This window comes from Scomber japonicus, chromosome 15, assembly GCF_027409825.1.
Source record: "Scomber japonicus isolate fScoJap1 chromosome 15, fScoJap1.pri, whole genome shotgun sequence".
In the NCBI taxonomy this organism is placed as follows: domain Eukaryota; kingdom Metazoa; phylum Chordata; class Actinopteri; order Scombriformes; family Scombridae; genus Scomber; species Scomber japonicus.
In genome coordinates this window covers 24,658,082-24,802,260 of record NC_070592.1, presented here as the reverse complement: position 1 = coordinate 24,802,260, position 144,179 = coordinate 24,658,082, and the positions used below count along the sequence as shown (strand labels likewise).

The window sequence follows — 144,179 nt, the reverse complement described above, 5'->3', positions numbered from 1 at the left end:
GATACAGAGCAACATTAGCATTTATGTGAGGCTGTGTTTCCAGCCAACCTGGGAATGTAAATCTAAAATTAATTAGCTCTTTATAAACTCCTGAAAAAAATATATCTGGCTCTTATGCCGCTAGATATTTCACTATGTTCATCAGCTGTTTGCACACTGTTGGGGCTGGGCAGGTATGCAGTGGCTTTATCATATATTTGGAAACCCTGCTTTTATTTTAGTGAAAATATGAACAAGAACAACCAAACATTACAGTACAAATATAACACTGGAGTAGAGGATATATATTTATTTTTCTCCTCCTCCTACTCCCATTCTCTCTCTGATTCTGCTGTCTGTCCATCTTCGCCTCAAAAATGACCCCCAACCAATCCTTTCCACTCCTCTCCATTCGCCTATCTTCTCTAATAAGTATTTTAGGAACACACACAGCAGACATAGGGTGCAACGGTAGTAACAATCATGAAAGTAATAATGTTATGTTTTATTTTTTGGTAGTTTTTATGTGTGGAATGTCAATAAGATGTCGTATTAGCATATCCTAACTTGAATTTCAACTTCAGTTTCCTTAAAAAAATAACCTTAAATTGTGCTTTTGAGTTTTTATCCACATCTCTAAGGAGTAACATTGGATAATTGAATTACTCCCACCTTAAAATCTCATGAGACTAACATCTGGCAACATTGTTAATATTGTGAGATTGCCTTGGCTTCGCAAGTTGCTGTACACTTATAAAAAGTAAAAAACTTTTAAATCAATGAGAAAAATGTTAACTGCTCCCAACTGCTGCCACAGCTTCAGGCTCATATCTGAATTCTAACTGATTATGAGGCTAGTCAGGCTATAGAAATTAACTTTTTAGCTTGACTACTTCATGAAATTCTTGAAATATCATTGAGGGCTATAAGGTGAGCTGCAAAAACGTGGATTCCATCATCCATGCAGGCATGTTAACTCAACACCTGTATAAAAATGAGACATTCTTGCCTCAGTGTATCATTCCTTGATAACCAGTGCAGGAAAGATGAGCGTCTTTCTTTCTGCGAGCTGTATGTTGCTCCCAGTTTCCCCTCTTTACCTTGTAAGACCCGGAGCTCCGGTTTGCATCATCAAAGCCATGTCATGTTTAGTTTCAAAAAGTTTCACACAGCTCAATCTGAGCTCTCACTCTGACTGAAAAGTCTAATTTCTCTGTGTGTACATCAAGAGATTCAAGTTTCCGCATAACTCTGGTGTGATTTACATGTCTTTGTGGGTTTTTGTGATGTCACAAATCATACTTAACAACTCAGATTTCAAGTCAAGTATAAAGAACACCCCCCTCCCCTCCCTCCCCCCTTTAGAGGAATTTTGAAAATAGCTTTCTAGTGAAAATACTTTTTAGTTACAGTCAAGACATCAAGACAGATATTTTTGGATTGGAGTGATCTTTAAAGCTGAGGATGAAAATAACAGATTATGTGTCAATTAAATAACTCTGCAGACATACACTAAATCCCAGCAGAAGCATATATTGATTCAGTCTGTGGAAAATTCAGCATCAGATATCAGGACAGCGGAGTGGATATACTGCAGTGAGGTAGAACAATAAATTCACAGAGCTTCTGTTAGACTGTAAACTACATCTTACAAACCCTTATAGAGTCATAATTTATAGGACGGGCTCTGGAGGGAAATATTTAGAGTTTGTGGCAACATGTCTCACGTCTCAGAGCAGCAGCGGAGGTGTAAATGGATGTATTCACACTATTCGGCACAGCTCACTGTAGTCCTTTACAATCAAGCAGTTACTGATGTAAAGCGCCTATCCTGCTACTTTTATCATCTTGTGTAGAGTCGGTACTTTGAATACACAGACTGCACACAAAAACTCCAGCAACATAGACGATGGGATTTAACTTTGCTGTCAGAGCTACAGTACATATGCAAATGTGACAGCAATGTACCAACTGGTCATGAAGAGCAGTGGGAGAGCTCTACGCATTAGTCATCCCCACAGAATGAACCACACTGACAGAACCACTAATTAATGGTTAAAAAAAGATTCAAGAGTGATTTCCATCCAGCTCTCCTCCACCTAATCAGTTTATAATAGCGTCTTCGTCCTCCGGGATGATAATGTCTTCTCTCACATGTCTACTTGCTCTGTCATTAAGCCCTTGTAGGAGTTGAGGAGGATTTGTCTGTAGTTGTTTTGTAGTTGTAGAAATTGGACTTTTTAGTGTCAGGACCAGAAGTAAATAAAACCAGAAAAATGGCTGATGAGCAGAAACATTTTACTCAGCTCATAGGGCTACAGTAAGTGGTGTCTGACACTAGAGTAAATATGGAGTTGCGAAGACATTGGGGTTCACACAGGAATTAGTCATGGGTTTGATATATTCAGCTTCCGTGTGTGTTACTGACAGCCAGCTTGTACTATACCAGGAACCAGAAGCAGCTAAATGGAATTCAGCAAACATTTGTTTTATTAATTACACTTGTGCTCCTCCTACATGTCAAACTATCTTTCGTGAAAAAGGCGTAGACCTCATGCAGGAACACGTGTTGATGAGTGGTGTGGTATGTGCACATGATTAAAGCTTTGAGTGTCGGCAAGGTGCGTCACCCTCCGTATCGTGTACGCATTTAAGGCAAATTGTATAAGTAACAGGTGGAGATGTGTTAACATGTTGATTATGTGTCCCTCAGGATTCTCTCAGGTCCTGCAGTTCAGGTATAAACATAGCACAGATGGAAGGCTGTGGTGAGAAAAGAACTGCAACATTTATTCTACAAACATTTCATATAGAGATATTCAGAGAGGGTCAATGATGTTTTCAGTGTTCATGTGGTTTAGACAAATTTAAAGGGTTAAAATGTGAAAATAAACGTATGAATAACTTGCACACATTTGTTTTTTTGTGGACCCAGCATCAAATGTCTGCTTTTAAGTCATTTAAGAGAATATACAGTATTAGAGGATTATGGCAAAATTGTCTAAGTGGTGTAACCATAAAAACTTTGTACCAAATAATTAAACTTGTTTAAAAACATTAAATACTCAATAAAACACCATATCAACTAGTTTTTATAACGTTTTATATGAAATAAAGGTAGTGGAATACAATGTTTCTACATATTAAATGTGTTATTGGGAATCATGTCAATCAGGAACAGTTTAAATTGTTTAAAATTGGGTAATTATTTGTATGAGTACACTTAAATACACAGTTTTATTTTGTGGTTACACCATTTGACATTTTCAGAAGCATTCAGTCTTACTTTTGGTTTAAAAAATGGTGCAAATGTCATTTCAAATTATATAAAACCAACAAAAAAATGTACATTTTAACAAACCTGATGCTGATTTTAGGACATCTTTTAAAAGATATTTTTGAAGTGCCTTATTTGTCACTGTACGAATGAAATTGTGTCTTAGTTAATGAATTGTGTGTTAATTATGTACTGGATCAACACCGGCACCTACCTAGTTGTGATGTCACTATTCCTGCTCATTCAATAAAAATAAATAGCTAAAATAATTATAATGCAAAACTGATGTCCTGTTTAACACATAATGTGAATATTACTGGTAATAACCAAGACTGGGCTGGATTAGTGCCCCTTCTGTATTTCATTTTTGGCCTTTTTGAAAAAGCTACTTATTTGCAGAGCATTTTTAATGTAGCTGCTTCTTTCTCTGCCTTCTGTCTTTTGACAGCCCTGCTGGGCTTTTCACTGCCGACGCTAGTTAATCATTTTTCCCACACATTCATTGATACAACTTACCCGCAGTGCATTGTGACCTGCTAACCAATCATCACTTGCCCAGCCATCAAATTGACAAATAAAGTCACTTAACTTTCTTGAAAACAACTTTTATTTTATCTGCTGTTGGGTGGAAACCTTGTAACTCAATATTTCATTTTGGACATACATACGTTTCCAACAGCAATCATAGTTGAATATCAACAGACTTTTTTCCCCCATCATTGAGGGCCCGTTTCTGCTTAAGGGCCCTTGGGCACTTGCCAAGATTGCCTGTGGATCCAACCATGATTATACTAACAACACAACTTTTACAATAAAACAAGGATAACATGTGATAAAGTTAAATTACAATGACAAGATGAGACAAGATAAAGTGCTGCTAGATGAAAACAATGTTAAAAAGCTTTTTCTTTTTTCTTTATGCAAGCTGTTGTTGGACAGGATGGTGCAATGTCACCTAACACCTAGCATCTATTTTGGAAACTGTCACATCTCCTTGACCACCTCCCATTTAACTGTGAAGACCCTCTGGCAGTAAACAAACACCACCTTCGCCATGTTTCGCTCATCACCGTGCTAGTGTCTCTGCGTGCAAACACGTAGCACGTAGCTCGCTAATTAGCAAACATTGTGTAAATAAGCAGCCTACAGCATTTTCCAACAATTTATAGGACTTTGTGCCAAGCGGCTAAAAAAAGTGGTAGCCCCAAAGTGGTGGACATTTATCACTTTTTCATACCTTCAAAGTTTTGACCCCTCGGTTTTTTAATGTCACTTGGGAAATTAGTTGCGTCGTGTTCATTGTTCATATGCTTCTTTGCTAGCAAGACATCTTTTACAATCTCACTTCATGTCAAACCTTTTCCCTCTTTCTGTGCTGCTCTGGGGAAACGTCATTTGAAGCTATATTAGCTGAATTTGCTCCATTTTTATCTACTGATTTCAAACTGCAGGACTTGAAGCTCTGGGAGTCTTTTTTACTCTTTGGTAACATTTTTGTGAATGAAACTTACTTACGAATGGAGTGGAACTCAAAGCTATATATATATATTTCATTTATACTAATGGCAGTTCCTCGTGAACATTGAACCAGTTGAAATGAGCAATTTAAAGTTTGTGCAGTTGAGAGAGTTTGCTGAATATGACTTGGGACTAATACGAGCAAGCTTCACGGAGTAAGAGAGGTTTAGGATAAGAATGTGAAAATGTTCTTGCATGAGGCCCAGTGAATATCATAAAAAGGTAATTCACAAAGAAATTCAATAAAACTTGAGTTTATAAATTTATGCAACACTGTCCCAAGAGACTCATCAAAATCCAGTTGCTTTTCACATCATCTTGAAATTGTTTTATTAATCAAATTGACGCCATACGAGGAGGAACGTGCTGGTAGCTCACTAAGAACAGGAAGAAAGGAGGGAGAACAGACAACAGATGGAGCCCAAGCTCACCTTCAGCAAGCTGAGGCACTTATGGCAGACAGTGTAACAAAGAACTAAAACAACAAATCATTAACACAGCATCCACCCTCCTTGACGAACTTCCTTTTAGATCAGGTTTGACCCCTCTGTTAGATCCATCTGCCCCTTACTGGTCTCTACTGACAACCAGAACTTCCCTACTACCACTGCTGCATTCCCATACTGCCTTTTCCCTCCACCTCCACCTGAAAAACCTGTTGAGAACTGTTGTGGTTGAGTGAGCTAGCGAGTGACTGGTGGTGGTGGAAATCAATAAATGTTATTTTCTGATTGTTTCACAGTGGTTGCATTCTAGAGCACAAACACACCCACTCCCCCTCTGCTCAACCTCACCGCGGTCCACCATACCACCACCTGGTATAGCAGCTGCACCTATATCATGGATATAGTGAGGCGATGAGCCTAGCGCATCAACAGGTGTGAGCTGTCGTTAGCCTCCTAGCCAAAGTATTTCACGTGATTGTACTTGACTGGACTGACAATAAACACAGACTCTAGCGCCAATTAAAGAATAGGTTGCATGTTATACACTGAATAATAAGACTTTTGAACTGACAACACACCATTTCTGTCCCTGTATACAACTGAGATGGGAGAAATGTCATCTCTTATATAAGAAAATGAATCTTGTTACACAGTTGATGAATGAAATGTAGACATGATAACATCCGAAAGCTAAATTCTTGCTTCTCGCTTGTTAGCTTAATCCTTAATTATTCTGGCTGAGGGTTAATTTACAACATATATATATAAATATATATAAATATTGAAGATTAAAAAGGACCATGTGCGATTTTTTTTTTCAAAGTTTAAAGACTTTGCCCATAGGTCAGGAGAAGTGTAACCCATAATTGGCAAATAAATGGGAAATATGTAAATTCCAAAGGATTCAGAGTGACATGTCTTTTGGGGGCAGGTTGTATTTTCTTTTTATGTAGGATATCAGTGTACCAGAACTAAAATAAATGTCACATTGAAATATCTGTATGAGCCTTGCATATACAGTAGATAATTATAGTAGGCACAGATAGATCATATGCTTGATAATTTCAGTGTTTAAACTGATGTATTCTCCTCTATAGTGAAAGGAATGGATTGAGAAAGCAGCTGTTGTCGGGGGTGATACTCAGTTCATTCGTACCTTTGCTATGGAAATGAAGCCTCTGCACAACACTTGATATTTGTTTTCCCGGCCTCATTTTTAAAAAAAAGGTGTCAGAGCAGTAACTTGTTTATCACAATAGAAATTCAATTGAGTGTTTGTCATAGACCGCTGCACTGACACTGTTTATTTGAATAAACAAAAATAAATCACCCCTCCCCCCACACACACACACACACACACACACACACACACACACACACACACACACACACACACACACACACACACACACACACACACACACACACACACACACACACACACACACACACACACACACACACACACACACACACACACACACACACTTCCCTCTCTCTCTCTCATAGAGTGAATGCAATAATCATACACGGTAAGCGAAAGGCTCAGCTCAGTCTATGAAAAACCACTCATAAAAATAATTTGAGTCTGATTTTAACGTCTTTTTCGGTCTGATTTCTTATTGATTGCTGGTTTTGGTGGATCCATGAGGGTTTTTACGAAGACAAATGTTGTCCGCTGACTGTCTGATTGTCCTAAACAATAACAGATTTTTCTTTTTGAAAGGTGAACAGGATTATGATGTATTTCATCACTGTCTTGCATCGATCCAGCACATTCATTATACTGCAAGTAATCCCAATAATCAATGCTCTTTGAAAAATGGAGTGAAATTGTCAACCAATCATGTGTGTAGCTGCTATGAATCACTGTAAAAAGAGTTCAGTTTTGTATTTATTAATGCTTTTCTTAACACTTGTCTTCCTTATTTAGCATTTATAAGCAATACCATTAATTAAATGAGTAATAAATGATTTATAACACTATAATATCCTTGTATATGGGAATGTTTTTTATTATTATAACCTCTCAGTCTGCTCAGTTGTCCTGGAGAATGATTAATTATATATAATGTGATATTTCATTTTAAAAATAAGACATAAATGAGATCAAACTTCAACCATTACATGATATTGTCATTCAATCATTACTTGTTTATATAATAGTTAAGAATACCTCAAAGTAGAAGAGGTATGATTGCAAATAAATAAAAAACTCTCCTTATATGTGCTTACAACTATAAAGCATTTATTTCAATATTTTATAAAAGTTAAATATACAACCTCTTAGTTTTTTGCCTTTGATTTGTAGTTTTTGGATTTAATAAAAAGGATAGTGATATGATTAAAAAAAACATTTTCTGTGTTTAAATTTATCAGTTAGAACTTAACATAATTGATTCAGTATTTTCATATCACAACTCTCTTTTCTCTGTTTACTTTTCCAAAGAATATGCCTGATATCTAATTTATGCGTTTCACCCCAGTTCTCATTTTGGGCTAACACAGCGGGTGAGGGAGGTGTGAGTGGAGGCAGAGAGTACGGACATTCATTTTGTCTCTTAATAAAAAATGCAAAAAAATTCAAGATTTGCAAAGCATCTAAAAATAACCCCAAAATTTACAACTATTATCATTCTAAAATATGACAAAGAGCTACGATATGAAAATGCAAAGACATGCAATTTGCATCCAAAATTTTGTTTATTTTTTCTTGCGGTTTGCACCCTTGAGCTTGCTCTTTAATTGGACGAATGTTCTTGGGACAGGACCAACCATAGAACTCTGCTATCAGCATTGTTGCCATCATTTGCAACAAAATACACTTATACAGCACCTACAGTAATGTTACATCAGAATGGGTTTAATCCCATTTGATTGAAGGATAAATAAAAAGCCTTAAAACATAATCAATTCAATAAATAAAACATGGCTCACCTTGTCAGAAATTCAAGGAATACCTGTTAAATAAACACAACTTGAAATGAAACAGAAATGTGAAATGAAAAAAAAAAAATCCATCAAACCTTCAGTATATTTGGCTAAAAAGTTAAACAGGGATTTCAGACAGCAGTTCAGCGTGGATGGAATGAAAATCACAGTCTCTTTACCGAGGTGCTCGGGGGGCTCTAGACTTTTTGGCAAGCTCACACGAAGCATCTGGTCTGAGCAAATCAGGTAGTGCCACTTGAAATTTAAAGAATTTGATGAGTCAACAATCATTACAGCATGCAGTTTTGTGTTCAGATTTCATAAAATGCCATTCATCCATACATCAGCTCCATTTATCGTTGTGTTTCCCTATCAGAGACAGAATGAGCAGCTGAGGGGCTTCAGTCAGAGGCCGTTCAAACTCCAAGACAGCACCAGCCTGATCCGCCTGCAGTCACAGCAGACTCCTCCTCTGGCCCTGCATGCTGAGCAGCCACCAGGCGACCTCTGACCCCTGGCTAGTCACGAGGTTTTGATCCTACCACCGAGCCAGCGGCAGCACAGCTGTAGCGGCAGAGGGAGGCGTCCTCGGGCCCCAATTAGGCTCCCAAGTCCCAGCCGGCCCGTCGTGGCAGCCCTCCTCCAGGGAACCCGAGCCTGACACTGATGTGGCTGTACAGCAGCTGAAGGGGAGGGCAGCGGGAGGTGCTACCTTTGAGGCAATGCCAATAAGTGGTTTAAAAATGTATGGCACCCTTGTCAAACTTTCTACATTTCATGGTGCCATAGCAACCAGAGACTTGGGCTTGTGGTGTGGTTTGCAGGAGAAAAAGAAAAAGGAGGGTCACATTTGTTCTCCCTGTCTTGGTTACACACATGCGGTGAGCACACACATACACAATTTCCAATTCAGTGAGCCTATTGGCAGGGAGATGATGTCAGGGAGACGATGTTGCCAAAGATTGCAACAAAATGGAACAGAACAGAAGTTTCTTGGATTGAGTTGAGGTTTATTATTTAGAGCTGAAAACAAAACAATACTGTGATTTATGATTAATGCTACATTTATCTCTTGGGAGTCAAAATTGTATCTTCTATTTGATTTTATAATAACATCTGCTTATTGTGTTACAGAACAGAGACGTTATGGCTCAGATTCAGTACAGGAAGGAAAACAAAGACAGAAAATAAACATTTAGCTATTTATTGTGAAGTATTTAATGGTAGCTTACCGACTATAATTTCTTCTGTCAAACATTGTAAGTTGGCCATTAGAGCCAGCAGCACAGTTCTAGCTTTTCACATTCAGTTGAAGAATTCAAGCTCAGTCAGACAATCAGGGATGATTTTATTTTTTTTTAAATTTTACTCCGATCTCTTTCGTCCTGGAGGTCTTTGTGTTGGTGTGGAGAGCAAGTGTGTTTTTGCCTTTATTACCCTGCTCCTGGAGAACTACTGCCCTTCATGTTTTAGGTATCTCCGCTGTAACACACCTGATTCTAATTATTCACTCGTTATCAAGCTTCATGACAAGCTTCAGCTGCTTGATAATGAGTTACTAATTAGAATCAGGTGTGTTAGAGGGGAGATAGCTAAAACATGCAGGGCAGTAGCTCTACGGGAGCAGGGTTGAAGATGAAAACACACAATTGAATGGACAAATACAGCAAGGCTCAAGTCCTGCCAAAGATGCACACAGCTGCAAATGGGTTGAAAGGTTTGATGATGAAACTTTGGTTGAACATGTTAGCAATGTCACATGCATCACTTGTCGAGAGTCACTGTAATAAGAATAGATCTAAATGACCTGAGAGGTTCTTCCACCTCCTGTGTCTGATTTGTATTTGCCATACCAAACTAATACTATGGTAATTACTTTTACTTGCAGAATTTTAGAATGTGTGATCCTGATTAAGAAGTATAGCTAACTACACTGTATTTGGCCATGGTGGTGGAAGGTAACCAAGGACATTCATTAACCCTTACATATGGTTCATCTTCTGACTCATAATTAGACTCTACACCAATTCACATTCATAAATTCACCATCATTTATTAAATGTTTGACTAATCAGTCTGTTTTATTAGACTTATGGAAAGAAGAAAAAAAAATCCACAATTCACTATTTTATGATGGAAAAGAACATTTTAAAGGATATGATGAATAAAAGAACCCTTTGATATATATATTTTTTAATCAATATGGGTCAAATGTGTACATGAGATTAGAAATGATGCATTTTATTTCCATTTTTGTATACTATGGGTCACATTAGGACAAGTCTGGCTAAAAGAAATGTGATTAGGATGTTTTTACAGCTCAAAAATGGGTAGAATTTAACTTAAAACAGTATGTTAGGGTTAAAAATGGTCCATATATACAAACAATTTACACACCTTAACCATTTTTTATCACCAATAAGGGAACAGAACATTAACAAAAATCTCTATCTGTAACAGGTTGTGGACTTATTTTATATATGTGAAGGACCTCTGTGATGTTTTTGTAAGATGCCTTGTCTTTTTTCTGCTAACTGCAACAAATGAACCATAACAGAAGTTGTAACAGGGTTAACACTTTTCACAGATTTTCCATAAATGCACCAATTATCATCTGTTTCAACTTAAAATGTCCAAAAATATATTTGGATAAACCTGAGAGACTAATGTGGGGAATATGAGATGATGGAAGCAACTTGGTGAGGAGCATAGATCTTTCTTTTCCTATGTTTTGAAGAGAAATGTGTGCAAGTGGATCAATTTACCATGAATAATACTCATTATGAATTTTTTTCCATACCTAACATCATAATAAATCCATAGCTGTTGGGAGCCTCAGATAATTGCCTACCTTGTCTAATGGCTGCCCCTAGTGTGACCTTATAGGACCAAAGAAACAAAGGTCATGTAGTGCAGGTTTTGCACCAGTACCAATTATTAATATATTGAATATATATGTATGTTATGTCTGCTGAGGGGCAGCTTCTGAGAGCTGGCCATTCAAAACCATAGTGGACTCATCAGTAGGGGGGCTTTAAAGAGACAGGAGCTAACACTGCCTGTTTTAAATAGAGGCTGAACTGAGTGACTGAGTATGAGTTAAATAAGGAGTTTTTTTAACTGAAAGTAATGCAAAGATATTCCAGTGGAGGCCCAGGTTAAACATATAAACCTGGAAATGTGCATAATATATTCCCCTTAAGTACAATATAGTGGTATTTTTACCTGAATATTTCCATCTTATACCATTTTTTAAAATTTCAACTCAACACCATTTCATAGGGGAATACTGCAATTTTCTATCCATCTGTACATACTGAATTCACATTTGATATGTTCCGATTATATCATGTAGAAATGCTCACAGCAGTACTTGGCTGACAGTACCTTCCCGACTTATGTTAATGAGTATCTCCCATGTTGAATTGTGGCCAACAGCCTGGCAGTGTGAGGGAGTGAGAGTCTGTGCTGTCAATTATCCAATGTGAAAGTAGCCTGGTAGGGACAGCTTGTAGCCCTGCCGCTCATCGACCAAATATAGTCAGACTTAATGCACACTGCCTTTCCATCAGCTGCTCTAAGAAAAAAAAAAAACGCTTGCTTAATGCACATCAAATCCTGTAAATGAAGTCTGAGCGGTGCATTATGAAAAACTGTTCTTTCAAAGCAAATTCTGGCTGGATTTAGAGTAGCGGGGCAACATGCGAGGGTATCCCCTGAACTGTAAACACAAAAATTGGTCATAATGTGTCCACATGGAGTTTGGAGGGTCGTGGGGGGGTTTGATCAATACAAAATGACTCAATAATTGTCTGGCCTGGAGCTGTGGTTTCTGGCTTCTTTCCTAACTGAACCCCCCCCCCCCCCCTGCCGTTCACACACCGCTACCCCACCTACTGGCAATTTCATCCACTCAGCGGCAGAAAGCAGCCAACCAGCATCACAAAACATTTCAGCTCTGAAGGTTAAAAACTAAAGCTGACACGCTGACAAAGGTGCATTGTTATTCCAGCATTTATCAGGGCGACATGTTTTCCTCTTTGCTTGACGTTTTCTACATTGTGAAAATGGGACTTGTAAAAAGGGGGTGGGGGAGGTCTGTGCCAAACACCTGGTGATACTGCCGGAATGCCTCCCGCTGACAGAGCTCAAACATTTCAGTTCACTTTCTGGCTTTTACAGAATAAATGTGATCTGCTCTAATGCTGTTATGTGCATGTGAAGAAGACAAAGCTTTCATTAGGATTGAGAGTACGGTCATGGTAGCCTCTATCAAATTCTACCAGACCAGCTGAAGCTATTCAGCCTGGATGCAAACCTCTGTGGAGGAATGGGGGTTTCTACGGGTTCAACCCTTGCCAATCAACTCCAGCGCTTTGTTCATTTGTAATTTTGGTCTTTTTGTCATATTTAATTACATTTGGGATAAGTGAATTGTTTTCTTGGCATTAAAATAATTGCATTTTCAGAAAATCCAAGTTTTGTGTTTGCAGTGGGTCACAAGACACTTAAAGATCTTCCTCAGCTGTGCAAAACATGGAGGAAAAGACTAATGAATGGATGCTGGCCACATGCTAAAAGCTCTGTGTTAGAGTTGAAGGTCATGTTTTCACATTTTCTCATTAATTTTTTTTTTCCAATTGATTCAGATGTGATTGCATTATTGTAGTTTCAGCTAGTAGATGTCATAGAAAAGGCTGCAGGAAAACATCTAGTTCCTATGAAACATATTGAAAAATAGACTAAATTTGACTGAACTGAAAACCAAGACTTAAAATACAGACAGAGCTAGAGATAGGTAACAGGTGACCACACAATGGCAGTCTGGGAGTTGATTGGCTGGGAGGACACTGGAGACAGAGCAGGATTAATGAGACTGTTACAGACAAACAGGTGTGAAGGCTGAGGGCAGAGCATGAACATGAAACGGAGCAAACTGAAAATCAAAACCCAGAAACACACTCACACACAACCCAAATATACAGAAACCAAAATGACTGAACAACAGGAGTAACGGACTCCAAGAGAACAAACACAGAATGTCCAAAAGCCATGAGGAACCCAAAGTAGATAGTTTTCCATTGTATTAGCATCTTGTTAGATATTATCTATATCAGAGGTGTCAAACTCATTTTCATTCAAGGGCCACATACAGCCCAATTTGATCTCATGTGGGCTGGACCATTAAAAAGATGGAAGGAAGGAGGGAAGAAATAAAGGAAGGATAGATGAGTGGAAAGAAGGAACGAAAAGACGACAGGAAGGAAAAAATGGAAGAAAGGGATGAAGGAAAGATGGAAGGAAGGAAGGAAGGACAGAGAGAATGAAGGAATGACAGATGGAAGGACAGAAGGAAGGAAAGACAGAAGGAAGAAAGGGAGGAAGAACAGAAGGAAGAATGGGAGAAAGGAAAGATGGAAGAGAGAGAAGGAAGGAAGAAAAGGAGGAAAGACAGAATGAAAGAAGGGAGGAAGGACAGAAGGAAGGACAGAATGATGGAAGGAAGAAAGGGAGGAAGGCAAGATGGAAGGAAGGAGGGAAGAAAAGAAGGAAGAAAGGGAGGAGGGAAGACGGGAAGGAAAGATGGATGGAGAGAAGAAAAGAAGGAAGGAAACGAACACAGGAAGGAAAGTGGGCCGCATGTTTGACACCCCTGATCTACATCTTAGCATCTCAGTCATGTTAGGTGGGACACCAGTGAGGGATCATGTCCTCACTGCTACCCTAGTGACTCCTAATGTATGTTAATGCATCGCCTGAGTCTTATTGTATCCACCTAATATAAACTGTATAGAGGGAGAAGAGATCAGGGGAGATGTTTCTATACTAAATAGTTAGACCACTCAAAGCGCTTTTACACTACATGTCATTCACCCATTCACACACATTCATACACTGATGACAGGAGCTACCACACAGGGTTCCAACCTGCTCATCAGATGGAAACTAACCATTCATACACATTCAAGAGAAGCAGCAGGTTACTTTACTCTGATATGTGAATGTTTAGTGCACTTTATTAAGACATCACAAGACCAGAACTAGAAGAACCCATCAAGAAGGCGCGGTGTCACAAAACAGTTAAAATGTTAGTCACTGAAGCCTTAATGACAGTGAAAGTTACTGCTGGAAAGCTCTTCTTCTTTAAAAGTGAATCCCTTAATAAATGTTCTCCTAAATTGAGTCATTTAGATGAAGAATTCTGCTGGTTATTTCATAATGTGCAGCTGTGTCCAAGCATAGAATGACATGGTGTTAAGTTCATTAAAATTCCTGTTTGCTTACAGTACATGCTGGATGGTTATAATTTCACCCATGCTGTTGACATGAATGAACATCAAAGAATACAGTAGGGAGGTAGTACAGCTTTGGTTCTTGTTGGTTATTCATTCATTTACCTCTTTCATCCGACACCACAGGAGGGGAAATAATTCTTATGGATTAATCTAAAAAGAGCAGAATCTCATTAAAACATCGCATTAGGTCATTTACAGTATGTCATGGTTTCATTGTGCGTATGAGATGATAAGCGATAACTGTACTACGGTGCTTGTTTTACATGGTGATGCTGCAGCTTTTATGTAAATCTGATGGCATTCAATTCAGACTGTGTAATGTTGAAAGTGGCGCGGTGGGTCATGACTTTTATGTAAAAGTGGTGCTGGCTCGTGTTCATGGCCAACTCGTAACATTTACATTACAAAGGTGAATGTCAGTTTGTCGACTGGTTGGACTAGATGGTGACTGATAGGAGGAGGAGGCTACAATAATTGCAGAGAATGTGAGGTATATTTTAAGAGGGAGAAAAAAGATGCAGAAATCAGAGAGGCAGGAAGGAAAAGTAAGATGACCCTCTCCGTCTTATTTCTCCACGACACAAGCTTCTTTGAAAATTGTGAAATTGTGGAACTTCAAACTCATGTTGCAAAGTGTGGTGTTGTGTTGCCTTCTCATTCGGTGATGGATTACTCCTTCTAGTTGTTTTGTATGCTGTTGGGAACCGAGTAGGCAGCGAGGAAACCTAAAACATTCGGAAATGCAGGAAATATGTCACAACCTTGCAGAAACTGAAACCAGGATAGAGTTGTCCTTTAACAAAGACAGTAAAAGCACAAAGGACCCTTGAGCATCGTTAGTGGAAGTCATTTGAAGAAGCCCAGTTTTGTTCCCCAGGTAAAGAATTGCTTGGATAAAGACAAAAAAATGCTAATCTCGCCAGCTTTTGTAAGAACGTGACCCTACCAGAACTCCAGGGGAGGATTACTTGTCTAAGGTACCTCAGAGATGTTTTATTTTTCCCCAAGTGATTTATTAAATGAGGCCGGCTGTAGAACAGTGGAGGGCTGTGATTGGGGGGGGGGGGCTGGTATCATTTTCCCTGGGGATATGTGCACACAGCGATGTGACAAATTAACATCAAAAAGTGTTCTTGTTTCCAGAAGCGAGGGAGGGAGGGTGACTTTTCTTATAGCTGATTTATGTCATCTCACCACTCCTATAGATGGCACCCACCCTGACCATTTAAACAGCCCTCAACCACATTAAATGGAGCAATTTAATTAAATCTTAAACTAAATGATCTCATTGTATTTGCCCTAAATATGACCCACCATAACATGAAATTACCTCTCAGGATGAGCAGCCACATGAGGTTTGTCCATCTTCAGGGATTTCATGACTGTCAAGGTAAAAGAAACATAAAGGAGCAGTTGTGATGATTTTAAATTAAAAAGCTCTTTTTCTTTTAATTGACTGATAATAACATAAAAACATCAAGATTCATACTTAATTAAAACATTAACTACATATTCGCCCTCCATAAAATGCATCCCTCATGAAGCTTCTCATTTCCACTGTTTTGTCTTACTTTTAGCTTGAGCTACAAACTCTTTGGTTCATGATAGATTTCTTTACATGGTCATCTGCTTCACGCTAGTTCACTACCCTGTGCTGCTAACAATATGGCATTTTTCCATTTACCTTGGGGGTAGTTACGCAGAGCCATGACTCGAGTCGATCTGGTAGAATGTTAGTGTCATTTCATTACACAGCAGGGCAAAGTAAAATAAGTTGTTTACCTGTTGGAGGTGTGCTGATCGTCTGCAGCTCTTCATCAAACATCATCACTGTCGCTGTTTCTGCTTCTGCTATTCATCCCTGCATTATTTCTAACTGAACAAAGAGCTGCACATATCTCCATATGTTGTTGTGTCGACTGGTTTTTAGTGCCACTAATGAAGCTCAGCTAATTCAGTGAGGAACACTTTCATGCCCTGTAAATTCTTCATAATAAAATCCTCCCATTATATAGTCAATTTAAAGATTTTTATATGAAGCACTAAAGCATGAAAAGTTGGATTTGCATCAGCGGTAACTTAACACAAGTCTGATATGGATATGAAAAGCTGGCCAATCAGAAAAGAGTGGGCTCATCAGGAGGAGGGGGGGGCTTAAAGAAACAGCAGCTAATACTGCCTGTAATAATACAGAGGCTGAACTGAGGGGCTACAAAAATGACAAATACAAAATAAATAAGATGATTTTTGATCTGTGAGTCATTTAAAGCTGGCTTCCAGAATAAAAAATATAGAGCTGGAAATGAGCATAAGAGGTTTTCTTTAATGCACTCCTTGATAAGTGAAATATTATGCTATTTGTTTTTTGTAAAAAATAATTTTCCATTCAGGAAAGCTAGAAATGCCATGAAAACGTCATTTTAGGGAAACATGCTCAGTTCAATTAAAGCAGGTGAAACAGCTAGCTTGGCATTGAAGTTTGGACACACTTTGTTATTCAAGGGACTGGGACTGAATATATTTAACATGTCATATTCTTTATTATTGTATGAGCCATATAATCACCCAACTTTTGGACATCAGCTAGGTTAGCTTTTTCCCGCTGCAGCCAGTCTAAGCTAAGCTAGGCTAACCAACGTCTAGCTGTAGCCTTATAATCAATTGATAGGTATAAGAGTGCTATTGATGGTTTAATCTAACTAAGAATAAGAATATTTCCCCTTAAAGCAGGCATAAGCTAAAAATGTTTTGTTTTTGTTACCTACAAAATACTTTATACTAGGTACATTAATTCATAAAAATGCACAATGTTTATTTGTACTGAGTAATGTTGGTATACGTTGAACCGTATCTGGATATACATGGTTGATTTTAATTTCTTTGTGCCAGCAGTGGAGTAACTATTTAATTAATCTCTACTCTTTTCATCATAACACGACTGGACTGAAGAAAGATATCTGAAAGAGAACTTTTAATAATTTTAACCTGTAGAAATGTACTGAGAGTATACAAACTCCCAGGCTGTGACAGGGCAGAATGTGAAAACTCCTATATGACTGTCTACTCAGCAATATAAGGCTGACCTGAAGTAATAAAGAGAATACCATGGAAAATAAAAATGAATGAGCGAAGGATGAAGAGGCCAGTCTGGAGCAGAGGATGAAAGTACATGAAATCCTCAAACCGTACTGTCAGAAAAAAAAGGCACACAGACGAACAATCCCAGAGGTCAAAAGATCCATCTCTGTACCTTTTTTCCTGAGGGCATGGAGAGAAAGGAGCGCTGACAGTTTCATCATCTCATCCAACACTGATGTAATGCTTAAGCTCAGGCGTGTTCACCCAACTGCCCAAGGGATTGCCTCAAACCCTCAGACAAAATCAGTGGCAGCTGTACTGAACCATCAGAAATGACTGACCTCAGGCACGGACATTTTTAGAAAGCATTGTGTCTGGAGTTCATCTTGTACCACTGCCTAAAAAGGCAGCCCTTATAATGGCTTTAATTGTGATTAGAGCTGGGTATCGGTACTTGATACCTTTGAGGTAGCAACCGAAATAATTCAATACCAAGTAGTATCAAAATGTCTCCTGTCAAACGATACCTGTAATAGATCCTTTTTGCAACCTGAGCTGTCTGTGGTGGTGAAGTCGTGGTGAGTTTGAGTCAGCACGCTTATCAGTTCAGCAGCCAAGATCACACCTAAACACTCTAAAGTGTGATTACACTACACGTCTGTTATGCCGGATAAAAGCAAGGGTACAAAATGTAATGGGTATCAGATGAAGTACTCAGTTGGTATCGGTATCACTTTAAGGGTACTTGGATTGGCACTGGTATCGTCATTTTTTAAACGGTACCTAGCCCTAATTTTAATTAATAATGGGTTATAAATTACTGGCTGAAAGCTTTGCAGTGGTTTGGAAACCATTAATAAGAAGAATTTTCAATAATTTTCAATAATGATAATAATGAAAAGCTTTAAAACATGTCATCAAGTTTTAATGTTAAGATGCTGGTTCTACTTTATTATGCAAGAACCTTCAACAGCAGTTTCTCTCCTGGACTCCAGTGGGATCAGACTCCCCCCTGAGGGTCTACAGTATGAAGTACCTCATATCAACAAAACAGCTAATATTATACAAGAAGGTACAGTTAAGTCTTGGATGCTTCTATCACTTTTCTTTCACTTCATTTTCACTCTTTTATATCTACATTCACACTTGTAGAATGACACAGACAGGGGCGAGCTGGGAGTTGGTTTTCTATGATAAACAGTGAAGCATTGCTGGCAATCATAGATGGGCAGGCTGTGGGGAGAGCAAAAATAGATGACTAACAAAAAAACATATTACTCTGAAATTAATGTAATTATAAGATGAATATGTTGTCTGATATTATTGTATCTTATCTGTTAATCAGTGTTATTTTGGGTTAAAATTGCAACATCAGTGGATTCCACAGAAGACTGGATTTGGATTGACAACTCTGTAGATCTGGTGTCAGGAGGTGTCAGCCATTCCTGGCAGCCATGCTGTTTTCCACATGTTTCCATCACTCACACTCCCCTATATGTTCTGTATAGTTTCTGTTTTATTTGTAGCATGCACTGGCTTATATTTTCTGTGTCTGAAAAAAAGAAACGTTGGTCATAAATGGATTTTGGTCCAGATGCTCTGCAGGTCAAACAGTTCATTGGAGGAGTGACATGCTGGAGGAGGATTAACACCAGACAAACCTGGCAACCTGTTGTTTTCTGTAACGGCTTATAACTGATCTATAAAGTATTAGGATATTTTTTTCAGTATTAACCTAAGTATTAAGTATTATATGACTTACAAAGACTTTATGAATGGTGACCAACTAATAAATGAATGACCTGCTCTACCTCCTCCTAACTTATATCATGAGTTATATTGATAGGCTACACAACTATAAATATAATTAACATAACTGAGACTAAAAAATGTCACAATAAGTGTAACAGTAAAATAAATGTATAGGAACCTGTCGGTGCTCTGTAAATAGCTGCTGTGAGGTTTTCAAACCTCACCTGAGACTCTGTCCTTGTGGATTTGGGTGACACAATTTCAGGACAGTTTCAGGACAGATTCACACTGATGTTCAAACCATCTCAGAAAACTTCTATTTGTATTATTATTCATTCAGCTCCTAAACTTATGGCTAGATCTTTCACTGTGACATCAGAGCTCAGATGAATGGGGGCATTCATTGGTACCCTGTTATTACACTGATGCCTCACCTCTGTAAGTACCAGGAATACATATGCTATAATTTCCTTCTTACAATATACTGTATAAGTTCAATTAAAGCAGTGTGAAGACCTTTGCTCTCCAATAAGTAGATCATCGATTCTTTCCTCTATCATTATTTATTTATCATGTTCCTGGCCAGAGTTAAGACGTAGTGGCTGAATGAGGACATTTTAAATGCCGAACATCGTCAGCTTAATAGGAGGCAAATGTGATTTAAAAGGTCAATGTTCCATGAGTGGAAAAAGGTGTTAAGCTAAACAGTATAGGTGATTAGATTTTAACTTTCCTCATGACAGTGTCGTTGCAATAACCTTTCACCCTATGAGTCTATTGGTAGGGAGTTTGAAGTGTGATAGGATCATTTTGATGTTATTTCATCCCCAGCACTGTCTGCTCATATTTCCCTGCATGCACTGAAAGCAAAAACAATTGTTTTAATCTGCTAGTGCTGTACTGTAGGTTTACAGAGTATTTACGCTGAGGGCTCTCCCCTCTCTGCTGCTGCTGCTGCTGCTGCTGGGATAAAAAGCCAACCATACATAGGGTTGGGAAGGGTAATTTGGAAATGTAATAGATTACAGATTACTAGTTACTCTTTTTAAAATGTAATAAGTAATATAAATATTTCAATTACTTAATCAAAGTGATGTAACTTATTATATTTGATTACTTTTACATTACTTTTCTAATTTTCTAACAAATGTTTTCAGCTGTTCAAGTGTTTTTCATGGATACTGACATGATTTATAAGAGAGATCATTTCTTAAAAAGCAAGATTTATCTCTCATTTGAAAATGTATTCATTAGTTCATGTAGATTCTGGAATATCAAATAAAGATATTTGATGAAAAAAGTCAAAAGACGGGCATGAGCTTAATTGGTACTGTGAGACTATTTAAGCCCATGTGTGCTCTAAATAAGCCTTCGTCATAATTTATTTACTAAATATAAAGAATATTGATCTTAAAGAGTAATGTATGTATTCAGTAAAATATTAAAAAATGAGGAAAAACCCCTCCTGAACAAAATCTTCAGACTTCAGATGTAACCTCCTTTTTAATTATCAACATTTTCATCAGTAACTGTAAAAGATTACACTTACATTTATTTTGTAATTAATTCACATAATGCCACACATGTAACTAGTTACTCCTTAACACTGACAACACAGTAGAAGTGGTAGTTATCATCAGAATGTATCAGTTTATTAAAGCAGACTGACCAGTGAAAAATGCAACAGAACTGCTGCAGCCTCAGTCTTACACTGAGTTTATTGGAGGAAATATAGTATCATTGCTATTCTAACCTGAAAAAAAGAAATCACTCTCAAGCTCAGGCAGAAGACTGCACTGGACAAGTGCTGCTGGGCAAAATCTCTTAAAGGATCTTGGCCTCCACAACCCCCCCTTTTTTCCTACACTGATGAATAAATAAAAATTAGATACGAAACTCATTGTCCGCAGTGGACTGTGCCGGATGTAATTGATCCAGTGAGGCTGAAAGCACCCACTCAACTCGCCTATTATGATTTCTGGTTTGAGCATATAACCGTTGCCTTTGACCTATTAAAAAAAACACAATTGCTTTTTGTCTGTTTTTGTTTATATCTCTATATGTATTGATGAAAGGCACAAACAGATGGACTTTAATCTCAAATTTCACACAGCTGAGAAACAACTTCAAAGTAGAATGGCCTCAAGGATGGAAGCAGAGTGAGAGACAGAGAAAGAGAGAGGGAGAGAGATAGAGGGAAAAAAAAGAAAAAGCAGAAAGAATAAAGAACAGCAGCATTTACATGAGGAGAGAGATGTATCCAAGGCAGCAACGGAGGGGAACATACAATATTTAAAAGGTGGGAGACTGAGACAGCCTTTGCAACACAAACTTATTTGATCTGCAACTATTATTCAAGGGCGTATCAAGGTAAATAATATCCCTGCAGTGTTGGGGGGTTTGAAGTCAGAAAAACATGCCAACTGCTGAAACTCATCATGAGCTTCCCCTCGGAGTTAATAAAACTATATTTAGTTCCGACTTCATTACAGAGTGTCAATCCTCAACAGTCAGGACAGTGGAATTGCCTCTATGATTTGTTTGCCTGACATGACACACGGCGGTGAACATATACTGACTTTGAGGTGCGGTATCAAAGGCAGAGGAGCTTTTGCATTGTACTCGCATTGTACTTGCACCATCACAGTGCATCATTCTCTCACTCGTCTCTTTTCGAGAAACCTTTATTATCGGCAAAATGTATCTCCGATCACATGGAAATTAGACAGGAACATAATGCACACAAGGGAGACAGACTTTTACACAATATGCACCATTTATACACAACATATGGTTGGCAAGTATATTGAATTTGCATACATACATCTTTCAGTATCGTTTAATGTAATATTTGATTTAATTGTATTCCCCTTTCTTTTTGTTTCTTTTAAAGCCCCTCTGATATATTTTACGGCCTGATTTCTATCCTAAAATAACACTCTTGCGGTAATTTCCTCTTTTATTTTACCCCCACTTCTTGTTCTACAGTTTGAAATGCTAATTACAAGCAATAAGAGAAGACAAATGATTACATTTACACAACCTATGTTTAGTGAATTGTAGTTGAAGAGATGGCCATTGGCCGGCGGCAGAGCATTTTCTCTGTTATTGCTATTATTCACCCCTGCTCACTCAAAGCTCCCCGTAACGATCGATCCTTCACAATCTGAGTTTCCACTTAGCAGGCGACACACACTGACCCCGCGGTCGCATTAGCACTCACTTCCAAAGCAGACAGAGGGGCACTTCAACATTGATCAGGGTGTTTTAATCCCAGTAAGATTAAGAGCCCTCCAGTTAATTACAGAACAAAAGGCAGGAGGCGGCAGCTTTATATCCTGAACATGATTAAGAGGAATACAAGTGGATAAGAACACTTCACAAAATCAAAAACCCATTTCTTTTTTAATTCTTTTTTTTTTGTAGCCCCCCAAAAAAGGACTGATATAATCAACCATTACTCAGTTATATGTAGGGCATGTAATATTAAAAGTTAATAGTAGTCAGCTTTTTTGTGTGCAGTTTCTTCTTTTTCTGTGTTGGATTTTAAAGGTAGAGTCAGTCATTCTGGAGAAAAAGTTGTTAATATTTGAACTACACACCCAAACAATTACACCCCTCCCTTTCAGCACCACTCCCACTCCCCAAATTCATTGCAGTGTATTGCCAAGGCAACGACCAAAAGAGAAATGTGGCATCATCCAGAGTTGTAAGGTCACCTCTGTTCCTCTCACACATTATCACAAGTGGAAAGAAATTTGGTCTGGTGTGACCACAACAGTCCATCCTCCCCACTTCTCACGTGACCTGCATTCAGCATCTCTGTCCACAGAAGCATCCGTCTGTCTGCTGCAGCTCATGGAGAGCTAAGAGGACAGAGGCTGGTCACTGGAAACTCAACAGTGTTTTTATTCACTGATTCATTGATTATAGTTAAGCATTTCACAAGTTGTACCTGCTCAGATTACGCTTGACTAAACACATGGAAAGAAAAGACATGGAGCGTATCCATGAAACTGTCTCAGATTGATTGGAAATTGATACATTTAATAACATGGACGTGGGTCTGTTCTGTGAAAAAAACACTTTCTATGGCGCACCCTTATAGCTGACTGATTACAGCGCATGGCATATACCTGCCAACGTCTTTGGTTCAAGTCTGGCATGGGACCTTTGTTGCATGTCATATCCATTGCTCCCTCTCCCCTTGTTTCTTGTCCATCTCTCTGTCACCAACTGTCCAATAAAAGCAAAAAACCCCCAAAAACACTTTCTATGTGATTTGGACATGGCCTCTTTTTCTCCAGTTCACTAGCCCTGTCCCACCAATCAGGAGACATGTCATGTCCACACATAGACAGCTGCTCTGATGACTTCCCCCTGTCCTATGCATGAGCACAAATGCCCCCCTGTTGTTGATTGGCAGGGGTGGTGTTGCGTGGCTTGGTCCAAACCACTTTGTTTCCCATTTACAAGGGCAGTGATACAAGCATGAAACCAGTTTTTTTTTTTTGACTCACAGAGAACGGACAGCTAGTAGACCCCAATTGAACAGTCTTTCTCCAGAATCACTAACTCTACCTTTAAGGGATTTAAATTAAAACTGCATTTGGAATTTCAGGAGATGTTGTAGATAAAGGGGTAGAAAACAAAACATAGACTGCCTCATTTTCTTACAATCAAAGAAGTCCTTAGAATATTTTGAAGGATGTTTTGATCACATCACAGTAAGAACATCAGTAAGCAAAAATTTCAGGTATTATTTAAAAGATGCCTACTCAGAAACTCTTCAGGACTGTCTGGTTTGATCAGATTTGTTTGACATTACTGGCAATACAAGCAAACAACACCACAGCTGTCATCACAGTTTGATTCAAATATAGCTACACTCTGACTTGTGCACAGAAATACATAAAACATAGTGTTTTTCCATCTGAGCCTCACCAGCTTAACATCAGTAAGAAAGGAAAGGACAAATAGATATGGAAATCTCCCATTTGAAATAAGCAAAATGGAACTTTGGTAGATCATGGTGTGTTCATAAAAGGCCTGACAGAGAAAATAGGTTTTCAGGCTCTTTACGCTACATCTAATTTTACTCTACATCCAGTAGAAGCCTTTTAAAAGCACCTCCAGTGGTCCCTACCCCCAACTTCCAGACCAATCGATCTGTATTCTAGTGTTGAAATGGACTTGTCTCCTGGTGACAGATCACTACATCCTCCTTTGTATGCATTCTTAATCAAATAAGCTGCTCTTACTTTATTAACTTGGACAAGCTTACCTCAGATAAGCCTGTCATTTTAAGCCACTTCAGACGGGGGATTCAGCCTGCGGAGGTGATGAGAGTTGACTCCGAGAGCCAGAGATGCAAGCTTTAGGTCGCTGTGTTATTGTGTGAGGTTGGCCCGAGGCTCCGGAGAGAATCACTTCCTCTAATGGAAAACTATTGTCTGCCACTGAGGACATACAACTGTGTGGAATACGGATCAGCCTATCTGGACTTATGCACAAGACAGAATGAAGCTCTCTATCCGATAGAAAGCTATTTTGGAATTGTAATATCCACTGAAGTCGATTCTGATTAAGCAATACATCTGGAATAGACTGTACTCTTTTGTGTGGATGGGTGATGTTCGCCATCCTCATGGTAATGCATACAGAAAACTAAAAAAAACTGCATAAAGGAAGAAAAAATAGCTACCTTTTCTACTGTAGTGCCCCATATTTTAGCTCCGACAATCAGACTAAACATCTAAAACTGTCATAACAAAGCAACAATAAGGCACTTGGTGAATTATTTATTCATTTGAGTGGATTGAATGTAGGTTAATGAGCACAACAGTATGAGATTAGAGGTGTCTTTGCTTGAAATATGATGTCAATCCCTTTGCGTATACTGCATTATTTATTTACTCCTCTTCCCTATGAGGCGACAGTAAATGTCTAATGTAAGAGGTAGACACATCCCCTCTAACAACAGTCTGAATCAAACAGGGAAGGTTCACAATCAGTTCAGAGCACTCCTGTGTGTATGTAAAATGTATACAGAGCCAGTGAAGCTCTGAAGGAAATATTCTCCGACAGATCGTCCCACAGGATGAGGAACTCCATTTGCCTCACGGGTTTCCTCTCTCTCCCTCCCCTTTCTCCGGAGTATGACGATGTGTGATACATGGATTATCTTTTTCCTCCTTTTCTGCATCTCAACAGGTCACTCCATCTCTTTACCCCCGCAGGATTCACTTGATTCCAGACTGTGAAAATGTTAAAAGTCCACCGTTTGGCCAAAGGGAGATCCTCTATGAGGTTGGATGGCCTTTTTTCGGGATTCGGTTCGACATTGTGTGGGACTTTGGGAAGGAAGCTTGTGTGTGGTTCATCGAGTCTAGGAAAGAAAGTAGAGGAAGGAAATGAAAATGAGCTTCAATGATTTTTTTAGAACTGTCCTTTGTCACATTCTGGTATCTGGACTTTAAGGTTGGACTTTTGTGGTAATGAAATCAATCAGGCGTTGCGTTTCTAGCTTAATACAAGCACTGGGTGTCATTTTCAAACTGCAGCAACAGGGACCCCGTTGTGGTTCAGATGACACAGAGTTGTCTTTTACTATAAATGCACAGGTACAAAGCAAAGCAGGGAGTCCAGGCAGACAGGAATTCCCCCGAGGGGATTGTGGAAGGGTATAACTGAAGAGCTGAGGGTCGGGCTTACAAACCAGGGGGCAATTTTCAAGGATTTTTCAAGCCCCAGAAAAATATTTTCAACATTTAACACCTGTCAAGAAAACATCAAGGTGCCTCAAAGTCACATTAATATTTGATGTGGCATGGTAAGGTTGTGTCCTCTGTGGAATATTTGATTTTGTCTAACCTGAGGACTTTCATATGAGCATGGATAAGACCACTAATTGTGGGTTTTTTAAATATTTTTCAGAGGGTCTTCCTATCCTCTGAGAAGATTTTTGTTGTTAGACTCTTGCTAACCCTAACCCTAACCCTAAATGTAACCCTTCTTTAACCATGCATATTGTATTGTCTAGAATATATATGGTCATATATATGACCATATATGGTCATATATATTCTGACAACTGAAGGAAGCTGTGAACTTCTTGGACTTCTTTCAAGTCAGTATAGGCATCAGAGACATAACATCTCTGAATAATTGAAATAACTGTGAAATGAAGCTATTGTCAATTCTTCTGCAGGCTTGGAACCTTTTCAAGGATCCCCAGGTGGCTTTTATATGGTTCAATGAGTTTTTTTTGTGTCTATGTGGCTTAGTCAAATTTTAAGTGATTACAACGTGAAAATAAACGTATGAATAACTTTGCAGACCCAGCATCAAATTTCTGCTTTTAATCCATTTTGAGAGAATATATGGATTATGGAGGATTATGGCAAAAAGTGGTGTAACCATAGAAATGTTGTACCAAATAATTCAACATACAAAAATTGTCAATAAAACACAATATCAACTAGTTTGGCATGATCTTACATGATTATAACTTTTTATATTAAATAAAGCTAATGGAACCAGGAACCAATTATTTTAAGAACACTTAAATACACTGTAGGTGGATACAATATTTAATATTTACTTTTGTGGTTACACCATTTGACATTTTCAGGAGCATTCAGTCTTACTTTTGGTATGAAATGGTGCAAATGTAATTTGTTTAAATGTCATTTTACTAAATGTACATTTGAAAAACCTGATGCTGCTTTTAAGACCATTTTTTAAAGATATTTTTGAATTGCTCATCTTGCCAATCCTTATTTGTCACTGACCCATATATCAGTGTCTATACAGTATATCACTGTATCATTCAAAGAAACATCATAGTATAAGCCTCTTGATAATTGAAAAAGTGAAATTAGTCAAGTGTCTCTACATAATGTTGATCCTTATTTGACATCATATTTTCAGTACATTATCATATTAATGTAAAGAACACACACCAGAGATAGATCCAAACATTGAAGCTTGAAATGTTTTTCACTGTTTCACTTTTTTTGACCCCATACTTCAATGTATTTCAATATTTACATGTACATAATTACAGAAACCAACATACCTTTAGCACCAAAGAGATCACTTGATAGATGGCCTGGTAGAAGTCAGGACATCGACCTAGAAAGGAATAAAAAACACACTATAACCATACCAGTTCACAGCATTTTACCACTGATCATATCAAAACTGTGACAAGACATATTATATTTTATGTTTCATTATTGTAACAGACGATATATTTTATCAAAGTCTTAGGATCAAGTTATTTCATTATACAGTTCGTTGAAATGTTACTGCTATTTATCATATATTTTTTACAGTGTTTTTTGTTACAGATATCTAATTATTCCCAGCTTTGTGGCTAGATTATGGACTTAACAGAGACAGGAAAACATATTACATTTAAGTTTAGAGTGGGTTTATGTCCAACTATGTTAGGGGAGAGGTTAAACTGGGTCAGGTTGTTTACCTTGTGGGACGGAGGTCTTTTTAAACAGCTACTGCCATCCTCTCTCTGCGGAGGTCAGCTGGGGATCATTTAGAGTCTCTTTAATGGACAGGGCAAAGGCAGGCTCTTTAAAACGACTAGGAAGAGGGTCACATGACCGGAGGAGAACAGAAAGAGCAAAACAAGAAGAGAGAGAAATCCCCAACCCACCCACCTTCCTCCCCTCCCCCGAACCCCCCGCCCCACCCTACCCTACCCTACCCTCCGAACTGAACATAGAGGCCCCTAGAGGTCAAGGAGGCTTTTTCATGCGGTTGCTAGGAGCCATTTGTGTCAGAGTAAACACTCCGAAAGTTAATGTGTGTTTACTGATGACGCCTGACGTGATCAGCGCTCGCTTCACATCGAATTATATGAACAAACAGAGCGGATAGAGTTTCAAGAGTGGCAATGTCGTTATCGCTAAATCCTCTAAATCTCAGTCGGAGAGAGATTTCCGACAAAATGCATCACATGTCGTTCAAATACAAATTCTTATCAGATTACCAAGGTCAGCTGTAAAGTCACAGCCATTTGCTGTTTGCATTCTTTCTAAGTGTTTTTCAGTTAATGCCATCTTGCCACCACTTTGCTAGAACATATGGCTTTTTATTTGGTTTTTCACTTGAGGTGAGGCGATATCCATTGTGGTTTAATTCATAAGCTGTCTATCCGTTGGTTAAATAATCCAAATCTATCTTGCTTTTTTTTTTCATTTGGGTTGTTAGTTTAAATTAGAGTTTGTTTTTATGAGTTGATAATTAGTCTCTCGAACACAAGTGTTTTCTTTCAAAATGTTTATTCAGCATCAACAAAGAGGAAAATATTAAAGGGCTTACATAAGCTCAAGAAATCAGTCTAGTTGAACAAATCTCTAAAATGGATATAATTACCAATTCACCAGCATGTGATTTAGTATCTTAAAATTGAATATTAGGCCTACAAAGTCAGAAAAGTCGTTTTTAAATCAAGAAATGACATCAAAATGACTTATTTAGAGTATCTAAAAAAAAATGAAAAAAATCACAAAAATGAAAAAAAAAAAGCTCCTGGACTGTTTCGCAGCTCTGATCGTTTGGTGTACATAAAATATGAGCAGCTATTTATAGATGGATTAAAGTGGATGTTTAAGTGGGCATAATCATGAACACACTACAGTACATAGGCTCTTCAGAATGAAACAGCTGACAATATCCACAGTTGCACACCATGCTTTTATAAGCCCTTTAACACTAAAGAACTATTATTTTACAAAAGAAAAGAGAGAGGAGGAAACATCAATACAATATGTATACAGTATGACTTTGCTCTTTTTCAGTTTTTGTAAATGTATATTTTACAAGGGACACAACTTCACCAATTAACCCCTCAGAAAAAATATCTACAGTACTGCACTTTCCTAGAACTAAACTACTACATTTTAAAGTGATCCACCACGCTGTTCAAGGGTTTAAAGAATAGAGGGTGATAAATTAAGTTGCACTGGCAGCTGTGTAGAAACATTGTATCGACAGCTTAAAGTGATTTCGCTAATCGTTACCGAGTAAAATAGCTTGATACGATGTCATTCTTCACAATCACTTAGCTGAGAGAGGAACTTAAAAGTCATACTATGGAGTCTTTCTTAAATCTCAACGTCCAAGTCGATTTCTCCTAGAGGAAAAAGATGGATTCCCTAAATTGCTTTACACATTTTACCCAGCGGTAGTTTTTATAATCAGGGAGAGGGGAGGGGTGGGGGGTTCCACTTTTTGTGAAACCAGTTTTTTTTTAACTCATTCAGTGTCTCGCTATGACCGTTTGTATTATTTTGCGGTTTAGTTTCTAAAAAGGTGGGAGCGTCCATAAAAAATCCATTACTTGGGTTGAAACAGCCATGAGGACTCAGGTGCAGGGTTGTATAAACAGTTCAATATCTGGTGTATGGCTGCTCTCTGTACACTCCCTTGGCTGATCGTGCTGACGGTGCCTTGCCGCGGTTGTTTGCCCACTCTTCCTGACCTGATTAAGAAGAAAAAGGAAAAAAAAAGAAACAGATGGGGAGTGATTACAGAGGCGTTACACTTAAATCATTCATTCACAACAAGCCTGTGAGAGCCTCTCAAGGTCTACGGAAATCTTCGGAATATGCTCTCTTTTATGAAAACAATAGAACAAGCAGGCGGATGTGAGAGCTTTGAACGCCTGGTATCGATGCGATGACAAAAGCACAGTTTCAAGCAGGGAATACAACAAAAAAAAAGAAGAAAAAAAAGGGACTTGCACCCAGAAGCTTGACTTCTACCTGGAAGGATGCATCTCAGATAATTGAATGAGAGGATCAAACAGCTACTTGAAAAGGACCTGTTTAGTGGCTTCCAGCAAAAAGGTCACAATTACCATTAGCCCAAATCAGCCCCTGTTCACCCCCTGCTACTGTCAGTGTTAAAGTGCCAGTATCGATGGCACCTTTTGTCTGATCTTCAGCCAGCACTGAGACTTCCCTTGAGCTGAAGTTGTTTTTTTTTCCCCCTGTGTAGAGGCTCTCTGTTGGCAGCACATAGCCAATACCCCTTAATTAAACCTGTCACCCTTTCACTTCACTTCACTTTGAAGAAACAGACCAAGGTAACCTTGTGTTTTGAGTACAAGGATGCACATCAGCTCTGTTAATCTGTTTCCTTTGAACTGTCGCCTTCTTTTTTTTTCTCCGTGTGACCCATGCAGCGCTTATTTTATGTGCAGCTACGCAACACCCTTAATGAGTGGAAGACACTTCTTTCACTTGTGTGGCAAAAAAAACTTGGGAAAGTTTTTATTAGCTTTGACTCACTTCCACAAACACAAATCTCAAAAGGATGAGAATGAGGGGAAAAAAGCACGTAGGTTGTGAGTAAGGTTAATGATGCAATAGAAATAATAGCACCTTTTCACCTTGTTTTGCCAAATACAATTTAAAAGGGGAAAATGCTGCAGAATAACAGTTTCACCACTCACTTTATATGTGAAGAAAATATTCAACATAAACACATGCAGCACAGTAATTAACCTTTGTGCCGTCCTCCCGGGTCAAATTGACCCCGTCTGTTTTGACCCTCCCTTCCTTCCTTCCTTCCTTCCTTCCTTCCTTCCTTCCTTCCTTCCTTCCATATTTCCTCTGTCCTTTTTTCCTTCCTTCCTCCCTTCTTCCTTTTCATTTCTCCCTCTCTCCCTCCCTCCCTCCCTCCTTCCTTCCTTCCTCTCTCCCTCCCTCCTTCCTTCTTTGCCCCCCTACCTTCCTTCAGTCCTTCTTTCCTCCCTCCATCCTACCTTCCTTCCTTCCTTCCCTCTTTCCTCCGTCATTCCTTCCTTTCCTTCCTCCCTTCCTTCTTTCCTTTCCTCCTTTTCTACCTTCTTTCCTTTCCTCCTTCCTTCCTTCCTCCTTTCCTTCCTTCTCCCTCCCTCCCTTCCTTCTTTCCTTTCCTCCACTCTTACCTTCCATCCTTCCTTCCTCCTTTACTACCTTCATTCTTCCTCCCTTCCTTCCTTGACTCGAGGACAACAGGAGGATTAAAAGGTATCTTATTATGTTATGCATCAGTCACAAACTAAACATATTTGAAAACATTGACATTTAATACATTATATATTTAACTAATTAAAAACTACACACTCTAATATACACACTGTAATCCATCACAGCTTCAGTATGTATTCCTATATGTGCAGCAGCCTTGTCACAAAAGGTTTAGAGGGTTAAATGATACACACAGGAAATCAGAGTCTAAATTAACAGTTTATCATATGATTATTATACAGTATTTTCCTGCTCACACAAATGCCACACATATATTATAAGAGGTGGATGAAGGTACACTCCACTGCAATGTGCTGTACATTAGCTCGAGTATCATCAGAACGCATTCTGTAGTAGCCTGCAGCAGGTTTCACCTTGGCCCACTTTTTTTTTTACTGTATCTTGTCAAAAGCTGACACAGTATTGTTGAACATGATTACGCTGTGGTGTTAACTTTGTCTGAACCGCAGCTATTTGCAGCTCTCTGCAGACACAATAAGTGAAACTCAAACAGGAGACGAGTCATTGAAACGGCCTTAAAACTCAACTTATTAGGTTTGAAAAAGGTGCTGGAGTGAAGAAGTCACATAGTAGGTTGTTAAATGGTGAGAATTTGGTTACCTTAACCCTAATCTTCTAACCGTCACACTGCCTGACAGACTGACCCTCTACCCCAACCCAATCCAACCCAACCCAACCCAACCCAAACTCTTGAAGGGTTTTAGTCCATGCCTCACTAAAAACACAAGGACACAACAAGATGAACATTTTAGATCTATGAAATACATCCCTAACAGACACATAGGTCTATTTGCCCTGGTTGACCAGATGTTTTACCTGGATTCAATAAACTTGGTGTATGGTATTGAATGAAGAATTGTTGGCAAACTGTATATCGGACAAACACCAAACACATTGCTATAAAATCTGACAGTACTCTACACACATTTTCGTAGACATCTCAAGCCATATTTGATGATGGCAGGCCTAGAATGGAGAACAGGTTGGCCACTAGCAGCGGAAAGATGCTGGGTAAATAAATTAAAAAAACCTTTTTACCCCATGGACCGAATGAAGTCTGAACAATATAATCACAAGTACTTAAAAACTCCACCAGGAACCTGAGTTAAGCAACTACAATCATGTTTAAAAAGTTTATTAAAAAACTAATCATGTTTGGACACTGTATCAGAAACTAATCAGGACAGTTAACAGACTTATGTCCCTAAAAGACAGTGGAGACAATCATGATTGAAGATTCTTTTCATGGGAATCAAACCATGGGGGATAATAACATCTTGGAATGGCACCAATGCACCAAGATGACGAGCATTTTCTTCTTCTATTTAATTATATATATTATTATCTTGTGCCACTTAATAGATTCTAGAAGGTCGAGTGCAAACTACTTCAAAAAATTATTAGTTGTGTTCTGACTGATTATAGCTCAGAGACCTGAGGGGTTGCAGATGGAAAGATAATTGAGGCCCAGTATACCATCGATGGACCAAGAAACATAGACTCTTCTACAATGTAATGGGAATACAAAGGGTTTAAACAATCAAAAGGCTGTGTGTTTGTGCCTTTTGTTCAGCCAAGAGCCAAATATATTTAAAAATTCCTAAACCCTCACCCTTAACCCTAATCTCTAACCCAAAACTCCTAACCGTAACTCTAACACACACCAATTCCAATTGATTTTGTCTTAACAATGTTGCATATTCAGAATTTCACACTGTATTAACTTGTTTAATCTGTTATGTTTACACAGCAGCTGCCAAACTGCATTTATTTTTAGATCAGTTCTGATTTCTATCCACCAAAAGTCTCAGCAGAGATGAAGCCGGCGTTATGATTGAACTTTGGCTGTCAAGAACATATAAGAGTATTTTAAAACGGCTCCTTAGGATCAAGTGGACTACAGGGCCTGGTCTTTTTTTATGTTTTTTAGTTTTTTGTTCTTTTTGTGAGGTGAGAGTAAAGTAAATCTTGTTACTGCAGGTCCTAAATCAGCTTGTTAAAGTCCTGTTTTTTTTTTTCTTAGAAGTGAGCGAATCATTACTGCTTGAGGGCAGCATTTGGATTGAAATATTTTGCAAAATAAAAGCAACACAAAAAAATAATTGAAGTTTAAATAAGGTTAAAATAACCATCCAATAATAATAAATACATTCTGATTTGGTGTAGCCATAAAATGATTAATTAGGTGTAGTTAAGTTAGCACTGCAACTTCTTCAAAAATATGATAACACTTAAAAAATACATTGGCATTGTTCTTGTCTAATGAGCTAAATAAACTAAACAAATAAAATGTCTGGACTGTGAATAAATCTACTTAAACATGTTTATTGACTACGTGTCAAAGGCATTAAACTATTAGTCGGATGGCAACTGAGACAAAGCCAGCAGTGGAGAAGCAGGAATTGAAAGTCGATATTCTAACAATTAACAAACATATACAGGGGAAAAGAGAAGTCTGTAACTCACCATACGAATCATATGATTCCCCACTGTGTCCATATTCATAGTAGTCATCTGAGCTGTGAACAGACAGAATAAGAAGGTGAATATCAGAAACATAAAATAAAACATTCTGAATCAAATATATGAGTTATCAGCATCAAAGTCAGTTTTTAGCATGATGCAATCACATATAAATCATTAAGTGTCAGTTTTTTTGGTTTTTGTTTTAGTTGTACTCTGTTGGACATTAAAGTAAAAAAAAGAAACAAGAGGCAGCTTTCAATCATTTAGAGGTTCAGTCATATTGGTGGTTTCGTGGAGGCAATTTCCTCTCCTATTTCTGCACAAGCTTCCAGTTCCATATCGCTGCATATGGAGATCTATGAGAGGTGGCAACTTTAATGAAAAATAAAAAGATGGGGAGGCAAGTTGCATACCGGTTCATTTCTCGCTTGTTTATTTATTTATTTATTGTTTATTTATTTATTTATTTATTTCTATATTTGCGGTGGGCCGGTGAGATGCTGACAGAACAATCCCGCTTCAGTATCATTCAGTAACAGCGCTATCATTCAGGAGAGGCAATTCATCATAAGGCTGCCACTGAGCTGACGCCAGCCATCACAGCTGGGTCCTCTCTCTCTCCTGCCTGTCAGTCAGTCTGTCAGCGAAGGCAGCACCTCTCTTCTCTCAGGATTAGCTGAAGGCACCGTCCGAAAAAACCCCAAACACACCACGTCAACACCCGCCGACCGCCGAGGGCAAAGAGGTGACCGTGTGGAAGTAACGGATTACGTTTTCTTACCCTTGTTACTGTAATGGAGGAGCTTTTGCGGTGTGATCTCAGGGAGCCAAACTGAGGTCTGAGAGTCAGGGTTGAGACCATCTGCTTCTCTATCGTATTACACCACAGTTTGCAGCACTCCAGGAAATCAATTTCTACAAATTCACTTTGTTATTAAGTCTGCTTTTCACTGAGCAGTATCTGTTTCATAAAAAGAAACCTCACATTCATTTAAATTCAATTTGCCTTCCCGTATATGCAAATAAATTCACTGGTAAAGTGATGAAATAAGTTTGAAATAAGGTTTGTGTGGAGATATGACAGCTATCAAACTATATATATACATATATATTACATACTATAACTATATATGAATATAACACATATTCCATTAAATATTTGCCATGCTCATGAAATTTCGGTCACCCAAATCATATTAAATTATCTTTTTTCACCATGTTTTGATATATTAATACCCAATATTTCTGCTGCCACTCCATGCCAATATAATGGTAATGAATGCAATTCTGTTTACAGTGCTCACAGAGATACAGTGCATGTTTCTGTAGACCATTGGGGTGACACTCACTTTAGTTTAGGGGCCACAAACAACCCAGTTTGATCTGAAGTTGGCCCAGACCAGTAAATATATTGCATTATAACCTACAAATAACATATAATATATATACTATAAATTTACTACAATATACCTTGTCTTTACGCAATTTCAACAATATTATGTCTGTTTTTTCCAGATTATTTTGCATAGAAGCTGCTGATTGACAACATTTTGCATAATTTTCAATATATGAATGTTTTAAATAAATTATCAAGGTATGTAACTAATATATATATCAGTCATATAAGTATGTATTGTTTTTTTCAGAGCGTTGTATTCATGCTCATGTTCAGTCAGGAAATTTGGAATTGCTTTTCTGCAATTTTCATACTTAGCAAAGTTATCCAGTGGGCTGGATTTGACCCCTGAGTGGGTCAGTCCTGGCCTGTGGGCCGTATGTTTGACAACCCTGCTGTAGAAAATCCAAAGGCTTGCTGTCAACTATTTTCTTAGGGACTATTTGTTTGGTAGAAAGTAGTTCCATTAAAAATCAAAGGGGAAGCGAGGTCTGTAGATTATTAAGACATCATTTAAACACATTGCTTTAGAATTTTTCCTGTTGTAATTTTCAAATCATGTTCAAGTTTTCAATCTTCATCAATCCACTTAAAGTTTAATTCACCTCCATTTTTCTGAGGTAGATGTAGAAAACTCAGCAACAGATATCAAAAAGTGGGCCAGTAAACGTGACTAGGTACCACAAGAGCTAAGTGAGAAAATCTGTTTTTCTGTGTGCCATTTCTGTGAGCTGATCCTTACTGTGGCAGCTTCCCCACCACTGATAATATAACAACAGCAACACCATGTCTGTTTTATTGTTTTCTGTAAGAAGAAAAAAAACAAAAACCTTGGGATGGATGAATAAGACCAATTGAGGACAGTGTGAGGAATGGTTTTAAGAATACTTTGCAGGCTCAATGAGACATGAGACAGCTCCCTAAAAGAGGCTTGTGCCTTAAGTCAGGCTTAGCATAAATTTTACACAGTTCATAATTCAACCACAAACAATGCCAAGCCAGCAGAAGCAAACAAGGCTTTCCCCCCTGTGCTAATGTACTCTCCCTACAAGAAGCAAGGCCAGCTGTTGTTAGCTCTGAGGTTTCCAATCAGCCCTTGCAGCAGAGGTTCCACCGTGCATCTGCCATGGATGTCAAGTCACTGGAATATCCTTGACACCATTCATTGGCCGACAGAGACAGAAAGAGAGAGGGAAGGGAGGTGCAACAGAGAGACACGTGACAACTGAATGCATGTTTTGGCTCGTCATGTTGTGTACCCCGAGACAAGGCCTGACAGGATACTAAATAATTAGATTTCACACCATGCTAAAATGCTGGGGTGTATTCCAGAGTGGTCTCCCTCGAAGTAAACATCAATTTTTATGAATGTCAGAAAATCAATTTGCCGCAATTCAAAGGTGCTCGCAGACGTATTGTGAAGTATGTGAAATACTGGGTAATCTTGGGCTTTCCTGTACAGCTCTGTCATATTGAACAATAAAAGACATCCGAATAATACAAAACCTGGATTCTACACAGCATAGCTAACACTGTTACAGAGGCTTGCTTACATGCTGTAGGGCTGTCAGCATTTTCCCCTTAATTTATTTTCACTATGTTTATCTCCTAATAAAATAAATAAATAAAAAAACTGAGAGGCAAGATACCTTTTTTCACTTAATTCTTGAAGTTCCTCTGTTGCCAAAGGCAGAAAGGACCAATAATAGCAGTCTGCTGTGCTGATAGCTGCCAGTGCAGTCCTGCTCTTTGCACAAAGGAGATGAGAGCAACAAAAGCTGTTAGGCTCCTCTAATTTCTGAGGTGACATTTTATCAATATTGCTACACAACTTCTCTCCGTAGTTACTTTCTCTTCTCAATTACAGAGACTGGTGAGTCTTCAGACACATCCTGAAGGTCAAAGATTCTGATAAAATTCTGCTGTGGCCTAAAGTACGCCAGCATCGAATGCCCTACAGCACATCGGTCAGCACTCTGCACTGTATGTGTTTAATATTTAAACATTCTGACTGAAAATAGTCAGTAATCTTTCAAATAGTTTTTTAACAGTGCAGTTTTGAAGTTCAAAGTTAGGAATGTGTCAAGAAAAGGCTTTAAACATTCTCTAGAGAAAATATGTGTTGGTGTTATTTTGCCATTTAAAGAGAAACTTCAGGATTTTTCAACCTGGACACTTATTTTCCCATTTTTTGTGTCTAAAAGACTAATGGGAACACCATATTTTGAAACTGGTCCAGTATTGAGGGAGAGTGCTGCAGCTCATATTGTTAATATGTGTCTGGCAACATTATGGAAAGGACTCTACATAATAAAACCCTTTTCTTTACCTTTTACTTGATCTAGGCTGTTTGTTATTATGTCTAGTCTTGGTCAAGGAGTTGAGTAATCAGCTAAATATGGAGACCATAGTGACGGGTGGGGGGTTTTGTGTTGGAGTACAGCAAGAGAAGCTATATATAAAAGATTTTCAGAGTCATGGCTGAAAATGTAGTCAGAATGGGGTTTACTTCAGCGAGACTTGGTTAGACACAATAACAAACAGGCTGAATCAAGTAAAAGGTAAAGAAAAACCTTTTATTTCTCTGTAGGATCCTTTCCATAATGTTGTCACTTATGATAACAATCTGAGCCTGTCAGTGATTTAAAAAAGCACTTTTAATGGATGAACATTGACAGGGTGCTATCACCCCACTGGATTGAATTGCAGTGGGTGCTCTGGCTCAATACTGTACCAATTTCAAAAATGGCAGTCTCCATTAGTCACTTAGACACAAAATGATGGGAAAATAGGGTCCAGGTTGAACAAAAATGAAGTTTCCTTTTAAGCTTCCTTAGTTTCCTTCAAGGATGGAATGTGTTGCCAAGGTGATATGAGGTACAAAGGAAAATAAATTAGGAAGTTGGAGAATTTCAACCCTCTCGACTGCGTAAGTGTCATAGCATGGTACTCTCCACATTTATCATCATTGATCCCAAATCACAGCTTCGTCTAGTCAAAAGTGCACAGCTGGCAGCCTGAACAGAAGCATGAGATGAGGTGCCTGGGGTGGTTAGATCTCACTCGAGACATTGTCCTGTCATACTGTAGGTGTGAAAGTGCTTTGACTTTTTAAATAGGTCAGCTTTTGATTTGACATTCATTAGCAGAAGGCGTCCACTGCTTTGTGTCTCCCTGAACTTCACTTGCCAAGAAAAAAAACACATCTGTCTGCAGCTCTGGCATGGACAATGTGAGGCAAAGACAACACTTATTAGATAAGTGTGTCTCTTTCATCAGGAATCTGATTCCAGGTCTACTTTTCCACAGGTAAAGACCCTGCCTCTCCAATGCATCTGTCATCTCTGTAAATGCTTCATCTTAAGCACTGATGCTGCTGTTCCTGGGCACCGCGAAACAGATGGTGGTGTTAAATCTGAATGATGTAGTACACGTCCCTGGTGGACTTGTTTTCTTACATCGCCATTACTCTTCCAGTCCTCTGTGATAAATTTGAAGAAATCTAGTAGGACATTACGGAGGGCTGCAGAGGTAATACAGCGCCCGTCTGATGTGGAGTCCAGGGGCTGCTCTTCTTGTTTTAGCCTATTTTCCTTAAGTAAAAAATACATCCTTCGTGCTCCTAATGTAATCATGTTTTTCATTCATTCTTGGCACAAGGTTGAAAGGAACAATGCTGGCTAAAAATATCCTATGCTTTGATTATACCAGCTCAGTGCTGATTTCCAAAGACAACAATACAATGAAAATGGATGAGTGGAAAAAAAGCATCACTTCCCACCATTTAGTATGAAATAAAACTCACGTCATTTCAAATGGAAACCCTGCTTTTGGATACACTGGTGATTGCGCCATGTGGTGGCTGATTGCAAAGCTATCTCCAATGCTGACCCCCTGCTGAAGAGTCACAAAGAGGGACAAAATGGCCAACGGCAAAGATTTGACTTTACAAATGAGTCTTCTTTCTGGCTTTGAGCAGACCATTACTTCTACTCTGTTTCTTTTTTGGAGAGTATATGAAATCCTTTCAGGGGAAAACATGGCCTCTTCAAGTCAGTCTACAGTTTTCTTCAAAACCCATCGTCTGGAAACATGTTTGGGTTGTTACAATGTGAGTATCTGTGAAATATTTTGTTATGTCTTATTGAAGGGGCAATACATTTACAATATGCAAGTTCTTTTTTGTGTTGAGACAGAGAGAGTGCTGTAAATCCCGCCCTTCTTCCTCTAAGATGGTCTAATTCCTGAAGCAGCACCTGTCATTCATCTTGACGAGCTGTCTACCTTGAAAACAGCATCTAGGAAACCAGCATCTGTGTATCCACCGCAGGCATTTCAAAGCAGACAGCTTATACAGCCAATCCCTACTAAAACTTAGAAAAAAACACAATGCTGATATTCCAATTGTACTAAATGGGTGTTGTCTGCCTTAGGGCCCTGACAAACCAAGCAGACCTCAAAGAACTTCAGTCGACAAAGCTCGATTGAACATTTGAACATGGACATTGATGTCATGATGATAGTCAACCAACATATACAGAATATGTACAGCTTCTGTCTGGATGAGAGAACAGAGTAGACTACTATTCTATATCTTTTATGTAGAAGACCAGCATGGAAGTACAAAAAAAAACTATCTAGCCATCCATTTTCATGCCACTGAGGATCTATTTATATCATCTCATATGTTCAGAATCTGAATTTTTGCTTTGCTTTGCTGCTCACTGCCAGCATGTGTCCTTTGCTTGTCAATAAGAGAAAGAAGATGTGGAAGTGAACAAGACTAAGAGCCTTCAGCCATGCTAGAGCTCAATAACACTGTACTTTCTAATTAGCGTTAAGCAATAAAAAAGTAGAGCTGAGGCTGGTGGGAATGACATTAGTTTTGCATTTATTTGGCCTTAAAACACAGTATTAGTCAAATAATAATGTTACTCTAATGATGGCACTAGATAAAAAGTCAGGGCATCATGAAAGAAATTACAATTCACCCCAAAGGGAACAATGTCTGTACCAAATTTCATTGCAAGCCATCCAATAGCTGTTAAGATTTTTTGGTTCAAATGTGAACATCATGGTGGCACAAGAGGAAAAGTCGGGGGAGCATCAAAGTTATTAGGCTGTGACCTCATGGAATCATGAATATCTGTTCCAAATTTCGTGGCAATCGATAGAATTATTATTGTTAAGTAAAAGCCAACGTCAACCAGCTGGTGGTGCTAGAGACGATAAAGTCAACAGAGTGCCAAAGGCAGCAGAGTTCATTCTTTAGGGACCTAGGATCTGTAAAGAAATGTAATCTCAGTCTGTAGTTCGGGAATTGTTGCAATACTTCAGAATGACAGACCGAGGGGTTGAGAATAGCTCAGCGGGTAGAGCACCCGCCCCATGTGTTGAGGCTAAAGCCCTTGTTGCAGGTGACCCCGGTTCGAATCCTGAACCGAGCGGTCTTATCCTGCGTGTCATTCCCCCTCTCTCTGCCTCCTGTTTCCTGTCTATCTCCACTGTCCTGTACATTAAAGGCAAAAAAGCCCTAAAAAATATACTTAAAAAAAAAGAATGACAGACCGACCATCCAACTTTGCCATCCCTAGAGTCATGCTGCTAACATTGCTAAAAATAAATAGGAACCTCACTAAGTGGGTCACTTATGAAATAAATTCCCTTAGTGGCCATAATAAACACTACTTGGACATCTTTGTTGCAATGTTCTACTTGTGAAATTAGTATTAGCTAATGTTAACCACCTCATTCCGATATATTGAGTGTCCTTGTGTGCAGAAATATTCTACATCAACAATGATGTTGATATGATTTAATATCTTTGTCAATGTTTAATAGAGAGGTATATATTGCAGTCTTTTTGTAAAAATGGCTAACTTTTGTGTGTAGGTTTGAGTCCGTGTGTGTTTTTGTTGAGGACTGTTTTGAGTACTTTGAGGTCTTTCAAGCAATTGACTCTGAACTCCTACACCGTGAAACTTAGAAATCCAGCTACTCTTTCCCTCTGATCTCCTCTGTGCCCATCTCCTGTACTAAGATTTACAGTTGTTCCTCAGGGATGCGTCTGCCCTTTAAAACACTGTCACACAGCTATCCTTGTACCTGCGGGCCTTCGGGATCTAGCCTACAATGTACCGTACCCACGCACGGTGCAAGGAAAGGTGCGAGGTGTCAGCAGCCGGCAGTCTCTAAGGTGTCAAGTATAAAATAATGCTTTGATCGCACCCGAGCTGCGAGACGACCTAGCCGTGACCTCTCCAAGTGTCCAGCCAGGGCTGTGCCACAGCTGTCATCCTTCTCATTTCCCTACAGAGACGTCGCCTTCTCTGTGCTAATAAAATTAAAGATGCTCTCCTCACAAGCAGCCTCGTTCAGCCTCCTTGACCTTAGCAGTTGATTGGTACCTAAGTACTGCAGTTTCCGATCATTCTCCTGAGATAAAGCCCTCTACTGCCTCTTCGAAAAAGATGATAGATGATAGCACAACAGCATGCCGCATGGGTGTTTCTAGACTGGGCTCACTGGGCAGTCACAGGCAAGTTATGATTAGATTAGATTATATACTGTACATACGTGAAATGAACCCTCACCAAGTCGACCGAGCATCACAACCACCCCAACCCACACCCTGGGGCCATCCCAGTGGATAAGTCAAGGGTTGCTGAATTTCTTTCCCAGTACACCCCTGGTGCTCTGTGTTGTATAAACACAGTAAGGAGAGGCTGTGATCTGTAGACTGCCATAGCTGTCATGCTGAGGTAGCGTTCTACAAGGTTCCTCCAGGCGTCAGCTCGCTTCAGAAATATGTAAATGTCTCAAAAATGTCTTTAGGGTGTCTAAAAACTGCTTTTTAGCTTAAGTCTCATGTCTAAAGGCTGCAAGTGCCTTATTTGCCTTTCAAATTTAATTATGTCTAAATTACTCTATTCTAGTTACTGTGTATGACAGAATTTGTACAGTGTAGTAACACAATGTTGTCTTGTTACTGTCTTTCTGACTTCGTGGACAGTTATGTCTATGTACCACTTTAACCCAGCCAAAATCCATTAAGAGTTCATCACTATCACTGCTGAGCATATGTATTATTAATTTTTAATATTTACTGAGTATATGTGTTCAAGTGCTGTAATAAAGTATAAAGTATTAAGTCAGTAAGTGTCGATTTCTTATGTAATGATGGCATTTTTAAAAACTAGTCTGTTGACATTAGACACAACTGTAATTCACACAGAAGTGTTATATTGTACTTTTTCATTTTATTTGACATTACTTTGTAGACCAGTATAAAGTGTGAATGTGATGGAGTTTTAATAATGCCAGCTGTATACTGTATGAAACAGTTGGATCCATATTAAAAACCCTCTTGCTAGTACGTAAATGGAGCAGAAAGGTTTGATTAAAGATTAATGAATTAGTTGAGAGAAAGAGAAAATTAATTGGCAGCTGATTTCAAAATTGATTTATCCTTTCAGTCATTTTCTAGATCAAAGGCTTCCAACCTTTCAAATGTGAGGATTCACTAGCTTTGTGTGTCATACATATCTGACAGCATATTGGGGCTTGAATTGTTGGTCAAACAATAGAAGATTTAAGGACATTTAAGGACAAGGATCACCTTGGTAATGTGAGGAATTGTGCTTGATGTTTTTTCCACATTTTCCTTTATATCACAGAGAAATTGATAAATGAATGAATGAAGGAATTAATTGATGAAGAAAATAACAGTTAGTTTCAGCCCTACAGGTAAACGCTGTAAATGTAACTACAGGTTGGTTTTGTCGGACTTTCAGATCTAAAGGAAAGTAAAAAATCCAGATGAATTTTTCTGCTAATCACTGGGTTCATTTGAACAGTTTTTTAAAGGTGAAGGAGTTCAGTTCAGTTCAGTTCAGAGCTTTATTGTCCCTCGAGGTGAAATTTGCAGTGACAGTACAAAAACAACTAACACAACAATAATAAATAAATCAACAGTGACATAGAACATCATCACAGAATACAGCATATTAAACTCCACTGCCATGCTGTGTGGATGTAATGATAAACCAATATAATGAATTTAGACTTTGAGGAAGCAGTATATGGAGGTAAGATAAAATCTACTGTAATACAGTAAGATCTTATATTGATATTTTTGAGCGGCAAGCCAAAAGTTAATCACCACCTACAGCTAAATGAATCACATGTAATGTGGAAATATATTTCAAGATTATTCAGATATCAGCAAATCCACTGATACAGTTTAACAATCTGTTTAAGAGCAGCAGCCTTTTAAAAACCATCCTCTCCCTTTCCCTTTCTGTTCACAAATGGCAGGTCTGTTTCTAGCGTAAGCCATTGGGGTAATACCATGACAGAGAGACTGTAAATTGTTCTGCTTGTTATCCTCCGGCAACTGAAATCCTGCCACGCAGTCAGAGCTCAGATTGGTGACTGGGAGCTCCTTAGGCTGTGAGAAACATTGTTAGGAGACTTCTTGTCCATCTTGTCCACATAAACAGACACACACACATACACACATACACACACACACACACACAATTACACACGGGTTTGCACACACATATATATGCTCTACTCAAGGCCCTGCTGCAGCTGGGACTTGATGACTTTCCTCAGTCTCAGGCTGATATAATGCACCTTTGTCCATCACTAAATAGGATTGTGACTATTAAAAGAAGCAATAGATGCTCAGTATTATATTCACTTAATTACACCTGATAACATTCAATTATTAAAGGAAATAAATGAGTTACTGTGGAGTGAGTAATTAGTGATATATGGGTCATTGAGGGTTTTTTTGTGTCCATTTGGTTTCATCAAATTTAAATGGGTTAAAATTTGAAAATAAATGTATGAATAACTTGCAGACTCTCTTATTTTTTGTGGACCCAGCAAAAGATTTCTGCTTTTATTCCATTGTGAGAGAATATATTAGAGGTTTATGGCAAAAATGTCTGAGTGGTGTAACCATCGAAACTAATGTACCAAATAATTCAACTTGCTTAAAAACAGTAAATTCTCAATAAAACACCATATCAACTAGTTTGGGATGATCTTACATTATAACTTTTTATATTACATAAAGCTAATTGAATACAATTGTGAAGTCACTATTTGTATAAGTCCACTTAAATACACTGAAGGTGGATACAATATTTAATATACATCATTCTTTTGTGGTTACACCATTTGACATTTTCAGGAGCATTCAGTCTTACTTTTGCTAAAAAATGGTGCAAATGTCATTTCAAATGACCAATAACAACCAATAACAATATGAAAGGTACATTTTAACAAACCTGATGCTGCTTTTAAGACAATTTTTTTATGATATTTTGAATTGCTCATCTTGCCAAATCTTATTTGTCACTGACCTATAAGAAGCTGGAGTCTGGAATAAAGATTGACACAATATTATTAGTTTTCATGACCTTATAATTAAGTTAATGAAAAAAAAAAATCAAACATTTACACAAGAAATAAAACATCTTGTATTGTCATTTAATAACATCATAAACAACAGATAAACACTGATAACTTGCTCCATGACACAAAATGTCCTGTGTTTCTGGACAAATGGTCACAATTCAATTAATCTCAGCCCTGTCATATCACAAGAATAGCTTTATAATGGAAATGTTGTGTAAATGCACAATGTAAGCCGGCAGTGACAGTAACTTTTCAACTAAAACCAGGACACAGGATACACAAATAAGAATAGAAGTAAGTGAATCAGCTGTCTCTGGAGGAGCTGGCTCCAATGTCCGGGCCCTATTAGTTGCTTTGTCCCCGTCAGATAACAGACATGAAAATCTCTTTGAGTGGACCCAGCCTCCAGCTTTTGCATGACGGGATTGTTTTTTTTCTTTCGTGCCGCCCCCTCCGACTGCCAGCACCTTCACCGCACCGAAACACACCCCCGCCATACTATTCACAAAGCTGCTTTTTAAAACAAATAGCTGCATGTTCCTGAGGCGGACCATCCTCTCGCTAGCAAGCATGTCTACACCTTACTGCTGACACTTCAAGAAACAAACCTCGGCGTGTTAGAGAAAGGGAGAAGAGCATGTGTATGTGTGTGTGTATGTGTGTATGTGATGAGTGTGTGATCTGCCAACCCCCCACACCCCCCATCCAAGAAAGCAATAGCACAAAAGATGGATGAAACCTGGGTGACATACATCCTGACACCTCCACAAAAGAAAACATCGACCACCCTGCTCACAAAAGCCAGAGGACAGAATAATGTTTTTTTTCTTCTTTGTGTTGGTTTTCCTTTTTTTTCTCTCTTTTTCCCCCAGTTGCTGCCAATACAATTCAATTTTTGACACGCTAAATGTGGCAACAATCATTCTTTTTTTGAAATGGCGAAGGCAGGCACACATAAACGCAGCACAATCGGCGCTGATGAAATACAGTAGTAGGGCACCAACAAACCAAAGCAAAAGCCTTTTGACCTTGTGTGGCTTGGAGAGTGTGATAGCTCCCTGGATATAAGAAAATCAATATTCTGCATTTAGCTGTGCAGGACCCTCTGTTAAATGGAGCAACATAAGACTGTTTGTTTTGTATTGACGTGAAAAACGCACCAAGCAAAATGCACATTTAGCCAGATATTATAAAAGGTAATTAAAGCTATGAAGATATGTTTAATAATGGGTTGGTCATTCTTTAGAGAAAAAAGTAATTATCATGGTTTATTTAAATATTTTAGACTCAAAGATTTGCTTCTTTAGAGCTTAAATACCTGATTGGATTGCATCCAACCTGATTGCATTTATCTAAACTGGAATTAAGAAGTTGAAGTGGACTTTAATGAATAAGGGTTCAATGTTAAATGGACTGAAAGGTCAGTCAAAACGTTTCAGACATAGCAAAATGTTTCATTAAGAGAGCGTGTGTGTGAGTTTCAAACAGGGCAGAAAATGAGCATAAATGACTCATAACAGCCCATGGACCATCATTTAACAGCACTGAACTTAAAAGACATCAAAAGTTAAAATTTGAGGCCATATTCTGCCAGGTTCTTTCTAGCTAAAATAGTCAGACTGCAGCTTACTCTCTGCCCTCGGATGCAGCTTATAAACATGTATTTTAGACTTTAAGAGAGTCTTAAATTAAACTCATCCCATATTCAAGAGTCCCTTTTAATTCAGTGCACTTGTTCAAGCTGTTTGGAGAGCTGCCATTGTCATGTGTTTTTTGCTCTGGTAGGAACTCTAAGGGGCATGATGACATCATAACCTAGTTTCAATTTCTGTGTTGGTAATTCCTCCTAATGCTTAGTGTCTTACTGCTAAAAATAATGTTATTATTGGGTATTAAAGAATATATACTTCTATAGCACTCAATGCATGGAAACTAGAATGGTTTTCATATAAAAAAGCCAACATTAAAAGCAGCAATGGTTGATTCTTTTGGCCACTAGGGGGCAACTCAACAAGCTGTAAACACAACATTGACTGATGGTGCGTTCCAGTTGTACTCGGAAGGCAGAATTTCTGAGTTCCCAGTCAGAAATTTCAATTGGAACGCACTCTGAAGTCAGCTTTCCAATTGATCCATTATCAAGATAAAACATATTTGTAATTGTTGCTTTCATTGTACTGTTTCACTTGAATTTTTTTTCATATAAAGGCTGGATGTACTGGATACCTCTCAACCACACCAAACTGTAAATTTTTTGTCTGACAATACAAAGTCCACACTGATTCCTGCATTTACGCTGATTCATGAGATTGGACGATAAGTTGTCCATCATGAACATAAATCCGAGGAACAGTACGAATTCCACAGTATGAAAGAGATATAGAGGGAACTTACTTTTGTCCTTGATTACTGTAGTTGTTGTCATACGACTCATATCCTTGGTCATCATAAGCTGTTCCGTAGCCGTCATCGTATTCCTGAAATAACAGGGAAAATGCATCTAGTTACATCGGTTGCAAAAAGGGTAAAATGCCAGTAAGCATTTTGACATTGAAGAGGTGTTGATATTATAACCTGTGCAACATTGTAGACCTGTTGAAACGAGGTACAGAAAACATCTGTAGAAAAAGAAACTGCTGTGTTAGACATATTTTTTCTGACTTAATACCTTTTTTCCCAAATGCCAAACTGAAATAACCTACCCTTTAAATGCTTCCAGGGTATTTTTTTCATAATCTTGCATCAAAGCCTTCAACTTAAATAGTGTTAAAGAACCAATCCCAGGCCAAACTGCTTGATCTACACCATGTACGCTGCAACATTAGAGTGGCAACTGCAGCCCTGCCCTTGTCCCCATGTCAGCTGAGTGACAGTGGGATGTAAAGTCTCTTGCTGTGGCTACGTTTCATCACCACCTCAAAGGATGAGCCTTGAACATCTGTTTGTGCTCCAGCAATCTGCCCCGTCTCCCCCATCTGCACTCTACCAAGGCCCCCGCCAAGAGGAACATCAAAGCGAACCAGTGCCGCACCCGTCCTAATTTGGGATAAATGGGACTTTGTTCCACAAAAGGCGTCGACCCCTAGCGACACATCTCTCATCCCCCACACACTTCTTGGCTAATTCCATCTGCCCCTGATTTGCATGCTTGAAATGAATGTCTGTAAGATTTAGCACCAGAAGAAAATGCTCATCACATCCATATTATTATTAAGGCCCTAATTCCTGATTAGAAATGTGCATTTGCCAAATGACAGTATTTGAATTGACTCTTTTATCTTTAATCCTCCAGAAAGTATGTGTGAAGGAACTACATATAACTCTCAACAAAAGAGACCCAGATGCAACACTTGCTTGTTTCCGGGAAAAATATTATTCAAATGGTTACTTAAGCTTTGGTAACTGCACCAGTTGCTTCTAGACATTTCTTCTCTCTGAGAGCTACCTTTTCTTACACTGTGCGGGAAACCTGGCAGGTGCAGTTTAGGATAATTCATATATGCCGAAACCCCCCCGTGGTCATCCCACTGGGTGGCTTTCAAGATTTGTTTGCATTTCCTTTGCTGTTTGTGTGTGAGGTTGGTTGGTTTTTGTGGAGGTCTTTGTCTAGAGGTAGCTTCAAGGGAATTGAGGTCCCCACCAGGCATTTGTAATTCTGCCATTACTAGAGCTTTGGCAAAGTCAACAATTTCCAATGCTAATGCAAGGACAAAGTACAGTCGACAACCGTACCTTTGACAATATTAAACCCTTGAGAACCGTTTTAGAAACAAAAGGAGCAGCAGTTCTCAAAAAGCAGTGCAGTTTTGTCAAAAGGAATGCAATTAAAGACAGGCAGATGAAACTGTAGACTTTCATTTTTAATTTGCCATCAAACTTTTTCCTGCCAACCGAAACTGAACAAAGAAAATACATAGTTACACACACTGACGATGGTACAAACATTGCTAATATTTCTAGGTGATGGATGGGGGAGGGGTTTTCAACCCAGTCTCACATCAAAATATGTAACATCTATGTATTAGTTTAACAATAGCAGCTTTGAAATTGTGTGAAACCTACATTTTTCGGCTTATTCTTTTCTATTACCTAACTTTATACGATAGTCTCATATTAAGGCCATCAGTTTTAATTATTTCTCCTTTGATTCTAAGATATATCTGGAATACATACATATATTAGTTTTGTCTTAACATAGATCATCTAGATACAGTGTAATTACTAGTTCAGCTGTGCTATATGTGATATATTCAGCAGATATATCTTTTTACAACCCCATTTACAACCCTACTTTGCAAACTGGAATAATTACAACTGTGGTGCTGATTTATATCAAACTGCATGGTGCAACTCTAGTTTTATAAATAGTGTTTATGAAGGGAAGGGGCTTACAAAGGTAATCCATGTTACTGCGCAACATAATGCAATCGACTTAGAAGGAATTATTCAACTCCGTGGTGATTTTAAGATGAAGTTCATATCATTTTCTACTGATATATAGAGGTTTTGCAGTTTTCCAACCAACATAATTTGGGATTTTTTCCATCAAAGTTTATAATCATTAGTGTTATTTTGAGGATGGATTTGACAGAAGAATCAGGCCTGGGTCATTAATATGTATGAGATCATCATCATCAGATCATCACACCAAAGAGACTGATGATGCTGTACTGTGTTCTCATATGTTGTTCAAGCATCTTTGGAAATGACTTTACTCTAGCAGTGGCTCTTAGCTGGTCTTAGCTCATCATTCATTACAAAAGGTCAAGATTAGGAAAAAAAGGATTATCGTACAAGAAATAAGTAGTCACTTGAGCTTGAGCTATAGTCACCAACAGACTTCAGAACAAAAGCAAAAAATGGGCGTCAAGTCAAAAATCAGCTTTATTTTATCCTACTTTTATATTTCCAAGTGGAAAAAAGAAACAAAATGCAACACTCTATTTGCTCAAACAACAAGTGTTTGAAGCTGAGGCTGATTTAAGTAAAAAGAGACCTACTGAACTGAAGTAAATTTGCACATTGCTAGAAAAGTCATTTGAAAGTGAGATAATATCTGTTTTCGTGTCAGAAACGAGCCTGTTTTTGCGCCGCAACCCTGAAGATCATTCTATTTCAATCTATCTGAAAGTTCTCTATTGTACAGTTCCTATTGCAGGCTGGAATAAACAAGTGTGGTCATGCATATTGAATGATAGGAATCTCGGCAGGAGGACAAAAAAAAGTAAAATCATGTAGCGTGGTTGTGAAAGCAGCCTCAGTAGTCAACTAAAATAGTTTCTGTGAGCATAAAAACATGAAGACAGCCAAAACATGTCCTAGATAACAACGTCGGCTGTCATCGCCGGTTCCACACTGACCACAGATTTCACATTATAAACACATTCAAACACATGATTTGTGAGACTTTCAGAGGCAACACTTTCTATTTTGCACTTCTAAACAGGTGACTCCGGAAAATAAAGTAAAACAGTACATCACTGAACCCTCACTCATATTGGGTTCAAAAAACTCATCATTGAAACATGAAAGAAATCATTACATTTCTCAAGAGAGGCTTTGCCAATACAAAATTAATGTATTCCCCCCCAAATCTCCATAAGTCCTCATGATAATAAACTCAAGAGATTATTGTTTTCATTTCATTTCTACTTTATTCAAGGGCACCAGTGTTTCCATAACTCTTTTCTTAACTTCAAATACGGAAAGCATTTGCCATGGTAATTCAAAAGACAAGTATGTAAAAACTATGTATATACCCTGTAATAAAAAATCTTCAATTAACTCATAATTACATCAAACTAAACTAATAAGTCAAATAGCTTCCGGACATGAAGCTTCTGGTTCAGTAGGACTTTAATGTGGAAAGTGAACTTGTGAACATCGGAAATGAACAAACTCCAGGTACCGCACTGCTTGACTACAGATGTGTATAATTAGGTTGTGAAAAACATACTGATGATTAGAAATAACAGACATCTGAATGCCGGAAAACCTTTACACAGAGCAGCAGTGTCATGAAAAGCTGGAAGTAATGTATTGAAAAGGTGGAGCTAATTGAAAATAACCAGCTGCGTGGGATGTATCAGACATGTAATTATTATATTATTCATATATTATTTCAAATCACTGGTACAAGTCATCGTTTGTTCTGTAGGTCCGAATTGAAAATGAAGTTTTCCTAACTATTAGTCATCTGTAGACTTCTTGTAACAAGATAAATAGGCTATATGTGATGAATATATGTGCTGGTTCAATTTGTTTGTTAAGCTTGGAGGAAATATTGTTAATGTTAGCAAGAAAAAAATTACATTCTCTATAAAAAAAAACTAACCTATAATATTTCTTTCCAGTAGAATTATCATGTTCTACACTGTAGTTATTCAACAGCCAAATTATACTGTTTTTCTCAATTGGAATATGTATAATATTAGAAGAAAGAGTCTTTGATTTGGTAAATGAATTGCATTTATGAAGTGCTTTTATCCAAAGCAATTTACAATTTTGTTCTTCATTCACACATACGCACTCACACTCCAATAGTGGCAGGCTACCATTTAAGGCACTGCATTTCCCATCAGGAGCAATTATTGTTTAATGTCCTGCTCAAGGGCATATAGACATGTGGACAGGAGCTCGGGGTTGAACCCATACCTGCTGAGCCACAGCTCTTTCATCATTTAGAATCTTCTTTAATTGCATTGCATTTGGGGTTTTTCCCAGGCAATGCATCTTGTCCCAAGGCTGTCCTGAATAAAAGGTAGCTTTCCAGTTGGCTCCTAGTGGTGATATCCCACTAGTCTACAGTATGTTTTGCAATATGAGTTGAATATTCAAACTATACTCACATCAAGATTGCCACATCCACTCGTCACCACCTGAATGAAAACATTACCTGCTGATTTCACCAATTTACCACTGTCAGACTAGCAGGTTTAAATTGACAAGGCCTGCCAGCAGACCAAAGAGTCTGAAATTATGTCTCACTCCTGCACACTCATCAGTACTACAGTTTGAACAAAAGGGACACTGAACTGATGATTTTGCCAGAAGAAAGATCATTGGGTCATTGAATTCAAGTATCAATCACCCCTTGGAGAATAAACTCTGTGCTAAGCTTCTAATTAGATTAGTGGACATCTTTGGCCTGTGGGTGGGAGGGTGAGACTTTAGGAAAAATCTGTGACTAAAATGGAGGGTTGATCCTCTGGAGAGCATCTGTGGGCTTGTTTTTGTGTATGAGTGGAAATTCTGGCTTGAAGTTGGCACAAGCCCAAAGATCAGGGGGTTGGTAAAATACTGGGATTCATCGTCATCAGGGGACCATGGAATTCTACAAATTACTCAAGACTTATTTTATCAGTTTTCCAGCCAAAAATTGACTTGATTTTGTTTGGACTACAAAAAAATGTGGGCCCAACTTAGTTACATTGGTGAGCATGAAATATGTGGAACAAATTTTGTTTTTCCATCTTTTTTGGGGGGGCCAAGCTTTGCCAAGAGCCCTCCAGTCGAGCTGGCAGAGAAGACACTGTGAGTGTTTTTCCACAGCACACAGCATGGCAAGGTAAAATAAGTCATTTAGGTGTGGTGTGAGGTGTGTTATTTGCAGAAAATGCAGTAAGAGTCCAGCAATTCTGTGATAAACACATTCAATTTCTTAGTAGTTCTTATCAGTAAAAGTATTTTATCGTTTAAAAAGTTTTAATATGAAGCAGCAATAGCAGGGAATGTTCTGCTTTCATCAGCGGTAACTTAGCGACCAAAAGCGATTAGGAAACAGTAAAATAAGGAAGATATCTGGTAGTACAAACAGGGATGCAGGAGAAAAACCCAACTTCAAACTACACAAATTCATTCAGAAGCTGAGAGCTGAACACTAAGAGACTTTTAAACACAGCTTTCTCTCTAGTCTCCAGTACAGACATGAGTTAATTCTTGCAACACGCTGTTTGAAAGAGGAGAAGCGGTATCCCCGGCTGTGAGCATGTAGTGGAAACATGTTTCATCATGGGTTGGCTTGGCACAGCGAAGCTAAAGCGGACAGACTCGGACTAATGGAAAAAATCTCGAAGTATGTGTCTGTGCCAAAAATCATTCTTTCATTCTTATTCTTACGGTCTTGTTAAGGACCTTTTAAGATTGGAGCCAAAACCAAATAATTCTACTTAATGGATAGGTTTGAGACCATACGTACACACTATTAAGTATACCCTGATTAGTTTTTAGCAAAGGCCATGTGCCATTAGTGCTAACCCAGTCCTCCACCTGACTTGTGCTGTCCACTCAAATTGGATAGCACTGCCTGGTTTTAAGAACCACATTAAACTTTAACAATGTCATGTTATTGCCATTTATTAGACCGGCTACTCTATAATTGAGTTACAAGCAAGCTGAGAGCAGAAACATGCTTGGTTTATAAATCACGTTGGCACATTGAAAAAGATCCTTTTCTTCTGTGTCTGACATGTGGGGGAAAAAAAACAAAAAAAACACAGCTTTAAAAAGGGGAAGCAGCCTGTGATGATTGTGTGAGTGAAGCTATTATAATATCTGATGCTTTCGTATTGATATACCATTTACTCAAAATATCTTGGAGAGCACAATGGCACAATAATACTGCAACACAGCTGCGTTTCCAACACTAAACAGGATTAGTGTGACAGTGAGAGGTTTGGGGGGAGGTGGTGGTGGTGGTGGTGGTGGAGGGTGAGGGGCAGAGACAGTGAAGGGAGAAAGAGAGCAGCCCCCTAAGTGAGTCTTTCATTTGTATGCCAGTGGATGGCTGAGAGGCGTGTTGTTAAAAGATAAGGACTGGCCTCTGAGGCCACTGAAGACTAACAGAGGGCCTGGCACTGCATGTTACAACAGCAGTATCACAGCCGCTCCACTGTGCTCTACAATACCACTGTAACAGATAGGATGCCACTGCCCAGAGCGGACGTTTTTCAGCCGATGGATTTGTCCTCTGCACATTGTACTAAATCCAAATGAGTTCAACAACACATTGTCCTCACGTTATGAACTTTACAGAGAACTGCACATGCTGCATGACCTGCGCCAAAAACCACAAAAAAGGTGTCACAAATTCAAACAAGACAAGAAAAGTTGAGAAAACGTCTTGTTCTTCCTAGACAACTACATTACAATACCATCTGTTCTAAGGCCTGAGCGCAGCTGTGACACACTTCTCTTAACTTCTTCAGTATAAAAGCAGTATAATACCAAGAGATATTACTCTAAGAAAACAAATAATCAAGTGTTTGCACCCCTTTGTCATCAGTCTTAATCTAAACATTTCTCAAAGAAGCTATTCAGTCATTTATTCTCCATTTCTTGCAGCATATTTCAGGAAGCTGAACAGGCTGAAATTTGTTGAAGCTTTTCTGCTCCAGGTGTAGAAATACCACTCACGCTATCAGATCAAGAATGCCATAAAAGCTGTCCCACGCATCAAGTATAGGTATCACTACCCTGTGTTACACTTGACAAATGTCTTGGCTTCACTTATATTATTTTACTACCGATGGTTTTGATCTACTGAATAACATTTATTCACATCTGCAGAGTTCTATCTAGGGGATTCGTGTCTTTAATGATTTTGCCCTGTGGAAAAACACCTGCCATGGAAAATGAAATTCGATAATACTGTCTCTGATCCAACTAGCTGCACTTGACTACACTTGCTCATCCTGTGCAGAGTCATGACGAGCTGGGGTCTATCCAAGCTCTCCTCTGGGCAAGAGCTGTGGTACATGGAGGACATGTTGCCAATCCATGTACAAGCAGTCTCACTCACAATTCACACATGCACACAACTTAGAGTGACCAACATACCCAATCTGTGTATATTTGGACTATGGAAAGAGACTGAGAACTGGAAATGAGGACTTTCTTGCGGTATGGAGACTTATGAGGGAATTTACCATATTTGAAATGTTATAATCTGTTATTTCTAACATTTATTATTAATTAACCGCCACCCATTTTTAAGACCCACATAAAATAAAGATTTTACAGCAATGCCAGCAGCTTTATGACACATTACTTTGAGCTAACATGCTGATGGTGAGCAGGTTTAACAATTTCAAAGTAGCATGTAGTAGGTATTTGGTCATTTATAACAATATTGATTTAAGTCAGAGTCTGACTTGCTTGGTGGCGTTGAAATAAAAGTCAGATGATCAGAGGTTAGTCTACATCCTCTGGTCACCATGGTACCAAAGTTTAATGCCAATCCATTCAATGGTTGTCGAGACATTTCACTATAAAATGTAAATGTCAACCCCATGGTGGAAAACTCAAAGGATTGCCAAGGTCATGAGAATTAATCCTCTGGGGACCATGAGTATGTCACAGGAAGTTTTAAAAAAAAGCCTTATTGGCGGAGCTAGATGAAAAAAGTCAGAGGATCATCAAAGCCTGAAAGATTCATCCTCTGGGGACCATGAATATCTGAACACACATTCATGATGATCAGTTGAGATATTTCACTTTGGAGTAGTGGATTGAACTAAGCTAATTAGCACTGCCAACCATATAGTCTTGCTTGTGCAATGAAAACAATTTACAGCTGAATTTAACCTTGGGAATTTAAACATGCACAACTTTCAACATCTTCTCTATAGAGGAAAAAAAATGAGTCTAAGGAACCAAACATGCCAGCATCATAACCCAATCATTGTTTTACTGTTGTGTTTTGAACTAATGTATATTCTTACATGTGATTGGGGAAGCTACTTTGGCTTTTTTGCTGATGTACTGCATGCACTGACACTTTAAATGCTGTGTATGCTCTGTGTGCACTTTGCTGGGTATAGAGGGAGGATGGGTGGGCAGCGGTCATCCAATTGGAAACTTTTTAGTGTCAAGAGCTCTAATGTTTTAGCTGCTATTGTATTAATTGTCTATTGCCATTGCTGTTTTGTCTTGTTGTTATGTTACTGTTTTGAGCTGCCTTGTGTCTACTAATCTATGTTTTTTTACTCTTCCTGATGTATATTGTGGCTGTGTCTATCTACTCACCCTGTCCTACCTGTTGAACTTATGTCTGTCTATCCTTTCTAGTGCTTGTGTCGGACTATTACAGCGACTGAAGATGGAAACTAGCCATTGGGTATACTCTGTGCAATGCATCTTTTCTCTTTGAGATATTATTGTCAATTGTACATGGTCCCTGACAAATACAGAATTAAATTGAACACTTACATACTGCTCATGTACCCATTTTTACATTTGAGAGTTGTAAAAACTCCCTATACACATATCCATTAGTCTGACTTATAGTAATGTGACTCACAGTATACAAAGATGGAAATAAAATGTGTCATTTTTGTTCAGCTACATTTTTATAAATGCAAATGTACAAATTTGACTTGTGTTTATAAATGTAACATTTATTAATGACTGAGTGAAGCAACGCGTTAGTTCATGTAGGACACCAAAGTCATACGGCCCAGCTGTAATCAGCTGACCGCCACTGAGAGAATCAGCATCAGTATCGCACCAATCACAGCCATTCACACCTCGAGGCGGACCATTTAAATATGACTCCCACCTACACTAATATCCCTCCAACATTGCTCACACTGCTGCTGGTAAACACTTGCCTCCTCCACCACCCCAGCCTCCATCTTTCAGGTCAATCTGCATTTCATGTCTTATTCGGCCCATTCTGGGGGGTGTTGCATTGCGCTCCCTGTTTTTAGTTCAGCATGCTACTGGCTAATCCAGGGAGCATCTAGAGTGGAGCCTCCGTCACAATCTATGACGAAAGTGTTCCTGACTGAATGGGGAATTTATGAATGTGAATTGGTGTAGAGAATAATTATGAGTCAGAATATGAACAGTATGTAAAGGGTTAAAAAAATGAAATTATTGCCATGTTTAATATATATTGGAAATTACAGATGGTTCACATTACACTCAGTTTCGATTCAAACAGCTATAAAGACAACGTTGTAGAGAACAAAATTCAATTAACAAATTAACAATGCTTGGCTCTCAACAGGCCTGGACATATGGAGAAGGGCCTCAGGGGGAAGGCGGTGTGTGTGTGTGTGTAGATATATATTCCACCACAGTCAGCAAGGACCCACAATGCTCAGAAGAGATTATTGTATCTGGAGGATTTAACATAAACAATACCAACCCACATGCATTTCCTCTCAATTAAGCTTGTGTGTAAACACACATTTACAGGTTGATATTGTACCTCCAGATTTAGCATGACCGTGAAGTTCTGCTTCGACTATGATTACCCTCCTTTGACTCTATACTGGCAATGTCGAACTTGCGTAAGAAAAGATGACATGCAGCCTCAATTTGAACTGAGAATTACATCATGTTTTTATTCTTCTACAATGGGATTATAGCAGGTAAAACAGATCTCAATGCGCCTAATGAATTTCATGAAATGAGATTTGGCTGCAATCATAGTAACCACTCAAGACGGATGGGGCTGCCAAGACTGGATCACTGGATAATAACATTTCTGTGATTTTGTTTGGTAACAATTGGATTCTGAGTAATTTGATACTGATACTTCCAGCACAAACAGAAGATTTTAAAGAGGTGGATTATGTAAGCCTGAAAAAAAAACATCCAGAAAAAAAGGATACTGTACATTCATGCATCATCATGACAAAATCACCAGGAGGTAACCTAGGTCTGGTGCTTTTTGTCTGAGCAAGAGAAAACACAACGCCTTCAGCTGAACAAATGTTTTGCCCCGTGGCAATGCCGCAAAGCATAGCGAAAAGGATGGGAACATGCATATGAGTGAATGCTAAGCAGTGATAAATGATGGCGACAAATGTGAACACGAAACATCTCTTTGTCATTTCATTGATGAATACAAGACCCTATTTGTCAAGCGCCCGATGGAGAACACTTGTCCCGGGATGGTGATGTATTCAAATAATACAGAGTAACTCATTCAGCCTCTAATTTGCAGCGATGTGGTTAGATTTATCATCTGGCAGATGTTGGCAGTCTTTTTTTTTTTTCTCCCCATCCAGATACACAGGTGCAGGTGTCGGGGGATGCAGTTTACAACTGTGACAATGATGGGAAACAGCTGGTCCAGGAGTCATTCTCTACGACCTCCACGCATTTGAATTGCAACCTCTGAATAAACCTGTCAGATGTGGTTAGGTATGGGCTGCTGGGGCAATTTTCCAACGTAGGCCACCTCCTCTCTCCTTCTATCTGCTAAATATGCCATGTTGATGCTGGAATCTCTGGGGAACTTGCCTTGACAGTACGGCAGGAGACTCTTTTGGCAAATGCACAAAGGCTCTGACTCAAAGCCTAATATATTCATCTCTGGCAGCTGTTGATATTACAGCCAAGGTTCCCCTAAGACTGTGCAGGTATAAGCTTTAAGACCAAATCACAATAACAGCTACAGAAACAAATTCACACTATTTATGCTAACACATCGAAAAAAACTGTAGTCTGTTCAATGCTGCAGGCATGTTGGACTTTGACTCATACAAGCTGATATTAAAACCCACATCTGGAATGAAAAATTTGAAGTGTCCATTCACCCAAATTACAACATAATATGAATAGAAATAATTGTACAGGAACATGCTTTTACAGAAACAGTGTCCTTGTCATGATAATCCAAACGTTTTCACTCTATTAAAGACATTGTTTGTGGGAAAATATGTTGAATTGCTGCTGAGGGTTTTGAATTTGACATTCCTTTTCAATAGAATTCTGTGGAATTGGGGTGAAAGCAGAGAATCCCTGAACCTGGAAGACGTGACCATGGCTAGTTAGCTCTTGGTCAGAAGTTTAATGTTATAAACAACCAATTGCTGCCAGAATCCATTGCTTCTACCATAAAAACCACATCATCAGATAACAATTATGCTATTTGCAAATTCTGCAAAACCCAATCTCTAAAATGATTATAAAATATGCATGTATAAAGGTTAGAGTCAGATTGTGGTTTTGGCAAATACATTATTGTAATTAATAAAAAGCATGCAGACATACTAATTGAAGGTTTGAGACAGGATATATACACTGGTCTTCTTTAATAAAGTCTGACACTATTCACCCATCCACACCTTTACTTTCCACCTTACACTGCTTCCTATTCATAGTCAAAAGGTACAAAAGGTCATGAAATCTAAATGTAATTCCTAAGGATACCAGTCATTACAGGATATATTGTCATATTCCTATTCATTAAATACAAATAACTGCAGGAAATAAATGTAGTGTACACTTTAAAGCATTTTGGTGGCTGCTGAACTGCTAAGCGCAGTGGACCAATCACATGTCGCATTAAATCACTGTGAGCAAGTCCATACAAATAGTCATGTTTTCTAGTTCTGGGTACAAAAAGGATTGAGTTAAGTATGCAGGTATCATTTGATACGCTATGTTTCAATAAAACTTGTTATCGATTTATTTTGGTCGGCACCTTAAAAGTATCGAGTACAGATACCCAGCCCTTTATACTGAGGAACATTGTGAACTAATACTTTCATTGCTGATTAGTGTGTTGATTATTCTTAAAATCGATTTTGTTAATCTTTTAGTCTACAAAAATTGCAAAAAGTGAAAAACAGCCCTCAGACTCCAATGCTGGTTTAACATAAATGGAAATCCAATTCTATCCAGTGTTCAATGATACAAAGATGAAATGAGAATCTTCATATTTGAGAAGCTGGAGTGATTCTATATTATACAGTATAATGCTGATTTGTCGTTTGAGTTTTAAAACACTGTACTTACATATTCGCCGTATGTGTCCTGGACTATGGGAGGTGCCGGTCGGTATCCGGCGGTCGGTGGGGCGCCTCTGGCTCTCTGCACCCCCCTCCCTCTGGAAGATGGTACGCGGCTAGGCGGGGCTCCTCTGGGTGCTGCTCCTCTGGGCACCGCTGCATGCAGGGGAGGGACTCCTCCTCGACTCCTGACAAAAAAACACAAGTTTTCAATAAAATGTTATATGTCCGTTAAGTCTTTTTTGTGTAGTATAATAAATAAGACTTATTGTTGGAAGAAATGGATATGTGTGCATTGTTGGGTGAGTTTGGTTGGATCAAGTAGCACACATCCTCCATCTACACAACATGTTATCAAGCATTAAAATATTCTATTACAAGGATGCTATAATAGCACATCATCAATATGTGATGTCCACTGCATACCAGGTCTTTATGATGAGGTACTGTAATTTATGTTTGGAGTCAAGCTGCTTCATCTACTTCCACGCCAGTTAGTGATTTCCTACATCAGCTACAATGACAGAGTGGTACTACCGTAGAGATGAATCTGATACATTCAGCGTGTTAGGTTATATGTGTAGGTGGTGAGAGAGGAACAGCGAGGGTGGAGGGCAAGTTCCTCCAGTCAAGAAAAAAAAGTGAGTCACATCCATTATTCAAAACACAGCATGTCTTGTGGCTGAATGGCCTTCCTGTCTTGGAAAAGGTAGGTAAAGAAAACTGGTATTTGTGCCTCTTTCCATGATACATGTTTCCTTCTGCAATTCTTGAAATGAAGTTTGGACTCTAAAGAACTGGCACAAATCTCTAATGTTCTTTTATAACATTTGAGATATTATAAGTTTGATTTAGGTAAACAAGCATGTCTCTCATGAGTCTCTGCACCAAAATAGCTTCTGTGAGATAGCAATCTGTACAGTCATCTAGATGAATTAACACAGAACGCACAGACTCTAACTTGCACTGTAATCAAGATGGAAGCAAAGTCAAGCTGCTCTGTAGGAAATCAAAGGCGGGCTGACCTTGTGGTTTGGTGAAATGTTTCTTGAGCTTTTGACACCGACTGGGCTTTCTTTAAAAGCTGTTAACTGATCTGAAGCGTCGGCAGGAAACCACCAAGGTTTCTCTCCAGGTCACTTTCCTTTTTCTATGCTTTTCCATTTCAAGTTGGTGAAACATCCCAGATTTAAGGCACGGGGAGAAGAAAAAATAACCTGTCTATATTTTCGGACTAGTGGGGACAGCGCTGGACGTTTATTTGACAGACATTGGACTGCCCTGAAGCTGAGAACAACAAAAAAACAGCTGAGTTCTGAAGTCGATTCCCCCCCTTTTAAAAGCAGGACTTCTCCTACAGCAACAGCCTCAATCAAAGTCAAACCAAAGAGGAGTATGTCACAGTTACAAAGTCTACATCCAGAGATCCAAAATGAACAAATGTTAGTGTGAATATGTAGAAAATAGCATGCAACTTCCTTTCTGGCAGCCTGTGGGACTTCAGTCTTATCTCCCTGGAATTAGGCATGGTAAATGCTAATTACAGTGTAATTTAAAACACAGCCAATTATATTCAGACTCAGAGCAATACAAACAACCCCATATGGCTGACCTTGTTTATCTCGAAATCTGATGAAAGAAGTGTGTTTTCTTTTATAAACACAAAGAACATACAACACAACTCCTCTTCCTCTCCTTTACAGCACAGCGTCAAAGCAGAGAAGCGTTCAAATCTTCTAATGGCCATGAGTATATTTATTTGTAGTCTTGTGAGGTCTCAGAGGAGCTGGAATTAGCTCGGGTTCACAGGGATAGCACGGAGACAAGCATCTACTGAAAATCATTTGCACACACAGGCTTTTATGCAAATTCGGCTTTACTTTGCTAATGTTTATGGACACGAGACGAAACACTATTAGACGCTATTTACTATCAATTCCGTGTTCCTATTACAGACGCTTGCTCGCTTAATGGTCAGACTGACCTATTTCACAGCACATGAATACTAAGTTTTTAAATGGCATCATGCGTAATGTAGAAGAAACTGAAACTTAAGAAATCTTGTCCAGTCCATATTTTAGGATTATGTTGACACTCTGTACATGCATGTGTTATAGTTAGGGTTAGAGTTAGGGTTAGGGTTAGGGATTCTGGATTAGGGTTTGGGTTAGAGTTTTTTTAATTGAACACTGAAACAAGAACTCATTGCTATAATTTATACATGTTAATTGAGGAAACTCATGAGGTTCATATGTCCCTTTTCACTCTTAAAGCAATCATTTGTTAAAAAGTACTGGTTACCTTCATGTTTCTAGTAGCTATCCAATCATCTAGACCAGGCATGTCCGAACTATTCCACAAAGGGCCATAATGTGCCTGCAGGTTTTTGTTCCAATCAATCAAGACCACACAATTCAACCAATCAACTGTCTGAAGACTGAGATCAGTTGATTAAAAGAGTCAAGCCTGGTGTGCTCCTGCTTGGTTGGAATGAAAACCTGCAGCCACATTATTAAGGCCCTTTATGGAATAGTTTGAACACCTCTGATCTAGATGGATACTCTTCAGTGTTCCTAAAGTCTGATCTGAACTTGTTTAACAGTATTTTCATACTATGTGACTGGGCATGGAAACATTTACAAGATAAACTACATCTGCTTTCATATCGGGCATTCAAGCATCACATTACCAACATTACACCACATTCAAAACATGTTTCCTGAGGAATTTAACAGTTTTAAATAGTGATAATGTATCTTACTGACGTTTCTCAGATTCTGTTTTGTTGTTTTAAATGTGATAGTTTTAAATGAATATGTTGTTATGTATCTTTGTGACACCTAAAGAGATAACTCAAGAGACTTTCTGGTGTAAAGAAAATGGCATAAGAACTGCGCTTTACAAAGATCAGCTTAAATAACAAGTGCAACTTAGAGGGTCACAGGAGAGATTACCTCCGAATTTAGACGCTCCATATTTGGTAATAAATCAAATATGGGGTTAGATGCCCCACGAAAGTGACATTTCTTGTAATATTCCACCACTTTAAATACAAACAACGATGACTGTGATGTTTTTTCATTGATCATTGGACTATGTTGTTATTTTCTTCAGATGTGGAAAGAAGAAAGTTTAAAGGAGACTTTAAGTTCTTGAGTCTAGTTCCTGTGGTTCAATATTTCCTGAAACTATTTTGTTGGAAAGGGCCTTTATATGAGCACTAATACAATCAGCACATCTTTTCAATATGGCGATGTATAGCCTACATAGTTTGTTTATACTTGTTAGCAGTAGCCATTTTAGCCACCACTTTCATGAATCTAGAGTGACTATAGTATTACCAGGGGACGGGCGGGGTTGGGGGGCACCAGCCTTTTGGAATAATGTGTGAATGCTCCAAAGTCATTAGAATGGTTACAGTGAATCAGAAAGAAGTTGCCCTTCAGATTTGAGTCAAATGTGTGAATGGAAAGAAGCCATGAGGTGTGACTGGGAGGAAGTGGTGAAGGAAGGAGAAGGGGGACAATGGGTGAGGGAAATAGTCTCCTTCATTGAACTTTCAGTAAGCTTTAGATAGCAGGCCTCACCAGCAGTAGATCTTTTAACCTCTTTCGTCCATTTGGTGTCCTTTTGGTGTACAGAAAACATCCTGGCATATGAATGAACAGGTGAGGAAACACTTGCAGATTTATAGGCATTTAAATGGTCTCCCAGCACACACATCTCAATGCCATTTGAAACCAGCCATGTGTAAAAGTAGCACATTAGAACTTTCAAAAAGATAAAGCGGTGCTTTAGTTTCTACGGATGTGCCAATCATCTGTGTTTCCTCTCTTTGTAAATCCTGCTGAGGTCTGCACACAGCGTAGTTACAGACATCAGGGCTCATTTTCCTGCCTTAAGAAGAAGCTTTCTGCTGCCATTCATTCTTGTAGAATATTAGAAACAAGTTTCACAGAGAGAAATAACCCTTCAAATTTCACAGGAAGCCTCGGTTTGTTTTGCTCAACATTTAGTCTTATTCCAGCGTTTCCTATGGAATCATTTTATATCTGTATGTACCATTATGCTGTGATACGCTTTGTTTCTGCCACTTGGCTGACACAAACAAATCCTCAGATCTAAATGACAAAATAAGCTGTTTGAGCTTTTTGTGATCTCTATAATAGTTTGTTTAAGCAAGTAAAATGTGAGCTGCAGTCTCTGTTTGTGCTGTAACAACATCAGACTACTCCTGCTACTTCTGCCTTTGCTTTTGAGAGAGGAGTCATCATTTGCATGAACACAAGAGGTTGCTTGTCAGGAAAATGTAAACACAGAAGGCCAGATTTTCAGTTTCTTCAGGGCCACGATTTGCTGCATTCTGCCTAAAAGGCTGAACTCACAGTTAGCACATCGTGTTAGTGAGTGTTGGCGAGGTGCGTCACCCTCCGTATCGTGTACGCATTTAAGGCACAATTGTATAAGTAACAGGTGGAGATGTGTTAACATGTTGATTATGTGTCCCTCAGGATTCTCTCAGGTCCTGCAGTTCAGGTATAAACATAGCACAGAAGGAAGGCTGTGGTGAGAAAAGAACTGCAACATTTATTCTACAAACATTTCAGATAGAGATATTCAGAGAGGGTCAATGATGTTTTCAGTGTTCATGTGGTTTAGACAAATTTAAAGGGTTAAAATGTGAAAATAAACGTATGAATAACTTGCACACATTCGTTTTTTTGTGGACCCAGCATCAAATTTCTGCTTTTAATCCATTTTGAGAGAATATACAGTATTAGAGGATTATGGCAAACATGTCTAAGTGGTGTAACCATAACATTTTGTACCAAATAATTAAACTTGCTTAAAAACATTAAATACTCAATAAAACACCATATCAACTAGTTTGGCATGATCATATTTTTAGGTGGATAAAATATTTAATATTTATCATTCTTTTGTGGTTACACCATTTGACATTTTCAGGAGCATTCAGTCTTACTTCTGAGTGTTACTCATTTCAAATGACATAAAATCAACAAAAATACGTACAAAATGTATATTTTAACAATTGTTAAATATATTTTTGAATTGCTCATCTTGCAAACTCTTATTTTCTCGAGATAGAGGAGCTGCACCACCAAAAAATATATAAAAACAGACTTGTAACTAAGTCTGATTCCTAGAAAGAAAAGTAGAGCAATAATTATTAATGGAACATATGTGATTATTTTGAACCCAACTCCTAGGGGGCAGGGAGCGGTGGCTTGTGTTAATTAAACTTATTCACCAGTGAATGCATTATAAAATGTTTTAGAAAGGAAATGTATTAAATGAATTTGTCTCTCTCTTTCTCTTTCTCTCTCTCTAACTAAAAGATGTGGAAGCTTGTGTATTTTTTATGCATCTTGTCCCATTTGCTTTTCATTTCCCATCAAGTTCTTTTTGCATTAATAATATAAGTAGTCGTAAAGATTGTAATATTACAGTTTTATGAGTAATAAATGTCTTTTTTTCGTCTTGTGGAGTTTAAGTACGGTTGAAGTAAATGCGGAGTCAAGACCACGCCATCATCAATTAGTCAAGGTCGTACGGTTTTTATAAAATCAGCAAACTCTTGGAAAGCCCTGTGAGCCGTCCTTCACTGGCTGAATACATGCAGCTTAATGAACTGCTGCTTTAATAAATCAGGAAATACAATACATGCACATTCCAGCCCGCAAATGCAGTGAGAACCACAGAGCACATTTGGGTTGCTTCAATTTTCTTGCTAAATGTGACCCAGTTTTTTCAGTTTTTTTTTTAACCATTGGTAAATGACAAGCTTTAATGTTGTTCTAGTGAGGACAGTCTCGCTGACTCGACAGAGAAAAAAATGAAGCCTTCATCAAGAAATAAAGATTTTAATATGACTTCAGCAGTCGTAAATATATGTGCTGTAACTCTAAATGACACCATTAAATATGAGGGTGCAACAGGATATGTAGACGTCCATTTACAGGAAAAAAAAGCTTTCCCAGTGGCTCCTCAACTGTAAATAATACCCAATCCCCAGCTGGACTGAAGTGCACACACATACAATGATGTGCAAACACACACATACACACACTTAGAAGCAGGTTACCTGGGAGGACCTGGAACAGGTGTCCCTCTTCCACGGACGGCTGACTTGCCCCTCACCGATGGCACCTTGGCATCCTCCGAACCACCATTCAGGTACGTGAGCTCTTGCAGCTGAGCCTGTCTGATCTCATCATTGTAATCCTGCACACAGAGAGGCAGGATGTTTAAACACACACACACACACACACACACACACACACACACACACACACACACAAATGGCAATACACTCGCTTTCAATTACAGTGTATTAAATTACGTCCTTTATCTCCAGGGCTACAGCCTGGGAATATCTAATTAATGTACTTCAGTTTCAGTTCAGTTTTAGTTTTATTAGTCGTATGTAGGAGTTAACAATACAGTGAAATGTGTCCGACAAGAAAACAAGTCAGGCTCAGCAATAAGAGCATGAGTCGTAAAGCATAGCATAGTACGAGTATATGTAAAAGATTAAATGAGATATAAAGACTACACATATGAAAGTGAGGATTCATGTGTAAAAGTGTGAATGTAACACTTTAACCCATTTGCCTTCATCTTTTCACCCTGCTGTGTGTGTGTGTTTTCTTCGCTGTTAAATTAAAAGACATAATTAACATGGACTTTAGTCTTAAAACCATAGACATGTATGTGTATGGTCATGTGCTCCACTAATAAATATGTTTCATGGCGACAGTGGGGAAAGATGTAGCGAGAGGAAAAAGGGGGGAGGAGGGGTCTGCTGATAATTAAGGATGAGATGTAAATCATCATAGCTCAGAGCATTGGAGAGATCATCCATAATGAATGGAGGAAGAGTAAATAAGCTCCATGCTGCGCGTTACTGCCAAGGAGGGTTTGGCCCATGCAGTGAAAGACTCCTCTCCTGCACTCCTTTATTCCTGTTATATACCCACAACTTCCCACCTAGGATCACACACTGATTCAGACAATCTTCACACACACACACACACACACACACACACACACATCGACAGCCTGGTCGGAATTACACTGCGAGGAAAGAGCAGGTCGCCTCTGCTGTTACTCGCTCGCATCACTGTGGACAAGCTGAAAATGAGTTGGCTGGAGCCAAAGAGCAGCCGAAGAGAGATTCAAAGGGAGAAAAGGGAAGAAGTCTGAGAGTATGTGTATGTGTGTATGTGTGTGTGTGTGTGTGTGTGTGTGTGTGTGTGTGTGTGTGTGTGTGAGAGAGAGAAACAGAAAGAAGATAACATACTGGTATCAGAAACTTCTTGATCTCCTCCAGAGCGTGACCCATCCTGGCGTAGGCCTCAGCCGGCGGGGCGAACACCTCGATGAGGACGTGCAGGTCTTCGTTCAGGTGGTGATATTTGGCCTCACCGCTCTGTCGTAGCTCTTCTTCCTGATGGTATAAAAAAAAAAGTTTGCTATCATATATTCTCTGTCTAAGAAAAAAAAGTCACCATTTAGCTATCGCAGTCAAAAACGTTTATCTTATGAGGTTTTTGGGTGGATTCTTTTGTATTTTGGCATGGATTTACTGCTGGGAGTTTTTTTCCATAACTGTTACATAATGATGTTTGATGCTTCGCCGCTGCACAGTTGCAAAATAGACAGACAGAAAATATTTATGTGGGCTCTCGTTTACTTCTGCAAAACAGGCAATCTTTTGGAGCGCGGCTGTCACATGTGACTGATTGCTTTTGTCCTCTCGCAGCTGCCTTTCCTCATAACAAATGTACAGACGAAGTATGTGCTCTCTTACGCTTCATCGTGTTATCTACTCTGCTTGTTGCTTCTCATCTATGTGATCAGTGTAGTTCTCGTTCGAAAATAAAGTCAGCTACTCCAGCAAGGAAAAAAAACCCAATACTGATAGGGTGAAATATTAAAATCTTATGCTAATATAATTTATTGCCTCCAGTTGAGAATGAGCGCTCGTTTGAAATCGTCTTTAATGCAGACACGGGGGGAGCATCGGCGCCTTAATGCACGGGCTTACTGGGGCTTAAGCCCCGAGCCTCGGGCCTCCAGGGGCCTCACAAGACATGAGCTTTAAAAAAAACCCTGCAGTAAACACGATGTAGGAGAGTAAGCTACCTGTGATGTAGGGACGGAGGTGATGATGATGAATCCTCTCACTGTGCTATAATAATCTTTACACACTTTATAAAAAACAACACACTCTCATCCCTTGTAGTTAAATACTGACACTGTCAAACCTCTCTGGAGTCTCATGCAGATGTACGAGATCTTACAGCTAAGTTCAATGTAGACCCACCTGATGCAATATTCATCAGAGCAACTGGTGTGGTTTGGTTAGGTTTAGACACAAACACTTAGTTAGGTTTAAGGAAAGGTCATGGTTTGGGTTAAAATGATCATTTTGACATTGTCATGTAACAGTAACACCACTACAGAAAGATATCTTGATTTGTGTTTCAAAACATGATACTCTTGGATTGGAAGCGGGAAGCTAACAGTGCCATCTAACTAGCCATCCACCCAACCCGCCTGTCCTTAGAAGCAAAATATTACCTTATAGATATCAACACTCTTATGATGTTTAATAATAAAAAATAATAACACAGATTGGTTTAAATTTGAGTTAGTTGAAAGCCTGGCACATTGATACTAAAGGAACTCAAGGAATGATTCATTCATACTATGTTTGAACATGGCAGCACAGTACAGCAGCAAGAGGTTTGGCTAGCTGCGTTTGCTAAAGATTTTCAAAAAGGACAAAACAAGTACCACATATACTTAGAAGACGAATTTAATACAGAAGTGATACCATTTTAGTAGCTTTTGAGTGTTTGAATGAACACGCCAGCAGCTGAACGACCGTGCTAACAGGCGACTTTTAGCCAAGTGTGTTGTGGTTGCTCCTAGCAACGACAGTGGTTGAAAACGCCAAAAGAACACTTAGGTGTCCTCACAAATTAGTTTTTAATTTTACTTTAATTACAAGTTTGAGTTTAATTAAAACTGTGTCACCTTTCTTAAAGTTACTTCTTCCATGAAGAATTTGACTTTAGTGTCAGTAGAAGTTGTGACCCAACCACTAACCTGCTTTTATTATGGATGTATTATGTGATCTTCTATCGTAGGATCTGTTCACAGATCACATAGCCAGTGTAAAAATATTTAGGCTGTTAAATTAATGTTGCCTCGGCATATTGTGGAGGGAGACAGAGGCACGCACTTCGAAAGAGGGAGCAAAATGTTAAGGCGCCCCTGTGGAGTAGCTCATTTATTTATATTTTACAGGAGTTATAACTTTGTTCCAGACAGTGCCTTTTTGCAACAAATGACACATCTTATTTTATAATCGACAACACTACAAGAATTTCAAATAACTGTCACCTTCATACCAGAAAATCAACAGAAAAGACATAAAAGTACTGTGCACAATTTGGTCCCTTCATTAATTAGGCTTGGTTCAGTGATGTTTGATTGGGATGATTTTCCCAATCCAGGAAGTACTATGACATTCTTCTTCTGCACACATGTCTTAGGGAGGACATTGAAGTGGACAGCACAGCAAACACTGAGTTACTGTGTGTTCAGACAGAAGGTGAGGTTTACATGTGGAGCAATTATACCAAAAGTTAACACCAATAAAAGTTCTGAATTGAAGTAAGGGAAACCTTTACGATAACATCAAAGAGATATATTCAGTTAGGTATTGTTTACTATATTGTTTACTACCATGTTTTTGCTTAGAATGCAAAACTGCTCACATTTAATATTACTTACCACTAAGCACAGCTGAGGATGATGGGAATAAATATATGTTTGGTTATAGATTTTGCACTGGATAAACAGCATTTTGAATGTAGTAATAGTGCTAGAGGAACAGTCTGTGAACTACTAAAGTTATTTGAATTCATCTTGACAGGGACATGAGTGTTTGTACCAGCTTTCATTACAATGCATCCAATAGTTTCATTCAAAATTACAATGTCATCCTCATGGCTCTAAAGGAAATCAGAGGATCACCAAATGTATACCATACCATCCAACAGTTGAGATATTTCAGTTTAGACCAAACAGGTGCACTGACCGCCCAACATTACCATTCTTGAAGCCACTAGCCACACCTGAAGAGCTAGAGTGGTAAAAAAAAATAAAAACAAAATCAGATAGTGATTCCTACAAAATATATTTGGTGTCCAAAATGAGAATAAATATAGTATGGATACAGCTTTTGAGATACAGAGCTGATTCCATGTTTTCAAAAACTGCTTTTATTGATCCATCCATCTGATCCATCTGTATGCTTGAATATCACAAAACATTTTGGCAAGATGTTGATCAGTCTGTCTGGTCAGACAGGTCGGCTCAACGGTGCCAATAAAGTCTGTTGATAACATATGCTGCAGTAGACTAGCTTTCACAAGACATCTTTACTTCCATGCAGAGTACTTGGTAATGTAAACCCAGTAGTATCTTACTTTATTAGCTAGAGAATGCACTAGTATATAATCAGTGACAAATAAGGGCAGATATCTTAAAATGTGCCCTAAAAAATGTCTTAAAAGCAGCATCAGGTTTATTAAAATGTAATTGTTTGTACTTTTGTTTTTGACATTGAAATGCACATTCAGTGATGACATTTGCATCATTTTTTTTACCAAAAGTAAGACAGAATGCTCCTCAAAATGTCAAATGGTGTAACCACAAAATAATGATAAATATTAAATATTTTATCCACCAACAGTGTTTTTAAGTGTTATACAAAGTCTATACAAGTCTTATACAAACTTAGTTTAAAAAGACATTGAAATGGTTCCTTATTCACGATTCTCCAGATTAAATTTAATATTTAGAACAATTGTATTCTATTACCTTTATTTAATATAAAAAGTTATAATGTAAGATCATGCCAAACTAGTTGATATGGTGTTTTATTGAGAATTTAATGTTTTTAAGCAAGTTTAATTATTTGGTACAAAGTTTCTATGGTTACACCGCTTAGACATTTTTGCCATAAACCTCTAATATATTCTCTCAAAATGGATTAAAAGCAGAAATGTGATGCTGGGTCCACAAAAAATTTCAAATTTCAACCCATTTAAATTTGATTAAGACACATGGACACAAAAGATACATTATTGGGGTTGAGCATAGCTCAGCGGGTAGCTCTCCCGCCCCATGTATAGAGGCTATACCCCTTGTGCAGGTGACCCCGGTTCGAATCCCAAGCAGAGCGGTGTTATCCTGCGTGTCATTCCCCCTCTCTCTGCCTCCTGTTTCCTGTCTATCTCCACTGTCCTGTACATTAAAGGCAAAAAAGCCCAAAAATATATACTTAAAAAAAAAAAAAAAAAGATATGTTATTAATCTGTATGTATACTTATAATATACCAGTTTTTTAGTGGCTGATTCAAACAAGCAGCAGGCTTCCACAACAACACCACAATCTTTGCTGGAGTTCCAACATCAGTTCAATGACCTGTCGTCAACATAGATAGAGTCAATGTGTAAACACATGTAAGTACAACTTCTGGCCTAAAAGGTGTTTTATTTCTTATTAAGTTCAACTGAAACCTCTGTAAGTAGAGCAGATGCAACTCACTCTTCTCCACCTCCGCCTGCAGATGCACAGTTCATCTAGACAGCATTGGACAAGTCTACCATGTAAACGGCGAGGAGCTTCATGGGCCGTTCAGTCCTGACAGAAGCAGGCCAGTCTCATATTATTGATGGTGAGAAATAGGTTAGCGAAACCCCCAAATGTCTCCCACCACATTACACAAAGGAAACAACAGGTTTGGCGTCCCAGTTTCTTCTTTAAAACAACAACAACACACACACACACACAAAAAGTTCTTCTCCGGGGCCTTCCAATGGCGGCAACTTCCTCTTTCCCTTCTCCCTCCCCAGCACTATGCATGCCAGTGTCTCTGATGTCACCTAATTATAAATAAGAGTGCCTGTGGTATGTTAATGATATGTTAATTCCCCCCATAAATCTGTGCTTTACGAGGAGAGGGCTCCTTTTTGCGCATAGCAGCAAGGCTGACAGAGCTGCTGGTATCGAGCAGAGAGACGACTGCTCACAGATCTGTCTCTCCTATTCCCTTTCATGTGTTCCTCGGTATATTTGCATGAAAAGAAGAAAAAAAAAGATATGAAAAACAATCATTAACTTGTGCTTTAACTATCATCTGCAAACAGAAGACGGCCCAGTCTAATGTTAGCATATGTCATTTGGGGACTACTTTTTCTTTAAAAAAGAGTTTAATTCATTTACTCCACACTTCCCATCTATACAGTCTATTCAACATGTGTACACTGTCTATTCAACATGTGCAAACTGTCAATGTTATACCTCCTAGATATCTCATTTGGTATGAAACCACTCTGTATGTGTGACCGCATTATTTGCATATGATATTATACACAGGGGCTCCTCTCCAAGCACTGATAAGAGGTATCCGTGATCCAGCAGCGTCCTATAGCAGCTAAGCAGCCCACGGCGGGAGATTACAGCTGTCTGTTTTTCATATCTACTGGCAGCATCTTCCCCCTGTTTACATTTTTTTTCCCTCCGTAAATCTGCTTATGAAAAGCCGTTCACCCTAGAAACAGAGGGCCACAACACTCCGGACCACAGTAGCTACAGCAGACGGAGCTTAGTGGTGAAGAATGCCATCAAAGCTCAGAGCGTTCCCAATCAAATGAAATATTTAAAAGGCAGATGAACCGGAGACAGAGTCTAAATGACAGCAGGGCAGCCATCTATCTATCATTGTTCATCTACACTTCTGATATGCAAAGTGGCTTACAGACACAAAGGCCAGAGGTTTTCTTTAATATGGCTTCCAACACTTGATGTACAGACCTCCATTAGTCAGTACATCATATGGTTTTGCATAGACTGGCACCAGTTGAGAACTCCTTCGTTCACATTCCACCTTTAGACCTTTCAGATATACTGGCCAATCACGGCTCTTTATTCCACACTCATTTGATAACCACGGACCATCAAACATTTTACACTGTGGGATAGTTTAACCCTCACTATCTGATCATCATCCATTCCAATGTTTCAAACACATCTTTGTTCTTTAGCTCTTTGAATGTTTTCTGTGCAAATGTATCTAGCTGTATTTATTTAATTTTCTTTATGATGTAATTATTTTTATATTTATCATGCTGTAATTTGAAAAAACAGTTTGATCAACACTTAAGACGTGTTCATTAACTAACATTGACAACCAATACTTCAATAATCCCATTCGGTGAACTTAACCCTAATGTTTACTTCACCTTTGTCGTACCTTTATTATTGTTACAATCACCTTATTCAACAATGCCTGACATCATATACATTAGGGGAAAGTCACCATTACTATTACAGTCATGTATTGTCAGGCAAACACTGACAAGAGGAATTGGACACTGTTCAATGTTACAACTGAAGCACATGTGAGTCTCGATTGTAAGAGCATTAAACAAATAGTTGTCATGGCAAATCAACGATATTTCTGTCAAACAATCGTTTTAAGTTGATGTCATAGCAAGGATGTGATTGGATAATGTATAAAAAGTAATTATATTATTGTACCAGTTGGCGCATTTGTGTCTTCCCTTGTAGGAGAGCACATCTATTATACCTACACAGCTATAGTGAATTTGATTGGTGGGAGTTTAAAAAATACTATACAAACCTAAATCTGATTTAGAATGTAATTGAATGATGTCTGACTGAACACAGAGTATTGGCCACACAGTCCATTTACATTTGGAAGTTATATTGACAAAAGGCAGACATACAAGGATAATGGTATGAAAAACCTTCAGCTTTTAAAGATTATATTAAATAGTAGAAAAATACATGAAAAAGTGTATAAACAACATTTTATCAGAAATGAAGCTTATCAGTTACTTGTTTTTCAAGGTAAGACTGCAACTTCTGAGTGGTTTGAAAAAATACACATAACCAAGTGTGCATTTCATCCAGACATGAAACTGCTCTTGTGACCTGGTTGATTACAGTACAGTTTTCCAAGGTAAAACCAGCTGTCATTGGCTTAAAGAACTCAAAAATCCATTAAAATTTGTGCCATTTTAATTGGGATTGGGATTTTTGCCAGGGACCCCATTACCTGCTGCAGGTTTACTGAGTTAACAGTTTTGATGTGTAGATTTTCCCTCCCTCTGTGCACTCCCCATGAGTCCACTCTTCACAGCTCCAGCATTGCACCCACACTCCTCCAGGCTTCAATGAAACAAAGTCACAAACCTAGCATTCAGTGTTCCTCTTCTCCCAGGTAGCTGTTGTTTGCTTTTTCTTTCAGAGCTTGGAACTGCGTGGGGCAACTCATTTTTTCTCTCTCTCCTTTTCCAATGCCTGTTTTGTTGTTAGTACATCTCTTCTCCTCCTCCTCCTTCTTCCCCTTTGTAATGGCTTTTCTGGGTCCAGCCTTCAGGTGAGGGTGAACAGCAACAGGATTGAAAACGGCCCGTACTTCCAGCTGCCCCCACCTAAAAAACAAAGCGCCAGCACCATGAACCCCAGGAGAGGCTGAGAGCCGGTGGGACGAGCAGGACTCGAGCCAACATGTGCAGTAGAGGCAGCACTCAGAGTGGTGGAGCAGCTGACAGATGCTGCAGCTGGCTCCAGTGAACTGGAGGGATCAGGCCTGTCTGTTACTGAAAATAAAGGTGCATAGTCTTGCTCTGTGAAGATGTGCAGGTTGAAAGGATAAACCCTGGTACATCTGAACCCAGCCATTATGTCAGCTTGTCTGGCAGCATATAGCAGAGCTGTTGCTGCAACAGAGACACATAGTCTAACTTCCAAAGCATGTTTTACAGTCTGTTTTTTATCAATTGAGAAATGTTATTCTATTCTTTAAATCAATTCTATTCACATCTAAGATTATCAGATAATTATTGCACTTGTCTGATCTGGAAAAAATCATCCATGCTTTTGTCTTTTGGGCAAAGTTAGCACTCAGAAAAGTGATTTCCAAATAAAAATGATGATTATTACTATTCTTAAGTAGTCTCTTATCTTATTTATGCCTTTATCTGGATTGTTCTTCATCCAGCTGTCAATGGGAGTGTTGACATATCTTTTCAAAGTCCTGTACACACTGCTGTCCACAGGCTTTAGCTTTTGGGAGTGATGGGGAGGGAAGGCCAACAAAATTACTCTGTGTTCCTGCTGAATTCAATCTCCTGGATGGACAAGTGTGAGGTATGGTTGTCTAAGAAGAAGGATCACCTTGGCCTGCGGTGAGGCCTCACAAAGTGCTGGAGAAGCAAGATGAAATTGAAACCTCCTGCATCCAGCCTGACCTGTTGGCTGTACCAATGCAGCCAGCGGGTCTGCCAATAATCATGAAAGCTGGCACTTCTTCCTGGGAAAGATGAGTTGGCGAGGTTTGCTATTTACCTTGTGAATTCACTGCAAAGGCCACGGTGATGGGAGTGCTCTTCTCTGCTGAGGTCCTTGCCCCAATTTTTTTTCACAATTTTGGTGGACTCTATTTTGTTGTTTGGTGTCTGGATTGCCGTAATAATAGTTTTGCCCATGTTCTACATATCTTTGGCTTCAGAGGGATGGTGTTCCAGGACATAAGCCAGGTTGTTGATGAAGGCTTGTATGTTATCTTGGTTGAGCTTGAAAACCAGCAGCCTGTGGATGCTGTACTGACAAACCTCTGGTGCCTCTTCACGAATTCATTCCTTGTTATTTCTGTCTCTCGCCATGCCTCTGTTTATTTGCAGTTATACTATTGTACTATACTTTTTCCACACACAACTTTTCACATAAAAGCAAATATCAAATCAAGTTACCAATTTATTTAAATCCAGAATTTAAGACAGAGCATTTCATGTTATTTACCATTGACATAACTATGAATTCAATATCATGACATACAACAACAGACTTTTATTTGAATGTATGATAATCAAGCTACTGCTGGTTCAATCTATTCTCATGTCCTTGGGGAATAATCCAAAGTAAAGTGCAGCTGCCCTCATCAAATAAGTCATTAGTTTCTTCTCCTGCTCCTCTGAACAGTCTGTAAAGTGGCTCTTGACTTTGGGAGCTCCTGACTCCCCTTCTCTGAGCTCATCCCTGCCTTAAAATACCTGTTCAGAGTCACATGGCTTATGCAATATGCTTTTGCCACAGTTTGTACAGTGAGATCCTGTCCGATGACTTCTACTTCTGATGCTTTTTTGAGCAAATCCCTGGACACTAACCCTAGCTTCCTCCCTATTTGGTGGCATTCAGGAAAATGAAGCTGTTCTTGCGAATCTAGGCAGCTACTAATTTAACATGTGTTACAATTGAGCTGCCGGTCACACCCATGCTTTGGTGTTCCTCGCAGATCAGCATGCATGTGAAAACTATGCAGACAAAGAACAGATACATGCAGATTGTATCTCCAGAATATACAAAAACAACTTTAGATTTGAATAATAGCTCTCCATTCTCTGCAGAGCGGATAAATCCTGTTGATATTTCTCAGGGATGTTTAACACCACACAGGCCACATGCCGACGTGATGAGTTCATGATGGCTTATACGCAGCGAGAGAAAATGTGCGTATTACAACTGTAACGAATTACATGTAAGGCGACTCCCTCCTACATTGTGCATTAGGTTGCTGCAAGTCTTCATTGAAGCTTTCTATCTGAGTGAAATATTCAAAACCTCAAACTCCAATATTCTAAATGTCTTGAGCAACATTTGGCAGTCCCACCAAAATTAACACTCTTTGCAAAGTTTGGGGTGTCCACTGGAAAAGTACGAATAATAAAATAATGCTTAGCTGCACAGTTTGAGATGCCAATTCATTCAGTTGTCAAACTACTAAAAAAACAGTGAGTCAGCACCAAAACTGCAGTATGGTACAAGTAGATAACTAATCAATTACTTCATGAACAAAAAATATATTGGGAATGATGTTTAAACAGTTATCAAAGAAAAACATGGTCTGGTTTCAGCTTAATCCATTTATTGATCAAATGATCATTTAATTAGTCTTTTTTTAAAATTGTGTCTTAGCTTGGTAAACTTGTTAAAGGCTCATTATACAGATGCTATTAAACCTCTCCACATTTCCTGTGGGAAACTTTAGTAGGCGCCACTCAGTGATGTTCTTTTCTTTCTCTGTCTAGCTTCTGTAGTTTTAATTCCCCTGCTGATACAACTAGGATGGTTATTCCATCCATCCAAATTAAATACATCACTTCCTGTTCACCACATGATGCTTTCCAGTACACAAAACACATTTCGGGTTCGTAGTCTACTGTGCTGGGCCAGGCCAAATCTACCCAACACCATCAATACATTCAGTGAAGATAAACACAAACTTGCAAGGAAAACAAACAGAAAATCAAACAAATAAAGGAGATCCTCTGAGTTTGCAATCGGTGCTGAGACGGATCAATAAAAGAGATTAAGATATGGGATTTGACAATAAGTTAAAACAATGAGGCAGAAAACTGCAGCAGAAGCTAAATAGACATTGATTTATATGACAGTGTCGATAGATTCATATTTTGCAAGCCTGTAAGCTGGTTAAGTAGAATATAATGTGTAAAATGGTGCAAAAAACTCAAAATTCATCTTGTGAATGTGATTTCAATTAAATTATCCCCGAGCTCTCTGAATAAAGATGGGCTTATTTATGAGAAAAAACACACAAAGATAGATTTTTGTTGGGGTGATGGACAGTTCACATGGATCACTCTTGCCAACAATGAAGGTATTTCTCTGCAGCATTAGCTTCAGCAGCAGCGGCAGCTGCTCACAATTAAATCCAACGCACGACTCACGGAAGGTGAAACAAAGAAAATGTGATTGTTTTTGTCTATCAGGGAAATTAAAGAGGGACTACAAGTCCCAGGGAGGAAAATGGATGAGTTAATCACGGCGCTAACGAGGAGGGGGCGCGGAACACGGATGCCTTTACATCATCCTGCTCTGACAGCGGCAGGACAACCGAGGTGCCATAACCAGGCGGGGAGAGACTGCGATTCCGACAGCTCGGTGCCTTTCAACCTCTCCGCACTCACATTCTTGTCAACACAAGATCAAGGTCCCGCAGCAGCATTTGAGCAATTATCCCGGCTCTTTGCAGTGTCGAAGAGCTTAAAGGGTAATGTGCTGAACGCTGTAGAGTTTCATCTTCCGACACATGTTTTACTGCATACTGTATTTTTCAGAGCTAGACAACAATTACATTTACATTACTTACACAAGGTGGAAACTGTACATTATCTCCTTTCCTGTCAGACAGGAGCAACCCAGAAGTGCAGCACAGTGTGTATTTTATCAATAGAAATAGAGACATGTCCTGAAAGGCAACAGTGCCTCACTTAGGGCTTCGGTGAAAACCAGACAGCTTTGTTTTTACTTGTTTGAGAAAATCTCTTGGTGAAAGTCTCCCTGACCTACATGAGGAATATCAATTGCTAGAAACTACGATAACACATGCTTTGCAGATTCGAAACAGAAAGTCAGCAATCGGCTTGAAGATAAAGTAGCAAAGAGGGTGTATTCCTCTTTTCCATAAACAAAAAAAAAGGGGAGGGGGAAGCAGCGGCGTCTAGGACAGAAAGCCGTCAGTCATAAATCCCGCAGCCGTGGTTGGTGCAGACGGGTAAGGGCTGCCGAGGTCAGCACATCTCTGTGACAGATCTTTTTCTCCAGGTGCTCGACAGAAGTGGGCCGTCAAAGATCTATTGATCAGGGTAATCAAAAAGGAATGTGGCGCGTGATGGCGGGAATCATTGCTGCCGACAAATCACCGGCCTCGACAAACAGACAGAGGGAGGGGGAAGCGGAGGGAGACGAGCTAAGTGAAGTCGATTTATTCCCAGTTAACCGAGTCTGCGATCAATTCTGCTGCTAAAAGAGCCGCTGCTTTATATCCGCTCTTTATATACCGACATGATCATTGATAAACAGGCGTTGTTAAACTGGATTGTGTGAGATTTGAGGTCGTAAACCCATCCCTATTTCACCCACAAGGTGTCCACTTATGTATATTTACATCCAAATCATCCCGAGGAGCATTTTTCCCTCTCCTGTGACAGAGTTTATATTGACAACAAAATCATAACTCTGCTCGCAGTTTCGCATTTGATTTGCCTGCATGTATGTCACTCGCTGCGGAGACTGTTTCTGCTGCTCCCAGGATCATTAGAATTTATATTCAATTTTTGAAACTCACGGCAGAGCTGTTTTTTTGTTTTTTTTTAAACGGCACGCGGTTCATGTGACCCCACCTTCAGCTGTCAATCAAATGATGTCTGAGTTACCACGGTGATCCGCTCACAGACAGGAATTGTGAACATAAACCTTCTCAGATTATCTCTTCTCAATTATAGCAAACATGAAGATAGTTCAGAATGAGGAAATCGTCTCCATGTGATCTTATTTTTTAAGAAGGAGTGATTTTTGATGTGTCTGATGTGCAAAAATAGCAAAAAAAAACACATTTGTTCCATAATTTAAATGTGATATTTTTGGTTTTCTGCTTTGTTAATCACATAAAACCAACTTGTTGACACGTTGACAGACCAAAGAATTGATTATTTGATTAGAGAAATTAATCATTGGAAAGGTTGAAGCTTCAAAATCACCTCTAGTGAGTCATGCATGTAAATTTGGAGAGCTTAAAACTTTATTGGAAAGAAAAAAACAACTTTTTTTTTTAGAGGATTGAGGAAAAAACTGGGGCAAAGGTATAAAGTCACCTCATGTCAGCACACTAAAAACAAAAAAGCCAATTTTATTTCAGGAAAAAGCACTGGACTTTCTCCCATTAAAATCTGCTATGGGGAAGGGGGGGGGGTCTCTTACCACCTATGTTCTCCTACCCTTCAAACCTTGTGAAAGAGTAACAGCAGCAGACTGAGAGGGAGGGAAAGACTGAGGGGGGTGAAGGATCGAGAAGAGCAGAGTGGGGGGAACGAAATAAAAAAAATAAAATAACAGAGTGGAGTGTTACCTTTTCTTTGTCTCTCATGGATCCTTTTCCGAGAATTGACATCTTTGTGAGCGTGTCCTCCTGTAGTCTCTTTAACGAGTTCCCGCGTGGCCCGAGGAGTTTGCCGACAAAGTTAAACTGCAACAGAGAGCCAGAGAGAGAGAGAGAGAGAGAGCACAGATCAATCAAAGAATCTGTGTTTGAGATAAAGCAGCAAATACATCTCTCAGGTCAATCACACCTGGCTCTGAAGATGATACAAAAAAATGTGTCTGCAATTTCTTCTTATTTGGTTTCGATAGGATCAGTATGGAAGCTTTTCTGAAGTGACCAATTTGTCACTTTGATCTTATACTGCATAAAGATGTGTAATGTAATGTACACTTTTACAAGTTTATTCAGTAGCAGTGATGGAGACACAAAGAAGACAGATGATCTTACATGTTATTCTATGCATTTACATTCATATCAGTTTTACAATGACAAATTAAGATAAAGTATGCTTTCCATAATGATGATGCTGTAGTGTGAAATAAATCCTATGTGAATTGCAGCATTATTATTAAGCTAACCCGGTTATCTCTATTATTTCCCATCTGTATTTACCATGTATTTATACTTTTACCATGTACTGCATGTACTCCTGTTTCTTCCTATGGACCATGCAAATTTGTCCTCCTAGGTCAAAATTGCCCCCTCTGATTTGACTGTTTATAAAGCATAAAGTACAAATAATCACCAAATTCTATGTCAGACCTTTTTAGCCAACTTCATTCCAATTTATCACTTGTTTTACACTTTTTTTTTGGAAATTATGCTCAATAGGTTTCATTTGAATGAAACTATACCTCATTTTTGAGTTAACGCCTATTGTCTTCCAAACACCATACAGGGTGGTTTAGTAGTGCCTGCAGTCTGCCTCTGAGATGGCATACAGCCCTGACAGTCTTCACCAATAAGGCAGGGAAGCCTGTATCTCTATGTTCCCTAATAGGGCTGAATCCAGTGCCAAAAGAAGTGTGCAGGGCAGCCACTGCTTTACCAACTGAGACCCAAGTGAGTGTCTCATCATTTTGATCATCTCTCACAGTAAGGGGACAATGTTCAGCGAGGCTCTTTTTATGAATGGGAACAAGCTGAAACTGTAAAAGCAAGGTTTGATTTTATAAAGTTAAAAGTTAAAATAGAGAGACATTGGAAATAAGCCTAGTTTATCAAAGGAACTATATTAGAAATCTATTATGAACCTTAATTTACTCACGTTGCACTTTTTCTATAATGCTCAGAGTCCAGTACACAGCAGAGGTTGAGATATCCTGTCTTCTACACCTAAAGCTCCCATTGTGCAACTCCCACAATGAAACAATTACTCAAGTGATGCTACTAGAGTCATTTTCTCCAACTTGATAAAGCTGATCCAGTGCCACAGAGGACATTACCTGTGTTCACAGGCTGAGTAGTACTCCACGTAACTGGAAAATTGACTTTAGGATGTAACATTGGAGGAATACCTTTTTTTTACGAGGACAGAGACAAAAAACCCAATAACATCTAACTAGACTTACTGTCTTTTCCTTCTTCCTAATTTCTAATATTTAACATGTAACTAAATACATATATTGCTGTTTTTAATTCTTTAAAATCAATATTCTTTATATTTTGTATATTAGTCATGATGTGGGCTTATTTGGAGCACACGTGGGTTTAAATGGTGTCATAGTACCAATTAAACTCACTTTATTTATCAAATATCTTTATTTTATATTCCAAAATCTACATGAACTAATGAATACATTTTACAATGAGAGATTAATGTTGCTTTATAAGAAATGATCTCCCTTATAAATCATGTCAGTATCCATGAAAAACAACTCAACTTAGATTTTGGTGCTTAACGGATACACTTACCCTAACAGCTGAAAAGATTAGTAAAAACATTAGAAAAGTCATCAAAAAGTAATCAAATGTAATAATTAACATCACTTTGATTAAGTAATTGAAATAGTTGTATTACTTATTATATTTTAAATAAGGTAACTAGTAATCTGTAACCTATTACATTTCCAAAGTTTCCAATCCCAGCCAACAATTTATCATTATGCAAAAGTATTTCAGGTCATATCAACCAGCCTAGACCAGCTTTACACTCTAATATCTATTCGACACATTTCCCAAATGTGTTATCTGAATATTTGAAGATAGATCTCCAACATAATGTGCTTTCTCGAACTAACATCTAACTTGACCACCTCTGGCATGTCACCGTCCATCAAAGGCTTTACAGGCTTCGATTACTTCACAAGGTCACCGCTTCTTGCCATAAAAACCCAAATGTTATGCATTACTGTGTCGAGGGATGTTGCGCGCAGACACCCATCAAAGTCATATAACCTTAACACGGGCTTAAACGCAATTCCACCAGCAGCCAGAGACGGTCAGGCAGGCAAAAGGAGAGCGATGCTTCTCTCCCCCGTCTCCATGTTTTCCTTTAACAGTGAGTTATACAGCTGTCTCCCTCAACTATCTAGGTCATCAATTAGCTAGCAGGAGGTAAAAAAAAAGAAAGAAAGAAAGAAAGAAAAAAAACAGCCAGTTTTGTTCTACACCTCACCTATATCTCTTCTGCCTTTTGTTCAGAGGGTGCTTATTAGGAGGCTCCTGCCAATTCCTGGGTGAGGGCTTTGAGAGGTGAGCTTTAGTGATTCGGTTTTGTACTCTGGACTGGGGCTGAACACCACTTGCAGTTCTCCACTACTGTATGTACCTCCAACTTTTATAATTACCACCAAGTCCTGTGTCTGGATGTGGTCATACCCGGTCCTAGTCAGTCTTTTCCTTGTAGTAAAAACCAATCCACCCTACTGTGCTAATTCCAACCCTGCACTTACAAATGCGACTAAGTGACCTCCTGCAAAGTTCTGACCTTGGATTGATGAATATGCAAGACTGCCATTGTGTTAAAAAATTCAAAGATGGGAACTTTGATGCCAGCTTTGCTCCATTTGTACCCTCCTAACATCGCCTAACCTTGCGAAATCTGCCTATACACACACATATATATATATATATATAGACATGGACGTGAATTGTCAGGTGAAGAAAATTCCATTTGAACTTCTCTAAGCAAACAAAAAAATGTGTCCTGCCTCTAAATGTATTCCAGTTTACAAAAGGATCATCAAAGGAGACAGCGCTACCGTGGGTGAACAGAACGGTGTCGGGAAATGTTTTAAAATGTGCTGAGTTTAACCGATGTCCTGCACATCCATCATTTCCACCTGGATGGAGCCTTGATCACTGAGCTGTGCCGTCTCTTGAACAATGATTTGCAAGAGAGAGCCAACATCTCTCCATGTTACAATAGATATTGTGCGCCATCCCTCTGACAGGTCTGGGTATTGGAACACGGTGTCCGGGAATGTTTGCGAGGATATCTCAGTCTTCTGTTGAGGAAATGGAGAGAGATCGAGAAGAAAACAAAATGCGACGATGTTCCCTCTCCATGTCTTAGTGTAGAAGCCAGATCGACTGTTCATACATAAATGTCAGGAGGCAAGCATGGCAAAATTAGCCTTAGTAGCGAATTTGTGTGAACAGTAAGTATCCGACAGGCTGGGAAATAGGAATTGATGCGGACATGAATTAATGTTGTTTTCGGGCTTATTTGAGATCTGGTGAAATAATGGGACACAATAAAAGGTTGGCTTGTCGGTGAGTGGAGTTAGGGAAGAAATAGTGCTCTTTGAAAAAGATACATTATGGGTTTTATTGGGCAATTTCAAACACAGACAGACTGAGACTTTGTTGAATGAGAAGAGGATACGCCAGAAAAATGAAAGAATGGGATCGAATAAAATCCACTGCATTGGAACACCTGAAGAGGCTCAAACTCTGAAAACTTTTAATTAAAGGTTACTTTTCTTAATTTCTGTTAATCCAATAATTGTTCAATGAGCAACTTTCTAATTTAATCAGTCTACTAAACAAATGAATTCAAAGGCACACAGAATGTTAAAGGTGTTAAATTCACCAGAAGAAAGGGTTAGGGTTAGGGTTAGAAAGGATCAGGGTTAGGTTTAGAAAGGGTTAGGGTTAGAAAAGGTATTGTTTAGAAAGGAAGGATTAAAGTTAGGGTTAGGTAGGGTTAGGGTTAGGGTTAGAAAAAGTATGGGGTAGTATGGGATATGTTTTCTTTTTTGTATGAAATATGGAAGGATTTCCACTTTACACCAAAATAATACAAAACAAATTATTTGCCTACATATTGAATAAGTCAGGACCATGGATCTCATATATCGTTATTAATACAATCTGATAAAAATGTACAGTAGGGATACAACCAAGGCTGAATTACTAACTATCATTTTAAGTGACTGAATTCAGGATCTATAGTGTCTTTTTCTTAGGAGGACAGGCTCATTTAAAAGGAAATCATGTTGATTTGCTTCATATTTGCCTGTTAAATGTCAGCAAGACTTCTTAATCTGGACATTTCAGATGTATCGCTAGCCAGTCGATATGTTTGAAGAGGGGATCCCACATATGGACAATCCTCCAAATATACCAGTCTTACTGAACACATAAATGTAATCCCTGCTGTTTATCAGATATCAACAATCCACCCCGAATCCTACTGTGATTGATGCTTTGGGCTTTCGCTAATGCTTTAGATATGACGAGGGATTATGGTGACTTACAAAAACCTGCCTGGGCTCTCCTGCGCTGGCTCACGTCATCAGACCGTGAGGACTGAGAGGACTGTGCTGCTTCTGTTTATAATCACCAGAATCCAAGCGTGATGTGTTTAATCACAGGTTGCCACCTGCTGTTCTGTTGTAGTTTTAGGCACACGCAAAAAAAAAAAACAAATAAAATGGAAATAGATGTAATGAATGAAAATACAGAATTTGAATTGTTGTGCCATATTCTGGTTGGAAGCTGTGGGTGATAAGAAAGACAGCAGACACAAGCAGGGATAGGATGTATGATTTATCACACTTAACTTGAAGGGGGTGCAGGAGAAAAGGGTGGCAGAGGGAGGGGAGTGGGGGTGGGGGATGGGTGTTGGGGGGTTATTTGAGATCTTTTCATCATTTGCTGAATGTATTACTGTGAGCCCGGAGAAAGGTGTGCTCACAGAAAGCCGGTGCAGGGTGATTGTGCTGAGGACAGCAGGACAGGAACGACAACAGAGGGATAAATCGCTGCTGCCGGCAAAGAGAAAAGTCACAGTCTGAACTGGAAATAAACCAGTGGGACTCCTTATGCCTCGCTAATGGCCTGCAGTGCTTTCTGTCAAAAGATGCTTTCTGTGAGAGGGCCCGCAGATCTAGCAAATGTACAGATAAGCGCTGATAGTGCATCCTTGTTCAAAAGGTGGGATATTTTTAGATCCTGAGTAGGTGTGACGTTATATGTCATGCTGGTTAAATCTCTATTTCTGTAAATATGGTTTCTATTAAATCTCACGGGTGAGCGTCTATAAGGAAAAGAATATTACAAAGAGAATCCAAGATTTGCTTACCGCAGCTTTCTCTATTACAGTGTCCAATGCACAACAGAACCGCGCCACGCAACGCTAAAATATCATCACTCTTGCCAATATCTCAGGAAGTCTCAAAATTCATCAGTGTCCATTCATCAGTTGGGCATTAAAAATCATTGCTGAGGAACAGCTGCATTTTATCACAGAGAATCAGCAGCCTGGAGCTTTCCACGTGCTGTCCTTGCCCGGTTCATTTTGATAAAAAGCGATGTTTGCAGAGGATGGATTTAACCTCTCCACATGTGCTCCTAAATGGCTATTTGGAAAATGGTAGTGCCACTTCAATGCCAGAAGCCAAAAAGGTAATGCTCGCAGCTCAGGAGAAAACCCATTCAAGTCAAACCGATCACTCTTGCCATTGCTACCTGCCAGATAGAACAAATTGAATTTGTCTTCCTTCAGTGGCCTGTTGGAGCTCTAAACAGCATATTAGTGGCTCTACTTATCAAAGCTGTCAAAGCATATCTGTTTAGTTGTGAACCTAGGAGGCTCAGATCAGCCTCCAGATGACACTACATGCAGGACAAAACCCTTTGGTGATCACCAACATTATGTTGTAGGATTAATGTCAGTTCTATATTGGAGTGCATGCCCATACTGGATGACAGTAATGACTCTCAAAGCAAAAGCAAAAGCACAGAGTATGCTTTGATCTGGTGATTATCAGGTTTGAGGCTGTGAATAATGATTATCTTCATTATGGATTAATCAAGTCAATTATCTTTCCAATGAATTAATTAATTGTTTGGTCTATAAAATGTCAGAAAATAGTTAAACATGTCAATTACTGTTAAACCCAAGAAAACATCCTCGACTGAAAGATTACAACACAAAGATATTCAGTTAAGTGTCATAAAAGATAAAAGACTCTGATTATCAAAATAGTTGGCGATTAATCTAATAGTTGACGACTAATTGATTAATCCTTGTAGCTAATCAGGTTTGGAGACATTTAGACATCTATACTAACATAATGCTAAGTTGTGTTGTACAGAATTTCTGGGGAGTATGAAGCAGTTGTTCCAACAGCTTTTTAAGGGCTATATTTAAATTTTGATTTTGTAGCAGGTACTGTACACAGGTACCATAGTAACTGGAATACTGTTGAAACTATAGTTACTGTATGTGAACTAGCATCTAAACAAACTTAAGCTAGCAGGATGCTAACACTACATACAGTTTAACAAACATGGATCTAAATCAAATGTAATGTAATCAATTGATTTTTATATTCATTGTGGTTATTTTCAAAAAGAATGCCTTGTAAAAATAATCAAGCTATAGTGCAGACAGAAAATGCTATCATGATATACAGTGTCTTGCTATACAGTCTGGCTGCAATGATGTAATGAATTATTTAATATTTGATGTAAAAAAAAATTGCAAGCATAAAAAGCAATAATAGTTATTTTTGTATTAGTTGTGCAATCTCCAAAAGGGATTAACCAACAGTAGATGTCTTCATGTTTTTGGACATGCTAGTGGTGTGGCTATATGGATGGTAATGTCTGTCCACTTTGGTCTAGACTGAAATATCTCAACAAATGGGTGAGCGGAAATGAAATTTGGAAGACTTTCATAGTCCCCTCAGGAACTAACTAAATAGCTTTGGTGATCTTTTTCATCTACAGTAGCACCATCACTGTGTCAAGAATCTTCAGATCACCAAATCAATGCTTACTGGGTATAATCATAAATAGAAAGAAAGTTACATTGATCTAAGTCTGAAAAAATCTATATTTAATAATGATTTTTCTGTTCACCCAGATAAATTCTTAGTGCTCAGAAGTTTAGATGCTTATGTGAAATATTTTGAATTACAGAGTGTTAGTTAAAGAGTGAATATGCCTCTACAGTGAGTCTTCAAATCTACCGTTAGGTGTGTTAAATTAAATACTTGGTATTGACTAATATAAAACCTGACAAATTTCAAATTTTTACACCCTGCAAATTAAACTGACACTGCACTATGTGTGCCATTAAAGGTGGAATCAGAGTGATAGTGAGCAGGAAATCACAGTTTTGAGGGCACTCTAAATGCATCTCTGGAGACCTTCTTGGCTCAGTGTTTGACTCCTGTATTGTGTTTCCTCTCCCTGCTGTCCTCTCCATCCACACACCACAGGTTACCGCTGTCCTTCTCCCTGGAGGGCTGAGGTGAAAACTTGAGTGATGTCCCCCTGTCTAAGAGTGGCCCCTCTCACTTTTACAACCAACCTCCCCATCGAGCTCCCAGCGGGAAATCCTTGTCATGCGGCGAGTGCGTGGCACCAATAAACGCCGATGTCGGTGACGGCTCCTTGTGGCCGGGCGAGACTGAAGTGCTCTCAAATGTGGAATCAGTGTTATCGCTCAAAAATGGAGGTCATCCTGAAGCGGACTGTCTGGAACTCTTGTACATGTGATGCATTGCAATCGCACTCTTACCCTCCAAGCTATCAATTTCCTCTTTTAAGGTCTGCGTGTGTCACTTTTAGCTCATTGGCATGGATCAAACCTTGCATTTTTTTTGGCAAAAAAGAAGCCCTAGTAGAAGTTATTAAAAAAAAGACTTTAAAATACATGTATCTACCATGTATCATTAGAAATCCACTACACACACACTCAAGAAAATGAAATCCACTGTGAGATAATTCTTCGGAATGAAATATTCATAAATATTCATTGACAAATTAATATACCGAGACATCAAAGCGTCATTGACCAAGGTCAGCGTAATACAGAGGTGTGTGTGTATGTATGAGAGAGGAATGGTGAGGATTACAGTCGTAGCATTTCAAAAGCTTAAACAATTCTTCAGACAGGAAGTAACATCCCTAATATAGTTCTACCCCAGTTCTGTCAGCCAACACTCCTACCTCTACGCCATCTCGCAGATATGCTACATCTACTGTAATAACATAAAGCATCAACAAAAACTGTCAAGTGGCTGTTGTAAGGAATTTAAATCAAAACCGGTGCTACTGTAGTTGGCTTCATTATCTATAAATAACACCATCTAAAATTCTCTATCTGTGCACATCACATTCCTGGAGAAGTCTCTTGGTGGTGATACTATGGCACTTACTTTAGGAAACTGCTTGACTGGTATTAAAACTTTCTGGCCCAGTTTCATGTTCTTGTTGATGACAACGTCGATGAACTTCTCCTCTTCCTTCCCCTCGTCTTTCTGGATTTTTTCGATCTCTGCAAACGGGGAGGAAAGGAAAAGTAATGAGTCAGTGTTGACAAACACTGATATAAAGGTCTTGACAGTGAAAGAAAATGTTCATTGTATGGGGCCGTTTTTGTCCTCACTGGGGTTGAAACCGATGATTATCTTCATCATCGATAGGCTTTTTCACTGAGGACATTGGATGTGTCACAGGTGTAAATCATACATATAATAATGGCTTTATTCCATTTAGCCTCTTTGGTTTCGGGGTATTGTGCATGCTGACTCATTGTTACACTGCTGTGGGTCATTGGGACACTTGAATACAACAGAGCCATGGTTAATATTATGAGTAACACCTGTGCAGTTCCTGATATGACAAATCAGAAAACCAAATGTAGTAGTTCAACACTTTGGAAAATAAGCATATTTGCTTTCTTTGAGAGTGAGATGAAAAGTCTTTTTTTACATTTGAGATATGGGTTGGTGAGGTTTAGAGGTGTTGGTGGGCATGTTTTAGAACCTTGTAGAAAGTCAGGGTAGTCAGACTTCATGCTAAGACAGGCTAGATGCCATTTCCAGCCCCATACTAAATCAGAGCTGAAACATTCAGTCGTTTAACGGATTCATCAAGAGACAGAAAATAAATGGCAACCATAGTTGATGTAAAAGTCAATCGTTTCAGACATTATTCAAGCAAGGACTCCAAACATTCTTTGTTCCCAGCTTCTGAAATGAAAGGATTTTCTGCTTGTCTCTGTTTTAGATCATTGCAAATGAAATCTCTTTGGATTTTGGCCTTTTTTGTGAGACAAAACAAGCAAATCAAAGACCTTGGACTCAATTGTGCTGGACATTTTTTCCAAAGTTAAAAAAATATGATGAGCTAAATAATGAAAATGATTATGTGTTATAGCCCTAAACTTAACATGTGGATATGATTGGTATTAATCTCATCTCACTTTAAAAAGGGAGGCAAATATGATTTTTATCCCAATATGTTGTACTATTCATTGAATCTGGAGATTTCTTTGTTATTGCTGTTTTAATCTGCTAATCCTCAGAATGTAAGAAACAAATTTCTGATCATACCATTTTCCACATTTTATCCCAAGCAACAGTCCAAAACACAAAGATATCCAATTTACAATGATATAAAACAAATATAAGCATTATATTTGATGAGCTGGAACCATCAAATGTGTGGATGTTTGCTTGATAGATGAATTATGATAACTGCTGATTCATTTTCTTTTATTTGACTTATCATTTTCATGGACAGTAGTCATGAAAGCCCTTTACAGGCTATATGAACACTATTTTTATTGATAATAAACGTTAGGTCCCCTCAGCATCATTTGCTCACCTGTTGGCTGAGGCTCCATCACTGTAATACTTTGTAATTGAAGCGGAGACACTTCACAATTTACCTGAGTCACTTCCATGTCCCTTATTTAAAAAATGATGTGGAGGACACTGGAGCTCACACCCCCAGCTATCAAAAATATTGCCTGTCACGCGTCTTCTTTTTGGGTAGAGGTAGACTTTGATGTATTTGGAGATGTAACCTTGAACGTTTAATCAGATGGATAACATCTGTGTTTCAGTGGCAGGGAAAATGGTTTTTTGCAGAGGAGGCAGTCAGAGAGGTGGAGGGAGGCTACGACAAAGACTGGAGGCTAAAAGCCCAGCAGGGGAAAGGGTGAGGCAGAGGGCGAACTCCATCACAGATTTATTTCTCGTGTGCAAAATGATTTTTGAATGGAGGAGAAAAAAAAAAAAGATTACAGTGGTTGAATCATGACGTTTTAGCTTTTCATGTTCATGGTTCAATACAGATTTTAGAAGATCGGTTCAGAATCAGATAAGAAGCAAAAAGGCTCTGTTTCCATCCGAAAATATGACCAACTTAAACATATCCACATGCTCAAATCCAACACAACATCATATACATATACCCTTTTTTCAATTACACTAGTTCAGAAATGAGCCGAGCATATCAGCATTGCAAACTAGCAACTAAAAAGGCAATTGTGATTTTTCAACAAAGCTCGGCGGCATTACATTTGCCGAAAGTAATTAAACCTTTGATGTGAGTTTTAACAAGGATAAAAGAAGTATCAGTAAGATGGAGATATCTTTAAGCTTCAGTTTATCCCAAGGGGGGCAGAGAGTGCACACGTTCTGAGAAAAGAGACAACATTAATATTAATGCATCGCCTAGCAACATGCCAAGACAGAGTTTCCTCCCTCCACGAGGCGTTGTCCTCAAAACATTCAGGCTCTGATGTATTGGGGAGATTGTGACTGAGATTGTGTTTCAACTGCAAATCTTCCATTTTTCTTTTTTTTTTCTTGTTTCTTCTTCTCAAGCTTGCAGCACAATTTTTTCCGGCGTCCTCACAAAGAAAATCCAGCATTTTCAAGTCCAAATAGACCCCAACAGGGCACAGCAATCAATCAGCAGGTGTAATAAGCAGCCAAACTGCAGCTTCAAATGAGCTCACCCTCTGAACATTGGTAAAACAGAATCAACTAGCGCAAATTTACTAACCACAGCTCTCTCTCTCTCTCTCTCTCTCTCTCTCTCTCTCTCTCTCTCTCACTCTCTCTCTCTCTCTCTACAGATCTTGTTTGTGCTGTGGTTTATGAGGGAGAAAATGTGGCAACGTGAACTGAGAACCACCTCCATCTCCGAGTCATTAACAAGTGTTCAAAAGAAGGAGATTTAAACATGCATCACTGTCACAAGCACAATGGGCCTGCTGTTTGCTTTTTTTTACTTTCCCTGCCAGCTCTATGATATTCTTCTCTGTCTGAAAATGGATAGTGAAGAGCGTGATATTATAATCTGGTGGTTTTGAGAGGCACAACACAAACCTTTTAGTGAATCAGAGCCAGGCGATGCTGAGACCCATTGAGAAATACCACCAGAGATAGAAAATCTCTCTTCCTCGATTGTTACGGTTCATGTCTTTTATGTGACTGTACCCATCTACCGCTCAGCAACAATGTCGTGAAGTTATGTAAAGAACAAAAAGGAATTCAGTGGGTTAATACAGCTTTTAAAGCCAATGTGTCTAAGCTGCTCAGAGAACCCAGTGGACTGAATGAATGAATATTGAATTTGAAAGATTTTCTGTAGAAACTGTTTGTTCTGTTTGACCCTACAAGCTCTGGAGGAGCAACTTGGCCTAAGTAGTGTTGAATGCCTGTATAAATCCCCTGATGCTGCTAAAACATGTTGAATTTTTTTTTACTCCAAAACAGCAGCGCTTTCATTTGCCTTTATTGAAGTCTTGGAGGAGATGCAAACTAGCGAAATCCTTCAATCCTATTTATGAGGCATAAAATGATTTTACCTGTCCATCACTATTGTTTAGACTGAAATATCTGCAATGAAATTGTGTTACTTGCATAAATGATAGATGTTTTAGATATAAGTGGTCCAGAAAGGATAAATGCTAATGCCTTTTGGTGATCTCCTGATTTGTCTTGTCTTTCTAATATGAGGTTGACATTTGTGGACTACAGTCTCGACAGCTATTGAATGAATTGTCATGAAATTTTGTACATAAATTGATGTTTCCATCAGGATGAATTGCAATATCTTTTCATCAAGCAACATCATCAGGTTGAAATTGAAATTTGCCCATACTTTGCATTCAGCAAATGCTAGCATGCTAACGTGCACGACTAAGATACTGAACTTTCTTACCTACAAAAAAAAAACTTGGTTGCAAAAACAAACATTTTGGAACCTCATAAATCAAAATCATTAAAACACAGACACCACATATGTTGCCTTCAAGGAGCATAAGAAAAATGAAGGAATAAAAATAAAAAACATGTTTCCGCAGCAACAGCGTTCATCAGGGAAACAAGATGTACATACATATTCAGCAATATATTGGCCAAGTTTCTCCACTGGAGCCCATAGATCAGAGAGTCAAACAGAGTGAAGCATAACTTATGGAAATCTTCAAAATTCAATATTTTGTTCATTCATTCCATTTGGGTCTGGCAGCAGCTGAGACTCATAGGCTTTAAAAGTCTACTTCCTTTCATTCTTCACGTAACTCCACAAGTCGACATTGTCGGTGAGCGGTAGATAGCTTAGAAACCCTAACAAATGCAAATGAGACTTTGTACCTTGGGTGATACTTCTCAATTAGGTTTTAAAGTGCTTCCAAAAACTTTTAAAGGTTTGTTTAAAACTTGTCTGATAGTCAGAGCATTGATGTGTCGTACTTAGTCGGACTTCTTGTTGGGGATGTTGGTTTGTTTCCAGATCTCAGCAATTAACTACAATCATTAGTACAGATTGAAGTGTAGATTTGACCCACGTTGCAAGAAAAATGGACCTCATCCTTTCAAGCAGTACTCCTACTTCTTACACCAGTATCTGTGTTTCCCTGAGCTCTTCTTGTTTGAGGTCGTTTAGGGACTCTCCTGAATGAAACACGCCAACTTTACAACCTTTGTGCAGATCAAAAATATATTTGCAGTCTATAAAACACCTCCACTCAGGTAACAACATCTGAAAGCAGGACACCATCCCAGCTGTCTGCTTTTCTATAAGAAATTGATTCACTTAAAAGCAGCTCTGTGATTTAGGTTCTCCCATTTAAAAATGCGTGCTGGAGAGTTGGTGACTGAAGCAATTGGGATAATAAGTCTGCCAATTTCATGTAGAGAGGTGAGATACATCATAAATACAGTATCTGGACAGCAGGTGTACTTGTCACAAGGGACATTTACAGACAGAGGGGAGATTTACAACTAAAAGGATCAGGTATCACTTGGTTATACATGCTATCAATGCCATGCACCTTATTCTGACCTGTAATGCAAAACAGAATACACCTTTTTTCTTGGTTCAGATTATAAATCCATGTCTTTAAAGCGGCCTGTCTAAAAATACAATTACAAATGTTTCATCTGCCTAAACTAAGAATTGAGTTCAATCCTGTTTGTCCAAATCAACTTCTCTACATTTGCTGCATATTGTCAGCAAATGACGAATTGAAACCTGAAACCTGAAACTGAAACGTGACCTGTCTCCTAAATTGCTAAAAGCAACTCTCTTATAGAAAAAAATCTTCTGCTGATTTTTCTGAAATGTATCCCAGATTGTGACCTTGAATAAATGAAGGTAAAAGGGTTTGAAGCACCCCTGTGGTTGAAAAGTTGAAAGACCCACTGAGAACCGCTACATCCCCTGTTTCATTCTGACAGAGGACCTCTGTTTTCTCACTTCATTTTCTGTCATCTCTCTGTTGTGAAAAGTAAAGTAATTCTCACCAGGTCTCTTTAGAGAAGTGAAAATCCATCTACCATACCAACCACTCTTATCATGATGTATTTTTATGATTTTAAAAGATATTCAGTAACTGTTTACTGATGCTAAACACCAGTTGATGATAATGGATGTAAACTGTGGTATTTTGTTATTCTAAATTCACCAAAAAACTGTTTTTTGAGTGTAAAAAATCCACTAAACACATACTAGAGCTCCTATATAACATCAATGTAATAGAGCTAGAATAAAGGATGGTCATGTTCTTTCATTCACCCAGTGTATAATATCACAGAATGCACTGGGTGAACTAAAGCACTGCATCTATATGCACATATATACATGATCGTGCTAGTCCTGTCAATAGTTTTATGCTGTTCTACAAATCAACAACATGAAAGGGACTCAGGTACATGTAGCGTCTGTGCAAGTAAATTGTGAAGTGTCTCCGCTTCAATTACAAAGTATTACAGTGATGGAGCCTCAACCAACAGGTGAGCAAATGATGCTGAGGGGACCAAACAAATAGTGTTGTTAGAGTGTGTTTAATGCAGCCTGTAAAGGACTTGTATTTGAGCTGGTTCCAGCTCAAATACAATGCTTTTTATTTGTTGTATATCATTGTAAACTGGATATATTTTGGTTATGGACTGGTTGGAAATAACTACGAAATGTAGCAGGCAAGAAAGAAGACGACTGCTAACAATGTTTTGGTGAGAAAGTTTCATGTAAGAAACAACTGAATGATTAATTGACTAATCATTGTAAGTGTATAATACATGCTTTACATTACAGTATAAGGAATGTTTTCTTTTCACTTTTTGAACTCCCTTAGTTACATTTCCCATCACAGACTGGCAATAATATCAAAGTGGAGCGAGCCAGTGTTGCTTTAATTTAAATGTGAAAAATAGCATTAGGTCAGCAGTTCTCTAATAAGGCAGGCTGGGTGCCCTTAGTGGTGCCACTTTGGTAAACAATATGTGTGAAGCAAAAGTTCACAGCTAACAAATATAATGAGAACTACACTCTCCCCGGTGTATGCGCTGATTCAAACACTAATTATCCAAGAGCTCACAGTGTCTTTGGATGTTCGAGGGATTTCTAACACCAGTTTGCGTCTCAAACTTTGAATTAACTCGACACAGACTTTGAATTATAGATCTTATGACACCTTTTGACGGTGTGATCGAATGACTGAAAACCTGACCTGTGTGTTATCTTTAACAGAGCGAGGAGAGCCATATGAGGCTGTACCTTGGTTCAATTTAGCGGAACTGACTGGCACTTTGAAATTAATTGTACATATAAAATGTTTCATGCCACAATGTTATGTTAGTGGCTCAACCCAAAAGGTATTGATATAGCTGTGGTATTTATCTAACTGTTGTGCCCCCTGGCAACATATACTTCTCACAGAAACCTTTAAACTGTAGTAAATGCAGGCTGTCAGCCTTTGTGTAGTATTAATAGACGTCCCTTTGGTCTAAAATAATCAGAAAAACATTTGACATTTCAATTAAGCAGCATGGTATGGTATCTCTCACAGTCTTTGATGTAAAGTGCTATGTTGAGTTGCATTTGTTATCTCTTGGCGACGTTACCTGCATTCCTAATCATTACATCTTTTGTTCTTCATTTGTGTTTTATGAATATTATAATTTATTTGCACAGCGCTTCAATTTCGCAACTACACATACTGGATGCACCTGCATAGCAAAGCTAAGCTCCCAGTGTGCTTCCTTGCGTAAATAATTGAATTGAAAATTGCTAGACAGTGAGTTTCTCTTCTGCCTCAACAAGCATCTGAGGCAATAAAAACATATCTTGTCTAAATAGCACAATGGTAGTTTATCGGCAGCTTTCCGCCACTTCTTTTTATGCAACTGATGGCTGTACGCTGCTGTCTGCCGCAGACCGACTCATTATTTTGTTGTTTTGCAATTACGGGTCAAATGAATGAAATGCTCAAACAGGAACGTTGCATCATTATTATCATTTTCTAGTTTCGATCCACCAGAACACGCTTATATAAATACAATAAAAAGGACACACTGAGGTGACTCAGAAGTAGAAATATTCAAACTTAATGTAAAAAAAGATCCGTCAAGATGGAAACTTGTAAAACTTCTTGTATGCATGTAAAGGGCTTTGAAACCTATTCATAATCCACGTCTTAGTATAAGCACTGAAATCCTACATGGACTCAGTTTTGGTTACTTCACAAGCTTATTTCTTATTTGTATCTTTGTCCTTGCGAAGGTGGGGTGTCATAGATTTGAAGTTTAGCTACATTAGAATCAACATTGGATGGTGGCTGTGGGGCTGTAGGCTTATGTTGCCAGCTGTCAGTCAAATCTGATCAAAGCACACCCACACAGTCTTAATGAAGCTCAATCACAGGTACACTGTGGGGTATATGACCATTAGCGGAACTATGAAGTAGAGCCACAATGATTAGCTGACTAATTGATTAGTTGCCAACCACTGAATTAGTTGCCAACCATATTCAAATGCCTCATTACAGCTTCTCAAACATAAATCTGTGTTGGTCTTCTATATAGTAAACTGAATATCTTTGAATTGTGGACTGTTAGTTGTAACAAAAGAAGACACTTGAGGACAAAACAACTAATCGATTAATCGAGAAAATAATCGACAGATAAATTGATAATAAAAATAATTGTTAGTTGCAACCCTACTATGAAGTCATGTGGGTCTCTGTTTTGATGGTTTTTGATGGCGCCATTCACAACCTGCCATGAGTTTCAAGCCGTTCTGCTGATTGACAGTAAAGTGCCAACAGACATAGCAACGCACCAACAAATGTAGTGAAAAGGAAAACTGCTAGCTAGTACATGTGGATGTAAACATGCAAGATGTAAAAATAAGCTTTGAGAATGTTTTGTGATGAAGGAAATGCATTCAACATGTTTGTCAAGGACGCTTACACAAAAAACCTTTAACTCCATAATTATTATACACTAAATTTTAATTGTCTTCCAAGGTAACCAACTTTTCAGGGGCTTTACATGCATTTTAATACACTGTCAATTCATTTCAAGTGACTGTACTGTTGCTGAAATACGGCGATTATCCTGAACATAAACAACCTTATTACTAGTCTCTAAATGACAATGACAACAGCTAAATCCTTAGTCATTCGAGGCATAACATATCCAAGTCCTCATCCGTGTCTAAAACCTCAAATCCAAATTGTATTTGCATATGAAAATGGAATTTACGGAGACTACTACCACTCCCCAGTTCAGTAAATAAGTACAAACAAAATGTTTCTTCATGCTGTAAAGACTAGGCCGACTGACTGACTGTTGAGGGTTTTAGGCAGTATGGTCAGTGCCAGAAACAGTTTGCCCCACACACATTTCATGTGTGCTACTAGTGTGACCACACACATTTAGCGTGAATCATTGTGTCAAGGCTGTGACCCTTGAAAGAGAAACGCTAACGCTCCAAAAAAAAAAAGAAAAAAAAAAAGCTTCGACTCACTCCTGTCCTGCTGAAATCTCAATTTCACTCTGGCTCCTCCATTGCCTTGACAAGGTCAGGCTGGCAGCATGAATTCGTCTCGCCCCCTAATCTGGAGATTACATTCTCGGCGGCCGGGCAAGGCCCTCCCTCCTTCCCTTCCCTTTCTGCCTCTCTCCCTGCAACCCTGCCAGCCTGGCTCTCAACTGCGAGGTAACGAGCCAAGACCCGCTTACAGTGTAGAGATAATGTCCACGGATTAAGACAGAGAGCCCCTCGAGTGGTGCCTCTTTCATTTCGGTATCCAGCCTGTGAAGCATCATAAATACATCCAGCCAGTCGGGGACTCCATTCTGTGCATCTCCGTGGAAGTCAAACTCTGTCCTCTTATGGAAGTGTATAGTAGCATATGATCTTAATCCGCTAAACTCAGTGGCATTGGATGTATCGTTAGACAAATACAACAAGAACATTTTCATCGCAAAATCATAGGCATCTTTTGGGATGCTCTTGTCACCCGCGGGGTGAGTCACAATTTTAAAATGGTTGAATAAGAACATTAAAGTTCCCCAGAAAATACCCTTGGGTGGCAGGGGTTGTTCAAAGTGCACAAGCTTGTTTTTTTAAGGCCTTTAAGGATTCAACTCCCCTTAAAGAGTCCAGAACTGCTTCAGGCTTCTACTTCATGACATCATTCCATACACTTTGTGTGTTATTTGATTATCTTCATGATAGTTGCAGGGTGCTCTTATCCTGGCACCTGTTCATTTAAAAGGCGTACTTACAAGAGGATTATCAAAGTGCTCCGAACCTGCCAGGATTTTGCTTTACAAATTTGCCCTCATCCATGAAAACATGAGCGGCTGCATTAAGTAGTAAGGTGTGGTGGTTTAATAGATGGTAGGAGGTTTTCTGGGATAAGACATCAACTGTTGATGTCCTGCAAGTATCCAGCAGTGTTGTTTGTTTCCTAGAGGTAACATTTACAATTTTAATGTATTAGTAGGAGTTAGTAGGTATTTTTGCCACTTATAAGTTTCCAGGTTACACGGTTTTAGCATCCACATTTCCAGAGAACCAGTCGGGGAGGAAGATTGAGGTGACGTTAAGAAGAATCTGAGACACATGAAAGAATGTGCATGTGTTTGTGTGGATATCACTTTATCATCATAACCCGACTAAACATCTAAACATCAAGACCCACCTACTGCTCCTCAGATGATAAAGATGTCAGTGGTGTAATGCAAACACTGAAAATGAGATCTGTGATTTGGTAAAGTTACCGATATTATAATTTCGTAAAGTAGAATTTTTGATTGACAGCTTTTTCTGAGCTGTTATTAATGATAACATGAACTTCTAATGCTAAAAAGTTGTGATAGATAGAGCTGCCTCAGCCCCTTGCAACAAAATGTTAAGTGCATATATGAATCTTAAAAGAAGCCGTATTGTATAATTTACTGAGTATGCAATTTGTACTATATGGTAGATCCAAGTTTCAAATATCGTAAAGAACATTCAGAACTGTAAGCTAAAACATGCTGAATATGAAATGAGTTTGAGTTCCTGTAAAAAAAAAATCTTATATAGGTTAACATTATTCCAGCATACATAATTCAAAGTATTTCTCATCATCAAATATTCTGTTTTCTCACAATAGATGACAAAACAGCAAACTGCTCTGAAGTTTCCACTGGAACAAACTTTTACATGTTTAAAAGAAGTGAAAGACATAGTAAACCATTATAGATGATAGATTTTCATTAATAAGGTCTTTTCATTAAACATCAAGCAGCTTTCCATCAAACAAGATAGACCAATTATGTGTCTCTGTTACCTGGCCGAGGCATCAATCTCTCAGTACATGTACATGTCTGCCAATGTAGCATCTAGGTAGCTTTCACCAAAAGTTACCAATGTTGGAGCTGGGCTTTAAAGAGGCACACTAGACTTCCCAAATCCCCAAATGATTGGACACTTTAAAAAATAGACAGAGGTACAGCTACATGAGTAAAAACAGGGACTACTGGTGGTGTACCAACAACTCTGAGCGCCCACACAGACAGAAAAGTGATAGCTACAGGCATCAGTGTTGGTTCAACTTTGGTGAAATGGTGAATAAAAATACATTCGAAAATTTTGAAAGGATACAGCGATGCTGCAAAGGAATGGGAGTGAACACAATGGCTAGACTTTATGCTAGCTAAGCAGGAACGTTTTCTTTAGCTAAAAAGTCCTTGTGATTTCTTGCACTGTAACAAGAGGTTGCATATGGGAAGAAGTTCCTGTAAGGAGAAGATATGTTGTCTTTTCTGTTGGCTTTCAAGGACTGTGGACTGTGAAGTCAATTTGACATAGTGGCCAAACTGGGAATTCCAAGTTCCTGGTCCAACAGAGGCCAAAAAAGCATAATTCATATGCACAATCATGGGAAAAGGATTGGATAAATATTATCGTATCCAAACCCCCATGAAATGACTCCAAATTTGATCCATTCAGCCTGATACATTGTTACTACCAAACTTGGTAAGTTTAGAAGAGCAGCACAATTGAATTGTTTTAACCCTTAACCAGAATTTAGCTGTCTCAGCTGGTGTGGGTCCCTGGTGTGCATGCTCTATGGGCACATTGGGCACATTGGACTCTTAGAATGGGCGCAGTATGCATTCATCCAGGTAATTTCCTTAAAGTGACTTTCTTAACTTTATGAGCCACTACTGAGCAACTTTCTTAGGAGTGAACGGGGCCCCGCCTCTAACGCTGCATCCAGTTCTCTTTATACTTCCATGTGGCTTTACAGAAGCATGACAGTAATAAGACACAAGTGGATAAGTAACATCCTGCAGAAGACAGCTGGGTCTGAACATAATGAGTTTTTATAAGCATTCCACTCAAAGGCCTGAACTGACTGAAGCAGCTTTCCAGCAGCACTTTAAAATGCTTGCTGTACAGTACTTGCTTTTAACTAAGCATTTGCATGCCTTTGGTACGGTGGCCCCTAAGGACGATACACGTACAAAAGAAAAAGCACAACATTAAGAAAATACAACAAATAGAAAAACACATACAAAAATAAAAACAAAAACATTAAAAGGGGCTAAGATATAATATTCATATTATGTTTATAACAGGGAGGGAGGCCACATGTAGTGATGAACCTACAGAGAATTATCAGTGGCTCTTCAGCTCCCCTTAGCTTTACAGCTCTTTACAAGGGGGGTGAGCTCATTTTTTAGCTGTGTGGATGCAACTTAACTATTTTGGTTCACTTTAATCTGAGATATCAGAGTGTTATTTTCAGCTCCAGCAGGCAACTGTTTTCTGAGAAAAAGCCCTAAAAACCCGCTGTAGCACCAAACAGACATAGTGACTAGCTGGTGAACGTAGTGGAACATTAAGCAGCTTAAGAACCAGATATTTCCTTTGGGAGTTGAAAAAAAACCCTCAAAAATAGAGTTAAAGGAGAGTGCATATGGACTTGCATTCACCAGATGCACAGAAATACAACTCTGAATGAATGATATTGTTGTTCTGTTATTGCATGATGTGTGAATAAGCAACTGTTTGCTAATATATTCAAAGGGCAAATTTAAAAGGGTTGATACATTACTGTCAACTTGTCTCTAAGTGGCCAAAAAATCAGTTAATGCAGATTAAAGGAAAATGTGCTCCAATCTCAAAAATGCTGCATGCTAGGGATAAATACCATAAGGCTGATCAATGAGCAATGCATTTAGGACAAATAATGGAGGTAAAGTGAATAAATAATATGCAGTGATACTGTGTAAAGTACAGCTTTATTGTAGGGTATTTATATGCATTTGTGGTAAAGGGAGCTCCTCCCATTGGCATACATTTGGGAACATGTCCTTACCAATATTTTTACTGATCTCAAACAATCTAGCCATTTTAACTCCATGTAATGTTACTGGTAAGATCTCTGCTGAGTTGCCAAGTTATGTATTTTCTGGGGAAAAAAGTGTACTATTATGTTTGATTGTAATATTAATTAGTTTAATGATATTTATCTTTATTTTGAGATTTTACTTTTCATTGGTATTGTGTTTTATCTCTTATAGGTGAAGTATTTTTAAAAAGCCCATAGTGGGTTTCATTTTTATTTTACTATTTTTCTCAGACTTGTTTGTGTTGTTACAAATGTGCAAATAAACCAATAAACCAACCACTATAGAATGAAAGAGCAGGATATGGGGGCGTACTCCATTTTCATGATCCAGCAACCCTCGACTTCAAGCTGTATGCATTATTAACTAGTAGCACTAGTTAGTATTTATAGCTTAAATGCTTCAAACATCACAGAATTGAAATCGACTCCATCTGATATTATATTGAATTTCAGGTTTGTGATGGATGCTGAAAACATACTGTTTAATCAAACAGCTTTATTAGTGTTAGTGAACATTCCTCCCAAAAGCAAATAAAGACATCTTGTTCTTTTTAAAGCAAAATCAAAATGTCAGTTGAGCTCAGTTAATAATTCATTCTGTAATCAATCCAAACATTCATCTCTGAAATTAGCGAGAGAAATATTTACTATTTATTGCCATCTGTCCCCTTTTCTACGAGTTGATCATGAGCAGAGTTATTATTGCATATGTGTCATTAAGACATGAATGTAAGCTAAATTAACCACAGCCTGTCCAGCTGATTTGTTTGTGACTGTCAGGCATCATTTCATTATGAAAACTAGTCAGTAGCAGCACAGGCTCTTTATATGGGTGTGTGTGAATATATGTGAAAGAGAAAAGAGTGATTCAAAAAAGCAAGTACACACACACATACACGCAATTATTTTGGCTGTTTGATTGAAAAAACATCCATACCAAGGCTACGCCTTTGTCCCTTCCATTATCTCAGGGTCGGACCATGTGACTGGCTGAGATCTGATACTTAATAAAAGGCCTGCATGCTCCCAATATATTGGTCTAACACCCAAAGATACCCATTTACTGTTCTCTGCTCAGATTACACCTTAGATTAATCACTGTCTTTGTTTAGCAATCCACAGTAGCAGTGAGCCTGTAATGCTTTTTCTTCATTAGGCTATCTGCAGACCAGTGTGTACAACAAAACAGCAGTCCCTAGTGAATGCATGTCCTGAATGAATAGAGAGGAAAGAAAAGAACAGAGCAGCAAAGATAAATCATATGAAACATGTATTAATTAACAATAAATCATCTGTTCGGTCAAACCCCAACCTCAACATTAAACCTTTCTTCTTCTTTTGTTCTTTTTTTTTTTTGTTTTTTTTGTTAGACCTCGACAAGAACAGGAACGCAGCATGGCCCGCTTTATCCCACAATTAACATGAGCTGATGTTTATCGGTTCGACATCCCTTCACCTAATGAAGTTTCCCATAAAACTGTCATTAGGCAGTGGGAGGGGTGGCAGGCCTGGGAGGGGAGAGGAGGAGGGGGGTGGGGGGTATGGGGGGTTTGAGGATGAAACTGAAAACTGTGCAGCTTAATGTACATCATTATCTGGGGCTCATCTCAGGCTGCATTATCAAAATACACTGAATCATCATAACTCATAATGATCAGACCACCTTCATATTTTTTTTTTATTTCAATTACTCATCACGCATCAATTAAAAACTGCAGACAAATACTTGAAAGCGTGTAAGTGCCTCTTAAAAGCAGTCGGAGCTGGTTTGGATCTCCACCACGCTGCTTCTCAGATTGTGGTATACAGAGAAATTAATTTCCACACCAAGCATTAGGAAAGCATTAAAAGAGTGCATGAGCGCTTATTACATTATCAGATGTGTATTATTTTCTAACATTTTCCAACGTGGTGTTGAGCTAATTCACTGTGTCTCGGCATCGCTTGTCCTCTGATCACAACGAGCTTAGTCAAACCCTGTTCCTGACTGAGCAAAATCAATTAGATTGCAGTTCGTCGCCTTTTTCATGGTAGTGAGCATCAAACAATACGAGAACGAAAAAAGATCAATATTGCAAATGAAATAAGGCACTTGATGTTCTCCAGCGGAGATACACTCATTTCTACACAGAGATAGAGACTGTCTGGCATCAGCTGTGAGAGCTGGCAAAGACTCGCCGGATCAGCTCTACAAACACATCCTCGGTTGTTTTATTACCACAGATTATCTGACAGTTTTGTATTTTGGATTAATAGTCGATGCCGCTGAGTACATGATCAAACAGTAGATACACAAGTCTAAATCTGTCCATCTATCCTATTCATTTAAACCCATTACACTGGCTGAGGCAGGACGGCGTCTGCTATAAATATTGTTTTCATGGTGTTTTCTTATAGAACATGAATGTAAATCTATGGTAGCTTCTCAAAGAGGCACAAAAGAAGACAGATTGGAGTTTCAGGTACTGTATTTAAACATTTCTTCAAGGTAAATTGGATACATTTCAGTAGGTAGAGCCCAGCATCCAGTGCTTTTCTGGCAAAGAAAATAACTGTAACTTAAAGTGGCACACTCCACCGAGCGGTTCAGTTTCCTAGTCATGAAGAGTATTACTCAGCATGTGATAACAGCTGTAAAATGTCTCCAGTGCCTCTGAAGGGATCTTTCAAAAGTCTACGAAAATAACCATTATGACAGCACAAAGGTTATTTTTAAGCCAGCATTACAAAGTAGGGGTGTGGAGTTTGAAAAACATGAGAATTTACAAGCCAGGGAGGGTCTAATGAGAGATGCTCCACTGAGAACTACGATCCATCCTATTTTTGGACCTTGATCCACACTAGGGACCAAAAGTCAAGATATTTAGGCCTCGACTGCTTTGATTTTGACCCTAACTTTATGGAAGTGCAACATTAAATCAGTGGAATACTCCCTCAGCAATTACTGAAACCCTGTGAAAGGCAAAAGGAAGCACTCTCGCTTCTCTTTAGCAACATACAAACATTAATTATGTAAATTAGAAACCTGAAATCTTAATTAGTATCAATATTAAACACGTACATTATAAAGTAATATGAGCAAGTTCAAACATTAAAGTATCTCACCAGCTTTAGTGAATTATTAGCTGTAAGGACCTCGTGGAACAAAAACCAGAAAGGTTATTTAGATTCCACAAAGGTAAAGTGTTTCACAGAAATGGTAAATTCCTGCATCGATATCTGCTCAGGAAGTGTTACACTCATGTTCTCTCTGCCTCTACTGCAGCATCAGAAATAAGCTTTGGCATAAAGGATGATGTACAGCAGGACAACATGCTGACTCCAACTGCTTATGCCACAAATGTAAACGTGCTTGTGTTTTTTTCATGAAGAGAATAAAGCTGGCTCATTCACAAAGCCAATGCCAATAAACTTAAAAAAAAAAATATATATATATATAGCAGAATTTACTATCAAAAACAAAACAAATGGTGTTCCGTTCATAACTATTTGAAAACCTAGATCAAAAACAGCTCATTTGGGTGCTCCATCCATTTCTCAGGATTGCGGGGGTGTGATCAGATCACGCTTGGCTCCTTTTCAGCTCAAGTGTCATTTTATTTTTCAGTCAATCACTAAAATGTGTTGCTGCCATAGAATAAACTACCAGATCTCTCATATGGATCCTACTTGGTTAAAAAGCTTCAATAATACACTAACAATGTACATTAAACCACCCAACCTTTCAGAGTGTGGCGCTTATGGTTTAATCATTCTCCATTCACATACATGAAACAGTTAGCATAGCCAAAAAGGTTTTACTATTAACTACTGTACCAAATCTATCAAATTAACTAAATTAACTAACAAAGCAGGTTAAACCACCCAACCTCTTAAAGTATGGCATGGTGTCCCTAACATCTTCCACTTACAACAGTTAGCATTATCTTTGATATATTACACTTTTGAGCTACTTATTAACTCCATGATGAATACAGATTTAGGTGGTGTATCCCATTCTGCTAGTAGCTTTCAAACCACACCAGGCTATTTTGAATTGTATCTAAAAGCAAAAGAAAGTGCAGTTCACTCAGTTTGGAGATAGCCACATCAATCATTTTTCCTCTAGATATGATTGGGCAGACATTTGTTACATAATTAATGTCCTTGCTTAGTCACACCTAACTGCCAGTAACAGAGGAAGAGACTTCCTGAAGAACAACATTGCTACATCAAGGCCATGTTTTCATGCTTCTTAGGTGTTTATCATGCACATTAGATCCCAAATTACATAATTAAGAGCCAATCATGGATTTGTCTTTCCAGGGGCTTTAAGTTGCTGGTTTAAACAGTAATATATAAAAAAATCCCTTTTTTCCCCCAAAGTGATTAATATGGAAGGCAACTGTGTAACACCTTTTGTTGGAATAACAAGGGAAACTCGTAATTCTCTCTTCTCTCTTTTTTATCTTAACATCATTTTTTCTTGTGTAAAACTAAACACAAGGGAAAAGAGCAGAGGAAGATAGTATCTCATGAAGACCTGGCTGTACTGTTGTAATGCTGTAGTGACAAATGAATGAAAAAATACGTCTGCATTTCAAAGTGTAAAAGTAGCTTTCATAAACATGCAAAATATGAACCGTTTCTATTAAAGTAAATTGTTAAATTACAGTCTGAGGCAGTGAAGTCTGCTTGGGTCAAGTCGGAGAGATGTGACTTGCTTTAATTTATCATTTTTCTATTAACAATGCAATAAAATAGTTTACAAAAACCACATTAGATGTCGTACTACATGCTCATTATGATCCCCAAAAACCGCAGACGTCTTCATTAGTGAGGGCTTTTCAAATTAAATGTCTGTCAGAAATGGCTGATATTGGAAAACGAACCCTAAAATAATTACCACTTACTCCCACTGACACAATGACCACTACTCTAATTCCCCTGCTCACATTCTCACCACACCTTGCAACATTAACATCAGAGTACCATTACAGATAAGAGCATCTTGTACGTAATGGCTTGTGAAGAATTCATAATTGCTCCAAACAAAATACTACTTAACCCTGTTATGTATTTGACTTTGACTTGGGTAGACTCACTCGAGTGCAGAGAATAGCTGCTGGGGAGTAGGTAACATGTAACCAAAATAAAATGAGATCTAAAATAAAATGTCTTGATTAAGATGGGGTCAGATATTTTGAAGCGTAGCCAGATGCCGAAAAAGATCCCAGTCTTACCGCTCAGAGAGTAGACCATGACAAGTTTTACAGTTATGAGGGAGGTCCTAATGAGTCTCAGAAGGATCTGAGAAGGGAACAGTGACTCCATACTGCCTTAACAGAGCTGCTTAGGCCAACTGCACGGATGATATGTCTCCTATGAGGGGAGAAATCCCTTCTATCCCTCCTTAGCCCCTTATTTTTTCCTTTTTCTTTCCTCTTTTTCCTCTTCCACTTTGCACTTACACGATCCTTCTATAGTCACATGAATATTTGAAGACCACTAAGGCTCCAAAACCTATGTGCTCCTTATTTTTTATAGTGACTCTCACCAAAATGGAAATCTGAGGTCATTCTACTCAAAGCAAAGTGAGTCAGGAGGACGGCATCAGCTGGCTAACATGTAAAATGTCATAACTGTGATGTGGAAGATATCTTGATCTGAGTTTCTAGTGGGACAAAGCTTGGAGTTACTCTTTATAGACGCAATCTGGAAGAAAATGTTTTGACCATGAGCTCAGCTCCGCAGGGGAAGGAAAAACCAACAGCTCTATTTTGTGTTTGTTGAATAGAGTCCATTTCTTTTCCTGTTGCCCTGTGACAGGTTGCCCCTGCGGAGACTGCAACAAGACCGAGATGAAGAGGAAAAGGAGCTCATTAAGCTGCTTAATGCATACACGTCTTCATGTCATCCTCTTCAGTAAATTGATACACAAGTACATTCATTCACATTTGACGGCTAAATGATGGCAAAGCAAGTTTTCATCTCCCAGTTTGAAATGACCCATCGTGTCATTTCCATATGAATCATCAGATTTATGTGCTATGTATATGCAGAAATTCTCTAATGAGTTCAGGAACTAATTAAATAGTTATGTGATATTTTCCACATTTCTTTTGCCAAACCTCCATTACATGACTGTCAAAAGTTTAATTACAAAAGGAGATTAAAATGATTTCACAATGTTCAAATATTAATACAGCTAGTGTGATCATTTCTCTTGGCCCCTCATATTTCTTAATAATAAGTTCACTTGTTATGGGGATATTTTTACTCCCATATCATTTGTCTGTGGGGGACTTGACCTCAATAAAAAGCCACGGACGAATTACTCGAGATTAAGCTTTTGTCTTGAAGTTTCAATTCATCTCAGTTATTTATATTTATGATTATCTCTTAATTTCTAGCAATCTGATTTTCCCCAAGATAAATGTTTCAATTGGGGGATTTTATGAACAGGAACATTACTCTTTATGTGTACTCCTCACTGCTGTGGACACAGTTTGGACAACATTTAAAAGTACTTTGGCGTGCCTACTCAGTGTCCCATGTCCGCATATTGAGTTACAGTAAGTGATACCCTTGAATGGACAAGAAATGGATACACACAGCTCTCTTATTTCCAGGCAAGTATACTAAAAGCATTGTTCACTTTTACTTTTTTCGTGCACCTTTCACTTTGAAACTATACCGTATAAAACTATACCGAGAATGGGGCACAGGTGCTAATTTTATCAGAAAGAGCAGGGGTCTGGAACTATCACCGGGGACGGAAAACCAGAGAGATTAGATGAAAGGTGGACCAACGCATATTTAATCTGCAGAAGCAAATTAGGATGCTAAACATTAGCCTATGAATCATTAATTCAAGAGTGGAATTACATTCACACTAATTACTGTAGTTTGGTAGCTTCATTTATATTACTGTTGCTTGTTTAACTTGCAAATATGGAGAATTAACTTCAGGTTCCCTTTTAAGCCACTCACTGGAAACTAGAAAAACGATAGAAGTACAGCACTGTCAGTTTCCTGTATGCTAGTAGTTAGCTTGCGCAGATAGCGTTGGTAGCTACTAATGAAAGAATCACTACTTAAACATTACTAAATTGTAAGAAAAACATATTTTTGACATTAATCATGAATGCATTAGTGACCTACGATGTACAAACATGAGTCTATGATTCATGCAAATACCATATAGTGAGCTCATGTCTTTATTTTTTTGCATTTTATGAGAGAGTACTGGTTAATGTACTGATTACTATCTGACTCTCCAGCAGCAAATAAGCATATTTCCAAAATGTCAAACAATCTCTTTAAAGGATGAGTCAACAAACACAAACACAAAGTGCCCTGTTTTAATTATAGACCTACTGTAACGTTTTATTGTCTTGTTTTTATCTGTCTTACTCTATTTCAGCTTAATTTAATTTCCGATTTAACACTTTTAATTGTGTTTTAATGCCTTTTTATTCTGCCATGTGTTGCTTTTATATTCTGTCCTGATACATTGAATGTTTTATGTAAAGCACTTTGAATAGCCTTGTTGTTGAAATGTGCAATACATTTGCCTTGCCTTGTTGCCTTATAAGCGTAACATTTGCATGAGTGCAAAATGCAAAGAGTTGAAGTAGAATATATAGATCAGTGGGTGTCCTGATTAATAAACACACTCTCAGACGGACACATCAGTGTTCCCATGGCTCTGAAACAACTGAGCCAATCACAATGTAGCATGACAACAGCGCGACAAAATAGGAAAAGACGCTCCAGGAAATCCTACTGTTGTGTGTGACGTGCGGAGCAGCACGACATAGACACACAGCACCGCACATCTGCAGCCAGAGGGTGACAGTTAATTAGTATAATGATAAAAATAAAAAATATATTTTGGTGAAGCTATTACAATAATCGCATATATGATCCCACTGTATATGGTGTTATAAATGCTCCAACACACTTTTACTAAATAAAGAAAGTTGGAAAGGAGGCAATGATGAACAGGATTGATTAGCCCTGGTAATCCTACATTGTCAGTCCAATGTGCACAGAGGTGTGTATGTGGTTATTTTATAGCAGCCTGGTGTCATTTGCACATGACTTAATCAAGGTAAACACAGTGAACGGTCATGTGTGATGGCGATGCGCTCTGACGTGGGCCCTCTCGAATCAGGGGCTGCAGATTTTTTTCCAACACATCAGTCGTGCTACCTTCACATGCCGCAGGGATTTAATGAACTGAAGGAGAAGCTTTGCATAGTAAAGTAGCTGTGGAGAACAGATACTGTAAGATTCATCCACATTAATTCATTGATCAATGCAGACTGCTTTACTCGCATTTATGTTTGATGCAGATTTAAATGCATCTACAGGTTGGAGAATGTTTAAAGTGTTTTTTTTACACATTGAGTGTTACTCTGGTATTGCTGTTCATTGTTGAATGAGATCAACCAAAGTGGCAGGTGTGACTTCACGCCTGTAACAAACAACAGACCCAATTTCCACCAAACAGGTCAGTTTGCACAAAGGCCTGACTGATGCTGGATTTTTGAGGCTGAGACTGATACTGATATTAAAAATCAGATATCAATATATTGGCTGATAATCTTATAAATACAGAATATATACCTAACACACATTTTTTTTGCAATGAATCCCTCAAATGAGGTTATCACACATCTGTTACAAAGATATGAACTTTGCACACATTTGTAAATGATGATTAGATGGGGTGTGATATGGGGATGATAATGTTTGTTAAATATCATGACCTGATGTTTTGTACTCTAATTACATTGAATGATGTCATTAGTTTATTGTGCCACCTACCTGCCCAGGAACTACAGGTGGAAACTAACCCTGGTATAATGAATCTCTCCTTAATGTCTTAAAGGTTAATGTTTAATGTGCACTGTCCCTGTCTAAATAAAATACCATTACATTACACTGTGAACTTGATGATTATAAATAACTATCTAAATATATTATAAATACTATAAAAATCACAGAAAAAATAAGAAAAAGGAATAAATATATATCAAGCTAATATAACTTAAAATAAAAAAATGAAATCGGACAATACGATACCGACATATTGTCCAATTATATCGGCTGACTGATATATTGGTCGGGCTCTACTTTGCACTTTGAATGTGACTCCCACTTGTGTATCACCAAGATAAAATGACAGCCAAGCTAATTTCCAATAACAAATACTAAACTATTGAAGAGCTGCTCATTGTGCCAACCCAAAAATGGGGCACCAAATGTGTTTTAATCCACTACTGAAAATAGTCTACAACTTTCTATCCACTAGTTTTATTGTTTGCTAAAAACCACAGTGCCCAGCAGTTTTGGAAAATGAAATGGCCTCTTTAAAAATGAAACTGAACATTTTTTTTGTAGCCTATTTTAAAAATGCACATCCTTACAAGGAATAAATGTTCTTTAGTCTGAGCTCCACAGACAAGAGACAGACTCACAATGTTGGTTTTGATCTTTCGATGGGATTTGTTGACAATAAGAAAAAAAAAGTGAAATTTCTGTTGGTGTAGAACATACTGGTACTCTCCTCACACATTCTTGTTACTGTGTGTGGGGTCACTGCTAGCCAGCCTGTGGTTTATAGTGCATTACTCACCATTAAATATTTGTATGGTTTCTCTATCTGACTTTGCGAGTGGTCAGGTCAGCTGCAGATGATCCGGTGTGATAAATTATAAAATCTGGGGGAAGCTTTTAGTGTACAGGGTAGCTAGACTGTGCGTCTAGAGAGGGAGCAATGACAGAAAGAGAGATGTTGATAGAAAGAGGGGAAAAAGGAAAGGAAGTCAGGGAAGCGAGGTGGAGGGGGTGGTTAGCAGTAGGCAGCTGGGGCCGGCTGTGCTGAACGGGCAGCAGCCAGGCTGATGGATTACACCGGCTCTCTCCTGGGTAAACGGACACCACCACCCCTCCCCTTTTAACAATGTCTCAGCCTGTATCGTCATTGAAATGTCTCCAAAGATGGAGGTGAACATGCAGCTGAGCCACTTAATCTGAGAGGCTACATTTCTACCACAAGCAAGTGGATTTGAGAGACCCCTGCAAAAGATCTTTTCTAAACAAATCTGATATCATTTTCGCAGAAATGACTTGTCTACCAATACCAATATCATCTACGAGCCAAGAGCAACGCTGAAAAACAAGACAATCCAGCCCGCTCATCGATTCAGTCAAGACTAATTGCCGGGAAAGAAGCCCATATTGTTTTCATACATATTTCCAATCTCCTTGTCATTTTGCAGTGCAGCTAGGAGTGGAGCGACTCTTGGGTCCTGGCTTGGCATGTGGTTTTACAGGTTATGACACCAAGGATCATTATTGCTTCTCCTGGTAGGGATAAGGCATTCAAAGGCCCGCTTGGTAGCTATGCAAGTTGCTTCAATCAGGTCTGCGCTAAAAGGTCACGCTGCTTAAGAGTGTACCCTGACTAAATAAATAATGAGAAAGAGCAAAGCAATGCAAATTATCCCCCCGCCTTCTAAACCACACATGTACTTCCACATTTTCTCTCATAGTGTTGAGAAGGGCCTGTCGTCGTTTTTCACAGCTAAACTCAAAGTCCTCAGCAAAGCCCTTGACATTTCCCCAACTACTTCATCAAGCTTTGAAGCAAGGAAATCCTACAACCTCACAGCCACGCAGCCCCCCGTCTGAAGCTTCCCTGTGTAGAGTTCGAGAGTAACAAATTACAGGAGCAGCGATTCAATCACAGGAACAATAAGCTATTTTACAGTCGGTGTAAAACACTTTCATTAAATGAGAGACTTCTTTGAGAAAGCTATTAAAACATGAAGTAAATTTGAGAGAAAAAACACATTCAATTGTTCTTTACATTCCCTAAAACGGTGCCTTGAGGTGAAAGAACTGGAAGATTACAATTGAAACAATTATGTCTGTAAATAATTGGAACATGATGAGCATAACAGCCGGGTAATTGTTATACATCATTTTCATGGAAAATACTCTAAATTGCCGACAAGTGTCGATTTAAACTGTAAGGGTACACACCTCGACAGCACTCAGCTCTTTAATAATCATTTCTAATTTCTAAATAATTTCTCAAGACTACTGTACAAGTAACCATAGCAACAGTGCTGATTATATGTTTTTTTTAAACTCACTGATGGTTACACTGAACACCTGCAGGATTCAAGATGTTTATTGTCCCCCCAGTTATTAGTACTATTGTCTGAAATATTAAAAGCCATTGGAAATATAATAATAATGTACAAAAAGCAATAAACATGTTTAAAAACAAACATATATATATGTTTTGTGTGACAGAATCAGTTATTTTAAACCCTACAGAAAAATCTTTAGATGGATGATGTTATTCCCTAAAAGGATGGAAACTAAAAAGAAGAGCCCAGTGTGAAATTTCCAAAAGTCTAATATATTATTATATTATATGTATATTACTCAAAAATATTACATTTAATGATATAAAACACAGAAAAGTAGCCATATACAATATAACAGCATATAAAAAGCAATAAAAAATAAATATTTAGATAGAAAATTGTCAAAAATATTCCCATCCAAATTTCCATAGCCCAAAGGAACTTCTTCAGATGTCTTCTTTCATCCAACAAATAGTCCAAAACCCAAAGAAACAAACAATGACTTGAACCAATTACCAAAGTACTTGAGAATGACCTTAGTGCATCTATGTAGCCAAAATATTAATAGTATCAGTGGACCTTGTCGCTGTCTGCCACATTCTCCCAGATTTAGCTGGGAAGCGGTTTTGAAATGAAATTTGAAGGTAAAACGAGGATGTTACTGTGTCAGGCTGACCCGGAGGATGACATTATTGATCGACTAATCTGAAGTCCTTTTTTGAAAATAACCCTTCCTACTTTGATAGCACAGTCTCCAGTAGGTCACTATATCTGATTAACCTTTTGTACATGGCCAAGCTTTTAAAAGCAGGAGGGGGGGCATGAAGCAAGCCTCCCTATATTCTGCTCATTCTAAGTGATTAAATCAATTGTGAGTGCTTAGCCTCGCCTCAGGTCCTTGCTGTAGGAGCGATAGTGTCGGCCTGCTGATTCCATGTTCGCTGAGTCACCCGGTGCGCTGCCAAGCTCTTACCAGATCCCCGGGAAGCTCATCAAACCTGGGATGCTATGAAAGAGGATACAGCAGAGGACCGCGATGGGGAGCCGGCTTGGAGACGAGATCAACGGGAAGAAAATGAGAAGAAGCCATTTAAAGAATATAGGCCCATTGTGCTCAGTCACAGCCCAAAACAGAGGGAGCGCTTGTCCTACGGCCACTTACACAGTTCCTCCATGGTCTGGTAGCCTGAGGTCACAAGTTGCTCGAGGGCTTGGAGTTGCAGGAAGTCTACAATGAATCATCCTACATGGAGCTTAAAAAGGAGATTTGTTCAACATCTTTATTAAAGATATTGAATTACAGAGCTTTTTTTTTTTTTTTTTTTTTTCATTTGTGCCCTTCTTTATCCTATCCCATAGGAGGCGATATGTGTGATCAAGTGGCGAGCAAACTGATGGAAAATAATGACTCAGTGTTAGTGGACTAGCCTGTGGGCAGAGATTAAGGAAATGAAAAAAGAGTTCACGGGAGTTATTCATGCCGCTCTCCCGGTCTCATTATCGACCACACACCAGAGGGGATGACACTTTGGCTCTCAGCACCTGCGTCCTCAGAGCAAGGCTAAGTTCGCCATGACTCCAAGCAATGGCAGGATGGAGGGAATTAAAGCTGTAACTGAACGTGGCAGGAGAGTAGTGGCAGGAGGGGGAAAGCTATAAAAGCAGTGCCTGGTACAACTCTTTTGCACTATTGACTGACAGCTTAAATGTTGCAAGGAAACCAACAGTGGATGTGTGTGTATGTCTGAAAGTTTCTTTTGATTGTATCCACAACTGCACAAACCCTTACCTTGTCCCGAACCAAAAAAAAAAGAAATAATTCGACGGAGATGGAACATTTTCTTCAGCTCTCTCTAAGAGAAATTATTAGCAGAAGCACTGGAGTGTATTGTCTCTGTTGGTTCAGACATTCTTTCCCTTTTCACCTTCTCACTTCATCGTTTTTGGCAAACAGACACATTTAAATGTATCTCTAACTTGAGTAGGTGGTACGCTTGGTATAGGTCGCTGTGGTTTAAGATGGAGCTGCAACACCAACTCCTCCACACTGCTGAGAGCTTTCTCCACTAGCATCCGTGGCGACAAAAATGCACACCAGGTAGCCGATGTTATGAGGAAGCATTCATTCTGCAGATTGGAGTTTTTTTGTTCTGCAAACATTTTTCAGTGGCAGAGCGACTCTGGAGGCAGATGGTTCCATTAACACTCAGTTGTGCAGAGCTAAGAAAGAAACTGTGCTTTTTGGGGTTGTATGAGCAGCAAACTGAAATAGTCTAACAGTTGTTAGACTATAAATAAAAGATAATTACTTGTACAGCATAGAGAATACTGTTACTCAAATGTCATATATGTTTACCTGCTCCCACAACCTGTCATTCAAAGAAATCATGCACAAAGGCCATCTTCAGTTTTAGAATGCTTTACTCAGAAGAGTAAAGGCTGGAACAAGTAAACATGTAAAAGGTGTTAATCACAGATGTCTGCACAGCTTTTTCTAATACATTAAAGCTGTGGCAATCTGTATTTTATATTACCAATGGAACAAATGACTATGGTTGATGTGAAGACAGGTTTCATTCCATTCATTTCTACTAAACCAGGAATGTCCAGATTATTCCATAAAGGACCATGTAGCTGCAGGTTTTTATTCCAACCAAGCAGGAACACATCAGGCTAACCCTAACCCTAACCCATTTAATCTACTCATCTCAGTCTTCAGACAGTTGATTGGTCAAATCATGCCCTCAATTGGGTGGAATAAAAACCTGCAGGCACAACCCTACATGGAATAGTTTGGACATGCCTGTACTAAGCACGACAAAATGCTGAGGTGTCTTTCAGCTCATTATTTTTGGTTTTACAGCCCACAACTTTAAGTCTGCTTCAGTGTGCACCGCTCTCATCAACCTCATTTCCACTAGCTACAGCAAAAAAAGTTCTTATTAATCTGTACACTACCTGCTCAACAACAAAAAACTGCAGAAAAACTAAGCTGGTGAAGCTAGCAGATTATTTAGCTGCTAATGAGCTGGATATGTCTAGCTACTTCTAGAGTCGGTGGAGACCAAAACAGAGCCAGAAGGAGAGCAGAAATATGACTCAAAAAAAAAAGTTGAATGTGAAAGGTGTCATAGCATGTCATTCAAATGTACCTCACAATAGAAAGTTGGATCCAACCATTGTTGGCACTCAGGGCCGCAAGTATTGGGATTTGGGAGATGGGTATTACCCAGGTGGAGAAAGACTGATAACTGACTTTCAAAATCTGTCAAAACATTTGATAAAATAATATTCACTCAAAGTCTACTTACTTGCTTTCATCAACTGCTTCAACTCTATAATAAATTAACTCTATAAACTATTAGTAATTGATTAAATCATCCAGATAATGGCTCCCTTAAATGACACATAACATTAGGTAAGGATTTCCTCAGCTGCTTTGTCTTTTATGGAAAGTGTGCTGCTGCTGCTTCTGCAGTCGAGCACTTTACCAGACACACTGTAGGTGGTTTGTGCCCTGGAGTAGATTTGTATGGCAACTACCACTACCCCACTGCATGTCTGATGTTGCCTAGATACTGCAGCTGAAGGCTTATACGGCTCATTTGAACTTGGAGTTTAACTAGCTATAACTTGGACAGCTCAGAGCAGTCAGATGGGTTCCTTTCTTGTTTAGTTTCTTTTTTAGTAGTAGTAGGAGTGCTAAGCTTCAAAAAATTGGATTACCTCTTCCCTTTTTTATTGGGCGTTCATAATGGCACTCAGCCAAACATGATGTTGATGTTCTATGGCTCCACCCACTGAATTTTTAACATAAGAAATTATATAATGTCTGCCTCCAAAGCAGTTCCTCTAAAAATATAGCCCCTAAAAATAAAATAGTCAAGGTGTTCAAGTCTCATTTTTCTTCTAAAAGCTATATTCTGACTGTATAATGAAATTCACATTCAGCTACATGGTTACAACAGCTTTCCTCTTCTTCATTGTAATGAAATTTGTTCCTATAAAAAAGCAACCAAAACGTAAGCCCTGCATGAATGATGTAGTGGTCTGTGTATCAGCATCTGGGCCAATCCAGCCAACAGAAATGCAGCAGAATGTGCAGCCTGACACGGACCTCCATCTCCCATGGTTGCAGCGGCAGCCAGGCTGTCAGGAAGATGAAAATATGCCTGGCTTCATTTAGTGCTGTTGGGATCCTGTGGAGAAAAGGGGCAGGTAGAGCTAATGGACTACTCTAGGACACAGCGGGGCTGTCGACTCAGCAACGCCGCCGGCTGTCTCTCCAGGACGCACCATTTTTATGACAATCTCTCCGAGGCCACAGCAGGCGTACGACGGCCCGGGAGCGATCACCTTCGTGCCCAGACTGTGCAGGATTTACAGTAAATAAAATCTATTTGCGAAGAATTGCAGATGATTTTAGAGCCATGACTCATAAGAGCTGCTCTTTTTTTATAACACTGTGAAAGAAACAAGTTATTTAGTCCAGGATTAAAATACACTCACTGCAAGAATTAAAGGCTTTTCTGATTCAAGACTTGGACTATGTAGTCATTTTGCTGTATTTAAAGCCTGTTATTCTCCTAAAAAAAGAGTAAAATTGCAATAAAATCTATTGTTTTTAACACGGCTTGCAGCAACAATTACAGATTTTGATGGTAGAATTATAGTCTGAGGAAAAAATCACGGTTTCATGATTATGATGCATTCATGTATTTCACAGTGGATGGATTCACATGAACATGTTGGGGGAGGATAAGAAGCACACATCACCAAGGATTCTGCTACAGAGGGTTGAACTGCAGCAGTACCAGAGGAGGTATCAGGCTTAAAGTGAATAAAGAAAAATGAAATGAAATAATCCATGATAAAGTAAACTTTGATTAGACATTGCAGTAATAACTTTAGTTGATTGTTACAATTAAAAAAATATTGTATTTTTAATTATTATTATTACTATTCGTTTAAGATTTAGATGAACTTTATGGATCCACTAGGTGTAAATGCTACGAATGTAGTTAATACACTGAAGTGTGTTTATCTTCAACTGTCATTTAAATTGATTTTTCTTCTTAAATCTAATATCCAATCTAATTTTAATCATGACCTAAGATAATCCTGCTGTTTTTCTTCTGCAGTTTTAGTGCAAATGAAAGAAAGAAATAGAGATACATAGAGATAATTAATTCTGCAGGTATTACTAATCACAGAAATGTAATTAATTAGATCTCATGGTATAGTTAGTATTTCAGCTATACTACCATACCAACACTTACTTAACATAGATGATGTAATTGATCACGATGAAGCCCTTGAGGGGTTTACATGATGTTTTGATGAGAGTTCATTAAGAAATAGTGCAATGCTCCTTTATCTGCTTTGGTGCTGTTGGATTATGTTGCTGAAAACTCAACTCTTAACTCACCACTGCTTCACTGATTGTAAGTGACACTTTTAATTCCTTACCAACTCCATATTTCATGAAGCAACTTGGCACTAAAGTAATGATTTTTTAACTTAGTTATTACATAGTGTACGACATTCACTTCAGCACATATAACTGGAGGGTGATCTTGAAGATATTGTGGTAAATTTGAGGTGTTGAATCCTTTGAACAAGATTTATGAATTGGAGATCTGTCTTCTTGAACAACCACATCGCCATTCTTTATCTAAAATATTCCCACACTGAATTTCTTGTAGTACTGCACAGTTTGATTTGGTTCTGGACTTCTTTTCAACACAAATGTGTAGTTTTACTTTAATTTTCCTCACATTTAAACTGCTGTTCATAGAAAAATAGCGTGCCATACAGTCCCCTATTTCAGAGTGACATGTGTCTTCTCCAAAACGTGTAGCTGAGCCTCGACCATGACATTTTAAAGCATGGTTTATAGTGAAATCAGCTAATCGCTCTATCCCTAATACAGCATGAGCAGGTGTATGTATGTATGTCTCACTTGCATAAAGTATATGCATGTATTTGCGAGCGCGTCTGTGTAATCACACATATCTGCCGCTAGCCGAGAACTAGATCTATCATGAGCTGTCAGTCTAGCAGAGCAATAAGAAAGATACAGCAGCTGCACTGATTGACAGCAAGGAAATTGAAGTGTCACATGAAACATGTTAACCATATTTTGCTGCACGTTGTCACCCAGTGGCATGATGCTTCAGTCAAGCAACCAGAACAGGGTGCACAACAACAGGAATACAAATTTAAGGGGAGGATGTGCTAAAATAACAGGGCTTGTTTTCCAATTACTGAGCATCTTAACCGCGAGGTAAGACATCGCTCTTAAAGACATTGTTCCCTCCACTGTCCTTTATCTTCCAGATGTAGGCCGGCACTTGAGCTCCAGGTATATTGTCAGACAGTAATCTTTGACAGTGCCGTCAATGTCAGACCTGCGACCTGAGACATATGAGCAAATAAGGCTGTGAAAATGAGAAAAAACAAGGGACTGTGAAGGGTATGCATACTCTTCAGGATGACAGTTCACAGTGTAACACGTTGAAGATGTGGCTTTATGTCATCTGAAAGTGAGAATCCGTTCTAACACCATGGCAGAGGCATGTGTAATGCCTCAGTGCATCACCACCCACTGCACATCATTAGCATGGCAGCTCTGAGTGCAAAAATAAAGGAGGCAGCTGTCCACTGTTGTCGTCAAGTTCTCCCCGCTCAGGTCTGAGTTGGAGCTTAGAGAGGTCAGAATTCAACTGTAGCTCGCAAGGGTTAATAGCTTATTTAACAGTCACAGTGGTATGGAAACACATCTTTAAAGCACATACATGCATCTCAGCAGCTACATCTCATATATCTGTTATCTATGTGTTAACTGCTTGTAGAGAATATCTTCCAATCTTGTTCATTTGAAATTGTGAAATATAAAAATGTACCAATAAATCTTTTAAATGATATATTATTGACTACTAAAACACACTCTTTATGAAGATCAATGTCTGACTTTAAATTTAAGGCCTCTAAATAATGAACTAATCTAATTAAGAGTAGATTAAACAAGTGTCAGACAGAGAGGAAGGTTAGCTCAGTGCTCACAAGTTATTTTTGAGCATTTCACTTTATGTCAAGAGGAAATAGTGTTGATTGAGGGCTAGAAAAGTGTTTGTCATACATTTTTAAATAATATTGCTATGCAAAAAAACATAGCATACCCCACTGATAATGGTTGTGCTGTTGCTGAAGGGCATTATTCATTGTGGTAAAGTAGCTTTGTTGTAATGGTTGTGTTTACTACGTTCCAGAGTTTTCAGTGAATAAACTACATGAGCAAAACAACTGTAACACTGTGCAAGAACATTAGAAAAAACCTATATATGCATAAAATACCACTGTCAAAAATTATATTTGATATTTTTTTACTTGATTTGATTCTTTATTTCGACCTATTAAAACAAGAGGCATAATGACAAAAAGAAAAGAAAAAAAAACACTGTATGCATAGCCAATACTGATATCCATCTACTACAGACATAACATATCATTACCCATTTTGCACAAATGATGATAATTGGCTGCTAGTGCTCTCCCTCTCCACCTTTAAAGACTCTGTCTTGTTTTGAATTCAGGAAACACAAAGCCAAATCTCACCACTTACATTTCTGGCTCTATAAATCTGAGAGAAATTTGGACAAAGACGCAGCTTTTAACACATTCAGACCTGTGACTGTGAAAATTTAATATGTGAGGATGAGACTCCCAGACGCCAAGTGCTCATTCAGTTTCACATACATAGGGAAGCTAGAAGATGAAACGAGTGATCAAAGAGAAGGTAATCTTAGGCAGAATAAGGACAAAAGGTATATTAAAAGGCTCAGACATGAATACACCATATGAAAAAAAAAATCCAGATTACCCAATGACGAGACACTTTGCAGAGGACCGCACAACTGAGAAGCATCAATCTTTGTCATTTGGTGTCCTCACAGTTGCTTGACTGTGATTTTTGCATATAGCACACATTGTATTTTGCGATTGTAAGCACAAACCAGTATTGATAGCCTGTCTTTGTGTTTGTCTTTACATTGTGGGGATTTGTGAGGACACTATAGAGTGCATTCATCTCATACTCAGAATTTGGACACTTAAATAAAATGATGGACAGTAAATATAGTGCACTGAACAGTAAATACCACTTTCAAATGTGATTCCTTAGTATATCTGGGTCCAATGAGGAACAATGCGCAAATGCAAATGGTACAGCATCATACTTTATTTAAAATGTTGATATCATTGGTGTTTTCTAGTATTTGTTGGTCATTTAATTGTGTGATTGAATAGTATTTCCTTTTGTGTTGCTTGCAGGGTATCTGTTGTAACCTGTTTCTATTATTTTAGTCCTACTTAAAACACTGAGGTCAAAAATTGGCATTTTAAAACTATTCTCCCTGACTAAATAAAAACATCTTTCATTATATGGTACTTTTTACTATTGGGATTCTATCCTGCATTCATAAACAGGTTAGCACTATAACAGTGGAGTTCAGAATGACCTTAAGGCAATTTTACACAAGGCACAACATGTACTCTATAAATTGTGAGGGTTGGACTGATAAAAGAGTCTGAATGTCCTGAGCAGAACTTCTGTGATAAGTAAAATAGAGTCAAAGCGCAACCAATTCAAAGTCAATGCAGTCAGCATGTTTTTTTTCTTTTTCTTTCTCTGGTAGAACAAACATGAAATGGCTTGTTATCGTGGTTGAAACCATTGCTACACCTCAGTAGCTGCAGTAAGAGTCCGCTCCTCTTCTTGCTGCTCTTAGCTCCTTTACTTAGTCCCAGCAGACGTCGTACAGTGCTTTACTCAGGAGGAGAGAGAACCAGACATGCACATCTCATTAATTATGTCTCAGTTGAAATATTAGTCCAGAGCTTCCAGCCATTTGACTAAGGCAGAGGTAATGAAACCCCGTGCATTGAAGCTAAACGAGACAGCTCTGGGACGGAGGGCGGGCTGGGGTTGCTAGGCTGAGATAGAGCTAAATCTAAAGCTAGAGCCGGAGCTGAGTTTAAATCAATTTGGCTAAAGTTTGAGGCTATAAGGCAGTGTGGGTTAGATTATACTTTAGTATGTAAAAGCCTATAAGACAACCACATAAAAAGTCATGACCCCAAGTCAATGAAAGCATGCACATTCTGGACAAGTTGTGCTTAGGATGAGCTGGATGGTCTAAAACAATAAACCAGTGGTCTGCTATCTTGATACAGACAGCCATATCATATCAGCTAGTACAGTATTTAAAGCAGCAGTGCTTAGCAATAAACGTCTCCTAAATGTAAAGCATTGAGAAGGTCACAGTCAATTAGGTGGATAAAATAACAGCGATGACATTCACATTGTCACAAAAGGAGATGGTCCGGCCCTCCGGGACTGGGGGGGACAGATAGAGTTGAGACCTACTGCGGCAGCCACATCTGCAGGAAGTCAATGACTGATGCCAGGAGAGACAACAATGTTTTTGCCTTTGTGCAAATTGAAGAAACATAACCATAAATTTACGAGCGGCCAATCGATACGACCCAGACGCGGCCAAGTCCTGAGAAACGTATCCAAGGGAAACCATTCGATAACTCCGATCAGAGATGGACCGGTAACCTGCTATTAATCTTCCATTACCAGCCACAGGCCGGTGGACATTGCGGACCAGACGTTTGTAGTGACAGATTCGGCCATTAGAGCTCGCACTGATGTGTATACCTGGCAATCATACAGACTTCTCCTTGTATTATTGGTGCAATCATGACCTTTCATCAGATGCGGTCCATTAGAGTGGTCACGTTACAAAGGGTGGCACCGCAGCCCTTTCCTTTCACCAACATGACTCTATATACTATATCACTAGCCACCAGGCAAACAATTTCGGTATTTCATCTCATATTGCTTAGATGACAGATCATTGATCGCGTGAGTTGGATTTCCAACATTCTCTCCACAGAAAAATCAAGGACTCTTTTTTACATCCCATAGCCATTGAATACACCTGTAATAATGCAGTCATTGTAACTTAAAACAATGCTTAGTTAGGGAGAGCAGCAGTGGTTCTCTTTCTCTCTTTAATGACAAGGACAAGCCTGTGACTATGCTTAATAGTAATGTTCCCATTATGCACAGCAGCATCTCTGGAGACTAGCCTTAAATATGGGACTACTCAATCATGACGAGAGGAATCTATGTTGGAATGAAATGGGTCATATGATACTTTAAATAAATATGATAATAAGGCAGACACTACCGATTGCCAGGGGGGATATTTGTGTTATGTGAGGAGAAAGAACAGTAGGTAGAGTGGAAATGAATAATACTGCTACTGTGAAAGTGGAAGAGATTCTGGTCGGCAGCAGCACAAGGCATTGAAGAGGGTACGTGCTGTTGCCTGTATCAGTGTTCAAATTGTGTTCACTTGATGAAGGGCGCAGAATTTTTTGTTCACTGGCCAAATGGATAGCCAATGTTTTACCAGCCACTCAGTAAATTACCATTGTTGTTTTGTCTGGTGATCGAAGCCAATCACATTTTTTACCAGAATTTGGTTGGTGGTGATAATCTGTTCCCTGCATGGTGTAAAAAATACTGAAACATGTAGAATATTATGAGTTCCTTCATGGTTTTTCAAGTAATATTTGACCTTTTTGTATAAGAAATATCTGATTAACCACTCACTGCATCTGATATAACACCACAGTGATTCAACATAGTACGCTGTTGAAAAACAAAGTATGTATTGAAGGAAAAGACACATTATTTTAAAGTTGAAGAACTTCTGCTGAGAAGCAAGATAATGGTTAATGCTGAAATGCAGCATGACATGAATTTGAATTATGAATTCAATTTTCATATTGTAAGAGGAATAATGCATCATTTCTGCATTCTAAAGTTACGTAGTCTCGCTTTAGAGATGGAAAATGTACATCTATTCATAGGTAAGGTTAGACAAAATCCACTTATATACAAGTAATGAACTCACGTGAATGGTTAAGAAAATAAAACTCTCGGTAAATATAATATATTATAAAAATATGCTGTGCCTTACACAAGTAATTCACTTTTGTTCACGAATACAAAACAAGCAAAGTGCATATTAGAAATACAGAACTGATTTCTATTGGAAATGTTCCTCTATAAATGAAGCACATATCCTTTGTTTCACTCAGTACATTCTCCTATAGAAACATTTTGTCAAAAAAATCAGATTTTACATTACATCACATAGAAAGCTTATAGAGCTTTCTAAAGTAGACAGTTGAGAAAAACATGATATGATTTTGATTCTCATGTGAACCACAGACATTTATTTATAAAGGAAAAAAAGTCTGTGAGAAAACAGCATCGGAAACCTGCCGAGAGACCCCGCTGCTTAACTGTAGCAAGCACCAATGACGGAGCGGCTATAAGAAGAAAAAAAAATAAAAAGGATCATAGGAGCGGGCCTTGGATTACCACTTAAACTCAGAGAGAAAAAGCTTTAAACGAGTGCTTTGTGATGAATGGAAGGTGGTTCCTGTAAGTTGGGTTCTTCCCTCTCAGCAGGGGTCACAATTATCTCTCGCCGGGCGACCTGAGGAGCTCAGTGGGGGTAATATACTTCTGACAGTGAGATCTATGACACACATAGTGCAATTTGTCCTACAGCGCTGTAGATTCTCGGGCTTCAAAAAGCATTGTGTGTAAGGGAGTAAAAGGAGCAATAAGTCAAGCGTTTGGAGTGATGTCACTTGACAGGAGGGTTAGATACGTATATCAGTGCCTTTTGTTACACATCATATATTGATCTGTGATGTGAGCTTGCTCTGATGTATGGAGGTTCATCTATGACCCAAACTGAATTGATCTAAAAAAAAACAAATCAAATTGAATTTTCTTTGCGTCATATACTTCTAATCAAAACTGTTCAGTAAATGATTTATTCTGTTAGTAATTTATGTCTTATGATGTTCTAAAAGCTGTTTTCAGAGATGTTTCTACATTGAAAAGAATAAAACAGAACATTGTATATGTATAATAAAATATATTGTATAATGGAAGCAACAATACAATGATAATATGGCCAGCCTTCAACACCAACATTGATTCTGAGTCATACTATCACACATTTATAATAGGACAAAACACAATAGACTATTGTATATTATACCAGTCACAAATGATCCTTGTGGTGCTTCCACCTTTCTATCATTACAGTCATTATTAATAAAACACAAAGTTAATTAAGCCTGATAATTTGAGAAATCAGTGACAGTATACCAACTGACCAACTGAGGGAAACAACCGAGAGCTGACATTAACATTCCTTTGTTTCTGTTTAAATGTGCCTGAGCAGATGCTCCACTATACAAAAGCATGCTAAAACACTGACCTAACATAAAGCATGCAGCAAGGTCCCTTGTGTTTGTGTTTTGTTTTGTAAATCAATGCACTTTCCCTCATTGATTTAGAATACGATGCTCCTCGCGCGTGCAGCTGTTTCACTTATGTTACAAGGTTACAAGCTCTTTGCTCATGCATGCCACCTGCTCCGGAGGTAATACTGTTCACCTCTGTGAGATTTCGACTTGCGTTTGTGTCCTCAGATGTTGGGATATGACTGCCAGCGCAGGACCACTAAGGCTCACTAGAACCCAAAAAACAGCTCTGATTCCTGGCCCCTGAAATGCAATCCACTCCTCTGTGTGTGTCTCCCTGGGTCCTGCGTTCTTATCAGCTCCTCCAGGATGAAACGCTGTCAATACAACAACCACAAAGAAAGAAAACCATTCCTTCCCCCCCTACTTCTCATATCAACGTGGCCCATCTTCACACAGAACCAGCCCTGGTCAGACAGCAATTAAAACCCCCGGCCCTCCGGTGGAAGGGGTGAGCGTGTGTGAACCACAGATCTATAAACTTGATTTCTATCCATTCACCTCTTGCAGCCTCCCATCGACACACCGGCTCAGGAGGCGTCGAGTGTGTGGACTGCATGCTCGCTGTAATTACAGTCATCTCTGCCAAAGATGCATTACATATGACAGAGAGGAATTGAGCTGTGATACTTGTGATCCTGTCACTAATGAATGAGCCAGCTAATAAATAGCTGCAGCTGCGGCAACGGAGAGTTTTAGTTTTATAAATATCTCTCAGTGACAGAAGTGCTGTATGCTGCAAAAAATCATGTTTTGCTTTTTATCAAGACCTAAAATATTATTGTCTTAATACAGAATATATAGAGCCATTCACTGAAGACACATTAAAGATAAGGCTGGTGATACTCTGTTTTCCTATTATCATCAAAGTCCATGAAAACACCAAAAACAAGAATACATTTGACTAACAAGTACTATCTGCTTATCCAATGCAATGCCTTATATTTTGTATTCCTATGTGCCATAGAGCCCTATTGCTGTCCAAATACTATTAACAGCACGTGAATGAGCCACACTGTTGCACTGCATTGTGATGAACATGGGTACTCTAACTTATTTTGAGTCAGTCCCACATATACCATCCCATTACTATAATTAGAGAAGAAGGGCCTGGACACACCAGGATTTAAAATTTTGAGGCAAAATGTATTAATTAATACCAATTGCACACAAGGGCTATGTAAATCTGTGTCCATTTTTTACACAGAGTCTAATTTTTAAGTGAAATTTCACCCATAGCTTTGCGCCATAACGAGCAGCCTTGACAGTGCTAGCCTCTGAGAGGACCAGTCAAAAATGTCCAAAATGGAGAGAGCTATCATAGCTTATTAGCTGTGTTGCACTATTCTTGCTTATTCAACTTCCTATATTGGATTAAAACTGTTCCACTAAAGAGCAATGGTTTCCAGAGAGTTATGAGACAGGAGTCAATCATACATATGTCTTTTGAATTAGCTGTTGTGAAGTTATTGTCCTGTTAGTGTCCGAGCTAAGCTAGCAAGCAAATGAGTTCGCTAACTTATTGTTATAAGGCTCATTAGGTCTGAGAGCTTTATTTTCTTACTATAATAACTTCTCATTGGGTGAAATGGTGAACAAAATACCAGGGGGAAGTAAACTGAACAGTAGACATAAAATAGATAGTAATGAATTGAGAAATAAATAGAGAAGTAGCTAGTTAGCTTGCCAAATACAGTGGTTCACCAACCAACTTACAATTACTTACTGATAAATGTATGATATGTACTTCTGTAATGTTTTAAAATTGTACTTAGTCATTGTTTTAAGACATTATCTTCACAAAGGAATGTCTGAAGCCACTGAATGTGTTTGTTTAACTATCAGCTGTGTTTTGGTCCTGCTGTTTTATAATCTAACTATCTTTAAAATAAAATTCTGTCCAAAATGACATTAAAAATGAGTATTAGATGCAAATATTTGGGTGGTGTTGTATTATTATGAATGACATTCATCACATAATGAGTCAACCCATGTTATTTAAATTACGCAAGCTGCATTAAATATCCCCAAATGGATCATAACGAGCCCTAATAACCACCGTACTTATGGGTGATTTAATGTCACAACAAAATCCACATGACAAAGTCAAGTGCTCAATTTCATTTAGGCATTCACAATTTAGGCATTTTAACAATGTGTGAATACAGGAACATCACCAAGACACTTGAGAGGACCATTCATTTATATCATAACACAAATAAACCTATCTATTGCTCTTTTGGTGTTCCATTCAGGAAAACACAGTAAGGCAACAGGCAAATTAGGCTATGTTAACAGTAACATGGCAAAGCAAAGATGAATGCATAATCAATTAAGTAAAAATACATTTTACACACAATGAATACGTCAATGATTATGTGCGTCCCTCAAACAGACTTCAAGCAGACATTCAGCACTTTTCCACAGACAGTTTTCCTGCACTTCAGACACCTGGTTGAAGGTTTTCATGCAGGTCATTCTCATCTGCTCTTTTTTTAAAATTGAATTACGACTTGACGTAGTTGTCAGATCACACACTCCAACACCGTTGCCTAGCAACTTGTAATGTTTAAACATGAACTGCATGGAAATAAATGCATTTCATATACGGGTAAATTTTAGCCGGTGGCAGTTATAATGGTATAATGCCTGTGTTTTTAATCTGGATTCACTTTTTCATCATATTTTTAACAATGGTGCTACTTAACATTATTTTCAGAAAAGTCCAAGACTGGAGGACATGAATGTTTTATTAAAACATAGTAATGTACGATTGAAAAAAAAGCCATGGGGTGGTTCTCGAGTTAAGAGACACTATTGATTTGAGTGCTTTCATGCAATGCAATAAGAAAAAATACACAATAAATCCAGCTTTATCCTTCAGATTAGAGTACAAATCAACAAGTCTCAAAAGTTTCCTTGAATTGTAATTTTCTATGTTCAAATGCCTGACTCTGAGTTGTGTTTCAACAATCATTATGGAAAGATCCTGGAACAAGAAAAAAACTGCACTGTGAGCAAGTGTAATTATTTTGGGGTAATTACATTTCCAAAAGTATTGTTAATTTGTTATATTAAAAGTTTTTTTTTCATCCATATTTAGCAACATACAAATAACAGCAGTTCTTTGGCATGGCCCAGATAATTTCTGCTTGCGGAACAGCTGTGCCTTTTAAATAAAGGTTTGTATAATTAAAAACTCCAATCTGTTGCTTTTGTGAGAGCCATGCAGTATGCTGTATAGTCTTTGTTTGTTTTGTTGGGGGTGGGGGGGGTTTGTTGTTTTTCTGAGGATTTCCAAAAAAAACAGACTCCATGGGACCTCCAAACATTTTCCACAGACTAATGATGGCCACAGAGAGAAAGGCACAGAGATTTAACAAGCAGGCAGACAGAGATCCACTTCCAGGTCAGACTTTAACAACCCTCTTATTGGGCAAACCCTAGGTCAAACCTTAACAAGACATGCTGCCAAATGGCACGGTGGAGGAGCGTGTTCAGTGTGAGCCATCAGCTCGAGTGTCAAGCAGACAGCGGCAGCACAGCAATTTTATTACCGAGGAGAGAGTGGGTAACTGGGCCTGTTACGAGGGTTGTATATCCTGATCAGACCCCTTGTTTATGGTTTGCCTATAAGACTTACAGTAATGAATGTTTTACAGCCTTCTGCAACAGTAGACAACTGTTAACAGGGTGACAAGAGAAACAATGCACAGGTGTCATCTGTTAGCTATGTTGTATTAATGGAAATGAGAGGATGAGATCATTCGCTAAGTATTTTTAAAAAGCAGCTATTCCATTGCATAAAAATTGTGTACTTTAATTTTAATGGTCTTGCCAGCGTGTCATGTGAGAGAGAGAGAGAGAGAGAGAGAGAGAGAGAGAGAGAGAGAGAGAGAGAGAGAGAGAGAGAGAGAGAGAGAGAGAGAGAGAGAGAGAGAGAGAGAGAGAGAGAGAGAGATACACGGGCACAAGAAACAGAGGGAGATGTCCCTAAAAAGTCTGAACACAATTAGGCTTTAATATCAGGCTCTTAAAATAGAGACGGGAGACACAGCGAAGCAAGCGGCCCAGCAGGACACGAGGAAAAAAAGTCTCTTGGCACTGGTGGTAAATGAGCATCTCTCTTCTCTCTCTCTCTCTCTCTCTCTCTCTCTCTCTCTCTCTCTCTCTCTCTCTCTCTCTCTCTCTCTCTCTCTCTCTCTCTCTCTCTCTCTCTCTCTCTCTCTCTCTCTCTCTCTCTCTCTCTCTCCCTCTCTGTCTCTGTCTCTGTACATTACAGGATAACTTTTCCTGCTCCAAAAACCCAGAAAATGCACTTAACTTTCATTTACTGATATCCCACCGCCCTCGCTCATTAAATATTCATGCTCACCACCAACACCGCCACCACCAGCGAAGCCTGTGCTCCGGTTTTTTGTTGGTTTTTTTTGGTTTTCAAAAGGTGAGCAGGACATTTAATACTTAACACACCAAAGAAGATTAATTCTGTTAATGGTTGCTTATGAAAGAATGGTGGCGTTCTTTTTATTTCTCTCTATTATATCAAAATGACATGGTGACAAAAGAATGTAATCTGGCCCTGTTTTATTTTTATTTTCCTCTAATAGGATTTTCAATATCCATTTTCTACATGACAGCAAGTGAAACTATCCCTGGTGTGGAGTGCATATCTCCATGTATATTATATCTCAGCACAGCTCCACTGTTAATCCTTTACATACGGTTCAGGGTCCCATTTTTTTTGACACATCGCCATACCTTACAGTATGTCCAACAGTATGAAACCCTACAGTATGAAAAAATGGAAATAAAATGAATCTTTTCTTCTTCTTTTTTTGTGTGCAGCTGATACACATTTTCATATATGTAAATGTACAAATTGGACCTTTGTTTATTTAACCCTTACATACCCATTTTGACATTTGACAACTGTAAAAAACACCAAATGTCATTTTCCTTTATTCTGAAGTTTGATGATTTTTGTTTTATAATATGTTCTCCTGGACCATAAAATAGTGATTGTGAATGTCTTTTTTTCATAAGATGAAAACAGAAGGATTAATTAAATATTTATTAATTACTGATTGTAAATGTATGAATGTGAACTGGTGTAGAGACTAATAATGAGTCAGAATATGAACAGTATGTGAGGGTTAAACTAGAGTTGTGGAGGCAGAGGCAGAGGAGCATTCAAGACAGTAAAAACAGATGCAGCCTCTATTCTTCCCTCTCATCCTCTATCACTACTTGTTGGACTGTAACATCTGCTGCTCGGCGCGGTCGACTACACCGACACGGGACTGTTTCTGAGACCGGATTGGAGGCATTTTCTCGCCCCGTACGGTAATTGTGAGATCAGTAGCCGAGAGGCCTGAATACATTTAATCTCGCAACAAAATTTAACGCTGTTTGCCCGCACAATTGCAACATTCAGAAAGGAAGAAAAAGTCCAATTTTCAACACGGTCGGACTATCTGCAAGCTCTCGAACTGTGCCTGCGGACTGCATAGTGCTCGAGAAAGTATTTTTAGGCTTTTATTGTGGCGCTTTTATTTTTTATATCCCCATGCGAAAGGATTAGACTCACAGAAGTAATAAAGAAGCCTGTATATTCAAACTTTATTTCGGACTCGTAGGAGGGTCCATAGTGTGCAAACAAGACATAGAAGATAAAACCACAACAATTCATCATTCAAGCTAAAAAAAAAACAGTTCATAAATAAGCTATCTCCCCAGTATTTTCCAAGCAGGCACAAGCACATTAATTCTCCAAACATCAGAAGGAGCGAGGGATGAAGATGCTGCTAAACTGTACAAATTCACATAACAACAGCAACAACAAAAAAACCGAAGCTATGATCTCTCAACCTTGGATATTCTTGTCAGTGTCACACCGATGTTTGAGGAGAGCTTCGACACATTAAATTGCACCAGGCGCATTATTTACTGAGAGTGTAGGTGACTTACACCATCTGTTTATAAAGCAACAGGCTCAGGCAGACGCTCTGCCAGCGAGAAAAAGGAAAAAAAAAAAAGGCACAAGGTCCCCGGGCTTATCTTGGTAGAGGTGTGCTGCTGCTGCTCCTCGGCACCAGCGAGGTGGAACGATAAACATAATTAAATTGAGTTGGATTACACAAAATGGATCGGATCAGTTGGGAAGGCGGAGAAGCTAATCCAGTGCAATCCTCTCTACAGAGGTGCCAACCACACAAAACGACATAAATAAAGAAGAGGGAAAGGGGGGAAGACGTGGCTGTCACTGGGTTGAAGATGAAGGGGGGAGGGGGGCATAGAAAAGACCCCTTGAAGCTCCAAAGTCAAATATTAACTGTTACAGTGCTGAATCTATCTCACTTTTGTGACTGAATCTGAAAGAAAATGAACACCTAATGAATTTACAGCACTCCTCCCTGTCTTCCGATGAAGTGTAAAATCACTCTTGTCTTTCATCACAGTAGTAATGACAGTGATTTAGTCGTGTATGAGATGCGGCGCTCCTCCCATCTAATCACTTGTAAGTACAGGATATGCACACTAAAAAATAAAAAGAAGCGTTTTAGTTATAGAGGATAAGATTGAGGTATATTGTATAAAAGCAGCGGTCAGCAGTAGCTTATGAGTTTCTGTATTGTCTTTTATGTCATCTGAACTTTTTTATTTATCACTAACTCATCTACAAAAGCACTCCCATAACCTTTTTTTTTTTTTTTTTTTCAATTTCAACTCCCATTCCATTCCGCTCCTCCATTTTTCGTCCCTTTCCCTCTTGATTGCATTTTCCCTTTTGTAACTGACTTTGGTACAATCCCCTTACAAATAACCTTTCCCTCGGGGGAAAAAAAAAAAGACTCTTACTTTCTCTACAGCACTGCCAACGCCACTCCTACCCCTCTCTCTTTCTTTCTTTCTTTTCTGCCCCCCCCTGTCTCTTTGTCTCTCGGCCTCAGGCACAGTAAACAGATTGATACAGTCTGGGGGTTTCTTCTGCTTTTCAAACTAATCCAGTGTAATCCCAGGGCCTGTCTACCTGCCTTGTCTTGGACTGGCACTGCGGAGCACATTATCGCCGTCGTTAAAATGATGATTAATGAATGTGTAAGTGATGCGGGCAGGCCTAAATCAGAGGCTGTATTACTGAGGTGAGGTGCTCTTTTTCAGAATTCACACTGCAATTAAAAGGTCTTTCCTGCCTGCTCGAAAACAGTCAAGCACCCAAAGTTTGCTTTTAATGCTGATGTAGTCTTGCTTGTGTGAATTTTAGATTAAGTGTGTGTAGGAAATGTTCCAGGACAACCAGGCCTGTCACGATAACTATTTTTGTTGGATGATATATTGTGTCAGAAAATATCGCGATAAACAATATTATCGTCATTTGAAGATCATTTTATACCACTGATATAATGATAATAATAATGCAACGGGGGCAGCAGGTGGGACTGGAGAGTGGGCGCTATACTTCCACAGACTGCCATTAAGGACCGGGACAGAGTTATTTACCTTTAATTCCATATCAAATGTCCATCAAATGTCATAGACCCTTAATTGTCAAAAGTCAAGTTTTGATAGTGGTAAAGAAACTAGAGTATTGTATCATCAGTACTTTTATTGACACATTTCAAAGGACACCCTCCTGTACCAAAGACCTAGCAACATGCTTCTAAATGATCTCCTTACCTGAGATGTGTAATATCAGCTTCCAGTATACTCCTACCTGAACAAGCGCACTTTGCATTATTTAAGCTGCCTCGGCTTGCCTCTTTAATTGAGAGTCTCCTCTAGCAGACAGCTCAAGGCAGGCCCTCAGCAATGTATGCATGCAGGTGGAGGAGAAGGAAAATGCACATCTTCGTGGCATTTGAAATATGAATGCAGCATTTATACCGGCGAGCGTGTTCGACATGGAAATTTGACAGTCTCCACATTAAATCAACATGCTGAGCCTAAGGCAAGCTTTGTGCCAGGTGGAGACTGTATCCTGTGCAATATGGTGATGGGATTGCGCGGACAATGATGGAGATGCGAGGATAGAGCGATGAGACAACAGCTGGAGAGGAGTAACGTGATCATTAATTACCGTTGTCTGGCTTGATTAGAAAAGGAAACAGGTCTAGAAAAAAAGGCAAGAAGCTGCTAACTTTCACTATCTTCCACTACATTTTCAGCACTTGATGCAACAGACACATTTCAGTCAGTACTACGGAGGTATTACCCAGACTTAGTGAAGCATACACTGACGTGTATTATACTGGGACGCTTGTTATCACTTTTCTGGACACTTGAAGGCAGAATTCATTAAAAAGCAAATAAATCACACACGTTTCAAATGGTATGCTCCGACATTGGAAGTTGGAGCTGGGAATGACATTGTACTTGAGTTTGAAGCATTCCTGTTCAAGAAGTCAGAAAACCAGTTCTAGCTATGTTAGCCATAGCATAGCCAGGGTAGCAACACCAGTTGATGACAGTGAATTTTGCTGTATTTTGCACATACAATCACCGTAGCGACATGTTCATAGATAGAAATTGAACAGTGCTGTGCGTGCAACTGATTTAATGAGACACAAGACAGAACTGCTAATAAACAGGATATTACTACAACTTTCACTCTGCTGACGCACAGGGTAGATATCTTGGATTTTGAGGTTGGGGTTGGTGAGGTTCTTCCAACCTTCCGAGTCAGAAATACGACTTCAGAGGACATTCCAGTTGAAATTTTCTACTGGAAATTTGGAAATTCCGACTACAAACAGCCATGTAAACTTAAACAAAGTTATTAAATTATCAAGTATCAAGTCTGTCTCTTTAGCTAGCAGCTGGTTGCTAACTTTGTTTGCCTGCTGTTTTATGCTTGGCAGGAGACATACAGGCAGTTTATAACAACCTTTTTCTAAAAACAGCTGCCTGCTACAGCTGTTAATATGGTTTAGGAGGGCAGAGAGAGAGAATAAATGGGTAAAAACAAAACAATGAGCTAAAAGACACTAAAGAGCTGCCTTAAGCAACATAGTACAAAAATGGGCCCAAAAATATATAGGTGAATTCCTGTTTCCAACGTCTGTTTTGGAGAAAGACTTGAAGATACACCACAGTCACACATAGTCACCCACTCACACACTCTCCTGTCAAAATGATTTTCTGTGACAGTTAGCATTTTTCACACAGTCTGTCTTTTTGCCCTCCTCATCATCTGTGACAGTGGTAATTGGGAGCTTGACACATTCAGTCTGCGGTCCGTCTCCACAGTACAGACGACAGAAAACGTCATTAATACATTTCCTCTGTGGCAGAAAAACACATTAAACAAGACTCAAGATAATACTTTGAGACAGTCGCTAGCCTGGCGACATTAGAGCTACAAACAAAAGCACAATGCAAATTTCTGTAGGAGTCGCTGTTACAGTGGTACGCTCCATTCAAAAACTAAATCTGGTATTGTGAGGACATTTTCCAAAAGATAATTTCCACACTAAAATATGGTCTTACATTCGGGCCCATATGGCATATGCTCCATTGTTTATGTTAAAATACTGATTAGTGCAGCTTTAAGTCTATCCACAGCACATGTCAAAGCTTTTGTTTAGTGTATTTCAGCTATTTTTTTGCTTTCTGGCTACTTTCCAGTTGGTAGACTTGGTAAATTATGTCCTTTTAGGTAAAGCTGGAAATTATGGCTTTTTTCTAGCCCTGTTATATTCAGTCACTTCTCATTGTCTATTAATGCACTGTCTTTCTGTTTGTTTATATGCATGGACACATGGATGATTCACGTCTCTGTAGTGTTCCAGATCGGACATTTGAACCGTTTTAAAACCTGTCAAATGCTGGAGGCTATCTGACTAAGAGAAGAACTACACCACAGCATCCTTGGCTCATTATTCCTGCTGTAACGAGTCAGAACATGCATACATATTAGCAGGGAAATCAATGCAGGCATGTGACTCGTTGCGTCTGTAAAATGAGGTGCCGTTAGGTTTTATAGCTGGAATCTGTCCTGGCCTACATTTCACCCCTGGATTCCAGCGGGAGCTGCTGTAAAGCAGAGACAGAGACTCTGCAAACACCTCTTAGCCACAGCACCGCTCAGCAGCCTTCCACCGCTTGTCTGAATGCAAAGCGGGTTGCTGGAGCTCCCTGTCTGCCCTCTTACAGTTCACTTGCTAGTTCACTACATCTGCGGGTCAAATCACCAGCCAGCTCTCAGACTCAGACAGGTTCAGCGCCGCGGCTGCGCCTCCACCTCGCTGTGTGGCTCAGCGTGTCGGCCAGCCACAGATCCACAGATCATTATCGCTATCAAGCACTGTTTCCCCAACAAAACGATATCTCTGCCTTTGATCGTATGCCAAAGCTTATTTTTGTTCACTTCTGGGCATTCTAACCCAGGAACTGCTCTCACTCGGGGCAAAAAACGGATGCACGGCTAAAAATATCCCTCTGTTTTGTTGATGAGATGGAAATGTATGAATTAACAATGGGGCATCACATCTGCAATAAGGATACTTCCCCACACCTGCTCTGTCCGTGCTCATACTCTAGGTTTTTTTGGAGTTTTTTTGCTTTATGCAAGCAAGCTGAAACTGTTAATGTAATGCAAACATTGTGCCGTGCTCCTGCTGAGGAACATCCAATTAAAAAGCAGTAGATATGGAAGCTTATGTGCAGCACAGAGGTTAAAACGTCCAAAGTGGGCCAGAGGTCCTGAAACATTCAGAGTGGGCCGCATGCTGCTCTCCATCCACATGCTGAACAAACAGAAACGTCTGGTGCCAGGAGTGACTATACATTTTTAGACTATTATTGCTTATATAAACCTTTCTGTGAGAATCACATAAAGAGAATATGAAGCTCACTGGTAAACAATAGGAATTCTCTCATATGGATTAATGTCTCTACAGCCTTCATGTAACTTACAGCTGTAGATTTTGTTTACATTCTTGATATATTTGGCGTATTGTTGTCTCTGTACTTCCAGCTTTTGGGAGAGTTTGTATTGAGTGCTTAGGATCGTGTTGAGGTTCATGAGCCTGATTGGGTTGGAATCAGCCTACTGGTATCCAGTATATGTATGGATGTGGTGAGCATTGTCCTACATTTTGACCTGACAGAAGATCAAACTGGGATCCAAAAAATGTCCATTTATATGACTCTGTGGTTCTGACAATCTCTAAACCGTTTATTTCATTTATCAAGCACATTTTTCTCAGTTTTATTACATTACGTTACTAATTGAATATCTATGAATTTTGGGCTGTTTAGACAAAACAATTTTTGCATGTCATGTTCACTATTTTCTGAGTTTTTAAAGATTAAATTGATTAACCGAAAGAAAAAAAAAATCATTTGACCACAACACAAAAAAAATAACTCAAGACTCACGACAATACTAGACAGTACTAAATTGTTCTAAAGAGTTCAACCACATCTCACAATTATCTTGAATGATGATAAGTTAAAGCTATTAACTAGACTTAGCCTGTCACTTTTCAAAAGAATAAAGTTCATATGAATTTAGTCTGACAGGAAATTCATCCAGATTGATTTGAAAACAACCCACATGGCTTAATTCTAAATTCAGACGTAGAACTCGTGTAGTTCTGTTCATTCCTGGTGCCTTCTCTGCCTGACAAGCTAACATTACTGTGACACAGTTATATTTTACAAAGCCAGTAAACACATTCCTTCTCAGATGGTTTGGTGTCACAATTCAGCATGGCTCACCAGTTTTTTTTTACATTTTGCTTCAGCAAACAGAGCACTGGCCTGGTTTACATACAACAACTGGGCATGCAATGGGTCAGATGGAATCCCCCCCCCCCCCCCCACATGATCAAATTCAAATATAAATAGAAAGTGACAGCCTCAAAGATTAAGATTTTGTTTTCTGTCAAACTAATGTTTCAAAGGTCAAGAATGAACCTTAAAGGACCAGTGTGTATGTATGATGGGTATGGTTTGTCCATTCTGGGCTACTGTAGAAACATGGGAGTGCAACATTGCTGTCTCCATGGAGGGCAACCCACTCACTCCCTGTTTAGACATGAAGGGTTCATTCTAAGGTAACAGAAACACAACAAGCCTTATTTTCAGGTGATTATACACTAATGAAATATTCTTTTGAATATTATATTACACTAACTAAATTCTACATGTTGCACCTTTAAAAGTTAAACAGTGGAAAGTAAGTGTTGCTTGCACTCCATATGCCCCTGTGTACCTTGGGGTTACACTGATTTCATGTAAATAACAGATGCACGTCATGCTACCCGAGGTGTTTCTGCACCTAGAAGCTGCTCATTAGTATGCTGCTGAGGATTTTTCATTTCATGTAGGCTGCTGGTCCTGCATGGCTCTTATTTTGGCTTAAGATATTTCTCCAGCTCCAAGTGTCGGCTGCTGACTGTACGAGGCTCGTCACGAGGGTGCAGATACGGTCCTTGTGGGAGAGGAGCTCTGCGAACGCGGCCCAGAACTTATCAAAAAGCAGCCCGCCCAGTCCCCCTCCTCCCCCCACCCCCCGTGCGCTTCCAACACAATGCTTCCCTAATTTCTACTGAATGGAAGTCTCTCCAGACCTGAAGTAATCTCATATTCTCCGTTCGCACGCGGTAACTCCAGTTACTCTTGCTCTGTTCCTTCTTGCATCCCCTGCCAATTGCATAATCAAGTCCAGAACTCATCAGCAAGATGGCAGAAGAAGTGCTCTATTAAGCTGCATCGTGTTCCATCTGTTGTGTAAGAGAGAGATAACAGTATTTACAGTTTTTGGAGTTGTGGCAGACTGTTTCGGCCAAATTTTTTGCGCACCGCAGAGTTCTGCTTACTTCATAAAATGTCACGGATTAATTCTGCTGTTCGCAATGGTTCTCAACAGCAATCTTCGCCTAAACCTCAACATAAATATCACAAACTAACTTTATTGGATGTGGAAGAACTTGTGTTGAGGTGGAGCTGTTTGAATGTAAAACACAGAGGGGGAATTTACTCCAAAAGTATTGCTATTACTCTACAGAGGACCTGCAGTGTGGATAAAGGACTTTCAGAAAGACTCTGTCAAGGAAGTGGCTGCTAAGTGTCTTTCAACTGGCATTAAGTATTCAGAGCACCAATCTTTCTTTCAGTGAGGAGAATATTCCTTCTTAGGAGAAAAAAAAAAGTAGAGGGTAACCCAGATTTGAATAACGAAACCAGCTGACAACAAAAAAAGTGCTGAGTGAAACACAGCCCTGATCTTCCTCCTCGCAGACTGGAGTGCATTTACCTCACAGCAGATCATCCAGAGATGCTCTATCCTGCCTCTGCATTAACCCAGCTGTGTTCTCTTAAACAAGATTCAAATCAGCCACTGGTATAACCGAGGCCATTACGTCCAATACTCCATAACATACACTTAATGAATAGATTTCATTTTACACACCACAAAAAAGCAATACTGAGGTTAATCATTAAAAAAAAAATACACGAGTTTTAAACTGCTGAAGCATGTGCCACATTTCAATAGGCCCATCTGGAGACATAGCAGGAGCATCGTGGATCATTTTTTTTATGTGAGCAACTGACAACTAGATCACCAACGTTTCCACAAAATGCAATCAATTCCACCACTAAACCCAATTTCATCTGATTCAATCTAATTATATCAGAAGTGATGATTTTGGCATTTTGCAATAATGTTACAAATTGACTTCAAGCTTAAACAATAATGAATTTGAATCATTTCAGTTAAGTTTTAAGCAGAAATCCTACATTTATTTACTCTTTATATATTATATTAAACTAACTATGGCTATCTTTGGACTGTTACTCTGAGCAAACAAGCATTCAAAGACATTTTTCACTATTTTTCCGATATTAAAACGGTTAATTGATTAATGTAGATGAATGGAAAATGAAATTACAACAGCTGCTGCCATACTTTAAGTTCTGAAGGTGAAGGTTCTATCAGAAAAACACGTCATTTTTGTTTGTTGTTTTGATAAACTCCAACCAAGTAAACAACATTAAAATTGAATCACTTTGCTCGGGGAGGTCCCCTTGGAACCTTTCTAAGGACCCACTGAGGTTCCAGCTTTGGAAAGCAGCGACGAGGACTGTCAGACAGCCAGATAGAATAAAGACAGCTGTGTCTGGAGGGGGTTCAATGGAATTAGTTACAGTGCAGCAGGACTGTTTACAGTGGGCTCCTTGTCTGTTACCTTTAAAGCCAACAGCATTCTGCTATACACTCTAGACAAAAGCCCCTGAGTGGTACTTGAAAGATGCACTTGGGGGATGCACTTCCCACATGGAGGAGCTCTATGGGGTTTGTGTTTAAGGAAAGTGCAAAAATCTCTCCAGCTTCAAAGCAGGAATATTAATTAAGGCGTCTACTTCTTTCTTCTTCTACTACTGCTCCAGTTGTTTAAAGTTCCATTTCAGTCAAGGAAGAAACACATGTAACATGTAAATGAGAGAGTGATTATTCCTGCACAGCTTATAGGCTACACATGTCTGCATGCCATAGAGATAACTGCAGCCTGTAAAAGCTGGAGGATGTCAAGTGGGTTTTAGTGTTTTAAATGTTTTAAAGGTCTCACTGCTGCTTCCATCCATATGACTGTGAGCTATGATTCCATGCTATGCGTGAAACAGCCTAGTGGGATTATCTGCTCAACATATATAAAGATATTCACTTCTCTGACATCAGATAGGCTTACCTTACTTTATTTCCCCCCAGCTTGGTGTCACATAAAAAGCAGTTAATCTTCATTTAGAGGCATGAATTTAATCTTTTTAGGGTTTCTTTCATATGGAAAAGTTTGTGAAGAGGTGTGAGTGATGGAGCAGGTGTGTCTTTTGTCCAACCTGTGCCTTGTTGTTAGACTGATTACTGGCTTTGCTGCAACTTGGAAAAAAAAGTCTTCTATTTCAGGAAATTATAAGTAAACCCAAGAATATTTTATTTATAACTTGAAATAAGCAGACTGGTGGAGTTATGTACATATATATATATATATATATGTATATATATATATAGCCTGCAGCACCCCCTTTTTTCTACTGTGCGTTAACTTTGAATCTGATTGTGTTAAAGGCTCCAACTGTCCTGGCTCATGCGCCAAGAACTCCATCATTTCCCACTTCGATTTCTTTTGGGAAATAGATAATACCCGCAGTGTGAATAAATGACTTTCCACATAGACATTTACCTTGATCCAGTAGCCGCATGGAGTGCTGAAAAGACGGATCCAGCGTGTCCTTCTCTGCCATAAGCTCCGGCAAGTACTTTTCGCTCTCCATCTCTGCCTTTCACTCCCAAGTAAAAAACGACTCAAATGGAATTCAAGCGAAGATATAAAAAAAAAAGCCACACAAAACTTGCTCAACGTCCAAACAGCTCCAAGTTAAGGATATTTCTGTGAAGCGAAGGGGAAAAAACGCGAAGGGGGGGTTGATGATGTCCTCTGTCCTCTCTGCGCGCACACACACATATACACATACACACACATATACACATGCACAGTGAAAAGGGTTAGATGTGACCGGGAGGTTTTATCCCATCGAAGTGCTGCTCAGCCCGCACAGCCTCGCCACGCATCACAGCAGGAGTGAGGTTCCAGGCTCTTTGAAGCTCCCTCTGATGTATCCAGTGGTAAACTGAGGCAGACGCAGCTATTGGTCGCCGCCCGCCACACGCAGCCCCGCGGAGGAGGAGGAGGAGGAGGTGGTGATGGTGGTGGTGGTGGTATAGGAGGAGGAGCGAGGCGCCGGAGCTGTCCGCGGTGCTGAATCCCGCCATTAACATATCATTATTATAAAGTCAGAGCGAGGTAATTCAGAAAGAAGGGGCTATAAGGGTGAAGTGTTGATAGCATCTGTCATGACAAAGCCTGTTTGCTTGTATACAGTGATAGATTATACAGAATATCTAATCTCACTGCAGCCCACTGTCCTTTTTGAAGATGTGCAGTTCAATAAAGGGACCTTTTCATAAGAGGGTCCACCATTGACATTCACTAACACCCTCACAACTGCTCATGAGTACAGATCAGAGCACACTGATTCTGTGATCTGACAGTATAGTCATAAGAGTGATTAACATGCCTGTTTGGGGGGTGGCAGGGCAAATATTTAATTTATATGAACATATTTAACTCCTACAAACACAATCTTAAATATCTCTCTATATAATCCACATATACACTCACCAGCCTCTTTATTAGGTACACCTGTGCAATCTAATTCAATCCAATACAATAGTTTACTTTAAAGAAGCTTATACATTTTCAGTGTTTGTCTAAAATTCTGTCCACTCAATTAACATACATGAGAGGGGCAAACTATTAGGAAAACCATTCAATATAATGCACCCCAGTACCCCACCACCACTGGACATGTATCAACTTTTTTTTAAAGGTGGAATTAATAGCAGAGTTGTTGTATTGGATCAAGTGTATATAACAGAAACAAGCAGTAGTCCTATACTGTAGTACTGTCTTGCTCCAGGGTTTCTGTATGTCAACTAGTTTGTGGTCATTTGATTAAACTTTAAGTAGGAAAATTCCCCCAAGTGAACACAATCTAAACTAATATAATAATGATGATGGATCTACCTTTTGACATAGTCCTCTACAAGACAAAGACCGCAAGATTAAGTAGTGATGCAAGATCCAGTCGATCTTGTACTTTTTCATGTTCTTTTTGAAGATGTGCAGTTCAATACAGGAAGGTGGAACCTTTTCATTTGAAGGTTCACTATTGACGTTCACTAAAACCCTCTAAAACTGCTCATGAGTAAAGATCAGAGGACACTGATTCTGTGATCTAACAGTCTAGTTGTGATAAGTGTGAGTAACATACCTGGGTGGGGGGCTCCAGGGAAAATATTACATACATTTATCAACATATTTAACTCCTATGAACACAATCTTAAATGTCTCTCTACATATAAACAACATATACACATACAACATATCACTGGCCTGTATTAGCTACACCTGTTCAATCTGATTCAATCCACTACAACAGCTCTGCTATAGATTCTACATTTATGAAGCTTATCCATTTTCAGTGTTGACACTTTATTGAGGTCATAGTGGGTGATGGTGGTGTGAAGGGTGCATTATATTTAATGGTGTTCCTTATATTTTGTCCACTCTATTAACATACATGAGAGGGGCAAAATATTAGGAACACCAGTCAATATAATGCACCCCAGTATGCAACCACCTCTTAGTAGGACTTCAGTAATAAAAAATAAAATGGAATTATCACTTTTTTTGGCATTGTTCTTTACTGGAATATTACCTAGTAGTAGTAGTTTTTCTATATGTCAGCTAGTTTGTGGTAATTTGATTAAACATAACCTTACCTAGGAACACAATCTAATCTAAAATAAAAAATGATAGATCTACCTTTTGAGCTAGCCCTCTAGGTACTCATGCAAGATCTAGTCAATATTGTATTTCTTCATGTAATCAAATTACCAAAAAGCAGCAGACACACAGTGACAGTGAATTTGGGGCTTTTGGGGGTGATTACTGGCTTTTCCAGTCCAGGCTGGTAATCCAACCCCGGTGATTAAGACTTATAAATTATTATCAGCTTTACAGGGAACATCAGTCCTGAGTCTCCACTGGGAGAATATGGTGGCTTCCAAATATCTAATGAAAGTTGATCTTTGCCATATACAAACTGACAGGAAAAACCTCAGCTGTCACCCACGTAAATGATAGAAATGCTTTAATAAATGTTGATTTGCATGCATTTAAATGAATTTATCATATATATTATCATAAAAAAAGACATGTTTTATTGGCAGTCAGTGACATCTATTGAACATTCAACCTTTAAAATGGTTTACTAGCCAATACTTTGATCTGATTTTTCTCCAACAGAGATCTTTGTTCTCATCCTTGAAGAAACAATTTAAAAAGACATGATAGAAATACCAATTTGGTAGAAAAGCTTTAGAAATACTGAGAGGACAAGAAAAATATCATCTACTCTGATATCTGAACTCACTGATGAGCAAGTCAGACACAAAATGAGTCACTAGACAGATATTGTTTTAAGCCAAACACATTTCCACAGTTATTTTCCAAGCTTTGATTCACTAGTATATTGATGTAGAACGATGTAGACAGATCCACCTAGCAGGTACAAATGTGAAAATAGCATGGTCAGTCATCAGTTTGCATATGAGTGAGACATGCGGTATGTTTTGGGGCAAATTGGCTGACAAGTAACCAACATATTTTTTTCCACATGTGCATGGCTTCAGCATACAAATCACTGCTGTATATGTGGTATTAAAAAAGATGGTTAACAGAGGCCCAGCTCACCTGTTATGTTTTAAATCAGTCAGACCGGTTACAAAAAACATCTCAGGCACTTACATACTGTAATTGTCCTCCTTACTCATTTAAGCCATTGATTGCTTTTAATTGTTAGGACAACCTGTCAATAGTTCTCAGGAAATCCATTCACCTTCTCATAGGTCAACTGTGCTTTTCTCTTGGGCGTGTTTATGAATTCATTAAATAAGAATCCCTGTTGTTTTAGAAAAGCTCAGATCATTATAAGAGCAAAAAAAAAGTTGGTGAGTCTCCAGTTTTGTAAAAGAGAAAGGACAGATATGGAGTATATCCAGACAGCGTACATTTCTTAAGATACCGCCGCAAATCTACTTTAGAAGACATCCTGAGCCTTGTATTTCCTGGAAACATACAATAAATGCAAAGGTGTCTTTTGTTGGGGAGTCGGGAGGAAGGATTTGTATACAAGCTACATATTTGTTAGAAAATGCGGCGAGGAGATAAAAAATTCTGTCAATATTTGTGGAGGATGCTGAGGTAGCCTCAGGTGGGCGGCTATCTGTAGGCTGATGAACACTGGTTATATAATTGAGACTTTTTCCTCTCTATTCTATTTCAATAACTTGGAGAAAAATGTGACCCAGAGGCTAAAAAAACTAAGATGGTTTATTTATATTTATCAATGCTATATATCCTTGGTGAACTTTGGAATGTGCTATTTGGTTATTATGCTTTTTATGGCTTGATTTGTACTGTGGAATAAGCGCTCCAGTGTTAGTGTTAGCATATATATAGTGTGTATGGAAAAATAAATGGATGGATGGGGGGTAGAATATGTATGTATTGCTTAGGTCTGCTGGGTTGAAAAGGTCTATGCAGGAGGGAAATGAAGGCAGTGTGTCATTTGTAAAATACTTTCATTAATCATTTCCCATCATGGACCAACCAACATTGCACTGACTCAAGAAACTATAGCCATGTTCGCCTCCTTCTTCATATCACTTCTTGTCTTAAGCATGTTTGAGATTTTACGACCAATGATTCTTCCCCCTACTCTTGTTTATGAGTGATTCACTAGCAAAGAGAAACGCTTTATGAATCAGCTTACTTTTTAATCTCTTCCAGAGACCATTAAAAACCGGCTCAAATGCACTAATCTCCTATTCAGAGGAGCGACTTATTTATAGATATGCTTGCCATCTGTTGCGCCCCATCTTCATAAACAAAGCCTGGCATTGTCATTGATGTTTGAATCAAACTTTGCAGGTCTATACATCTTTTCTCGAGACGCCTGCTTTCAAAAGGGACGGCTCTAAGTGATTGCAATACATCAATTGCAATGAAAATAATCATGGTTTATGAGGCAACATTTTTATATAAGTCAGGGAGGGCCACAAGGGCAGCAATACTGGTGTAAACAAAGCCATGAGGAATGTTCTGTCAGATGGGTGTAAAGAATGAAGAACAGCGGGTTATTACATTGACAAAGTG

At 38.8% G+C, this 144,179-nt stretch overlaps 1 protein-coding gene across 1 annotated transcript; it reads right to left on the bottom strand.

Moving 5' to 3' along the window:
• Nucleotides 1–29,692: 29,692 nt before the first annotated feature.
• khdrbs3 (KH domain containing, RNA binding, signal transduction associated 3) lies at nt 29,693–139,671 on the bottom strand. The gene is made up of 9 exons (XM_053334539.1): nt 139,581–139,671; nt 88,032–88,150; nt 79,441–79,557; nt 66,705–66,851; nt 65,487–65,626; nt 59,388–59,568; nt 47,028–47,110; nt 33,806–33,858; nt 29,693–29,784 (listed from the first exon to the last, which is right to left on the bottom strand). The coding sequence occupies exons 1-9, from the start codon at nt 139,669–139,671 to the stop codon at nt 29,693–29,695; spliced, it is 1,023 nt and encodes a 340-aa protein (XP_053190514.1).
• Nucleotides 139,672–144,179: the final 4,508 nt, after the last annotated feature.

Coding starts and splice junctions, on each gene's coding strand:
- khdrbs3 (XM_053334539.1), bottom strand. CDS start 139,671: ATGGAGAGCGAAAAGTACTTGCCGGAGCTTATGGCAGAGAAGGACACG. Junction 65,627..66,704: donor TCAAGAAGTTTCTGATACCA/GTATGTTATCTT, acceptor CTCTGTGTGCAG/GATTACAATGATGAGATCAG. Junction 33,859..47,027: donor TACAGTAATCAAGGACAAAA/GTAAGTTCCCTC, acceptor GTCTGTTCACAG/CTCAGATGACTACTATGAAT.